Source organism: Podarcis pityusensis, assembly GCF_964106645.2.
Source record: "Podarcis pityusensis genome assembly, chromosome: 4".
NCBI classification, from domain to species: Eukaryota; Metazoa; Chordata; class Lepidosauria; order Squamata; family Lacertidae; genus Podarcis; species Podarcis pityusensis.
The window spans coordinates 92,196,580-92,313,968 of NC_138027.1; the positions used below are offsets into that span (position 1 = coordinate 92,196,580).

Below are 117,389 nucleotides of genomic sequence, written 5' to 3' on the forward strand. Positions count from 1 at the left end.
TCTTCACTTGGCAGATAAACCGCAAGCTGCATAAAATGTCCTTGCACAGAACAGCGAAGTTAGTCAAAACGCACTCCGTGTTCCAGCCCCCAGTCAGTAACTCTTCTGACTCCTCGTCGCTTAGCAACTGTGCATTCCAGCGTTATCTAGGAATGCAAGGTATGCGGCTGTTTTCCCCACAGTGCTGGTTTCTCTCAAACGCAGACACTATTTGTGAACCGAAGACTGCCTCTTAACGCGTTCAATTCACAGCCATAAATTCTCCATACCTTGGGGCTCCGTCGCTTGGCTTTCACACCGTCTCGATGCCCAGCCGTCTGTTCAGCTTCCAGCTGCACACAGACATATCTTCCTCCCTTGGTGCAGAGGATGAAGAACGATCCATCAACCTCTCATGCAGATTTCCATGGATCAGAACCACCGGCTCTGCTACCAGATGTCGGATTCTTAAGCCTCAGTCAGAGGTGCTCAGTACAGTGAATAGACTGTCCCTTTGTTCCCACGGTACAGTCCCAAACATCAACATCCTGTTTGGCTTTCCAGCCACCTGCAGCTCGCTGCCGCATTGCTGCTTTTTCCTGACAAAAACAAGACCTGGAGCTGACTGTGGCTCAGATCATCAGCTTCTTATAGCAAAATTCAAGCTTAAACTGAAGAAAGTAGGAAAAACCACTGGGCCGGTAAGATATAATCTAAGTCAAATCCCTTATGAATACACAGTGGACGTGACGAACAGGTTTAAGGATTTAGTTTTCGTGGACAGAGTGCCTGACGAAGTATGGATGGAGGCTCGTAACATTGTACAGGAGGCAACAACGAAAACCATCCCAATGAAAAGGAAATGCAAGAAAGCAAAGTGGCTGTCCAACGAGGCCTTACAAATAGCGGAGGAGAGAAGGCAAGCAAAATGCGAGGGAGATAGTGAAAGATACAGGAAATTGAATGCAGATTTCCAAAGAATAGCAAGGAGAGACAAGAAGGCCTTCTTAAATGAGCAATGCAAACAATAGAGGAAAACAACAGAATGGGAGGAACCAGAGATCTGTTCAAGAAAATTGGAGATATGAAAGGAACATTTCGTACAAAGATTACCATAATAAAGGACAAAAGTGGTAAGGACCTAACAGAAGCAGAAGACATCAAGAAGAGGTGGCAAGAATACACAGAGGAATTATACCAGAAAGATATGGATGTCTCGTACACCCCAGGTAGTTGCTGACCTTGAGCCAGACATCCTGGAAAGTGAAGTCAAATGGGCCTTAGAAAGCACTGCAAATAACAAGGCCAGTGGAAGTGATGGTATTCCAGCTGAACTATTTAAAATTTTAAAAGATGATGCTGTTAAGGTGCTACACTCAATATGCCAGCAAATTCGGAAAACTCATCAGTGGCCAGAAGATGGGAGAAGATCAGTCTACATCCCAATCCCAAAGAAGGGCAGTGCCAAAGAATGCTCCAACTAAAGCACAATTGCACTCATTTCACACGCTAGCAAGGTTATGCGTAAAATTCTACAAGAAAAGCTTTTTATCTCAGGAAAAGAAATCAGCGCTCGACAACTAAACCGGAAGAAAAAGTATTTTTTTGGAAAAATCCCTAAGACCCGGGGTCACAATTTGATAAAAAATCTGACTTTCGGCCATTCACCCAAAAATGGTGCCAAACGGTTGCAAATGCTCACCTGAGAGGTTTGGCGGTTGAAACAGAAGGGTTTTTACCTCAGGAAAAGAAATCATCTCTCGACAACTTAACCGGCAGAAAAAGATTTTTTTGAAAAAATCCCTAAACCCCGGGGTCACAATTTCATCAAAAATCTGACTTTCGGCCACTCACTCAAAAATGGTGCCAAACAGTTGCAAATGCTCCCCTGAGAGGTTTGGCGGTCGAAACAGAAGGCTTTTTATCTCAGGAAAAGAAATCATCCCTCGACAACTTAACCGGCAGAAAAAGATTTTTTTGAAAAAATCCCTAAGCCCCGGGGTCACAATTTGATCAAAAATCTGACTTTCGGCCATTCACTCAAAAATGTTGCCACACGGTTGCAAATGCTCCCCTGAGAGGTTTGGCGGTCGAAACAGAAGGCTTTTTATCTCAAGAAAAGAAATCAGCCCTCGACAACTTAATCGGCAGAAAAAGATTTTTTTGAAAAAAATCCCTATTTCATCAAATATCTGACTTTCGGCCATTCACTCAAAAATGGTGCCTACTGAAGAAGGTAGGAAGAACCACTGGGCCGGTAAGATATAATCTAAGTTAAATCCCTTATTTTGATTACTGGCTCCTCACACATCTCCCGACTCACGACAGTGTGTTGCCCATCGCTCTGTTCTGACTAAAGGATTTTATGCAGCCACTGCTGGCGGGGACATTTTGGGACCCAAAATATCCAACGCCACTAAATTCTGGTGTACTTTTTAACATAATAGTGTAAACAGGGATCAACATAAAAACACTGAGAAGCCATTCCCCCCGCCCCACTACTTTATATGGAAACAATTGGAAAAACCTCTGTGATTGAGGCTACCAACATGGCGCCTTTTTGTACAACGAACACTTCTGAGTTCATTCTTACTACTGCTTTACTACTGCTTTACTACCACTTTACTACTGCTTTACTACCGCTTTACTACTGCTTTACTACCACTTTACTACTACTTCACTACCACTTTACTACCATCTTACTACTACTTTATTACCATTTTACTACTACTTTACCACTACTTTACTACCACTTTACTACCGTTTTACTACCACTTTACTACTCCTTTACTACCGCTTTGATACTACTTTACTACCATTTTACTACTATCTTAATATCATTTTACTACTACTATTTTTCTACAATTTTTCTACAATTTTACTACTACTACTTTAAAGCTATTTTACTACTATTCCACCACTTTACTATTGGACCATTTTACCTCCGCTTTACTACTACTTTACTACTATCTTACTGCTATTTCACTACTGCCTTCCTACCATTTTACTATTATTTTACTACTGCGTTACTGCTACTTTACTGCTATTTTACTGCTACTATTCCACCACTTTACTATTGTTTTACCATTACTTAACTGCTACTTCACTACTGGTTTACTATTGCTTTACTACCACTTTACTTCCACTTTACTACTGCTACTTTATTACTTAAACTACTTTACTATTTATACCCCTATTTATACAGTAGACCTTCCTGAACAATCGCATGCCTGTCTATAGTAACAATTAGTATTGTTACTATTTTATTAATTGTATATACTGCCCTTCATCCGTAGATTTAAGGTTGGTTTACAACTTAAAAATGCAAGGTAACAAACACAAAATACACAATAAAAACAAGAACAAGAACAAACCAATAAGCCTCCTCCCTCAACCTCTCCTTTGGCTTGTCCTTCACTCATGACTTCTCTCTTGTTCCTTGATCTTAACTTCCCCACTTTTGCAAACCTTCCAGTTGTCCCTAATTTTGCCGGGACAGTCCCAGATTTATTGAAGCTGTCCTGGTTTCTGATGTTATCCTGCTTTTCCTTAGGACGTCCCTATGTTCATGGGAGAAATGTTGGATGGTATGGAGTTATACATAGAATAGAATGATAGAATGATCTCGATACGAATCCAAGGCAGACCTTTTAACATCACAGTAATCCAAGTTTATGCACCAACTACTGGTGCTGAAGAAACTGAAATTGACCAATTCTATGAAGACTAACAACACCTTATAGAAGTGACACCAAAGAAGGATGTTCTTCTCATTATAGGGGATTGGAATGCTAAAGTAGGGAGGCAAGAGATAAAAGGAACAACTGGCAAGTTTGGCCTTGGTGATCAAAACAAAGCAGGGCAAAGGCTAATAGAGTTCTGTCAAGAGAACAAGCTGGTCATCACAAACACGCTTTTCCAACAACACAAGAGACGACTCTACACATGGACATCACCAGATGGGCAGCATCGAAATCAGATTGATTATATTCTCTGCAGCCAAAGATGGAGAAGCTCTATACAGTCAGCAAAAACTGTCGGATTCTTAAGCCTCAGTCAGAGGTAACTGGCCTCTCTCCAGGCACCAGGCTTAAGATCCTTGTTGACCTCCCCGTCTGCGTTTCCCCGCAGGATACAGGCAAGGTCACAATCGGCGATCCCACTCAGCGTGAGAGGGACACACCATTTCTCCCTCCTCCCTGCTTCCCTCAGGGAGGGGAAAGAGACAGACAGAAATCTATTTACATGTCTTTATTTCTGTCATTGCAGCAGTACAGAGAAACACATCTGCACTCTCCAGTCTCCTACAGAAGAGAGAGATAGACTCCTCCCCCGTACTTCCAGTACAGGTCAGACGACACTCTGAGCTAACATCCGGTGCTCAGTACAGTGAATAGACTGTCCCTTTGTTCCCACGGTACAGTCCCAAACATCAACATCCTGTTTGGCTTTCCAGCCACCTGCAGCTCGCTGCCGCATTGCTGCTTTTTCCTGACATCCTCCCCCAAAAGTATCAATGTGGGTTGCGAGCAAACTGTTATCCAGAGAAGAATACAAACAGTTGTTATACATATAACAACCCCCTGTTGTTTCAGTTCCACCCTTGGAACTACCCGCCACTGGTTTCCCCAGTGTATCTCTCTGGTTGTCTGGCTTCCAAGGAATGAGTGCATCTGCATTACCTTGGCTAGCAGCTCTCTGTTGTGTCTTTGTCTCTGACTTAGACACTGCTTCAACCTGTCCTCGGTTGTGTACAACAGCAACACATGCAACAGCTAAGTTAGCAAACTCTTTTGAATACCTCTTGGGTGGTACACCCTTTGTAACTCTTTCAGACCTGCGTATGAGGTGCTGATCATCTCTGCTCACTGGTTCAGCCTCTGGACTCTTAGGAGAACCAGATCCAATAGTAAACAGTGGTTCTTCCTCCATCTGTGAAGGCCTATCCATTGAGTAAAACTTCCTCTCAATGACTGTGTCAACTGAGCTCTGTGAGCTATCACTGTCATTTTCATCACCACTGTAATCTGTAAAATCTTCATCATCTGAATCGTCCTCTGTGGGAAATGTGTGAACAATTATTCTCTCCTGTTCAGGAGCACTCTCTAGAAATTTTGTGAGAATCACCTGACCAGATTCAGACAAAATTACTCTGTAGAGACCCTTTTCATATCCCACAAAAATGCCTCTGGCATTCTTTACTCCACCTGGAGCTTCTGTCCTCACATTAGACCCCAAAACCTCAAAATAGGTAACAGAAGGTTTTCTATAGAACAGCTTCTCAAAAGGAGAACTTCCCAACTCTTTTGAGACCTTTCTCAACCACGTGTGAACATAAGACATTAACGACTCCGCCCAATATTCATGTGGTAAATGTGAACTAAGCAATTGCGCATTCATCCCCTTTTGCAATTCTTTGTTCACCCTTACACAGACACCTCTGTTCCACGCTTCCGCTGAAACAGCAACCTTGTGCCTTATCCCTTTCTTCTGCAGGAACTCCTGAAAATCCTGTAAAAGAAAAATTGGCTTCTCATCTGTGAAAAGACAATCGATGTTAGCATCATGCTCACTTTTAACCTTGTCACAAAACTCCTTAAACCTTTCTAAGGCTTCTTTTCGTTTCTCTAATGTATATACCCACACATAATGAGAGAAACAATCTACACACACAAGATAATATCTTGCATTGCCTCTAGATGGTGCTAGAGGGCCAATCACATCAGCATACACCCGCTGAAATGCTCTGTCGACCCTGGCCACCTTCCGCGCGCTCTTGGTCACACCTGCAAGAGATATTTCGTCAGTACCAAATCACTTTGATCAAAAGTCAACAAATACAGTCCATCTTTCTCTCTGGCAGAAAGATACAACTCTCCATCTTTGAAGATCTTGCAGCTTTTACTATCATAGGACAGTCTCAGTGCTTTCTTTGCAATCTGCGACACACTCAGCAGATTGAACTTCAACTCAGGAACCAGGTACACATTGTCTATAGTCAAGTTCAGACTCTCAAGATACACAGTTCCAACCCCGGTCGCTTCCAGCTCCTGACCGTTGGCCTGCTTCACAGTGAAGCTTTGCTTCTTAAACGTCGAAAACAGACTTCTGTGTGGGGTCATGTGGAAAGTGCAACCTGTGTCAATGACAAACGTGTTCCCAGCCTCTGGTGTGGTTCCTTTCGACATCAAAGCCATTGCAGGTTTCACCTGGGTCTTGGTACGATTTTTGCCTGACGCCTCAGGCTTCGCAGAGCTCTCCTTAGCTCTTTTCTGCTGACGTGGCTTCTTACAGTTCCGCTGAAGATGCCCAGTCTGTCCACAACTGTAACATCGGACAACATTCAAAGCTACAGCATGCTCTCCAGTAGCAACATCAGTGGGGGAGTCAGAACTCCGTTCCTCCCTCCCCCTGTCCTTCACATCCAGTGCAGCAAGGCGATCGTGTTCATTCAGAACAACCGCGCACACTCTCTCCGCCGTGAGATCCGCGGCCGGTAGGGAACCAAGCTGACTGGCAACCGTTTTGTAAGTCCTATTAAGGCTGTTGATAATCATGAAGCAAAAGACCTCTTCTTGAAGACGGAAATTGCGCTCCACCATCTGCTGACGCAGGAACTTCATTTCAGTCAAATGCGCTTGTACATCTCCATCAGGCGCAAGCCTCAGATTGGTCAGCTTTTCAAAATACAGCAACGCTGAAGAACCAGCATCTCTCTGATGTGTTCTACGCAGCGTTTCCCAAATCTCTCGTGCGTTCTGTAAATCCTGAATGTGCACGAGTTGCTGATCTGAGACACACAGAATTATAGCCGTCCTGGCTTTCACATTCTGTGAATTCCAACCTGGCGTTGGTGCTGCAGGAATGGGGTTCTCAATCACCCCAAAAACCCTCTGATTCTGCAGCAGGGCTTTCATCTTTATAGACCAAGATGAGTAATTGTCATTAGTCAGGGGAGGTGGATCAGGTAGGCCTCCCCCCTTCTTGGCATCCATTTTGAATCCAAGCCTCAGCTCTCACTCTCGAGCCTGTAAAATCCAACAGTTGTTTACTTCCTTCTCTTCACTTGGCAGATAAACCGCAAGCTGCATAAAATGTCCTTGCACAGAACAGCGAAGTTAGTCAAAACGCACTCCGTGTTCCAGCCCCCAGTCAGTAACTCTTCTGACTCCTCGTCGCTTAGCAACTGTGCATTCCAGCGTTATCTAGGAATGCAAGGTATGCGGCTGTTTTCCCCACAGTGCTGGTTTCTCTCAAACGCAGACACTATTTGTGAACCGAAGACTGCCTCCTAACGCGTTCAATTCACAGCCATAAATTCTCCATACCTTGGGGCTCCGTCGCTTGGCTTTCACACCGTCTCGATGCCCAGCCGTCTGTTCAGCTTCCAGCTGCACACAGACATATCTTCCTCCCTTGGTGCAGAGGATGAAGAACGATCCATCAACCTCTCATGCAGATTTCCATGGATCAGAACCACCGGCTCTGCTACCAGATGTCGGATTCTTAAGCCTCAGTCAGAGGTGCTCAGTACAGTGAATAGACTTTCCCTTTGTTCCCACGGTACAGTCCCAAACATCAACATCCTGTTTGGCTTTCCAGCCACCTGCAGCTCGCTGCCGCATTGCTGCTTTTTCCTGACAAAAACAAGACCTGGAGCTGACTGTGGCTCAGATCATCAGCTTCTTATAGCAAAATTCAAGCTTAAACTGAAGAAAGTAGGGAAAACCACTGGGCCGGTAAGATATAATCTAAGTCAAATCCCTTATGAATACACAGTGGACGTGACGAACAGGTTTAAGGATTTAGTTTTCGTGGACAGAGTGCCTGACGAAGTATGGATGGAGGCTCGTAACATTGTACAGGAGGCAACAACGAAAAGCATCCCAATGAAAAGGAAATGCAAGAAAGCAAAGTGGCTGTCCAACGAAGCCTTACAAATAGCGGAGGAGAGAAGGCAAGCAAAATGCGAGGGAGATAGTGAAAGATACAGGAATTTGAATGCAGATTTCCAAAGAATAGCAAGGAGAGACAAGAAGGCCTTCTTAAACGAGCAATAGAGGAAAACAACAGAAAGGGAAGAACCGGAGATCTGTTCAAGAAAATTGGAGATATGAAAGGAACATTTCGTACAAAGATTACCATAATAAAGGACAAAAGTGGTAAGGACCTAACAGAAGCAGAAGACATCAAGAAGAGGTGGCAAGAATACACAGAGGAATTATACCAGAAAGATATGGATGTCTCGTACACCCCAGGTAGTGTGGTTGCTGACCTTGAGCCAGACATCCTGGAAAGTGAAGTCAAATGGGCCTTAGAAAGCACTGCAAATAACAAGGCCAGTGGAAGTGATGGTATTCCAGCTGAACTATTTAAAATTTTAAAAGATGATGCTGTTAAGGTGCTACACTCAATATGCCAGCAAATTTGGAAAACTCATCAGTGGCCAGAAGATGGGAGAAGATCAGTCTACATCCCAATCCCAAAGAAGGGCAGTGCCAAAGAATGCTCCAACTCAAGCACAATTGCACTCATTTCACACGCTAGCAAGGTTATGCGTAAAATTCTACAAGGAAGGCTTTTTATCTCAGGAAAAGAAATCAGCGCTCGACAACTAAACCGGAAGAAAAAGTATTTTTTTGGAAAAATCCCTAAGCCCCGGGGTCACAATTTGATAAAAAATCTGACTTTCGGCCATTCACCCAAAAATGGTGCCAAACGGTCGCAAATGCTCACCTGAGAGGTTTGGCGGTTGAAACAGAAGGGTTTTTATCTCAGGAAAAGAAATCATCTCTCGACAACTTAACCGGCAGAAAAAGATTTTTTTGAAAAAATCCCTAAACCCCGGGGTCACAATTTCATCAAAAATCTGACTTTCGGCCACTCACTCAAAAATGGTGCCAAACAGTTGCAAATGCTCCCCTGAGAGGTTTGGCGGTCGAAACAGAAGGCTTTTTATCTCAGGAAAAGAAATCATCCCTCGACAACTTAACCGGCAGAAAAAGATTTTTTTGAAAAAATCCCTAAGCCCCGGGGTCACAATTTGATCAAAAATCTGACTTTCGGCCATTCACTCAAAAATGTTGCCACACGGTTGCAAATGCTCCCCTGAGAGGTTTGGCGGTCGAAACAGAAGGCTTTTTATCTCAAGAAAAGAAATCAGCCCTCGACAACTTAATCGGCAGAAAAAGATTTTTTTGAAAAAAATCCCTATTTCATCAAATATCTGACTTTCGGCCATTCACTCAAAAATGGTGCCTACTGAAGAAGGTAGGAAGAACCACTGGGCCGGTAAGATATAATCTAAGTTAAATCCCTTATTTTGATTACTGGCTCCTCACACATCTCCCGACTCACGACAGTGTGTTGCCCATCGCTCTGTTGTGACTAAAGGATTTTATGCAGCCACTGCTGGCGGGGACATTTTGGGACCCAAAATATCCAACGCCACTAAATTCTGGTGTACTTTTTAACATAATAGTGTAAACAGGGATCAACATAAAAACACTGAGAAGCCATTCCCCCCGCCCCACTACTTTATGTGGAAACAATTGGAAAAACCTCTGTGATTGAGGCTACCAACATGGCGCCTTTTTGTACAACGAACACTTCTGAGTTCATTCTTACTACTGCTTTACTACCGCTTTACTACCACTTTACTACCACTTTACTACCGCTTTACTACCGCTTTACTACCGCTTTACTACTACTTTACTACCATTTTACTACCACTTTACTACTGTACTACCATTTTACTACTACATTACTACTACTTTATTACCACTTTACTACCGTTTTATTACCGTTTTACTACCACTTTACTACTACTTTACTACCGCTTTGATACTACTTTACTACCATTTTACTACTATCTTAATATCATTTTACTACTACTATTTTTCTACAATTTTTCTACAATTTTACTACTACTTTAAAGCTATTTTACTACTATTCCACCACTTTACTATTGGACCATTTTACCTCCGCTTTACTACTACTTTACTACTATCTTACTGCTATTTCACTACTGCCTACCTACCATTTTACTACTATTTTACTACTGCGTTACTGCTACTTTACTGCTATTTTACTGCTACTATTCCACCACTTTACTATTGTTTTACCATTACTTAACTGCTACTTCACTACTGGTTTACTATTGCTTTACTACCACTTTACTTCCACTTTACTACTGCTACTTTATTACTTAAACTACTTTACTATTTATACCCCTATTTATACAGTAGACCTTCCTGAACAATCGCATGCCTGTCTATAGTAACCAATAGTATTGTTACTATTTTATTAATTGTAAATACTGCCCTTCATCCGTAGATTTAAGGTTGGTTTACAACTTAAAAATGCAAGGTAACAAACACAAAATACACAATAAAAACAAGAACAAGAACAAACCAATAAGCCTCCTCCCTCAACCTCTCCTTTGGCTTGTCCTTCACTCATGACTTCTCTCTTGTTCCTTGATCTTAACTTCCCCACTTTTGCAAACCTTCCAGTTGTCCCTAATTTTGCCGGGACAGTCCCAGATTTATTGAAGCTGTCCTGGTTTCTGATGTTATCCTGCTTTTCCTTAGGACGTCCCTATGTTCATGGGAGAAATGTTGGATGGTATGGAGTTATACATAGAATAGAATGATAGAATGATCTCGATACGAATCCAAGGCAGACCTTTTAACATCACAGTAATCCAAGTTTATGCACCAACTACTGGTGCTGAAGAAACTGAAATTGACCAATTCTATGAAGACTAACAACACCTTATAGAAGTGACACCAAAGAAGGATGTTCTTCTCATTATAGGGGATTGGAATGCTAAAGTAGGGAGGCAAGAGATAAAAGGAACAACTGGCAAGTTTGGCCTTGGTGATCAAAACAAAGCAGGGCAAAGGCTAATAGAGTTCTGTCAAGAGAACAAGCTGGTCATCACAAACACGCTTTTCCAACAACACAAGAGACGACTCTACACATGGACATCACCAGATGGGCAGCATCGAAATCAGATTGATTATATTCTCTGCAGCCAAAGATGGAGAAGCTCTATACAGTCAGCAAAAACTGTCGGATTCTTAAGCCTCAGTCAGAGGTAACTGGCCTCTCTCCAGGCACCAGGCTTAAGATCCTTGTTGACCTCCCCGTCTGCGTCTCCCGGCAGGATACAGGCAAGGTCACAATCGGCGATCCCACTCAGCGTGAGAGGGACACACCATTTCTCCCTCCTCCCTGCTTCCCTCAGGGAGGGGAAAGAGACAGACAGAAATCTATTTACATGTCTTTATTTCTGTCATTGCAGCAGTACAGAGAAACACATCTGCACTCTCCAGTCTCCTACAGAAGAGAGAGATAGATTCCTCCCCTGTACTTCCAGTACAGGTCAGACGACACTCTGAGCTAACATCCGGTGCTCAGTACAGTGAATAGACTGTCCCTTTGTTCCCACGGTACAGTCCCAAACATCAACATCCTGTTTGGCTTTCCAGCCACCTGCAGCTCGCTGCCGCATTGCTGCTTTTTCCTGACATCCTCCCCCAAAAGTATCAATGTGGGTTGCGAGCAAACTGTTATCCAGAGAAGAATACAAACAGTTGTTATACATATAACAACCCCCTGTTGTTTCAGTTCCATCCTTGGAACTACCCGCCACTGGTTTCCCCAGTGTATCTCTCTGGTTGTCTGGCTTCCAAGGAATGAGTGCATCTGCATTACCTTGGCTAGCAGCTCTCTGTTGTGTCTTTGTCTCTGACTTAGACACTGCTTCAACCTGTCCTCGGTTGTGTACAACAGCAACACATGCAACAGCTAAGTTAGCAAACTCTTTTGAATACCTCTTGGGTGGTACACCCTTTGTAACTCTTTCAGACCTGCGTATGAGGTGCTGATCATCTCTGCTCACTGGTTCAGCCTCTGGACTCTTAGGAGAACCAGATCCAATAGTAAACAGTGGTTCTTCCTCCATCTGTGAAGGCCTATCCATTGAGTAAAACTTCCTCTCAATGACTGTGTCAACTGAGCTCTGTGAGCTATCACTGTCATTTTCATCACCACTGTAATCTGTAAAATCTTCATCATCTGAATCGTCCTCTGTGGGAAATGTGTGAACAATTATTCTCTCCTGTTCAGGAGCACTCTCTAGAAATTTTGTGAGAATCACCTGACCAGATTCAGACAAAATTACTCTGTAGAGACCCTTTTCATATCCCACAAAAATGCCTCTGGCATTCTTTACTCCACCTGGAGCTTCTGTCCTCACATTAGACCCCAAAACCTTAAAATACGTAACAGAAGGTTTTCTATGGAACAGCTTCTCAAAAGGAGAACTTCCCAACTCTTTTGAGACCTTTCTCAACCACGTGTGAACATAAGACATTAACAACTCCGCCCAATATTCATGTGGTAAATGTGAACTAAGCAATTGCGCATTCATCCCCTTTTGCAATTCTTTGTTCACCCTTACACAGACACCTCTGTTCCACGCTTCCGCTGAAACAGCAACCTTGTGCCTTATCCCTTTCTTCTGCAGGAACTCCTGAAAATCCTGTAAAAGAAAAATTGGCTTCTCATCTGTGAAAAGACAATCGATGTTAGCATCATGCTCACTTTTAACCTTGTCACAAAACTTCTTAAACCTTCCTAAGGCTTCTTTTCGTTTCTCTAATGTATATACCCACACATAATGAGAGAAACAATCTACACACACAAGATAATATCTTGCATTGCCTCTAGATGGTGCTAGAGGGCCAATCACATCAGCATACACCCGCTGAAATGCTCTGTCGACCCTGGCCACCTTCCGGGCGCTCTTGGTCACACCTGCAAGAGATATTTCGTCAGTACCAAATCACTTTGATCAAAAGTCAACAAATACAGTCCATCTTTCTCTCTGGCAGAAAGATACAACTCTCCATCTTTGAAGATCTTGCAGCTTTTACTATCATAGGACAGTCTCAGTGCTTTCTTTGCAATCTGCGACACACTCAGCAGATTGAACTTCAACTCAGGAACCAGGTACACATTGTCTATAGTCAAGTTCAGACTCTCAAGATACACAGTTCCAACCCCGGTCGCTTCCAGCTCCTGACCGTTGGCCTGCTTCACAGTGAAGCTTTGCTTCTTAAACGTCGAAAACAGACTTCTGTGTGGGGTCATGTGGAAAGTGCAACCTGTGTCAATGACAAACGTGTTCCCAGCCTCTGGTGTGGTTCCTTTCGACATCAAAGCCTTTGCAGGTTTCACCTGGGTCTTGGTACGATTTTTGCCTGACGCCTCAGGCTTCGCAGAGCTCTCCTTAGCTCTTTTCTGCTGACGTGGCTTCTTACAGTTCCGCTGAAGATGCCCAGTCTGTCCACAACTGTAACATCGGACAACATTCAAAGCTACAGCATGCTCTCCAGTAGCAACATCAGTGGGGGAGTCAGAACTCCGTTCCTCCCTCCCCCTGTCCTTCACATCCAGTGCAGCAAGGCGATCGTGTTCATTCAGAACAACCGCGCACACTCTCTCCGCCGTGAGATCCGCGGCCGGTAGGGAACCAAGCTGACTGGCAACCGTTTTGTAAGTCCTATTAAGGCTGTTGATAATCATGAAGCAAAAGACCTCTTCTTGAAGACGGAAATTGCGCTCCACCATCTGCTGACGCAGGAACTTCATTTCAGTCAAATGCGCTTGTACATCTCCATCAGGCGCAAGCCTCAGATTGGTCAGCTTTTCAAAATACAGCAACGCTGAAGAACCAGCATCTCTCTGATGTGTTCTACGCAGCGTTTCCCAAATCTCTCGTGCGTTCTGTAAATCCTGAATGTGCACGAGTTGCTGATCTGAGACACACAGAATTATAGCCGTCCTGGCTTTCACATTCTGTGAATTCCAACCTGGCGTTGGTGCTGCAGGAATGGGGTTCTCAATCACCCCCAAAACCCTCTGATTCTGCAGCAGGGCTTTCATCTTTATAGACCAAGATGAGTAATTGTCATTAGTCAGGGGAGGTGGATCAGGTAGGCCTCCCCCCTTCTTGGCATCCATTTTGAATCCAAGCCTCAGCTCTCACTCTCGAGCCTGTAAAATCCAACAGTTGTTTACTTCCTTCTCTTCACTTGGCAGATAAACCGCAAGCTGCATAAAATGTCCTTGCACAGAACAGCGAAGTTAGTCAAAACGCACTCCGTGTTCCAGCCCCCAGTCAGTAACTCTTCTGACTCCTCGTCGCTTAGCAACTGTGCATTCCAGCGTTATCTAGGAATGCAAGGTATGCGGCTGTTTTCCCCACAGTGCTGGTTTCTCTCAAACGCAGACACTATTTGTGAACCGAAGACTGCCTCTTAACGCGTTCAATTCACAGCCATAAATTCTCCATACCTTGGGGCTCCGTCGCTTGGCTTTCACACCGTCTCAATGCCCAGCCGTCTGTTCAGCTTCCAGCTGCACACAGACATATCTTCCTCCCTTGGTGCAGAGGATGAAGAACGATCCATCAACCTCTCATGCAGATTTCCATGGATCAGAACCACCAGCTCTGCTACCAGATGTCGGATTCTTAAGCCTCAGTCAGAGGTGCTCAGTACAGTGAATAGACTGTCCCTTTGTTCCCACGGTACAGTCCCAAACATCAACATCCTCTTTGGCTTTCCAGCCACCTGCAGCTCGCTGCCGCATTGCTGCTTTTTCCTGACAAAAACAAGACCTGGAGCTGACTGTGGCTCAGATCATCAGCTTCTTATAGCAAAATTCAAGCTTAAACTGAAGAAAGTAGGAAAAACCACTGGGCCGGTAAGATATAATCTAAGTCAAATCCCTTATGAATACACAGTGGACGTGACGAACAGGTTTAAGGATTTAGTTTTCGTGGACAGGGTGCCTGACGAAGTATGGATGGAGGCTCGTAACATTGTACAGGAGGCAACAACGAAAACCATCCCAATGAAAAGGAAATGCAAGAAAGCAAAGTGGCTGTCCAACGAAGCCTTACAAATAGCGGAGGAGAGAAGGCAAGCAAAATGCGAGGGAGATAGTGAAAGATACAGGAATTTGAATGCAGATTTCCAAAGAATAGCAAGGAGAGACAAGAAGGCCTTCTTAAACGAGCAATAGAGGAAAACAACAGAATGGGAAGAACCAGAGATCTGTTCAAGAAAATTGGAGATATGAAAGGAACATTTCGTACAAAGATTACCATAATAAAGGACAAAAGTGGTAAGGACCTAACAGAAGCAGAAGACATCAAGAAGAGGTGGCAAGAATACACAGAGGAATTATACCAGAAAGATATGGATGTCTCGTACACCCCAGGTAGTGTGGTTGCTGACCTTGAGCCAGACACCCTGGAAAGTGAAGTCAAATGGGCCTTAGAAAGCACTGCAAATAACAAGGCCAGTGGAAGTGATGGTATTCCAGCTGAACTATTTAAAATTTTAAAAGATGATGCTGTTAAGGTGCTACACTCAATATGCCAGCAAATTTGGAAAACTCATCAGTGGCCAGAAGATGGGAGAAGATCAGTCTACATCCCAATCCCAAAGAAGGGCAGTGCCAAAGAATGCTCCAACTCAAGCACAATTGCACTCATTTCACACGCTAGCAAGGTTATGCGTAAAATTCTACAAGGAAGGCTTTTTATCTCAGGAAAAGAAATCAGCGCTCGACAACTAAACCGGAAGAAAAAGTATTTTTTTGGAAAAATCCCTAAGCCCCGGGGTCACAATTTGATAAAAAATCTGACTTTCGGCCATTCACCCAAAAATGGTGCCAAACGGTCGCAAATGCTCACCTGAGAGGTTTGGCGGTTGAAACAGAAGGGTTTTTATCTCAGGAAAAGAAATCATCTCTCGACAACTTAACCGGCAGAAAAAGATTTTTTTGAAAAAATCCCTAAACCCCGGGGTCACAATTTCATCAAAAATCTGACTTTCGGCCACTCACTCAAAAATGGTGCCAAACAGTTGCAAATGCTCCCCTGAGAGGTTTGGCGGTCGAAACAGAAGGCTTTTTATCTCAGGAAAAGAAATCATCCCTCGACAACTTAACCGGCAGAAAAAGATTTTTTTGAAAAAATCCCTAAGCCCCGGGGTCACAATTTGATCAAAAATCTGACTTTCGGCCATTCACTCAAAAATGTTGCCACACGGTTGCAAATGCTCCCCTGAGAGGTTTGGCGGTCGAAACAGAAGGCTTTTTATCTCAAGAAAAGAAATCAGCCCTCGACAACTTAATCGGCAGAAAAAGATTTTTTTGAAAAAAATCCCTATTTCATCAAATATCTGACTTTCGGCCATTCACTCAAAAATGGTGCCTACTGAAGAAGGTAGGAAGAACCACTGGGCCGGTAAGATATAATCTAAGTTAAATCCCTTATTTTGATTACTGGCTCCTCACACATCTCCCGACTCACGACAGTGTGTTGCCCATCGCTCTGTTGTGACTAAAGGATTTTATGCAGCCACTGCTGGCGGGGACATTTTGGGACCCAAAATATCCAACGCCACTAAATTCTGGTGTACTTTTTAACATAATAGTGTAAACAGGGATCAACATAAAAACACTGAGAAGCCATTCCCCCTGCCCCACTACTTTATATGGAAACAATTGGAAAAACCTCTGTGATTGAGGCTACCAACATGGCGCCTTTTTGTACAACGAACACTTCTGAGTTCATTCTTACTACTGCTTTACTACTGCTTTACTACCACTTTACTACCACTTTACTACCACTTTACTACCAATTTACTACCACTTTACTACCGTCTTACTACTTTGCTACCATTTTACTACCACATTACTACCACATTACTACTACATTACTACTACTTTACTACCGCTTTGATACTACTTTACTACCATTTTACTACTATCTTAATATCATTTTACTACTACTATTTTTCTACAATTTTTCTACAATTTTACTACTACTACTTTAAAGCTATTTTACTACTATTCCACCACTTTACTATTGGACCATTTTACCTCCGCTTTACTACTACTTTACTACTATCTTACTGCTATTTCACTACTGCCTACCTACCATTTTACTACTATTTTACTACTGCGTTACTGCTACTTTACTGCTATTTTACTGCTACTATTCCACCACTTTACTATTGTTTTACCATTACTTAACTGCTACTTCACTACTGGTTTACTATTGCTTTACTACCACTTTACTTCCACTTTACTACTGCTACTTTATTACTTAAACTACTTTACTATTTATACCCCTATTTATACAGTAGACCTTCCTGAACAATCGCATGCCTGTCTATAGTAACAAATAGTATTGTTACTATTTTATTAATTGTATATACTGCCCTTCATCCGTAGATTTAAGGTTGGTTTACAACTTAAAAATGCAAGGTAACAAACACAAAATACACAATAAAAACAAGAACAAGAACAAACCAATAAGCCTCCTCCCTCAACCTCTCCTTTGGCTTGTCCTTCACTCATGACTTCTCTCTTGTTCCTTGATCTTAACTTCCCCACTTTTGCAAACCTTCCAGTTGTCCCTAATTTTGCCGGTACAGTCCCAGATTTATTGAAGCTGTCCTGGTTTCTGATGTTATCCTGCTTTTCCTTAGGACGTCCCTATGTTCATGGGAGAAATGTTGGATGGTATGGAGTTATACATAGAATAGAATGATAGAATGATCTCGATACGAATCCAAGGCAGACCTTTTAACATCACAGTAATCCAAGTTTATGCACCAACTACTGGTGCTAAAGAAACTGAAATTGACCAATTCTATGAAGACTAACAACACCTTATAGAAGTGACACCAAAGAAGGATGTTCTTCTCATTATAGGGGATTGGAATGCTAAAGTAGGGAGGCAAGAGATAAAAGGAACAACTGGCAAGTTTGGCCTTGGTGATCAAAACAAAGCAGGGCAAAGGCTAATAGAGTTCTGTCAAGAGAACAAGCTGGTCATCACAAACACGCTTTTCCAACAACACAAGAGACGACTCTACACATGGACATCACCAGATGGGCAGCATCGAAATCAGATTGATTATATTCTCTGCAGCCAAAGATGGAGAAGCTCTATACAGTCAGCAAAAACTGTCGGATTCTTAAGCCTCAGTCAGAGGTAACTGGCCTCTCTCCAGGCACCAGGCTTAAGATCCTTGTTGACCTCCCCGTCTGCGTCTCCCGGCAGGATACAGGCAAGGTCACAATCGGCGATCCCACTCAGCGTGAGAGGGACACACCATTTCTCCCTCCTCCCTGCTTCCCTCAGGGAGGGGAAAGAGACAGACAGAAATCTATTTACATGTCTTTATTTCTGTCATTGCAGCAGTACAGAGAAACACATCTGCACTCTCCAGTCTCCTACAGAAGAGAGAGATAGACTCCTCCCCTGTACTTCCAGTACAGGTCAGACGACACTCTGAGCTAACATCCGGTGCTCAGTACAGTGAATAGACTGTCCCTTTGTTCCCACGGTACAGTCCCAAACATCAACATCCTGTTTGGCTTTCCAGCCACCTGCAGCTCGCTGCCGCATTGCTGCTTTTTCCTGACATCCTCCCCCAAAAGTATCAATGTGGGTTGCGAGCAAACTGTTATCCAGAGAAGAATACAAACAGTTGTTATACATATAACAACCCCCTGTTGTTTCAGTTCCATCCTTGGAACTACCCGCCACTGGTTTCCCCAGTGTATCTCTCTGGTTGTCTGGCTTCCAAGGAATGAGTGCATCTGCATTACCTTGGCTAGCAGCTCTCTGTTGTGTCTTTGTCTCTGACTTAGACACTGCTTCAACCTGTCCTCGGTTGTGTACAACAGCAACACATGCAACAGCTAAGTTAGCAAACTCTTTTGAATACCTCTTGGGTGGTACACCCTTTGTAACTCTTTCAGACCTGCGTATGAGGTGCTGATCATCTCTGCTCACTGGTTCAGCCTCTGGACTCTTAGGAGAACCAGATCCAATAGTAAACAGTGGTTCTTCCTCCATCTGTGAAGGCCTATCCATTGAGTAAAACTTCCTCTCAATGACTGTGTCAACTGAGCTCTGTGAGCTATCACTGTCATTTTCATCACCACTGTAATCTGTAAAATCTTCATCATCTGAATCGTCCTCTGTGGGAAATGTGTGAACAATTATTCTCTCCTGTTCAGGAGCACTCTCTAGAAATTTTGTGAGAATCACCTGACCAGATTCAGACAAAATTACTCTGTAGAGACCCTTTTCATATCCCACAAAAATGCCTCTGGCATTCTTTACTCCACCTGGAGCTTCTGTCCTCACATTAGACCCCAAAACCTTAAAATAGGTAACAGAAGGTTTTCTATGGAACAGCTTCTCAAAAGGAGAACTTCCCAACTCTTTTGAGACCTTTCTCAACCACGTGTGAACATAAGACATTAACGACTCCGCCCAATATTCATGTGGTAAATGTGAACTAAGCAATTGCGCATTCATCCCCTTTTGCAATTCTTTGTTCACCCTTACACAGACACCTCTGTTCCACGCTTCCGCTGAAACAGCAACCTTGTGCCTTATCCCTTTCTTCTGCAGGAACTCCTGAAAATCCTGTAAAAGAAAAATTGGCTTCTCATCTGTGAAAAGACAATCGATGTTAGCATCATGCTCACTTTTAACCTTGTCACAAAACTTCTTAAACCTTCCTAAGGCTTCTTTTCGTTTCTCTAATGTATATACCCACACATAATGAGAGAAACAATCTACACACACAAGATAATATCTTGCATTGCCTCTAGATGGTGCTAGAGGGCCAATCACATCAGCATACACCCGCTGAAATGCTCTGTCGACCCTGGCCACCTTCCGGGCGCTCTTGGTCACACCTGCAAGAGATATTTCGTCAGTACCAAATGCATTACATTTCATGTAATCACTTTGATCAAAAGTCAACAAATACAGTCCATCTTTCTCTCTGGCAGAAAGATACAACTCTCCATCTTTGAAGATCTTGCAGCTTTTACTATCATAGGACTTTCTTTGCAATCTGCGACACACTCAGCAGATTGAACTTCAACTCAGGAACCAGGTACACATTGTCTATAGTCAAGTTCAGACTCTCAAGATACACAGTTCCAACCCCGGTCGCTTCCAGCTCCTGACCGTTGGCCTGCTTCACAGTGAAGCTTTGCTTCTTAAACGTCGAAAACAGACTTCTGTGTGGGGTCATGTGGAAAGTGCAACCTGTGTCAATGACAAACGTGTTCCCAGCCTCTGGTGTGGTTCCTTTCGACATCAAAGCCTTTGCAGGTTTCACCTGGGTCTTGGTACGATTTTTGCCTGACGCCTCAGGCTTCGCAGAGCTCTCCTTAGCTCTTTTCTGCTGACGTGGCTTCTTACAGTTCCGCTGAAGATGCCCAGTCTGTCCACAACTATAACATCGGACAACATTCAAAGCTACAGCATGCTCTCCAGTAGCAACATCAGTGGGGGAGTCAGAACTCCGTTCCTCCCTCCCCCTGTCCTTCACATCCAGTGCAGCAAGGCGATCGTGTTCATTCAGAACAACCGCGCACACTCTCTCCGCCGTGAGATCCGCGGCCGGTAGGGAACCAAGCTGACTGGCAACCGTTTTGTAAGTCCTATTAAGGCTGTTGATAATCATGAAGCAAAAGACCTCTTCTTGAAGACGGAAATTGCGCTCCACCATCTGCTGATGCAGGAACTTCATTTCAGTCAAATGCGCTTGTACATCTCCATCAGGCGCAAGCCTCAGATTGGTCAGCTTTTCAAAATACAGCAACGCTGAAGAACCAGCATCTCTCTGATGTGTTCTACGCAGCGTTTCCCAAATCTCTCGTGCGTTCTGTAAATCCTGAATGTGCACGAGTTGCTGATCTGAGACACACAGAATTATAGCCGTCCTGGCTTTCACATTCTGTGAATTCCAACCTGGCGTTGGTGCTGCAGGAATGGGGTTCTCAATCACCCCCAAAACCCTCTGATTCTGCAGCAGGGCTTTCATCTTTATAGACCAAGATGAGTAATTGTCATTAGTCAGGGGAGGTGGATCAGGTAGGCCTCCCCCCTTCTTGGCATCCATTTTGAATCCAAGCCTCAGCTCTCACTCTCGAGCCTGTAAAATCCAACAGTTGTTTACTTCCTTCTCTTCACTTGGCAGATAAACCGCAAGCTGCATAAAATGTCCTTGCACAGAACAGCGAAGTTAGTCAAAACGCACTCCGTGTTCCAGCCCCCAGTCAGTAACTCTTCTGACTCCTCGTCGCTTAGCAACTGTGCATTCCAGCGTTATCTAGGAATGCAAGGTATGCGGCTGTTTTCCCCACAGTGCTGGTTTCTCTCAAACGCAGACACTATTTGTGAACCGAAGACTGCCTCTTAACGCGTTCAATTCACAGCCATAAATTCTCCATACCTTGGGGCTCCGTCGCTTGGCTTTCACACCGTCTCGATGCCCAGCCGTCTGTTCAGCTTCCAGCTGCACACAGACATATCTTCCTCCCTTGGTGCAGAGGATGAAGAACGATCCATCAACCTCTCATGCAGATTTCCATGGATCAGAACCACCGGCTCTGCTACCAGATGTCGGATTCTTAAGCCTCAGTCAGAGGTGCTCAGTACAGTGAATAGACTGTCCCTTTGTTCCCACGGTACAGTCCCAAACATCAACATCCTCTTTGGCTTTCCAGCCACCTGCAGCTCGCTGCCGCATTGCTGCTTTTTCCTGACAAAAACAAGACCTGGAGCTGACTGTGGCTCAGATCATCAGCTTCTTATAGCAAAATTCAAGCTTAAACTGAAGAAAGTAGGAAAAACCACTGGGCCGGTAAGATATAATCTAAGTCAAATCCCTTATGAATACACAGTGGACGTGACGAACAGGTTTAAGGATTTAGTTTTCGTGGACAGAGTGCCTGACGAAGTATGGATGGAGGCTCGTAACATTGTACAGGAGGCAACAACGAAAACCATCCCAATGAAAAGGAAATGCAAGAAAGCAAAGTGGCTGTCCAACGAAGCCTTACAAATAGCGGAGGAGAGAAGGCAAATAAAAATGCGAGGGAGATAGTGAAAGATACAGGAATTTGAATGCAGATTTCCAAAGAATAGCAAGGAGAGACAAGAAGGCCTTCTTAAACGAGCAATAGAGGAAAACAACAGAATGGGAAGAACCAGAGATCTGTTCAAGAAAATTGGAGATATGAAAGGAACATTTCGTACAAAGATTACCATAATAAAGGACAAAAGTGGTAAGGACCTAACAGAAGCAGAAGACATCAAGAAGAGGTGGCAAGAATACACAGAGGAATTATACCAGAAAGATATGGATGTCTCGTACACCCCAGGTAGTGTGGTTGCTGACCTTGAGCCAGACACCCTGGAAAGTGAAGTCAAATGGGCCTTAGAAAGCACTGCAAATAACAAGGCCAGTGGAAGTGATGGTATTCCAGCTGAACTATTTAAAATTTTAAAAGATGATGCTGTTAAGGTGCTACACTCAATATGCCAGCAAATTTGGAAAACTCATCAGTGGCCAGAAGATGGGAGAAGATCAGTCTACATCCCAATCCCAAAGAAGGGCAGTGCCAAAGAATGCTCCAACTAAAGCACAATTGCACTCATTTCACACGTTAGCAAGGTTATGCGTAAAATTCTACAAGGAAGGCTTTTTATCTCAGGAAAAGAAATCAGCGCTCGACAACTAAACCGGAAGAAAAAGTATTTTTTTGGAAAAATCCCTAAGACCCGGGGTCACAATTTGATAAAAAATCTGACTTTCGGCCACTCACTCAGAAATGGTGCCAAACAGTTGCAAATGCTCCCCTGATAGGTTTGGCGGTCGAAACAGAAGGCTTTTTATCTCAGGAAAAGAAATCATCCCTCGACAACTTAACCGGCAGAAAAAGATTTTTTTGAAAAAATCCCTAAGCCCCGGGGTCACAATTTGATCAAAAATCTGACTTTCGGCCATTCACTCAAAAATGTTGCCACACGGTTGCAAATGCTCCCCTGAGAGGTTTGGCGGTCGAAACAGAAGGCTTTTTATCTCAAGAAAAGAAATCAGCCCTCGACAACTTAATCGGCAGAAAAAGATTTTTTTTAAAAAAAATCCCTATTTCATCAAATATCTGACTTTCGGCCATTCACTCAAAAATGGTGCCTACTGAAGAAGGTAGGAAGAACCACTGGGCCGGTAAGATATAATCTAAGTTAAATCCCTTATTTTGATTACTGGCTCCTCACACATCTCCCGACTCACGACAGTGTGTTGCCCATCGCTCTGTTCTGACTAAAGGATTTTATGCAGCCACTGCTGGCGGGGACATTTTGGGACCCAAAATATCCAACGTCACTAAATTCTGGTGTACTTTTTAACATAATAGTGTAAACAGGGATCAACATAAAAACACTGAGAAGCCATTCGCCCCGCCCCACTACTTTATATGGAAACAATTGGAAAAACCTCTGTGATTGAGGCTACCAACATGGCGCCTTTTTGTACAACGAACACTTCTGAGTTCATTCTTACTACTGCTTTACTACTGCTTTACTACTGCTTTACTACTGCTTTACAACCACTTTACTACCACTTTACTACCGTCTCACTACCACTTTACTACCACTTTACTACCATTTTACTACCACTTTACTACCGTTTTACTACTACTTTGCTACCATTTTACTACTACTTTGCTACCATTTTACTACCGTTTTACTACCACTTTACTACTACTTTACTACCGCTTTGATACTACTTTACTACCATTTTACTACCATTTTACTACTATCTTAATATCATTTTACTACTACTATTTTTCTACAAATTTTCTACAATTTTACTACTACTACTTTAAAGCTATTTTACTACTATTCCACCACTTTACTATTGGACCATTTTACCTCCGCTTTACTACTACTTTACTACTATCTTACTGCTATTTCACTACTGCCTACCTACCATTTTACTACTATTTTACTACTGCGTTACTGCTACTTTACTGCTATTTTACTGCTACTTCACTACTGGTTTACTATTGCTTTACTACCACTTTACTTCCACTTTACTAATGCCGCATTGCTGCTTTTTCCTGACAAAAACAAGACCTGGAATTGACTGTGGCTCAGATCATCAGCTTCTTATAGCAAAATTCAAGCTTAAACTGAAGAAAGTAGGAAAAACCACTGGGCCGGTAAGATATAATCTAAGTCAAATCCCTTATGAATACACAGTGGACGTGACGAACAGGTTTAAGGATTTAGTTTTCGTGGACAGAGTGCCTGACGAAGTATGGATGGAGGCTCGTAACATTGTACAGGAGGCAACAACGAAAAGCATCCCAATGAAAAGGAAATGCAAGAAAGCAAAGTGGCTGTCCAACGAAGCCTTACAAATAGCGGAGGAGAGAAGGCAAGCAAAATGCGAGGGAGATAGTGAAAGATACAGGAATTTGAATGCAGATTTCCAAAGAATAGCAAGGAGAGACAAGAAGGCCTTCTTAAACGAGCAATAGAGGAAAACAACAGAAAGGGAAGAACCGGAGATCTGTTCAAGAAAATTGGAGATATGAAAGGAACATTTCGTACAAAGATTACCATAATAAAGGACAAAAGTGGTAAGGACCTAACAGAAGCAGAAGACATCAAGAAGAGGTGGCAAGAATACACAGAGGAATTATACCAGAAAGATATGGATGTCTCGTACACCCCAGGTAGTGTGGTTGCTGACCTTGAGCCAGACATCCTGGAAAGTGAAGTCAAATGGGCCTTAGAAAGCACTGCAAATAACAAGGCCAGTGGAAGTGATGGTATTCCAGCTGAACTATTTAAAATTTTAAAAGATGATGCTGTTAAGGTGCTACACTCAATATGCCAGCAAATTTGGAAAACTCATCAGTGGCCAGAAGATGGGAGAAGATCAGTCTACATCCCAATCCCAAAGAAGGGCAGTGCCAAAGAATGCTCCAACTCAAGCACAATTGCACTCATTTCACACGCTAGCAAGGTTATGCGTAAAATTCTACAAGGAAGGCTCAAGCAGTATGTGGATCGAGAACTCCCAGAAGTGCAAGCTGGATTTAGAAGAGGCAGAGGAACCAGAGACCAATTTGCAAACATGCGCTGGATTATGGAGAAAGCTAGAGAGTTCCAGAAAGACATCTACTTCTGCTTCATTGACTATGCAAAAGCCTTTGACTGTGTCGACCACAGCAAACTATGGCAAGTTCTTAAAGAAATGGGAGTGCCTGATCACCTCATCTGTCTCCTGAGAAATCTCTATGTGGGACAAGAAGCTACAGTTAGAACTGGATATGGAACAACTGATTGGTTCAAAATTGGAAAAGGAGTACAACAAGGCTGTATTTTGTCTCCCTGCTTATTTAATTTATATGCAGAATGCATCATGCGAAAGGCTGGGCTGGATGAATCCCAAGCTGGAGTTAAGATTGCCGGAAGAAATATCAACAACCTCAGATATGCAGATGACACAACCTTGATGGCAGAAAGTGAGGAGGAATTAAAGAACCTTTTAATGAGGGTGAAAGAGGAGAGCGCAAAATATGGTCTGAAGCTCAACATCAAAAAAACGAAGATCATGGCCACTGGGCCCATCACCTCCTGGCAAATAGAAGGGGAAGAAATGGAGGCAGTGAGAGATTTTACTTTCTTGGGCTCCATGATCACTGCAGATGGTGACAGCAGCCACGAAATTAAAAGACGCCTGCTTCTTGGGAGAAGGGCAATGACAGGCCTAGACAGCATCTTGAGAAGTAGAGACGTCACCTTGCCAACAAAGGTCCGTATAGTTAAAGCCATGGTTTTCCCAGTAGTGATGTATGGAAGTGAGAGCTGGACCATAAAGAAGGCTTATCGCCGAAGAATTGATGCTTTTGAATTATGGTGCTGGAGGAGACTCTTGAGAGTTCCATGGACTGCAAGAAGATCAAACGCATCCATTCTTAAGGAAATCAGCCCTAAGTGCTCACTGGAAGGACAGATCGTGAAGCTGAGGCTCCTGTACTTTGGCCACCTCATGAGAAGAGAAGACTCCCTGGAGAAGACACTGGTGCTGGGAAAGATGGAGGGCACAAGGAGAAGGGGGCGACAGAGGACGAGATGGTTGGATAGTGTTTTCGAGGTTACCAGCATGAGTTTGACCAAACTGCGGGAGGTAGTGGAGGACAGAGGTGCCTGGCGTGCTCTGGTCCATGGGGTCACGAAGAGTCGGACACGACTAAACGACTAAACAACAACAACATAGGGAAGTTTTTTAATGTTTACTGTTTTATTACCTTTTTATATGTTTTGGAAGCCGCCCAGAGTGGCTAGAGCAACCCAGGCAGATGGATGTGGTATAAATACAGTGGTACCTCAGGTTACATATGCTTCAGGTTACATATGCTTCAGGTTACAGATGCTTCAGGTTACAGACTCCGCTAACCCAGAAATAGTGCTTCAGGTTAAGAAATTTGCTTCTGAGAACAGAAATCGTGATCCGGCGGCGCGGCGACAGCAGGAGGCCCCATTAGCTAAAGTGGTGCTTCAGGTTAAGAACAGTTTCAGTTTAAGAACGGACCTCCCGAACGAATTAAGTACTTAACCTGAGGTACCACTGTAGTACAATTGTTGTTACAGAACAGGGCACCCCTATTTTCATCGGAGAAATGTTGGAGGGTATGCTTTTGTCCTCACCTCAGTTTTGACTACGGGCTCCTCACAGCTCCTGACTCACGACAGTGTGTTGCCCATCGCTCAGTTCTGACTAAAGGATTTTATGCAGCCACTGCTGGCGGGGACATTTTGGGACCCAAAATATCCAACGCCACTAAATTCTGGTGTACTTTTTAACATAAGAGTGTAAACAGGGATCAACATACAAACACTGAGAAGCCTTTCCCCACGCCCCACTACTTTATATGGAAACAACTGGAAAAACCTCTGTGATTGAGGCTACCAACATGGCGCCTTTTTGTACAACAAACCCGTCTGAGGTCATTCTTACTTCTACTTTACTACTACTTTACTACTGCTTTACTACTACTTTACTACTGCTTTACTACCGCTTGACTACTACTTTACTGCCATTTTACTACTGCTTTACTACTAATTCACTACTGTTTTACTATCATTTTACTAAGACTTTACTACAATTTTACTACTACTTTACTACAACTTTAAAGCTATTTTACTACTATTCCGCCACTCAAAAATGGTGCCAAACGGATGCAAATGCTCCCCTGCGAGGTTTGGCGATCGAAACGGAAGGGTTTTTATCACAGGAAAAGAAATTAACCCTCAACAACTTAACTGGTATAAAAAGATTTTTTTGAAAAAATCCCTAAGCCACGGGGTCACAATTTCAGCAATAATCTGACTTTCGGCAATTCACTCAAATATGGTGCCAAACGGTTGCAAATGCTCCCCTGAGAGGTTTGGCCGTCGAAACAGAAGGCTTTTTATCACAGGACAAGAAATCAGCCCTCAACAACTTCACTGGCAGTATTAGATTTTTTTGGAAAAATCTGACTTTCGGCAACTCACTGAAAAATGGTGCCAAACGGTTGCAAATGATCTCCTGAGAGGTTTGCCGGCCGAAACAGAAGGCTTTTTACATTGGTCAAGAAATCAGCCCTCAACACCTTCACCGGCAGCAAAAGATTTTTTTCTAAAAATCCCTAAGCCCCGGGGTCACAATTTCAGCAAAAATCTGACTTTCGGCAACTCACTCAAAAATCGTGCCAAATAGTTGCAAATGCTCCCCTGAGAGGTTTTGCGGTCGAAACAGAAGGCTTTTCTATCACAGGACAAGAAATCAGCCCTCAACAACTTCACCGGCAGTATTAGATTTTTTTGAAAAAATCCAAAGAGAGCCAGTGTGGTGTAGTGGTTAAGAGCGGTGGACTCGTAATTTGGGGAACCGGGTTCGCGTCTCCGCTCCTCCACCTGCAGCTGCTGGGTGACATTGGGCCAGTCACACTTCTCTGAAGTCTCTCAGCCCAACTCACCTCACAGAGTGTTTGTTGTGGGGGAGGAAGGGAAAGGAGATTGTGAGCCGCTTTGAGACTCCTTAAAAAGGGAGTGAAAGGTGGGATATCAAACCCAAACTCTTCTTCTTCTTCTTCCTAAGCCCCGGGGTCACAATTATAGCAAAAATCTGACTTTCGGCAATTCACTCAAAAATGGTGCCAAACGGTTGGAAATTCTCCTCTGAAAGGTTTCCCGGTTGAAACAGAAGGCTTTTTATAATAGCTCAAGAAATCAGCCCTCAACAACTTCACCGGCAGCAAAAGATTTTTTTGAAAAAATCCCAAAGCCCCGTGGTCACAATTTCAGCAAAAATCTGACTTTCGGCAATTCACTGAAAAATGGTGCCAAACGGTTGCAAATGATCTCCTGAGAGGTTTGGCGGTCGAAACAGAAGGCTTTTTATCACAGGACAAGAAATCAGCCCTCAACAACGTCACCGGCTGAAAAAGATTTTTTTTGAAAAATCCCTAGGCCCCTGGGTCACAATTTCAGCAAAAATCTGACTTTCGGCAATTCACTGGAAAATGGTGCCAAACGGTTGCAAATGATCTCCTGAGAGGTTTGGCGGTCGAAACAGAAGGCTTTTTATCACAGGACAAGAAATCACCCCTCAACAACGTCACCGGCAGAATTTTTTTTTTTCCGAAAAATCCCTAGTGGTAAGGACCTAACAGAAGCAGAAGACATCAAGAAGAGGTGGCAAGAATACAGAGAGGAATTATACCAGAAAGATATGGATGTCTCGTACACCCCAGGTAGTGTGGTTGCTGACCTTGAGCCAGACATCCTGGAAAGTGAAGTCAAACGGGCTTTAGAAAGCATTGCAAATAACAAGGCCAGTGGAAATGATGGTATTCCAGCTGAACTATTTAAAATTTTAAAAGATGATGCTGTTAAGGTGCTACACTCAATATGCCAGCAAATTTGGAAAACTCAGCAGTGGCCAGAAGATGGGAGAAGATCAGTCTACATCCCAATCCCAAAGAAGGGCAGTGCCAAAGAATGCTCCAACTAAAACACAATTGCACTCATTTCACACGCTGGGAAGGTTATGCATAAAATTCTACAAGGAAGGCTCTTTATCAAAGGAAAAGAAATCAGCACTCGACAACTTAACCGGCAGAAAAAGTATTTTTTGGAAAAATCCCTAAGCCCCGGGGTCACAATTTCATCAAAAATCTGACTTTCGGCCATTCACTCAAAAATGTTGCCAAACGGTTGCAAATGCTCCCCTGAGAGGTTTGGCGGGCGAAACAGAAGGCTTTTTATCTCAGGAAAAGAAATCAGCCCTCGACAACTTAACCGGCAGAAAAAGATTTTTTTGAAAAAATCCCTATTTCATCAAAAATCTGACTTTCGGCCATTCACTCAAAAATGGTGCCTACTGAAGAAGGTAGGAAATACCGCTGGGCCGGTAAAATATAATCTAAGTCAAATCCCGTATTTTGACTACTGGCTCCTCACACAGCTCCTGACTCACGACAGTGTGTTGCCCATCGCTCTGTTCTGACTAAAGGATTTTATGCAGCCACTGCTGGCGGGGACATTTTGGGACCCAAAATATCCAACGCCACTAAATTCTGGTGTACTTTTTAACATAAGAGTGTAAACAGGGATCAACATACAAACACTGAGAAGCCATTCCCCCCGCCCCACTACTTTATATGGAAACAACTGGAAAAACATCTGTGATTGAGGCTACCAACATGACGCCTTTTTGTACAACGAACACTTCTGAGGTCATTCTTACTACTGCTTTACTACTGTTTTACTACTAATTTACTACCATTTTACTATTGCTTTACTACCATTTTACTATTGTTTTACTACTAGTTTACTACCATTTCACTACTAATTTACTACCACTTTACTACTACTTCACTACCACTTTACTACTTTACTACCACTTTACTACTACTTTACTACCATTTTACTACTACTTTACTACTACTTTACTATCATTTAACTACTACCTTATTTACTACCATTTTACTACTATCTTACTATCATTTTACTACTACTACTTTAAAGCTATTTTACTACTATTCCACCACTTTACTATTGGACCATTTTACTACCGCTTTACTACTACTTTACTACTATGTTACTGCTATTTCACTACTGCCTTCCTACCATTTTACTACTATTTTACTACTGTGTTACTGCTACTTTACTGCTATTTTACTGCTACTATTCCACCACTTTACTATTGTTTTACCATTACTTAACTGCTACTTCACTACTGTTTTACTATTGCTTTACTACCACTTTACTTCCACTTTACTACTGCTACTTTATTACTTATACTACTTTACTATTTATACCCCTATTTATACAGTAGACCTTCCTGAACAATGGCATGCCTGTCTATAGTAACAAACAGTATTGTTACTATTTTATGAATTGTATATACTGCCCTTCATCCGTAGATTTAAGGTTGGTTTACAACTTAAAAATGCAAGGTAAAAAACACAAAATACACAATAAAAACAAGAACAAGAACAAACCAATAAGCCTCCTCCCTCAACCTCTCCTTTGGCTTGTCCTTCACTCATGACTTCTCTCTTGTTCCTTGATCTTAACTTCCCCACTTTTGCAAACCTTCCAGTTGTCCCTAATTTTGCCGGGACAGTCCCAGATTTATTGAAGCTGTCCTGGTTTCTGATGTTATCCTGCTTTTCCTTAGGATGTCCCTATGTTCATGGGAGAAATGTTGGATGGTATGGAGTTATACATAGAATAGAATGATAGAATGATCTCGATACGAATCCAAGGCAGACCTTTTCACATCACAGTAATCCAAGTTTATGCACCAACTACTGGTGCTGAAGAAACTGAAATTGACCAATTCTATGAAGACTAACAACACCTTATAGAAGTGACACCAAAGAAGGATGTGTTAGTATCTTCAGCTCACAGGCAGAGGTACCTGGCCTCCCCCGAGGCAATTGAGCGAGATACTGTGTTTACCGTCCGTCTGCGACCCCGGCAGGCTAGGTAAACAAACCCGGCGATTCTTCTCATTAGTCGTGAGAAGAACACACCCTCTGCTTCTCTGCTTCTCTCCCTCCCTGCATTCTCCCCAGGGAGGGGAAATGAGACAGACAGGAGTCCTTTCTACATGTTTTATTCCTGTCACTCAACAGTACATAGAAATGTGACTGCACCCTTCAGTCTCCATCAGAAGAGTCACAACTCCTCCCCTGTACTTCCAGCACAGGTCAGATGACACACTGAGCTAACATCCGGTGCTCAGTACAGAGAATAGGCTCCACCTTTTCTCCAAAAGTACATCTGCAAACCACAACATCCTGTTTTGCATTCCAGCCATCTGGAGCTGGCTTTTGCCTTGGTGCTTTTTCCTGACATCCTCCCCCAAAAGCATCAATGGGCAAAACATGATCCAGAGAAGAGAACAAACAGTTGTTATACATATAACAGTCCCCTGTTGTTTCAGTTCCACCCTTGGAACTCCCCACCACTGGTTTCACCAGTGTACCTCTCTGGTTGTCTGGCTTCTAAGGAATGAGTGCTTCTGCATTACCTTGGTTAGCTACTCTCTGTTGTGTCTTTGTCTCTGACTTAGACACTGCTTCAAGAGAGCCAGTGTGGTGTAGTGGTTAAGAGCGGTAGTCTCCTAATCTGGGGAACCGGGTTCGCGTCTCCGCTCCTCCACATGCAGCTGCTGGGTGACCTTGGGCCAGTCACACTTCTTTGAAGTCTCTCAGCCCCGCTCACCTCACAGAGTGTTTGTTGTGGGGGAGGAAGGGAAAGGAGAATGTTAGCCGCTTTGAGACTCCTGAAGGGGAGTGAAAGGCGGGATATCAAATCCAAACTCTTCTTCTTCTTCTTCTTCAACCTGCTTTGAGTTGTTAACAATAGCAACACATACAACAGCTAAGTTAGCAAACTCTTTTGAGTACCTCTTTGGTGGTACACCCTTTGTAACTCTCTCAGACCTGCGTATGAGGTTCTGATCCTCTGTGCTCACTGGTTCAACCTTTGGACTCTGTTGAGAACCAGTAGCAATCAGTGGTTCTTCCCTCACCTGTGAAGGTCTATCCATTGTGTGAGATTTCCTCTCAATGACTGTTACAACTGAACTCTCTGAGCTATCACTGTCATCGTCAGTACCACTGTAATCTGCGACATCAGAAAAATCATCATCATCATCTGAATCGTTTCCTGTGGGAAATGTGTGTTCTACAACCCGCTCTTGCTCTGGAGCACTCTCTAGGAACTTTGTGAGAATCACCTGACCAGATTCAGACAAAATTACTCTGTAGAGACCTTTTTCATAACCCACAAAAATGCCTCTGGCATTCTTTACTCCACCTGGAGCTTCTGTTCTCACATGAGACCCGAAAACCTTAAAATAGGCAACAGAAGGTTTTCTATTGAACAGCTTCTCAAAAGGAGAACATCCCAACTCTGTTGAGACCTTTCTCAACCACACATGAAGATAGGACGCTAGCGATTCGGCCCAATATTCATGTGGCAAATGTGAACTCAGCAATTGCGCATTCATCCCCTTTTGCAATTCTTTGTTCACTCTAACACAGACCCCCCTGTTCCACGCTTCGGTCGAAACAGCAATTTTGTGGTCTATCCCTTTTCCATCCAGGAACTTCTGAAACTTCTGTAACAGAAAAACTTGCTTGTCATCTGTGAAAAGACAATCAATGTTAGCATCATGCATATTTTTAACCTTGTCACAAAACTCCTGAAACTTTTCTAAAGTTTCTTGCGGTTTCTCCATCATATAAACCCAAGAATAATTAGTGAAACAATCCACACACAAAAGGTAAAATTTTGCACTGCTCCTAGATGGCTCTAGAGGACCAATCACATCAGCATACACCCACTGAAATGCTCTGTCGACCTTCTTCGTCACCTTCCTGGTGCTCACACTGGTCACACCTGCAAGAGAGATTTCGTTAGAATCAGAAGAATTACATTTCATGTAATCACTTTGATCAAAAGTCAACAAATACAGTCCATCTTTCTCTTTGGCAGTAAGAAACAGTTCTCCATCTTTGTAGATCTTGCAGCTTTTAGCATCATAGGTCAGTTTCAGTCCTTTCTTTGCAATCTGCGACACGCTCAGCAGATTAAATCTCAGTTCTGGAACCAGGTAAACATCACTTATAGTCAAGTTCAGACTCTCAAGATACACAGTCCCAATTCCAGTCGCTTCCAACTCTTGACCGTTGGCCTGTTTCACAGCGAAGCTTTGCTTCTTCAACGTCGTAAACAGTTGTCTGTGCGGGCACATATGAACCGTTGCGCCCGTGTCAATTATGAACGAGTTCCCAACATCTGGCGTGGTTCCTTTCGCCATCATAGCCTTTGCAGGTTTCACCTGGCACTTGGAACGGCTTTTGCCTGACGCCTCAGGCTTCATAGAGCTGCTCTTTGCTCCTCTTGACTGGCGCGGCTTCTTACAGTTTCGCTGTAGATGCCCAGTCTGTCCACAATTGTAGCATCGGACAGCACTCAATGCTACACCATGCTCCCTAGTAGCATCAGCAGTGGGGGAATTAGAACTCTGTTCTTCCCTCCCCCTGTCTTTCACTTCCAGTGCAGCAAGTCTGTCGTGTTCATTCAGGACCACAGCACACACTCTCTCCGCGGTCAGCTGCGTGGCCGGTAGGGAACCAAGCTGACTGGCAACAACCTTGTAGGTGCGGTTAAGGCTGTTTATCATCATGAAGCAAAACACTTCCTCCTGAAGACGGAAATTGCGTTCCACCATCTGTTGACGCAGAAACTTCATTTCTGTCAGGTGCGCTTGAACATCTCCATCAGGCGCAAGTCTCAGATTGGTCAATTTCTCAAAATACAGCAACGCTGAAGAACCAGCATCTCTCTGATGCGTTGTACGCAGCGTGTCCCAAACCTCTTTCGCATTTTCTAAATGCTGAACATGCACCAACTGATCATCTGAGACACACAGAATTATAGCAGTCCTGGCCCTTACATTCTGTGACTCCCAACCTCTGGTTGGTGCTGCAGGGATGGGGTTTTCAATTACATCAAAAAGCCTCTGATTCTGCAGCAAGGCCTTCATCTTTACAGACCAAGATGAATAATTGTCATTGGTTAAGGGAGGTGGGTAAGGCAGACCTCCCCCTTTCTTGGCATCCATCTTGAAGCCAAGCCTCCAGCTCACACTGTCAAACAAACTGTAAAATCCAACAGTTGTTTTTTTCCTTTCTCACGCAGGCAAACTGCACGTTGTTTACGCTTTTTTGCACCTGGCAGCTAAACTCTGGCTGCTATGGAAAGTCCCTTCCAAGGGCACGTAAACTTGTAGCCAAAACATTCTCTGATTTTGTTTCGCTTTCCCAGGCTCACACTCACAGTCCAGCCCCTTTGCCATTAACTTTCCAACTTTCCGTTACTTAGCAACAATGCATTTCAATAGGACAGTTTATCAACCACAAGAATTTGTGGAATGCAGGCTTCAGCCTTCAAGCTGCAGGCCTCTTCCTCCCGGAGCTTTTGTTTTCGTTGAAACGCAGCTCCATGAACCAGTGAATTAATCAAACTGCGTTCACTCTTCTAGCCCGAAATGCAGCATACCTTGAACTTTGTTGCTCTGGAAAACACCTCTTCTTTCCACCAGCTGTCTGTTGAGCCTCTGGCTTCTTTCAGACGCTTGCCTTCTCCCTTGGAGCAGAGGAGGACAATCCACCAGCCTCTCATGCAGATGTCCGATGAATCGCAACCATCCGAAGGCTGCCATATGTTAGTATCTTCAGCTCACAGGCAGAGGTACCTGGCCTCCCCCGAGGCAATTGAGCGAGATACTGTGTTTACTGCGACCCCGGCAGACTAGGTAAACAAACCCGGCGATTCTTCTCATTAGTCGTGAGAAGAACACACCCTCTGCTTCTCTGCTTCTCTCCCTCCCTGCATTCTCCCCAGGGAGGGGAAATGAGACAGACAGGAGTCCTTTCTACATGTTTTATTCCTGTCACTCAACAGTACATAGAAATGTGACTGCACCTTTCAGTCTTCATCAGAAGAGTCACAACTCCTCCCCTGTACTTCCAGCACAGGTCAGATGACACACTGAGCTAACATCCAGTGCTCAGTACAGAGAATAGGCTCCACCTTTTCTCCAAAAGTACATCTGCAAACCACAACATCCTGTTTTGCATTCCAGCCATCTGGAGCTGGCTTTTGCCTTGGTGCTTTTTCCTGACAGGATGTTCTTCCCATTATAGGGGATTGCAATGCTAAAGTAGGGAGGCAAGAGATAAAAGGAACAACTGGCAAGTTTGGCCTTGGAGATCAAAACAAAGCAGGGCAAAGGCTAATAGAGTTCTGTCAAGAGAACAAGCTGGTCATCACAAACACGCTTTTCCAACAACACAAGAGACGACTCTACACATGGACATCACCAGATGGGCAGCATCGAAATCAGATTGATTATATTCTCTGCAGCCAAAGATGGAGAAGCTCTATACAGTCAGCAAAAACTGTCGGATTCTTAAGCCTCAGTCAGAGGTAACTGGCCACTCTCCAGGCACCAGGCTTAAGATCCTTGTTGACCTCCCCGTCTGCGTCTCCCGGCAGGATACAGGCAAGGTCACAATCGGCGATCCCACTCAGCGTGAGAGGGACACACCATTTCTCCCTCCTCCCTGCTTCCCTCAGGGAGGGGAAAGAGACAGACAGAAATCTATTTACATGTCTTTATTTCTGTCATTGCAGCAGTACAGAGAAACACGTCTGCACTCTCCAGTCTCCTACAGAAGAGAGAGATAGACTCCTCCCCTGTACTTCCAGTACAGGTCAGATGACACTCTGAGCTAACATCCGGCTTTTTATCACATCACAAGAAATCAGCCCTCAACAACTTCACCGGCAGAAAAAGATTATTTTGAAAAAATCCCTAAGCCCCGGGGTCACAATTTCATAAAATATCTGACTTTTCGCAATTCACTCAGTAGTGGTTCCAAACGGTTGCAAATGCTCCCCGGAAAGGTTTGCCGGTCAAAACAGAAGGCTTTTTATAACAGGACAAGGAATCAGCCCTCAACAATTTCACCGGCAGGAAAAGATTTTTTTGAAAAAATCCCTAAGCCCCGGGGTCACAATTTCAGCAAAAAACTGACTTTCGGCAATTCACTCAAAAATCGTTCCAAACGGTTGTAAATGCTACCCTTAGAGGTTTGGCAGTTGAAACAGAAGGCTTTTTATCACATCACAAGAAATCAGCCCTCAACAACTTCACCGGCAGAAAAAGTGTTTTTTTGAGAAAATCCCTAAGCCCCGGGGTCACAATTTCATCAAAAATCTGGCTTTCGGCAATTCACTCAAAAATGGTGCCAAACGGTGGCAAATGCTCCCCTGAGAGGTTTGGCGGTCGAAAGAGAATGCTTTTTATCACAGCACAAGAAATCGGCCCTCAACAAATTTACAGGCAGAAAAAGATTTTTTTGAAATAATCTCTAAGCCCCGGGGTCACAATTTCATAAAAAATCGGAAGTTCTCCAATTCACTCAAAAATTGTGCCAAACAGTTGCAAATGCTCCCCTGAGAGGTTTGGCAGTCGAAACAGAAGGCTTTTTATCACAGGAAAAGAAATCAGCCCTCGACAAGTTAACCGGGAGAAAAAGATTTTTTTGAAAAAATCCCTAAGCCCCAGGATCACAATTACAGGAGAAATCTAACTTTCGGCAATTCACTCAAAAATGGTGCCAAACGGTTGCAAATGCTCCCCTGAAAGGTTTTCCGGTCGAAACAGAAGGCTTTTTATCACAGGACAAGAAATCAGCCCTCAACACCTTCAGGGGCAGAAAAAGATTTTTTTGAAAATATCCCTAAGCCCCGGGGTCACAATTTCATAAAAAAACTGAAGTTCTCCAATTCACTCAAAAATGGTGCCAAACTGTTGCAAATGCTCTCCTGAGAGGTTTGGCGGTCGAAACGGAAGGCTTTTTTTCACAAGACAAGAAATCAGCCCTCGACAACTTAACTAGCAGAAAAAGATTTTTTTTAAATAATCCCTAAGCCCCGGGGTCAAAATTTCAGCAAAAATCGGCCTTTCGGCAATTCACTCAAAAATGGTGCCAAATGGTTGCAAATGCTGCACCGAAAGGTTTGCCGGTCGAAAAAGAAGGCTTTTTTTTCACAGGACCAGAAATCAGCCATCAACAAGTTAACCGGGAGAAAAAGTTTTTTTTGAAAAAATCCCTAAGCCCCGGGGTCAAAATTTCAGCAAAAATCTGACTTTCGGCAATTCACTCAAAAATGGTGCCAAACGGTTGCAAATGCTCCCCTGAAAGGTTTTCCGGTAGAAACAGAAGGCTTTTTATCACAGGACAAGAAATCAGCCCTCAACAACTTCAACGGCAGAAACATGTTTTTTTGAAAAAATCCCTAAGCCCCGGGATCAAAATTTCAGCAAAAATCTGACTTTCAGCAATTCATTCAAAAATGGTGCCAAACGGTTGCAAATGCTCTCCTAAGAGGTTTGGCCATCGAAACAGAAGGCTTTTTTTCACAGGACGAGAAATCTGCCCTCAAAAACTTAACCAGCAGAAAAAGATTTTTTTGAAAAAATCCCTAAGCCCTGGGGTCAGAATTTCAGAAAAAATCTGCCTTTCGGCAATTCACTCAAAAATGGTGCCAAAAGGTTGCAAATGCTCCACCGAAAGGTTTGCCGGTCGAAACAGAAGGCTTTTTATCACAGCACAAGAAATCGGCCCTCAACAAATGTACCGGCAGAAAAAGATTTTTTTGAAAAAATCTCTAAGCCCCGGGGTCAAAATTTCAGCAAACACCTGACTTTCGGCAATTCACTCGAAAATGGTGCCAAACGGTTGCAAATGCTCCTCTGAAAGGTTTGCCGGTCGAAAAAGAAGGCTTTTTACCACAGGACAAGAAAGCAGCCCTCAACAACTTCACCGGCAGAAAAAGATTATTTTGAAAAAATCCCTAAGCCCCGGGGTCACAATTTCAGCAAAAATCTGACTTTCGGCAATTCACTCAAAAATCGTTCCAAACGGTTGTAAATGCTACCCTTAGAGGTTTGGCGGTTGAAACAGAAGGCTTTTTATCACAGGACAAGAAATCAGCCCTCAACAACTTCACCAGCAGAAAAAGTGTTTTTTAGAGAAAATTCCTAACCCCCGGGGTCACAATTTCTTCAAAAATCTGGTTTTCGGCAATTCACTCAAAAATGGTGCCAAACGGTGGCAAATGCTCCCCTGAGAGGTTTGGCGGTCGAAACAGAATGCTTTTTACCACAGCACAAGAAATCGGCCCTCAACAAATTGACCGGCAGAAAAAGATTTTTTTGAAAAAATCTCTAAGCCCCGGGGTCACAATTTTATAAAAAATCTGAAGTTCTCCAATTCACTCAAAAATGGTGCCAAACGGTTGCAAATGCTCCTCTGAAAGGTTTGCCGGTTCGAAACAGAAGGCTTTTTATCACAGTACAAGAAATCAGTCCTCAACAACTTCACCGGCAGAAAAAGATTTTTTTGAAAAAATCCCTAAGTCCCGGGGTCACAATTTCAGCAAAAATCTGACTTTCGGCAATTCACTCGAAGATGGTGCCAAACGGTTGCAAATGCTCCTCTGAGAGGTTTGGCTGTCGAAACAGAAGGCTTTTTATCACATCACAAGAAATCAGCCCTCAACAACTTCACCGGCAGAAAAAGATTTTTTTGAAAAAATCCCTAAGCCCAGGGGTCAAAATTTCAGCAAAAACCTGACTTTCGGCAATTCACTCGAAAATGGTGCCAAACAATTGCAAATGGTCCTCTGAAAGCTTTGCGGGTCGAAAAAGAAGGCTTTTTATCACAGGACAAGAAATCAGCTCTCAACAACTTCACCGGCAGAAAAAGATTATTTTGAAAAAATCCCTAAGCCCCGGGGGCACGATTTCAGCAAAAATCTGACTTTCGGCAATTCACTCAAAAATCGTTCCAAACGGTTGTAAATGCTACCCTTAGAGGTTTGGCGGTTGAAACAGAAGGCTTTTTATCACAGGACAAGAAATCAGCCCTCAACAACTTCACCGGCAGAAAAAGTGTTTTTTTGAGAAAATCCCTAAGACCCGGGGTCACAATTTCATCAAAAATCTGGCTTTCGGCAATTCACTCAAAAATGGTGCCAAACGGTGGCAAATGCTCCCCTGAGAGGTTTGGCGGTCGAAACAGAATGCTTTTTATCACAGCACAAGAAATCGGCCCTCAACAAATTTACAGGCAGAAAAAGATTTTTTTGAAATAATCTCTAAGCCCCGGGGTCACAATTTCATAAAAAATCGGAAGTTCTCCAATTCACTCAAAAATTGTGCCAAACAGTTGCAAATGCTCCCCTGAGAGGTTTAGCAGTCGAAACAGAAGGCTTTTTATCACAGGAAAAGAAATCAGCCCTCGACAAGTTAACCGGGAGAAAAAGATTTTTTTGAAAAAATCCCTAAGCCCCAGGATCACAATTACAGGAGAAATCTCACTTTCGGCAATTCACTCAAAAATGGTGCCAAACGGTTGCAAATGCTCCCCTGAAAGGTTTTCCGGTCGAAACAGAAGGCTTTTTATCACAGGACAAGAAATCAGCCCTCAACACCTTCACGGGCAGAAAAAGATTTTGTTTTAAAATATCCCTAAGCCCCGGGGTCACAATTTCATAAAAAATCTGAAGTTCTCCAATTCACTCAAAAATGGTGCCAAACGGTTGCAAATGCTCCCCTGAAAGGTTTTCCGGTCGAAACAGAAGGCTTTTTATCACAGGAAAAGAAATCAGCCCTCAACAACTTCACCGGCAGAAAAATGTTTTTTTGACAAAATCCCTAAGCCCCGGGGTCAAAATTTCATCAAAAATCTGACTTTTGGCAATTCACTCAAAAATGGTGCCAAACGGTGGCAAATGCTCCCCTGAGAGGTTTGGCGGTCGAAACAGAATGCTTTTTACCACAGCACAAGAAATCGGCCCTCAACAAATTGACCGGCAGAAAAAGATTTTTTTGAAAAAATCTCTAAGCCCCGGGGTCACAATTTCATAAAAAATCTGAAGTTCTCCAATTCACTCAAAAATGGTTCCAAACGGTTGCAAATGCTCCCCTGAAAGGTTTGCCGGTCGAAACAGAAGGCTTTTTATAACAGGCCAAGGAATCAGCCCTCAACAATTTCACCGGCATGAAAAGATTTTTTTGAAAATATCCCTAAGCCCCGGCGTCACAATTTCAACAAAAATCTGACTTTCGGCAATTCACTTAAAAATGGTTCCAAACGGTTGCAAATGCTCCCCTGAGAGGATTGGCGGTCGAAACAGAAGGCTTTTTCTCACATCACATGAAATCAGCCCTCAACAACTTCACCGGCAGAAAAAGCTTTTTTTGAAAAAAATCCCTAAGCCCAGGGGTCAAAATTTCAGAAAAACCTGACTTTCGGCAATTCACTCGAAAATGGTGCCAAACGGTTGCAAATGCTCCTCTGAAAGGTTTGCCGGTCGAAAAAGAAGGCTTTTTACCACAGGACAAGAAAGCAGCCCTCAACAACTTCACCGGCAGAAAAAGATTATTTTGAAAAAATCCCTAAGCCCCGGGGTCACAATTTCAGCAAAAATCTGACTTTCGGCAATTCACTCAAAAATCGTTCCAAACGGTTGTAAATGCTACCCTTAGAGGTTTGGCGGTTGAAACAGAAGGCCTTTTATCACAGGACAAGAAATCAGCCCTCAACAACTTCACCGGCAGAGGGCCGCAAGACGAAGTTGAGATTAAACAATTTTTGGCAAAAAATGGACTATCTAAATTGTCACAAGAAAATAGGACAATCCTGAACTCTAAAATAACACGACAGGAGATTGAACAAGCCATTCAGAACATGCAACTCGGCAAATCTCCAGGGCCAGATGGGCTGACTTCCAAGTACTATAAGACATTAAAAGACTATTTGATACAACCTTTGATGGAGGTCAGCAATGAAATTATGGAGGGGAAGAGGGCACCGGAGTCGTGGAAGGAAGCGTTCATCACATTAATACCAAAGTCGGAAGCTGAAAAGACACAACTTAAGAACTATCGTCCCATCTCCCTTCTAAATGTGGATTACAAAATATTTGCAGATATTTTGGCAAGTAGATTTAAAAAAGTTTTAAATGAAGTAATTCATAAGGACCAGGCCGGCTTTCTCCCAGGTAGACATCTGTTTGCTAATACAAGGAACATTATTGACATTTTGGAACTTTTGCAAACAGATATAAATACAAAAGCAGTTTTAATTTTTATAGACGCGGAGAAGGCCTTTGACAATATCTCCTGGAAATTTATGATGGGAAATTTAAAAGAGATGGGAGTGGGACGGGGTTTTGAGAATGGGATTGAGGCGATATATTCAGAACAGAAAGCTAAATTGATAGTTAATAATGTGGTTACAGAAGAGTTCAAAATTGAAAAAGGGACACGACAAGGTTGCCCTATCTCCCCTTTGTTATTCATTTCGGTTCTGGAAGTGCTATTGAATATGATTAGAGGGGATCGGTTGGTGGAAGGAATTCAGGTCGGACAGAAACAATACAAATTAAAAGCTTTTGCAGATGACCTGGTTTTGACCCTGCAGAAGCCAGAGCCTAGTACGAAAAGAGTATTACAACTGATTAATGACTTTGGTCGGGTGGCTGGGTTTAAATTAAATAAACAGAAAACTAAGGTCTTGGGAAAAAATTTGACTGATACAGAGTCAGAACGGTTTCAGAATGAGACGGAACTTAATGTGGTTAAGAAAGTAAAATACCTTGGGGTAAACATAACAGCAAAAAAATCTAAGTCTATTTAAGGACAACTATGAAAAATGCTGGACAGAAATTAAGAGAGACTTAGATAGTTGGTCAAAATTGAAACTTTCTTTGTTAGGCCGAATTGCTGCTATCAAGATGAATGTATTGCCAAGGATGTTGTTTTTATTTCAAACACTTCAGGTTTTGGACAAAAAGGAGTGCTTTCAGAAGTGGCAGAGAGATATTTCTAAGTTTGTCTGGCAGGGCAAAAAGCCCAGAATTAAGTTTAAGATACTAACTGACGCAAAACAAAGAGGGGGCTTTGCCCTGCCAGACCTAAAGTTGTATTATGAAGCCGCAGCGTTCTGCTGGCTAAAAGACTGGCTACTTCTTGAAGACACTGATGTGTTAGATCTGGAAGGGTTTAACAATACTTTTGGATGGCATGCATATTTATGGTATGACAAGGTTAAAGCAAATAAGGCCTTTAAGAACCATATTGTCAGAAAATCACTGTTTAATGTCTGGACAAAATATAAAGACTTGCTGGAAAATAAAACACCAAGGTGGCTTTCACCTCTGGAAGCTAAGGCCCGAAAAAGACCCAATATGGAGGCTAAATGGCCAAAATATTGGGAAATACTAGAAAAGGATGGAGACAATTGGAAATTGCAGAGTTTGGAGAAAATGAAAGACAAAGTGCGAGATTGGTTACATTACGCTCAGATTAAAGAAGTTTTTAAAAGTGATAAGAAACTAGGGTTCCAGGTGGAGAAATCGAAACTAGAAACAGAATTGTTAGAACCAAAGATTAAGGTACTTTCAAGGATGTATAACTTGCTGTTGAAATGGAATACACAAGATGAAACGGTTAAATCGGCTATGATAAGGTGGGCACAGGACATTGGGTATAATATCATGTTTGAGGACTGGGAAAGGTTGTGGAGTAATGGATTGAAATTTACTGCATGTAACGCTCTGAAAGAAAATGTAATGAAAATGATTTATAGATGGTATATGACCCCAGTCAAACTTGCAAAAATTTACCACCTGTCTGATAATAAGTGTTGGAAATGTAAAGAGTGTGAGGGAACGTTCTTCCACCTCTGGTGGACTTGCCCTAAAGTGAAGGCGTTCTGGGAAATGATTTATAATGAATTGAAAAAGGTATTTAAATATACCTTCACTAAGAAACCAGAGGCTTTCCTTTTGGGTATTGTCGGCCAAGGGGTGGCAAGGAAGGACCAGACATTTTTTATGTATGCAACAACAGCAGCAAGGATACTTCTCGCAAAACACTGGAAAACTCAAGATCTGCCAACACTGGAAGAATGGCAGATGCAACTGATAGACTACATGGAACTGGCTGAAATGACCGGCAGAATTCGTGACCTGGGAGAAGAGAGGATTGAGGAGGATTGGAAGAAATTCAAGAATTATTTACAAAAACATTGTAATTTGAGTGAATGCTAAATAAGATGCTAGACCAAAATAACTGAGCACCACTAAATTTAGAAGTTTTTAAGAAAATAAGTAAGACTGTGAAAATTTAACCTCTTTTGAGAACTATAAGATTATGAAACATAGAAGGGATATAAGAATCTAAATAAGATGATAAATTGCTGACAAAATGTTATAACGATGAAAGTGGGAGCGGGAGATGTGAGGAAGTCCAAAGAAAATGTGAAACTATGTTAAGATAAATGTTTATTATGTTTATTTCTATTGTAAAACCCAATAAATTGCTTTAAAAAAAAAAAAACAACAACAACTTCACCGGCAGAAAAAGTGTTTTTTAGAGAAAATTCCTAACCCCCGGGGTTACAATTTCATCAAAAATCTGGTTTTCGGCAATTCACTCAAAAATGGTGCCAAACGGTGGCAAATGCTCCCCTGAGAGGTTTGGCGGTCGAAACAGAATGCTTTTTACCACAGCACAAGAAATCGGCCCTCAACAAATTGACCGGCAGAAAAAGATTTTTTTGAAAAAATCTCTAAGCCCCGGGGTCACAATTTCATAAAAAATCTGAAGTTCTCCAATTCACTCAAAAATGGTGCCAAACGGTTGCAAATGCTCCTCTGAAAGGTTTGCCGGTTCGAAACAGAAGGCTTTTTATCACAGTACAAGAAATCAGTCCTCAACAACTTCACCGGCAGAAAAAGATTTTTTTGAAAAAATCCCTAAGTCCCGGGGTCACAATTTCAGCAAAAATCTGACTTTCGGCAATTCACTCGAAGATGGTGCCAAACGGTTGCAAATGCTCCTCTGAGAGGTTTGGCTGTCGAAACAGAAGGCTTTTTATCACAGGAAAAGAAATCAGCCCTCAACAACTTCACCGGCAGAAAAAGATTTTTTTGAAAAAATCCCTAAGCCCAGGGGTCAAAATTTCAGCAAAAACCTGACTTTCGGCAATTCACTCGAAAATGGTGCCAAACCATTGCAAATGCTCCTCTGAAAGCTTTGCCGGTCGAAAAAGAAGGCTTTTTATCACAGGACAAGAAATCAGCCCTCAACAACTTCACCGGCAGAAAAAGATTATTTTGAAAAAATCCCTAAGCCCCGGGGTCACAATTTCAGCAAAAATCTGACTTTCGGCAATTCACTCAAAAATCGTTCCAAACGGTTGTAAATGCTACCCTTAGAGGTTTGGCGGTTGAAACAGAAGGCTTTTTATCACAGGACAAGAAATCAGCCCTCAACAACTTCACCGGCAGAAAAAGTGTTTTTTAGAGAAAATTCCTAACCCCCGGGGTCACAATTTCATCAAAAATCTGGTTTTCGGCAATTCACTCAAAAATGGTGCCAAACGGTGGCAAATGCTCCCCTGAGAGGTTTGGCGGTCGAAACAGAATGCTTTTTACCACAGCACAAGAAATCGGCCCTCAACAAATTGACCGGCAGAAAAAGATTTTTTTGAAAAAATCTCTAAGCCCCGGGGTCACAATTTTATAAAAAATCTGAAGTTCTCCAATTCACTCAAAAATGGTGCCAAACGGTTGCAAATGCTCCTCTGAAAGGTTTGCCGGTTCGAAACAGAAGGCTTTTTATCACAGTACAAGAAATCAGTCCTCAACAACTTCACCGGCAGAAAAAGATTTTTTTGAAAAAATCCCTAAGTCCCGGGGTCACAATTTCAGCAAAAATCTGACTTTCGGCAATTCACTCGAAGATGGTGCCAAACGGTTGCAAATGCTCCTCTGAGAGGTTTGGCTGTCGAAACAGAAGGCTTTTTATCACAGGACAAGAAATCAGCCCTCAACAACTTCACCGGCAGAAAAAGTGTTTTTTTGAGAAAATCCCTAAGCCCCGGGGTCAGAATTTCATGAAAAATCTGAAGTTCTCCAATTCACTCAAAAATGGTGCCAAACGGTTGCAAATGCTCCCCTGAGAGGATTGGCGGTCGAAACAGAAGGCTTTTTATCACATCACAAGAAATCAGCCCTCAACAACTTCACCGGCAGAAAAAGATTTTTTAGAAAAAATCCCTAAGCCCAGGGGTCAAAATTTCAGCAAAAACCTGACTTTCGGCAATTCACTCGAAAATGGTGCCAAACCATTGCAAATGCTCCTCTGAAAGCTTTGCCGGTCGAAAAAGAAGGCTTTTTATCACAGGACAAGAAATCAGCTCTCAACAACTTCACCGGCAGAAAAAGATTATTTTGAAAAAATCCCTAAGCCCCGGGGGCACGATTTCAGCAAAAATCTGACTTTCGGCAATTCACTCAAAAATCGTTCCAAACGGTTGTAAATGCTACCCTTAGAGGTTTGGCGGTTGAAACAGAAGGCTTTTTATCACAGGACAAGAAATCAGCCCTCAACAACTTCACCGGCAGAAAAAGTGTTTTTTAGAGAAAATCCCTAAGCCCCGGGGTCACAATTTCATCAAAAATCTGGCTTTCGGTAATTCACTCAAAAATGGTGCCAAACGGTGGCAAATGCTCCCCTGAGAGGTTTGGCGGTCGAAACAGAATGCTTTTTATCACAGCACAAGAAATCGGCCCTCAACAAATTTACAGGTAGAAAAAGATTTTTTTGAAATAATCTCTAAGTCCCGGGGTCACAATTTCATAAAAAATCGGAAGTTCTCCAATTCACTCAAAAATTGTGCCAAACAGTTGCAAATGCTCCCCTGAGAGGTTTGGCAGTCGAAACAGAAGGCTTTTTATCACAGGAAAAGAAATCAGCCCTCGACAAGTTAACCGGGAGAAAAAGATTCTTTTGAAAAAATCCCTAAGCCCCAGGATCACAATTTCATAAAAAATCTGAAGTTCTCCAATTCACTCAAAAATGGTGCCAAACGGTTGCAAATGCTCCCCTGAAAGGTTTTCCGGTCGAAACAGAAGGCTTCTTATCACAGGACAAGAAATCAGTCCTCAACAACTTCACCGGCAGAAAAAGATTTTTTTGAAATAATCCCTAAGCCCTGGGGTCAGAATTTCAGCAAAACTCTGACTTTCAGCATTTCATTCAAAAATGGTGCCAAACGGTTGCAAATGCTCTCCTGAGAGGTTTGGCGGTCGAAACAGAAGGCTTTTTTTCACAGGACAAGAAATCTGCCCTCAGCAACTTAACCAGCAGAAAAAGATTTTTTTGAAAAAATCCCTAAGCCCTGGGGTCAGAATTTCAGAAAAAATCTGCCTTTCGGCAATTCACTCAAAAATGGTGCCAAAAGGTTGCAAATGCTCCACCGAAAGGTTTGCCGGTCGAAACAGAAGGCTTTTTATCACAGGACAAGAAATCAGCCCTCAACAACTTCACCGGCAGAAAAAGTGTTTTTTTGAGAAAATCCCTAAGCCCCGGGGTCAGAATTTCATCAAAAATCTGGCTTTCGGCAATGCACTCAAAAATGGTGCCAAACGGTGGCAAATGCTCCCCTGAGAGGTTTGGCGGTCGAAACAGAATGCTTTTTATAACAGCACAAGAAATCGGCCCTCAACAAATGTACCGGCAGAAAAAGATTTTTTTTTTAAAAAATCTCTAAGCCCCGGGGTCCAAATTTCAGCAAAAATCGGCCTTTCGGCAATTCACTCAAAAATGGTGCCAAACGGTTGCAAATGCTCTCCTGAGAGGTTTGGAGGTCGAAACAGAAGGCTTTTTATCACAGGACAAGAAATCAGCCCTCAACAACTTCACCGGCAAAAAAAGATTCTTTTGAAAAAATCCCGAAGCCCCGGGGTCACAATTTCAGTAAAAATCTGACTTTCGGCAATTCACTCGAAGATGGTGCCAAACGGTTGCAAATGCTCCTCTGAGAGGTTTGGCTGTCGAAACAGAAGGCTTTTTATCACAGGACAAGAAATCAGCCCTCAACAAGTTAACCGGGAGAAAAAGATTTTTTTGGAAAAATCCCTAAGCCCCGGGGTCACAATTTCATAAAAAATCTGACTTTCGGTAATTCACTCAAAAATGGTGCCAAACGGTTGCAAATGCTCCCCTGAAAGGTTTTCCGGTCAAAACAGAAGGCTTTTTATCACAGGACAAGAAATCAGTCCTCAACAACTTCAACGGCAGAAAAATGTTTTTTTGAAAAAATCCCTAAACCCCGGGGTCAAAATTTCAGCAAAAATCTGACTTTCAGCAATTCATTCAAAAATGGTGCCAAACGGTTGCAAATGCTCTCCTAAGAGGTTTGGCCGTCGAAACAGAAGGCTTTTTTTCACAGGACAAGAAATCTGCCCTCAACAACTTAACCAGCAGAAAAAGATTTTTTTGAAAAAATACCTAAGCCCTGGGGTCAGAATTTCAGCAAAAATCTGCCTTTCGGCAATTCACTCAAAAATGGTGCCAAACGGTTGCAAATGCTCCACCGAAAGGTTTGGTGGTCGAAACAGAAGGCTTTTTATCACAGGACAAGAAATCAGCCCTCAACAACTTCACTGGCAGGAAAAGATTTTTTTGAAAAAATCCCTATGCCCCGGCGTCACAATTTCAACAAAAATCTGACTTTCGGCAATTCACTTAAAAATGGTTCCAAACGATTGTAAATGCTACCCTTAGAGGTTTGGCGGTCGAAACAGAAGGCTTTTTATCACAGCACAAGAAATCAGCCCTCAACAACTTCAACGGCAGAAAAAGATTTTTTTGAAAAAATCTCTAATCCCCAGAGTCAAAATTTCATAAAATATCTGACTTTTTGCAATTCACTCAAAAATGGTTCCAAACGGTTGCAAATGCTCCCCTGAGAGGATTGGCGGTCGAAACAGAAGGCTTTTTATCACATCACAAGAAATCAGCCCTCAACAACTTCACCGGCAGAAAAAGATTTTTTTGAAAAAATCCCTAAGCCCAGGGGTCAAAATTTCAGCAAAAACCTGACTTTCGGCAATTCACTCGAAAATGGTGCCAAACCATTGCAAATGCTCCTCTGAAAGCTTTGCCAGTCGAAAAAGAAGGCTTTTTATCACAGGACAAGAAATCAGCCCTCAACAACTTCACCGGCAGAAAAAGATTATTTTGAAAAAATCCCTAAGCCCCGGGGTCACAATTTCAGCAAAAATCTGACTTTCGGCAATTCACTCAAAAATCGTTCCAAACGGTTGTAAATGCTACCCTTAGAGGTTTGGCGGTTGAAACAGAAGGCTTTTTATCACAGGACAAGAAATCAGCCCTCAACAACTTCACCGGCAGAAAAAGTGTTTTTTAGAGAAAATCCCTAACCCCCGGGGTCACAATTTCATCAAAAATCTGGTTTTCGGCAATTCACTCAAAAATGGTGCCAAACGGTGGCAAATGCTCCCCTGAGAGGTTTGGCGGTCGAAACAGAATGCTTTTTACCACAGCACAAGAAATCGGCCCTCAACAAATTGACCGGCAGAAAAAGATTTTTTTGAAAAAATCTCTAAGCCCCGGGGTCACAATTTCATAAAAAATCTGAAGTTCTCCAATTCACTCAAAAATGGTGCCAAACGGTTGCAAATGCTCCTCTGAAAGGTTTGCCGGTTCGAAACAGAAGGCTTTTTATCACAGTACAAGAAATCAGCCCTCAACAACTTCACCGGCAGAAAAAGATTTTTTTGAAAAAATCCCTAAGCCCAGGGGTCAAAATTTCAGCAAAAACCTGACTTTCGGCAATTCACTCGAAAATGGTGCCAAACCATTGCAAATGCTCCTCTGAAAGCTTTGCCGGTCGAAAAAGAAGGCTTTTTATCACAGGACAAGAAATCAGCTCTCAACAACTTCACCGGCAGAAAAAGATTATTTTGAAAAAATCCCTAAGCCCCGGGGGCACGATTTCAGCAAAAATCTGACTTTCGGCAATTCACTCAAAAATCGTTCCAAACGGTTGTAAATGCTACCCTTAGAGGTTTGGCGGTTGAAACAGAAGGCTTTTTATCACAGGACAAGAAATCAGCCCTCAACAACTTCACCGGCAGAAAAAGTGTTTTTTTGAGAAAATCCCTAAGCCCCGGGGTCACAATTTCATCAAAAATCTGGCTTTCGGCAATTCACTCAAAAATGGTGCCAAACGGTGGCAAATGCTCCCCTGAGAGGTTTGGCGGTCGAAACAGAATGCTTTTTATCACAGCACAAGAAATCGGCCCTCAACAAATTTACAGGCAGAAAAAGATTTTTTTGAAATAATCTCTAAGCCCCGGGGTCACAATTTCATAAAAAATCGGAAGTTCTCCAATTCACTCAAAAATTGTGCCAAACAGTTGCAAATGCTCCCCTGAGAGGTTTGGCAGTCGAAACAGAAGGCTTTTTATCACAGGAAAAGAAATCAGCCCTCGACAAGTTAACCGGGAGAAAAAGATTTTTTTGAAAAAATCCCTAAGCCCCAGGATCACAATTTCATAAAAAATCTGAAGTTCTCCAATTCACTCAAAAATGGTGCCAAACGGTTGCAAATGCTCCCCTGAAAGGTTTTCCGGTCGAAACAGAAGGCTTTTTATCACAGGACAAGAAATCAGTCCTCAACAACTTCACCGGCAGAAAAAGATTTTTTTGAAATAATCCCTAAGCCCCGGGGTCAAAATTTCAGCAAAAATCGGCCTTTCGGCAATTCACTCAAAAATGGTGCCAAATGGTTGCAAATGCTGCACCGAAAGGTTTGCCGGTCGAAACAGAAGGCTTTTTTTTCACAGGACAAGAAATCAGCCATCAACAAGTTAACCGGGAGAAAAAGATTTTTTTGAAAAAATCCCTAAGCCCTGGGGTCAGAATTTCAGCAAAACTCTGACTTTCAGCAATTCATTCAAAAATGGTGCCAAACGGTTGCAAATGCTCTCCTAAGAGGTTTGGCGGTCGAAACAGAAGGCTTTTTTTCACAGGACAAGAAATCTGCCCTCAACAACTTAACCAGCAGAAAAAGATTTTTTTGAAAAAATCCCTAAGCCCTGGGGTCAGAATTTCAGAAAAAATCTGCCTTTCGGCAATTCACTCAAAAATGGTGCCAAAAGGTTGCAAATGCTCCACCGAAAGGTTTGCCGGTCGAAACAGTAGGCTTTTTATCACAGGACAAGAAATCAGCCCTCAACAACTTCACCGGCAGAAAAAGTGTTTTTTTGAGAAAATCCCTAAGCCCCTGGGTCAGAATTTCATCAAAAATCTGGCTTTCGGCAATTCACTCAAAAATGGTAGCAAACGGTGGCAAATGCTCCCCTGAGAGGTTTGGCGGTCGAAACAGAATGCTTTTTATAACAGCACAAGAAATCGGCCCTCAACAAATGTACCGGCAGAAAAAGATTTTTTTAAAAAAATCTCTAAGCCCCGGGGTCCAAATTTCAGCAAAAATCGGCCTATGGGCAATTCACTCAAAAATGGTTCCAAACGGTTGCAAATGCTCCCCTGAAAGGTTTGCCGGTCGAAACAGAAGGCTTTTTATAACAGGACAAGGAATCAGCCCTCAACAATTTCACCGGCAGGAAAAGATTTTTTTGAAAAAATCCCTAAGCCCCGGCGTCACAATTTCAACAAAAATCTGACTTTCGGCAATTCACTTAAAAATGGTTCCAAACGGTTGTAAATGCTACCCTTAGAGGTTTGGCGGTCGAAACAGAAGGCTTTTTATCACAGCACAAGAAATCAGCCCTCAACAACTTCAACGGCAGAAAAAGATTTTTTTGAAAAAATCTATAAGCCCCGGGGTCACAATTTCGTAAAAAAATTGAAGTTCTCCAATTCACTCAAAAATTGTGCCAAACGGTTGCAAATGCTCTCCTGAGAGGTTTGGCGGTCGAAACAGAAGGCTCTTTATCACAGGACAAGAAATCAGCCCTCAACAACTTCACCGGCAAAAAAAGATTTTTTTGAAAAAATCCCTAAGCCCTGGGGTCAGAATTTCAGCAAAAATCTGCCTTTCGGCAATTCACTCAAAAATGGTGCCAAACGGTTGCAAATGCTCCACCGAAAGGTTTGGTGGTCGAAACAGAAGCCTTTTTATCACAGGACAAGAAATCAGCCCTCAACAAGTTCACTGGCAGAAAAAGATTTTTTTGAAAAAATCTCTAATCCCCAGAGTCAAAATTTCATAAAATATCTGACTTTTTGCAATTCACTCAAAAATGGTTCCAAACGGTTGCAAATGCTCCCCTGAAAGGTTTGCCGGTCGAAACAGAAGGCTTTTTATAACAGGACAAGGAATCAGCCCTCAACAATTTCAACGGCAGGAAAAGATTTTTTTGAAAAAATCCCTAAGCCCCGGCGTCACAATTTCAACAAAAATCTGACTTTCGGCAATTCACTTAAAAATGGTTCCAAACGGTTGCAAATGCTCCCCTGAAAGGTTTGCCGGTCGAAACAGAAGGCTTTTTATAACAGGACAAGAAATCAGACCTCAACAACTTAACCGACAGAAAAAGATTTTTTTGAAAAAATTCCGAAGCCACGGGGTCAGAATTTCATCAAAAATCTGAAGTTCTCCAATTCAATCAAAAATGGTGCCAAACGGTTGCAAATGCTCCTCTGAAAGGTTTGCCGGTCGAAACAGAAGGCTTTTTATCACATCACAAGAAATCAGCCCTCAACAACTTCACCGGCAGAAAAAGCTTTTTTTGAAAAAAATCCCTAAGCCCAGGGGTCAAAATTTCAGCAAAAACCTGACTTTCGGCAATTCACTCGAAAATGGTGCCAAACGGTGGCAAATGCTCCCCTGAGAGGTTTGGCGGTCGAAACAGAAGGCTTTTTATCAAAGGACAAGAAATCAGCCCTCAACAACTTCACCGGCAGAAAAATATTTTTTTGAAAAAATCCCTAAGCCCCGGGGTCACAATTTCATAAAATATCTGACTTTTGGCAATTCACTCAAAAATGATGCCAAACGGTTGCAAATGCTCCCCTGAAAGGTTTGCCGGTCGAAACAGAAAGCTTTTTATCACAGGACAAAAAATCAGCCCTCAACAACTTCACCGGCAGAAAAATATTTTTTTGAAAAAATCCCTAAGCCCCGGGGTCACAATTTCAGCAAAAATCTGACTTTCGGCAATTCACTCGAAAATGGTGCCAAACGGTGGCAAATGCTTCTCTGAGAGGTTTGGCGGTCGAAACAGAAGGCTTTTTATCACAGGACAAAAAATTAGCCCTCAACAACTTAACCGGCAGAAAAAGATTTTTTTGAAACAATTCCCAAGCCCCGGGGTCACAATTTCATCAAAAATCTGACTTTTGGCAATTCACTCGAAATTGGTGCAAAAAGGTTGCAAATGCTCCCCTGAGAGGTTTGGCGGTCGAAACAGAATGCTTTTTATCACAGGACAAGAAATCAGCCCTCAACAACTTCACTGGCAGAAAAAGATTTTTTTTAATATATCCCTAAGCCCCGGGGTCACAATTTCATAAAAAATCTGAAGTTCTCTAATTCACTCAAAAATGGTGCCAAACGGTTGGAAATGCTCCCCTGAAAGGTTTGCCGGTCGAAACAGAAGGCTTTTTATAACAGGACAAGGAATCAGCCCTCAACAATTTCACCGGCAGGAAAAGATTTTTTTGAAAAAATCCCTAAGCCCCGGCGTCACAATTTCAACAAAAATCTGACTTTCGGCAATTCACTTAAAAATGGTTCCAAACGGTTGTAAATCCTACCCTTAGAGGTTTGGCGGTCGAAACAGAAGGCTTTTTATCACAGCACAAGAAATCAGCCCTCAACAACTTCAACGGCAGAAAAAGATTTTTTTGAAAAAATCTATAAGCCCCGGGGTCACAATTTCGTAAAAAAATTGAAGTTCTCCAATTCACTCAAAAATTGTGCCAAACGGTTGCAAATGCTCTCCTGAGAGGTTTGGCGGTCGAAACAGAAGGCTCTTTATCACAGGACAAGAAATCAGCCCTCAACAACTTCACCGGCAAAAAAAGATTTTTTTGAAAAAATCCCTAAGCCCTGGGGTCAGAATTTCAGCAAAAATCTGCCTTTCGGCAATTCACTCAAAAATGGTGCCAAACGGTTGCAAATGCTCCACCGAAAGGTTTGGTGGTCGAAACAGAAGCCTTTTTATCACAGGACAAGAAATCAGCCCTCAACAAGTTCACTGGCAGAAAAAGATTTTTTTGAAAAAATCTCTAATCCCCAGAGTCAAAATTTCATAAAATATCTGACTTTTTGCAATTCACTCAAAAATGGTTCCAAACGGTTGCAAATGCTCCCCTGAAAGGTTTGCCGGTCGAAACGGAAGGCTTTTTATAACAGGACAAGGAATCAGCCCTCAACAATTTCACCGGCAGGAAAAGATTTTTTTGAAAAAATCCCTAAGCCCCGGCGTCACAATTTCAACAAAAATCTGACTTTCGGCAATTCACTTAAAAATGGTTCCAAACGGTTGCAAATGCTCCCCTGAAAGGTTTGCCGGTCGAAACAGAAGGCTTTTTATAACAGGACAAGAAATCAGACCTCAACAACTTAACCGACAGAAAAAGATTTTTTTGAAAAAATTCCGAAGCCACGGGGTCAGAATTTCATCAAAAATCTGAAGTTCTCCAATTCAATCAAAAATGGTGCCAAACGGTTGCAAATGCTCCTCTGAAAGGTTTGCCGGTCGAAACAGAAGGCTTTTTATCACATCACAAGAAATCAGCCCTCAACAACTTCACCGGCAGAAAAAGCTTTTTTTGAAAAAAATCCCTAAGCCCAGGGGTCAAAATTTCAGCAAAAACCTGACTTTCGGCAATTCACTCGAAAATGGTGCCAAACGGTGGCAAATGCTCCCCTGAGAGGTTTGGCGGTCGAAACAGAAGGCTTTTTATCAAAGGACAAGAAATCAGCCCTCAACAACTTCACTGGCAGAAAAGGATTTTTTTGAATATATCCCAAAGCCCCAGGGTCACAATTTCATAAAAAATCTGAAGTTCTCTAATTCACTCAAAAATGGTGCCAAACGGTTGCAAATGCTCTCCTGAGAGGTTTGGCGGTCGAAACAGAAGGCTTTTATAACAGGAAAAAAAATCAGCCCTCAACAACTTCACTGGCAGAAAAAGATTTTTTTCAAAAAATCTCTAATCCCCGGGGTCACAATTTCATAAAATATCTGACTTTTGGCAATTCACTCAAAAATGATGCCAAACGGTTGCAAATGCTCCCCTGAAAGGTTTGCCGGTCGAAACAGAAAGCTTTTTATCACAGGACAAAAAATCAGCCCTCAACAACTTCACCGGCAGAAAAATATTTTTTTGAAAAAATCCCTAAGCCCCGGGGTCACAATTTCAGCAAAAATCTGACTTTCGGCAATTCACTCGAAAATGGTGCCAAACGGTGGCAAATGCTTCTCTGAGAGGTTTGGCGGTCAAAACAGAAGGCTTTTTATCACAGGACAAAAAATTAGCCCTCAACAACTTAACCGGCAGAAAAAGATTTTTTTGAAACAATTCCCAAGCCCCGGGGTCACAATTTCATCAAAAATCTGACTTTTGGCAATTCACTCGAAATTGGTGCAAAAAGGTTGCAAATGCTCCCCTGAGAGGTTTGGCGGTCGAAACAGAATGCTTTTTATCACAGGACAAGAAATCAGCCCTCAACAACTTCACTGGCAGAAAAAGATTTTTTTTAATATATCCCTAAGCCCCGGGGTCACAATTTCATAAAAAATCTGAAGTTCTCTAATTCACTCAAAAATGGTGCCAAACGGTTGGAAATGCTCCCCTGAGAGGTTTGGCGATTGAAACAGAAGGCTTTTTATCACAGGAAAAGAAATCAGCCCTCAACAACTTCACTGGCAGAAAAAGATTTTTTTGAAAAAATCCCTAAGCCCCGGGGTCACAATTTCATAAAATATCTGTCTTTTGGCAATTCACTCCAAAATGGTGCCAAACGGTTGCAAATGCTCTCCTGCGATGTTTGGCCGTCGAAACAGAAGGCTTTTTCTCAAAGGACAAGAAATCTGCCCTCAACAACTTAACCAGCAGAAAAAGATTTTTTTGAAAAAATCCCTAAGCCCTGGGGTCAGAATTTCAGAAAAAATCTGCCTTTCGGCAATTCACTCAAAAATGGTGCCAAAAGGTTGCAAATGCTCCCCTGAAAGGTTTTCCGGTCGAAACAGAAGGCTTTTTATCACAGCACAAGAAATCGGCCCTCAACAAATGTACCGGCGGAAAAATATTTTTTTGAAAAAATCTCTAAGCCCCGGGGTCAAAATTTCAACAAAAATCTGACTTTCGGCAATTCACTTAAAAATGTTTCCAAACGGTTGCAAATGCTCCCCTGAGAGGATTGGCGGTCGAAACAGAAGGCTTTTTATCACATCACAAGAAATCAGCCCTCAACAACTTCACCGGCAGAAAAAGCTTTTTTTGAAAAAAATCCCTAAGCCCAGGGGTCAAAATTTCAGCAAACACCTGACTTTCGGCAATTCACTCGAAAATGGTGCCAAACGGTTGCAAATGCTCCTCTGAAAGGTTTGCCGGTCGAAAAAGAAGGCTTTTTACCACAGGACAAGAAAGCAGCCCTCAACAACTTCACTGGCAGAAAAAGATTTTTTTGAAAAAATCCCTAAGCCCTGGGGTCAGAATTTCAGAAAAAATCTGCCTTTCGGCAATTCACTCAAAAATGGTGCCAAAAGGTTGCAAATGCTCCCCTGAAAGGTTTTCCGGTCGAAACAGAAGGCTTTTTATCACAGCACAAGAAATCGGCCCTCAACAAATGTACCGGCGGAAAAATATTTTTTTGAAAAAATCTCTAAGCCCCGGGGTCAAAATTTCAACAAAAATCTGACTTTCGGCAATTCACTTAAAAATGTTTCCAAACGGTTGCAAATGCTCCCCTGAGAGGATTGGCGGTCGAAACAGAAGGCTTTTTATCACATCACAAGAAATCAGCCCTCAACAACTTCACCGGCAGAAAAAGCTTTTTTTGAAAAAAATCCCTAAGCCCAGGGGTCAAAATTTCAGCAAACACCTGACTTTCGGCAATTCACTCGAAAATGGTGCCAAACGGTTGCAAATGCTCCTCTGAAAGGTTTGCCGGTCGAAAAAGAAGGCTTTTTACCACAGGACAAGAAAGCAGCCCTCAACAACTTCAGCGGCAGAAAAAGATTATTTTGAAAAAATCCCTAAGCCCCGGGGTCACAATTTCAGCAAAAATCTGACTTTCGGCAATTCACTCAAAAATCGTTCCAAACGGTTGTAAATGCTACCCTTAGAGGTTTGGCGGTTGAAACAGAAGGCTTTTTATCACAGGACAAGAAATCAGCCCTCAACAACTTCACCGGCAGAAAAAGTGTTTTTTAGAGAAAATTCCTAACCCCCGGGGTCACAATTTCATCAAAAATCTGGTTTTCGGCAATTCACTCAAACATGGTGCCAAACGGTGGCAAATGCTCCCCTGAGAGGTTTGGCGGTCGAAACAGAATGCTTTTTACCACAGCACAAGAAATCGGCCCTCAACAAATTGACCGGCAGAAAAAGATTTTTTTGAAAAAATCTCTAAGCCCCGGGGTCACAATTTTATAAAAAATCTGAAGTTCTCCAATTCACTCAAAAATGGTGCCAAACGGTTGCAAATGCTCCTCTGAAAGGTTTGCCGGTTCGAAACAGAAGGCTTTTTATCACAGTACAAGAAATCAGTCCTCAACAACTTCACCGGCAGAAAAAGATTTTTTTGAAAAAATCCCTAAGTCCCGGGGTCACAATTTCAGCAAAAATCTGACTTTCGGCAATTCACTCGAAGATGGTGCCAAACGGTTGCAAATGCTCCTCTGAGAGGTTTGGCTGTCGAAACAGAAGGCTTTTTATCACAGGACAAGAAATCAGCCCTCAACAACTTCACCGGCAGAAAAAGTGTTTTTTTGAGAAAATCCCTAAGCCCCGGGGTCAGAATTTCATGAAAAATCTGAAGTTCTCCAATTCACTCAAAAATGGTGCCAAACGGTTGCAAATGCTCCCCTGAGAGGATTGGCGGTCGAAACAGAAGGCTTTTTATCACATCACAAGAAATCAGCCCTCAACAACTTCACCGGCAGAAAAAGATTTTTTTGAAAAAATCCCTAAGCCCAGGGGTCAAAATTTCAGCAAAAACCTGACTTTCGGCAATTCACTCGAAAATGGTGCCAAACCATTGCAAATGCTCCTCTGAAAGCTTTGCCGGTCGAAAAAGAAGGCTTTTTATCACAGGACAAGAAATCAGCTCTCAACAACTTCACCGGCAGAAAAAGATTATTTTGAAAAAATCCCTAAGCCCCGGGGGCACGATTTCAGCAAAAATCTGACTTTCGGCAATTCACTCAAAAATCGTTCCAAACGGTTGTAAATGCTACCCTTAGAGGTTTGGCGGTTGAAACAGAAGGCTTTTTATCACAGGACAAGAAATCAGCCCTCAACAACTTCACCGGCAGAAAAAGTGTTTTTTTGAGAAAATCCCTAAGACCCGGGGTCACAATTTCATCAAAAATCTGGCTTTTGGCAATTCACTCAAAAATGGTGCCAAACGGTGGCAAATGCTCCCCTGAGAGGTTTGGCGGTCGAAACAGAATGCTTTTTATCACAGCACAAGAAATCGGCCCTCAACAAATTTACAGGCAGAAAAAGATTTTTTTGAAATAATCTCTAAGCCCCGGGGTCACAATTTCATAAAAAATCGGAAGTTCTCCAATATACTCAAAAATTGTGCCAAACAGTTGCAAATGCTCCCCTGAGAGGTTTGGCAGTCGAAACAGAAGGCTTTTTATCACAGGAAAAGAAATCAGCCCTCGACAAGTTAACCGGGAGAAAAAGATTTTTTTCAAAAAATCCCTAAGCCCCAGGATCACAATTATAGGAGAAATCTAACTTTCGGCAATTCACTCAAAAATGGTGCCAAACGGTTGCAAATGCTCCCCTGAAAGGTTTTCCGGTCGAAACAGAAGGCTTTTTATCACAGGGCAAGAAATCAGCCCTCAACACCTTCACGGGCAGAAAAAGATTTTTTTTGAAAATATCCCTAAGCCCCGGGGTCACAATTTCATAAAAAATCTGAAGTTCTCCAATTCACTCAAAAATGGTGCCAAACGGTTGCAAATGCTCCTCTGGAAGGTTTGCCGTTTCGAAACAGAAGGCTTTTTATCACAGTACAAGGAATCAGTCCTCAACAACTTCACCGGCAGAAAAAGATTTTTTTGAAATAATCCCTAAGCCCCGGGGTCAAAATTTCAGCAAAAATCGGCCTTTCGGCTATTCACTCAAAAATGGTGCCAAATGGTTGCAAATGCTGCACCGAAAGGTTTGCCGGTCGAAACAGAAGGCTTTTTTTTCACAGGACAAGAAATCAGCCATCAACAAGTTAACCGGGAGAAAAAGATTTTTTTGAAAAAATCCCTAAGCCCTGGGGTCAGAATTTCAGCAAAACTCTGACTTTCAGCAATTCATTCAAAAATGGTGCCAAACGGTTGCAAATGCTCTCCTGAGAGGTTTGGTGGTCGAAACAGAAGGCTTTTTTTCACAGGACAAGAAATCTGCCCTCAACAACTTAACCAGCAGAAAAAGATTTTTTTGAAAAAATCTCTAATCCCCGGGGTCACAATTTCATAAAATATCTGACTTTTGGCAATTCACTCAAAAATGATGCCAAACGGTTGCAAATGCTCCCCTGAAATGTTTGCCGGTCGAAACAGAAAGCTTTTTATCACAGGACAAAAAATCAGCCCTCAACAACTTCACCGGCAGAAAAATATTTTTTTGAAAAAATCCCTAAGCCCCGGGGTCACAATTTCAGCAAAAATCTGACTTTCGGCAATTCACTCGAAAATGGTGCCAAACGGTGGCAAATGCTTCTCTGAGAGGTTTGGCGGTCGAAACAGAAGGCTTTTTATCACAGGACAAAAAATTAGCCCTCAACAACTTAACCGGCAGAAAAAGATTTTTTTGAAACAATTCCAAAGCCCCGGGGTCACAATTTCATCAAAAATCTGACTTATGGCAATTCACTCGGAAATGGTGCAAAAAGGTTGCAAATGCTCCCCTGAGAGGTTTGGCGGTCGAAACAGAATGCTTTTTATCACAGGACAAGAAATCAGCCCTCAACAACTTCACTGGCAGAAAAAGATTTTTTTTAATATATCCCTAAGCCCCGGGGTCACAATTTCATAAAAAATCTGAAGTTCTCTAATTCACTCAAAAATGGTGCCAAACGGTTGGAAATGCTCCCCTGAGAGGTTTGGCGATTGAAACAGAAGGCTTTTTATTCCAGAAAAAGAAATCAGCCCTCAACAACTTCACTGGCAGAAAAAGATTTTTTTGAAAAAATCTCTAATCCCCGGGGTCACAATTTCATAAAATATCTGACTTTTGGCAATTCACTCAAAAATGGTGCCAAACGGTTGCAAATGCTCTCCTGCGATGTTTGGCCGTCGAAACAGAAGGCTTTTTTTCAAAGGACAAGAAATCTGCCCTCAACAACTTAACCAGCAGAAAAAGATTTTTTTGAAAAAATCCCTAAGCCCTGGGGTCAGAATTTCAGAAAAAATCTGCCTTTCGGCAATTCACTCAAAAATGGTGCCAAACGGTTGCAAATGCTCCACCGAAAGGTTTGCCGGTCGAAACAGAAGGCTTTTTATCACAGGACAAGAAATCAGCCCTCAACAACTTCACCGGCAGAAAAAGTGTTTTTTTGAGAAAATCCCTAAGCCCCGGGGTCAGAATTTCATCAAAAATCTGACTTTCGGCAAGTCACTCAAAAATGGTGCCAAACGGTTGCAAATGCTCCCCTGAAAGGTTTTCCGGTCGAAACAGAAGGCTTTTTATCACAGGACAAGAAATCAGAACTCAACAACTTCACCGGCAGAAAAATGTTTTTTTGACAAAATCCCTAAGCCCCGGGGTCAAAATTTCATCAAAAATCTGACTTTTGGCAATTCATTCAAAAATGGTGCCAAACGGTTGCAAATGCTCTCCTGAGAGGTTTGGCCGTCGAAACAGAAGGCTTTTTATAACAGGACAAGGAATCAGCCCTCAATAATTTTACCGGCAAGAAAAGATTTTTTTGAAAAAATCCCTAAGCCCCGGCGTCACAATTTCAACAAAAATCTGACTTTCGGCAATTCACTTAAAAATGGTTCCAAACGGTTGCAAATGCTCCCCTGAGACGATTGGCGGTCAAAACAGAAGGCTTTTTATCACATCACAAGAAATCAGCCCTCAACAACTTCACCGGCAGAAAAAGCTTTTTTTGAAAAAAATCCCTAAGCCCAGGGGTCAAAATTTCAGCAAAAACCTGACTTTCGGCAATTCACTCAAAAATGGTGCCAAACGGTTGCAAATGCTCTCCTGCGAGGTTTGGCCGTCGAAACAGAAGGCTTTTTTTCACAGGACAAGAAATCTGCCCTCAACAACTTAACCAGCAGAAAAAGATTTTTTTGAAAAAATACCTAAGCCCTGGGGTCAGAATTTCAGCAAAAATCTGCCTTTCGGCAATTCACTCAAAAATGGTGCCAAACGGTTGCAAATGCTCCACCGAAAGGTTTGGTGGTCGAAACAGAAGGCTTTTTATCACAGGACAAGAAATCAGCCCTCAACAACTTCACTGGCAGGAAAAGATTTTTTTGAAAAAATCTCTAATCCCCGGAGTCACAATTTCATAAAATATCTGACTTTCTGCAATTCACTTAAAAATGGTTCCAAACGGTTGTAAATGCTACCCTTAGAGGTTTGGCGGTCGAAACAGAAGGCTTTTTATCACAGCACAAGAAATCAGCCCTCAACAACTTCAACGGCAGAAAAAGATTTTTTTGAAAAAATCTATAAGCCCCGGGGTCACAATTTCGTAAAAAAATTGAAGTTCTCCAATTCACTCAAAAATTGTGCCAAACGGTTGCAAATGCTCTCCTGAGAGGCTTGGCGGTCGAAACAGAAGGCTCTTTATCACAGGACAAGAAATCAGCCCTCAACAATTTCACCGGCAGGAAAAGATTTTTTTGAAAAAATCCCTAAGCCCCGGCGTCACAATGTCAACAAAAATCTGACTTTCGGCAATTCACTTAAAAATGGTTCCAAACGGTTGCAAATGCTCCCCTGAAAGGTTTGCCGGTCGAAACAGAAGGCTTTTTATAACAGGACAAGAAATCAGACCTCAACAACTTAACCGACAGAAAAAGATTTTTTTGAAAAAATTCCGAAGCCACGGGGTCAGAATTTCATCAAAAATCTGAAGTTCTCCAATTCTGTCAAAAATGGTTCCAAACGGTTGCAAATGCTCTCCTGAGAGGTTTGGTGGTCAAAACAGAAGCCTTTTTATCACAGGACAAGAAATCAGCCCTCAACAACTTCACCAGCAGAAAAAGATTATTTTGAAAAAATCCCTAAGCCCCGGGGTCACAATTTCAGCAAAAATCTGACTTTCGGCAATTCACTCAAAAATCGTTCCAAACGGTTGTAAATGCTACCCTTAGAGGTTTGGCGGTTGAAACAGAAGGCTTTTTATCACAGGACAAGAAATCAGCCCTCAACAACTTCACCGGCAGAAAAAGTGTTTTTTAGAGAAAATCCCTAACCCCCGGGGTCACAATTTCATCAAAAATCTGGTTTTCGACAATTCACTCAAAAATGGTGCCAAACGGTGGCAAATGCTCCCCTGAGAGGTTTGGCGGTCAAAACAGAATGCTTTTTACCACAGCAGAAGAAATCGGCCCTCAATAAATTGACCGGCAGAAAAAGATTTTTTTGAAAAAATCTCTAAGCCCTGGGGTCAGAATTTCAGCAAAAATCTGCCTTTCGGCAATTCACTCAAAAATGGGGCCAAACGGTTGCAAATGCTCCACCGAAAGGTTTGGTGGTCGAAACAGAAGGCTTTTTATCACAGGCCAAGAAATCAGCCCTCAACAACTTCACTGGCAGAAAAAGATTTTTTTGAAAAAATCTCTAATCCCCGGAGTCACAATTTTATAAAATATCTGACTTTTCGCAATTCACTCAAAAATGGTTCCAAACGGTTGCAAATGCTCCCCTGAAAGGTTTGCCGGTCGAAACAGAAGGCTTTTTATAACAGGACAAGGAATCAGCCCTCAACAACTTCACCGGCAGAAAAAGATTTTTTTGAAAAAATCTATAAGCCCCGGGGTCACAATTTCATAAAAAAATTTGAAGTTCTCCAATTCACTCAAAAATTGTGCCAAACGGTTGCAAATGCTCTCCTGAGAGGTTTGGCGGTCGAAACAGAAGGCTTTTTATTACAGGACAAGAAATCAGCCCTCAACAACTTCACCGGCAAAAAAAGATTTTTTTGAAAAAATCCCTAAGCCCTGGGGTCAGAATTTCAGCAAAAATCTGCCTTTCGGCAATTCACTCAAAAATGGTGCCAAACGGTTGCAAATGCTCCACCGACAGGTTTGGTGGTCGTAACAGAAGGCTTTTTATAACAGTACAAGGAATCAGCCCTCAACAATTTCACCGGCAGGAAAAGATTTTTTTGAAAAAATCTCTAATCCCCGGAGTCACAATTTCATAAAATATCTGACTTTTCGCAATTCACTCGAAAATGGTGCCAAACGGTGGCAAATGCTCCCCTGAGAGGTTTGGCGGTCGAAACAGAAGGCTTTTTATCACAGGACAAGAAATCAGCCCTCAACAACTTCACTGGCAGAAAAGGATTTTTTTGAATATATCCCTAAGCCCCGGGGTCACAATTTCATAAAAAATCTGAAGTTCTCTAATTAACTCAAAAATGGTGCCAAACGGTTGCAAATGCTCTCCTGAGAGGTTTGGCGGTCGAAACAGAAGGCTTTTATCACAGGAAAAAAAATCAGCCCTCAACAACTTCACTGGCAGAAAAAGATTTTTTTGAAAAAATCTCTAATCCCCGGGGTCACAATTTCATAAAATATCTGACTTTTGGCAATTCACTCAAAAATGGTTCCAAACGGTTGCAAATGCTCCCCTGAAAGGTTTGCCGGTCGAAACAGAAAGCTTTTTATCACAGGACAAAAAATCAGCCCTCAACAACTTCACCGGCAGAAAAATATTTTTTTGAAAAAATCCCTAAGCCCCGGGGTCACAATTTCAGCAAAAATCTGACTTTCGGCAATTCACTCAAAAATGGTGCCAAACGGTTGTAAATGCTTCCCTGAGAGGTTTGGCGGTCGAAACAGAAGGCTTTTTATCACAGGACAAAAAATTATCCCTCGTCAACTTAACCAGCAGGAAAAGATTTTTTTGAAAAAATCCCTAAGCCCCGGGGTCACAATTTCATCAAAAATCTGACTTTTGGCAATTCACTCGAAAATGGTGCAAAAAGGTTGCAAATGCTCCCCTGAGAGGTTTGGCGGTCGAAACAGAATGCTTTTTATCACAGGACAAGAAATCAGCCCTCAACAACTTCACTGGCAGAAAAAGATTTTTTTTAATATATCCCTAAGCCCCGGGGTCACAATTTCATAAAAAATCTGAAGTTCTCTAATTCACTCAAAAATGGTGCCAAACGGTTGGAAATGCTCCCCTGAGAGGTTTGGCGATTGAAACAGAACGCTTTTTATCACAGGAAAAGAAATCAGCCCTCAACAACTTAAACGGCAGAAAAAGATTTTTTTGAAAAAATCTCTAATCCCCGGGGTCACAATTTCATAAAATATCTGACTTTTGGCAATTCACTCAAAAATGGTGCCAAACGGTTGCAAATGCTCGCCTGAAAGGTTTGCCGGTCGAAACAGAAGGCTTTTTATCACAGGACAAAAAATCAGCCCTCGACAACTTAACCAGCAGAAAAAGATTTTTTTGAAAAAATCCCTAAGCCCCGGGGTCACAATTTCATAAAATATCTGACTTTCGGCAATTCACTCAAAAATGGTGCCAAACGGTTGCAAATGGTCCCCTGAGAGGTTTGGCGGTCGAAACAGAATGCTTTTTATCACAGGACAAGAAATCAGCCCTCAACAACTTCACTGGCAGAAAAAGATTTTTTTTAAAAAAATCTATATTCCCCGGGGTCACAATTTCATAAAATATCTGACTTTTGGCAATTCACTCGAAAATGGTGCGAAACGGTTGCAAATGTTCCCGTGAGAGGTTTGTCGCTCGAAAAAGAAGGCTTTTTATCACAGCAAAAGAAATCAGACCTCGACAAGTTAACCGGGAGAAAAAGACTTCTTTGAGAAAATGCCGAAGCCCGAGGGTCACAATTTCAGCAAAAATCTGATTTTCGGCAATTCAGGCAAAAATGGTGCTGAACGGTTGCAAATGCTCCCCTGAGATGTTTGCCGGGCGAAACAGAATGCTTTTTATCACAGGACAAGAAATCAGCCCTCAACAACCTTACCGGCAGAAAAAGATTTTTTTGAAAAAATCCCTAAGGGGTTACAATTTCATATAAAATCTGACTTTCGGCAATTCACTCAAAAATGGTGCCAAACGGTTGCCAATTCTCCCCTGAGAGGTTTGGCGGTCGAAACAGAAGGGTTTTTATCACCGCACAAGAAATCAGCCCTCAACAACTTCACTGGCAGAAAAAGAGTTTTTTGAAAAAATTCCCAAGCCCCGGGGTCAAAATTTCATCAAAAATCTGGCTTTCCGCAATTCACTCAATATCAAAACCTTTATTGCATTAGCATACAGCCATAGCAAAATAAGACAAAAATACTAGAGACAAGCAACCAAACAAAATTCAAAGCGATATTACTGGCGTAATGACATTTAAATTACCCTAAGACAATAATGTAAAGATTTAGTTGCCAGCGCCAAGAATCCAAAATGCGGATGTATATAAAACATAAAATGGCCCCAAAATAGGCTCGGCACATTGGGTTGAAAAAGTAATAAAAAGAATTAAAACAGGTCCAGGTCTAGGACACACTACCCAATCAGAGTAGCCCTGAGTTTCAGAGCCTGCACTATAAAGATTGCCACCCCACGTGAAATTTGGGGATTTGCGTCCACAAGAAGCGATTTCAAACAGTCTTCCTTAGATGTAATGGTGGACGGGATCAAGAGGAGGAGCTTAGGAGGAGCTTAGGTCTTATTGGCTCATAAATAGGGCAGTAGAAAAAGAAATGTATGAAGTCCTCTACTTCATTCATTGTGCATGGACATAAACGCTGAGTAATAGGGGTCTTAGAGTAAATCCCCTGCAGGAAGGCCGTGGGTATAGAATGGAAACGGGCCATAGTAAATGCTCTTCTCAAATTGGGCTCCGTCAGGTCTATCAAGTAGTTGGCAAGTGATCTTACCACTTTCACTTTAGGGAGCCACATGGAGAGGCGAGCTGTAATGGACTGTGCCCGGTCCATGGCCTCGTCTCTTGTAAGAATCCAGGCCCGGATTTTATGTTGGTCCCAAGATGACAGCGTGTCGAGATCTGGGAGGGAGTAGCGTGCAGTAATAGTCTCCATGGCCTTGGACCATTTGTTGGTATGAGAACAAGTTAAAAAGGCTTGCCTAGCTAGTAGGGAACCTGGGGCATTGATTAATTTACAGTAAAAACTAATGATTCTAATGTGGGCTCTCGCAACAATGGAGGGGAGGCCCAGTTCTGTTCTTAACTGTGCAGCAACTGAACCCTTGGGGAGGCCCAGTATCTTTCGTGCAAAAGAGTTTTGCAGAATCTCCAGCCATTGTAGTGTTTTTAAATTCCACCCCCAGATTTCAACCCCATACAGTAACATCGGGAGGACTTTGCTGATAAATGCTTTTCTGATTGGTGGAACCAACTGGCCGCCTTTTGCATAGAAGAATTTCTCCAAGGCTTTGATGGTTCTACGGGCAGCCAGGATGGTCATATTTAGGTGAGCTGACCAGCTAAGCCCATGCTGAAAAGTGATACCCAAATACTTGAATGCTGAACAATATTCAATAGAGTGGCCCTCAAAATTCCAGAAAGGCTTCCGAGTTTTCGTGCCAAAAGTAAGAATTTTGGTTTTGGCGAAATTGATTTTGAGGGAGTTGGTATCACAATATGTCATGAGCCCTCTGAGCATGTTGTTTAAGCCCTGCTTGGTTAAAGACAGTATCACCATGTCGTCCGCATAGAGTAATATGGGGATCTTGAGCTGTTGTAAAGAGGGGGCAGATTGATTTAGGGCCTTCATGGTTGTAACGATGTCATTGATGTAGAAATTGAATAGAAAAGGGGCCAAGAGGCAGCCCTGTTTGACCCCTTTATTCAGAGGGAAAGGATCAGATAGAGCTCCCAGAGGGCCGAATTTTACTCTGGCCGATATGTCATTATGAATTTCCATAAGAAGGTGGAGGAGTCTCTTATCTATGTTAGTGTAACTAAGCTTCTGCCATAGCCTATCTCTGGGGATGGAGTCAAAAGCGGAGGTCAGGTCCACAAAAGCCGCGTGTAGTTTGCAGTTGAACCTGTTTAGGTATTTATCAATCAGGGTAAATAGAACAAGACATTGGCCAGATGTGCTGTGACCTTTACGGAAGCCAGCCTGTTCCGGGTGGAATAGCTTTGTTTCTTCTGCCCACTCGATTAATTTCTCTAGCAAGAATCTAGAGTAGACCTTGTATGATATGTCCAGCAGGCTGATAGGTCGATAGTTACGCGGATCTTGTGGATCCCCCTTTTTATGTATTGGGATGACTATGCTCTGTTTCCAATTAGGTGGAATCTTAAGAGTAGCATTAATAGTAGTAAAGAGAGATGCTAAAATAGGGGCCCACCATGTCTGGTTCGACAAGAATACCTCGGCAATTCACTCAAAAATCGTGCCAAACTGTTGCAAATGATCCCGTGACAGGTTTTGCGGTCGAAACAGAAGGCTTTTTATCACCGCACAAGAAATCAGCCCTCAACAACTTCACTGGCAGAAAAAGAGTTTTTTGAATATATCCCTAAGCCCCGGGGTCACAATTTCATAAAAAATCTGAAGTTCTCTAATTCACTCGAAAATGGTGCCAAACGGTTGCAAATGCTCCCCTGAGAGGTTTGCTTGTCGAAACAGAAGGCTTATTATCAAAGGACAAGAAATCAGCCCTCAACAACTTCACCGGCAGAAAAAGATTTTTTTGAAAAAATCTCTAAGCCCCGGGGTCACAATTTGATCAAAAATCTGACTTTCGGCAATTCACTCAAAAATGGTGACAAACGGTTGCAAATGCTCCCCTGAAAGGTTTGCCGGTCGAAACAGAAGGCTTTTTATCACCGGACAAGAAATCAGCCCTCAACAACTTCATCGGCAGAAAAAGATTTTTTTGAAACATTTCCCAAGCCCCGGGGTCAGAATTTCATATAAAATCTGAAGTTCTCCAATTCACTCAAAAATGGTGCCAAACGGTTGCAAATGCTCCCCTGAGAGTTTTTGCGGTCGAAACAGAAGGAAGTTTATCACAGGGAAAGAAATCAGCCCTCGACAAGTTAACCGGGAGAAAAAGATTTTTTTGAAAAAATCCCTAAGCCCCGGCGTCGCAATTTCAGCAAAAATCTGACTTTCGGCAATTCATTCAAAAATGCTGCCAAACGGTTGCAAATTCTCCTCTGAGAGGTTTGGCGGTCGAAACAGAAGGCTTTTTATCACAGGAAAAGAAATCAGACCTCGACAACTTAACCAGCAGAAAAAGATTTTTTTGAAAAAATCCCTAAGGGTTACAATTTCAGCAAAAATCTGACCTTCGGCAATTCACTCAAAAATGGTGACAAACGGTTGCAAATGCTCCCCTGAAAGGTTTGCTGGTCGAAACAGAAGGCTTTTTATCACAGGACAAGAAATCAGCCCTCAATAACTTCACCAGCATAAAAAAATTTTTTTGAAAAAATTCCCAAGCCCCGGGGTCGGAATTTCATATAAACTCTGAAGTTCTTTAATTCACTCAAAAATGGTGCCAAACGGTTGCAAATGCTCCCGTGAGAGGTTTGGCGGTCGAAACAGAAGGCTTTTTATCACAGGAAAAGAAATCAGCCCTCGACCAGTTAACCAGGAGAAAAAGTTTTTTTGAAAAAATGCCTAAGCCCGAGGGTCACAATTTCATAAAAAATCTGAAGTTCTCCAATTCACTCAAAAATGGTGCCAAACGGTTGCAAATGCTCCTCTGAAAGGTTTGCCGGTCGAAACAGAAGGCTTATTATCACAGGATAAGAAATCAGCCCTCAACAACCTTACCGACAGAAAGAGACTTTTTTTGAAAAAATCTCTAAGCCCTGGGGTCACAATTTCATCAAAAATCTGACTTTCAGCAATTCACTCAAAAATGCTGCCAAACGGTTGCAAATTCACCTCTGAGAGGTTTGGCGGTCGAAACAGAAGTCTTTTTATCACAGCACAAGAAATCAGCCCTCAACAATTTAACCGGAAGAAAAGGATTTTTTTGAAATAATCCCTAAGGGGTTACAATTTCATATAAAATCTGACTTTCGGCAATTCACTCAAAAATGGTGACAAACGGTTGCAAATGCACCCGTGAGAGGTTTTGCGGTCGAAACAAAAGGCTTTTTATCACTGGACAAGAAATCAGCCCTCAACAACTTCACCGGCAGAAAAAGTTTTTTTTGAAAAAATCCCTAAGCCCTGGGGTCACAATTTCATAAAAAATCTGCCTTTCGGCAATTCACTCAAAAATGGTGCCAAATGGTTGCAAATGCTCCCCTGGGAGTTTTTGCGGTCGAAACAGAAGGCTTTTTATAGTAGGACAAGAAATCATCCCTCAACAACTTCACCGGCAGAAAACGATTTTTTTGAAAAAATCCCTAAACCCCGGGGTCACAATTTCAGCAAAAATCTGAAGTTCTCCAATTGACTCAAAAATGCTGCCAAATATTTGCAAATGATCCCGTGAGAGGTTTTGCGGTCGAAACAGAAGGCTTTTTGTCACAGGAAAAGAAATCAGCCCTCTACAAGTTTACCGGGAGAAAAATATTTTTTTGAAAAAATGCCTAAGCCCGAGGGTCACAATTTAAGCAAAAATCTGTCTTTTGGCAATTCACTCGAAAATGGTGCCAAACGGTTGCAAATGCTCCCCCGAGAGGTTTGTCGCTCGAAACAGAAGGCTTTTTATCACAGCAAAAGAAATCAGCCCTCGACAAGTTAACTGGGAGAAAAAGATTTCTTTGAAAAAATGCCTAAGCCCGAGGATCAAAATTTCAGCAAAAATCTGACTTTTGGCAATTCACTCGAAAATGATGCCAAACAGTTGCAAATGCTCCCCTGAAAGGTTTGCTGGTCGAAACAGAAGGCTTTTTATCATAGGACAAGAAATCAGCCCTCAATAACTTCACCAGGATAAAAAAAAGTTTTTGAAAAAATTCCCAAGCCCCGGGGTCGGAATTTCATATAAACTCTGAAGTTCTTTAATTCACTCAAAAATGGTGCCAAACGGTTGCAAATGCTCCCGTGAGAGGTTTGGCGGTCGAAACAGAAGGCTTTTTATCACAGGAAAAGAAATCAGCCCTCGACCAGTTAACCAGGAGAAAAAGTTTTTTTGAAAAAATGCCTAAGCCCGAGGGTCACAATTTCATAAAAAATCTGACCTTCGGCAATTCACTCAAAAATGGTGACAAACGGTTGCAAATGCTGCCCTGAAAGGTTTGCTGGTCGAAACAGAAGGCTTTTTATCACAGGACAAGAAATCAGCCCTCAATAACTTCACCGGCAGAAAAAGATTTTTTTGAAAAAATCCCTAAACCCCGGGGTCACAATTTCATCAAAAATCTAACTTTCGGCCATTCACTCAAGAATGTTGCCAAACGGTTGCAAATGCTCCCCTAAGAGGTTTGGCGGTCGAAACAGAAGGGTTTTTATCTCAGAAAGAAATCAGCCCTCGACAACTTAATTGGCAGAAAAAGATTTTTTTGAAAAAATCCCTATTTCATCAAATATCTGACTTTCGGCCATTCACTCAAAAATGGTGCCTACTGAAGAAGGTAGGAAAAACCACTGGGCCGGTAAGATATAATCTAAGTCAGATCCCGTATTTTGACTACTGGCTCCTCACACAGCTCCTGACTCACGACAGTGTGTTGCCCATCGCTCTGTTCTGACTAAAGGATTTTATGCAGCCACTGCTGGCGGGGACATTTTGGGACCCAAAATATCCAACGCCACTAAATTCTGGTGTACTTTTTAACATAATAGTGTAAACAGGGATCAACATACAAACACTGAGAAGCCATTCCCCCCGCCCCACTACTTTATATGGAAACAACTGGAAAAACCTCTGTGATTGAGGCTACCAACATGGCGCCTTTTTGTACAACGAACACTTCTGAGTTCATTCTTACTCCTGCTTTACTACTGTTTTACTATTACTTTACTACTACTTTAGTACCATTTTACTACTGCTTTACTACTGCTTCACTACTACTTTGCTACTACTTTACTACTACTTTACTACCGCTTTGCTACTTCCTTTCTACCATCTTACTACTACTTTACTACTACTTTACTATCATTTAATTACTACCTTGCTGCTGCTTTACTACCATTTTACTACTATCTTACTATCATTTTACTACTACTATTTTTCTACAATTTTACTACAACTTTACTACTACTTTAAAGCTATTTTACTACTATTCCATCACTTTACTATTGGAACATTTTACTACCGCTTTACTACTATCTTACTGCTATTTCACTACTGCCTTCCTACCATTTTACTACTATTTTACTACTGCGTTACTACTACTTTAATGCTATTTTACTGCTTCTATTCCACCACTTTACTATTGTTTTACCATTACTTAACTGCTACTTCACTACTGGTTTACTATTGCTTTACTACCACTTTACTTCCACTTTACTACTGCTACTTTATTACTTATACTACTTTTCTATTTATACCCCTATTTATACAGTAGACCTTCCTGAACAATGGCATGCCTGTCTATAGTAACAAATAGTATTGTTACTATTTTATTAATTGTATATACTGCCCTTCATCCGTAGATTTAAGGTTGGTTTACAACTTAAAAATGCAAGGTAAAAAACACAAAATACACAATAAAAACAAGAACAAGAACAAACCAATAAGCCTCCTCCCTCAACCTCTCCTTTGGCTTGTCCTTCACTCATGACTTCTCTCTTGTTCCTTGATCTTAACTTCCCCACTTTTGCAAACCTTCCAGTTGTCCCTAATTTTGCCGGGACAGTCCCAGATTTATTGAAGCTGTCCTGGTTTTTGATGTTATCCTGCTTTTCCTTAGGACGTCCCTATGTTCATGGGAGAAATGTTGGATGGTATGGAGTTATACATAGAATAGAATGATAGAATGATCTCGATACGAATCCAAGGCAGACCTTTTAACATCACAGTAATCCAAGTTTATGCACCAACTACTGGTGCTGAAGAAACTGAAATTGACCAATTCTATGAAGACTAACAACACCTTATAGAAGTGACACCAAAGAAGGATGTTCTTCTCATTATAGGGGATTGGAATGCTAAAGTAGGGAGGCAAGAGATAAAAGGAACAACTGGCAAGTTTGGCCTTGGAGATCAAAACAAAGCAGGGCAAAGGCTAATAGAGTTCTGTCAAGAGAACAAGCTGGTCATCACAAACACGCTTTTCCAACAACACAAGAGACGACTCTACACATGGACATCACCAGATGGGCAGCATCGAAATCAGATTGATTATATTCTCTGCAGCCAAAGATGGAGAAGCTCTGTACAGTCAGCAAAAACTGTCGGACTCTTAAGCCTCTGTCAGAGGTAACTGGCCACTCTCCAGGCACCAGGCTTAAGATCCTTGTTGACCTCCCCGTCTGCGTCTCCCGGCAGGATACAGGCAAGGTCACAATCGGCGATCCCACTCAGCGTGAGAGGGACACACCATTTCTCCCTCCTCCCTGCTTCCCTCAGGGAGGGGAAAGAGACAGACCGAAATCTATTTACATGTCTTTATTTCTGTCATTGCAGCAGTACAGAGAAACACGTCTGCACTCTCCAGTCTCCTACAGAAGAGAGAGATAGACTCCTCCCCTGTACTTCCAGTACAGGTCAGATGACACTCTGAGCTAACATCCGGTGCTCAGTACAGTGAATAGACTGTCCCTTTGTTCCCACGGTACAGTCCCAAACATCAACATCCTGTTTGGCTTTCCAGCCACCTGCAGCTCGCTGCCGCATTGCTGCTTTTTCCTGACAAAAACAAGACCTGGAGCTGACTGTGGCTCAGATCATCAGCTTCTTATAGCAAAATTCAAGCTTAAACTGAAGAAAGTAGGAAAAACCACTGGGCCGGTAAGATATAATCTAAGTCAAATCCCTTATGAATACACAGTGGAAGTGACGAACAGGTTTAAGGATTTAGATTTGGTGGAAAGGGTGCCTGTCGAACTATGGATAGAGGCTCGTAACATTGTACAGGAGGCAACAATGAAAACCATCCCAATGAAAAGGAAATGCAAGAAAGCAAAGTGGCTGTTCAACGAGGCCTTACAAATAGCGGAGGAGAGAAGGCAAGCAAAATGCGAGGGAGATAGTGAAAGATACAGGAAATTGAATGCAGATTTCCAAAGAATAGCAAGGAGAGACAAGAAGGCCTTCTTAAACGAACAATGCAAACAATAGAGGAAAACAACAGAATGGGAAGAACCAGAGATCTGTTCAAGAAAATTGGAGATATGAAAGGAACATTTCGTACAAAGATTACCATAATAAAGGACAAAAGTGGTAAGGACCTAACAGAAGCAGAAGACATCAAGAAGAGGTGGCAAGAATACACAGAGGAATTATACCAGAAAGATATGGATGTCTTGTACACCCCAGGTAGTGTGGTTGCTGACCTTGAGCCAGACATCCTGGAAAGTGAAGTCAAATGGGCCTTAGAAAGCACTGCAAATAACAAGGCCAGTGGAAGTGATGGTATTCCAGCTGAACTATTTAAAATTTTAAAAGATGATGCTGTTAAGGTGCTACCCTCAATATGCCAGCAAATTTGGAAAACTCAGCAGTGGCCAGAAGATGGGAGAAGATCAGTCTACATCCCAATCTCAAAGAAGGGCAGTGCCAAAGAATGCTCCAACTACCGCACAATTGCACTCATTTCACACGCTATCAAGGTTATGCTTAAAATTCTACAAGGAAGGCTCAAGCAGTATGTGGATCGAGAACTCCCAGAAGTGCAAGCTGGATTTAGAAGAGGCAGAGGAACCAGAGACCAATTTGCAAACATGCGCTGGATTATGGAGAAAGCTAGAGAGTTCCAGAAAGACATCTACTTCTGCTTCATTGACTATGCAAAAGCCTTTGACTGTGTCGACCACAGCAAACTATGGCAAGTTCTTAAAGAAATGGGAGTGCCTGATCACCTCATCTGTCTCCTGAGAAATCTCTATGTGGGAGAAGAAGCTACAGTTAGAACTGGATATGAAACAACTGATTGGTTCAAAATTGGAAAAGGAGTACAACAAGGCTGTATTTTGTCTCCCTGCTTATTTAATTTATATGCAGAATGCATCATGCGAAAGGCTGGGCTGGATGAATCCCAAGCTGGAGTTAAGATTGCCGGAAGAAATATCAACAACCTCAGATATGCAGATGACACAACCTTGATGGCAGAAAGTGAGGAGGAATTAAAGAACCTTTTAATGAGGGTGAAAGAGGAGAGCGCAAAATATGGTCTGAAGCTCAACATCAAAAAAACGAAGATCATGGCCACTGGTCCCATCACCTCCTGGCAAATAGAAGGGGAAGAAATGGAGGCAGTGAGAGATTTTACTTTCTTGGGCTCCATGATCACTGCAGGTGGTGACAGCAGCCACGAAATTAAAAGACGCCTGCTTCTTGGGAGAAGGGCAATGACAGGCCTAGACAGCATCTTGAGAAGTAGAGACGTCACCTTGCCAACAAAGGTCCGTATAGTTAAAGCCATGGTTTTCCCAGTAGTGATGTATGGAAGTGAGAGCTGGACCATAAAGAAGGCTTATCGCCGAAGAATTGATGCTTTTGAATTATGGTGCTGGAGGAGACTCTTGAGAGTTCCATGGACTGCAAGAAGATCAAACGCATCCATTCTTAAGGAAATCAGCCCTAAGTGCTCACTGGAAGGACAGATCGTGAAGCTGAGGCTCCTGTACTTTGGCCACCTCATGAGAAGAGAAGACTCCCTGGAGAAGACACTGGTGCTGGGAAAGATGGAGGGCACAAGGAGAAGGGGGCGACAGAGGACGAGATGGTTGGATAGTGTTTTCGAGGTTACCAGCATGAGTTTGACCAAACTGCGGGAGGTAGTGGAGGACAGAGGTGCCTGGCGTGCTCTGGTCCATGGGGTCACGAAGAGTCGGACACGACTAAACGACTAAACAACAACAACATAGGGAAGTTTTTTAATGTTTACTGTTTTATTACCTTTTTATATGTTTTGGAAGCCGCCCAGAGTGGCTAGAGCAACCCAGGCAGATGGATGTGGTATAAATACAGTGGTACCTCGGGTTACATATGCTTCAGGTTACATATGCTTCAGGTTACAGATGCTTCAGGTTACAGACTCCGCTAACCCAGAAATAGTGCTTCAGGTTAAGAAATTTGCTTCTGAGAACAGAAATCGTGATCCGGCGGCGCGGCGACAGCAGGAGGCCCCATTAGCTAAAGTGGTGCTTCAGGTTAAAAACAGTTTCAGTTTAAGAACGGACCTCCGGAACGAATTAAGTACTTAACCTGAGGTACCACTGTAGTACAATTGTTGTTACAGAACAGGGCACCCCTATTTTCATCGGAGAAATGTTGGAGGGTATGCTTTTGTCCTCACCTCAGTTTTGACTACGGGCTCCTCACACAGCTCCTGACTCACGACAGTGTGTTGCCCATCGCTGAGTTCTGACTAAAAGATTTTATGCAGCCACTGCTGGCGGGGACATTTTGGGACCCAAAATATCCAACACCACTAAATTCTGGTGTACTTTTTAACATAATAGTGTAAACAGGGATCAACATACAAACACTGAGAAGCCTTTCCCCACGCCCCACTACTTTATATGGAAACAACTGGAAAAACCTCTGTGATTGAGGCTACCAACATGGCGCCTTTTTGTACAACAAACCCGTCTGAGGTCATTCTTACTTCTACTTTACTACTACTTTACTACTGCTTTACTACTACTTTACTACTGCTTTACTACCGCTTGACTACTACTTTACTGCCATTTTACTACTGCTTTACTACTAATTCACTACTGTTTTACTATCATTTTACTAAGACTGTACCACAATTTTACTACTACTTTACTACTACTTTAAAGCTATTTTACTACTATTCCACCACTCAAAAATGGTGCCAAATGGATGCAAATGCTCCCCTGCGAGGTTTGGCGGTCGAAACGGAAGGGTTTTTATCACAGGAAAAGAAATTAACCCTCAACAACTTAACCGGTATAAAAAGATTTTTTTGAAAAAATCCCTAAGCCACGGGCTCACAATTTCAGCAATAATCTGACTTTCAGGAATTCACTCAAAAATGGTGCCAAACGGTTGCAAATGCTCCCCTGAGAGGTTTGGCGGTCGAAACAGAAGGCTTTTTATCACAGGACAAGAAATCAGCCCTCAACAACTTCACCGGCAGTATTAGATTTTTTTGGAAAAACCTCTAAGCCCCGGGGTCACAATTACAGCAAAAATCTGACTTTCGGCAACTCACTGAAAAATGGTGCCAAACGGTTGCAAATGATCTCCTGAGAGGTTTGGCGGTCGAAACAGAAGGCTTTTTATCACAGGAAAAGAAATCAGCCCTCAACAACGTCACCGGCTGAAAAAGATTTTTTTTGAAAAATCCCTAGGCCCCTGGGTCACAATTTCAGCAAAAATCTGACTTTCGGCAATTCACTCAAAACTGGTGCCAAACGGTTGCAAATGCTCCTCTGAAAGGTTTGCCGGCCGAAACAGAAGGCTTTTTACATTGGTCAAGAAATCAGCCCTCAACAACTTCACCGGCAGCAAAAGATTTTTTTCTAAAAATCCCTAAGCCCCGGGGTCACAATTTCAGCAAAAATCTGACTTTCGGCAACTCACTCAAAAATCGTGCCAAATAGTTGCAAATGCTCCCCTGAGAGGTTTTGCGGTCGAAACAGAAGGCTTTTTTATCACAGGACAAGAAATCAGCCCTCAACAACTTCACCGGCAGTATTAGATTTTTTTGAAAAAATCCAAAGAGAGCCAGTGTGGTGTAGTAGTTCAGAGCTGTGGACTCGTAATTTGGGGAACCGGGTTCGCGTCTCCGCTCCTCCACCTGCAGCTGCTTGGTGACCTTGGGCCAGTCACACTTCTCTGAAGTCTCTCAGCCCCACTCACCTCACAGAGTGTATGTTGTGGGGGAGGAAGGGAAAGGAGATTGTGAGCCGCTTTGAGACTCCTTAAAAAGGGAGTGAAAGGTGGGATATCAAATCCAAACTCTTCTTCTTCTTCTTCCTAAGCCCCGGGGTCACAATTTCAGCAAAAATCTGACTTTCGGCAATTCACTCAAAAATGGTGCCAAACGGTTGGAAATGCTCCTCTGAAAGGTTTCCCGGTTGAAACAGAAGGCTTTTTATAATAGCTCAAGAAATCAGCCCTCAACAACTTCACCGGCAGCAAAAGATTTTTTTGAAAAAATCCCAAAGCCCCGTGGTCACAATTTCAGCAAAAATCTGACTTTCGGCAATTCACTGAAAAATGGTGCCAAACGGTTGCAAATGATCTCCTGAGAGGTTTGGCGGTCGAAACAGAAGGCTTTTTATCACAGGACAAGAAATCACCCCTCAACAACGTCACCGGCAGAATTTTTTTTTCCCCGAAAAATCCCTAGGCCCCTGGGTCACAATTTCAGCCAAAATCTGACTTTCGGCAATTCACTCAAAAATGGTGCCAAACGGTTGTAAATGCTACCCTTAGAGGTTTGGCGGTTGAAACAGAAGGCTTTTTATCACAGGACAAGAAATCAGCCCTCAACAACTTCACCGGCAGAAAAAGTGTTTTTTTGAGAAAATCCCTAAACCCCGGGGTCAGAATTTCATCAAAAATCTGGCTTTCGGCAATTCACTCAAAAATGGTGCCAAACGGTGGCAAATGCTCCCCTGAGAGGTTTGGCGGTCGAAACAGAATGCTTTTTATCACAGCACAAGAAATCAGTCCTCAACAACTTCACCGGCAGAAAAAGATTTTTTTGAAAAAATCTCTAAGCCCCGGGGTCACAATTTCATAAAAAATCTGAAGTTCTCCAATTCACTCAAAAATGGTGCCAAACGGTTGCAAATGCTCCTCTGAAAGGTTTGCCGGTTCGAAACAGAAGGCTTTTTATCACAGTACAAGAAATCAGTCCTCAAAAACTTCACCGGCAGAAAAAGATTTTTTTGAAAAAATCGCTAAGCCCCGGGGTCACAATTTCAGCAAAAATCTGACTTTCGGCAATTCACTCAAAAATGGTGCCAAACAGTTGCAAATGCTCCTCTGAGAGGTTTGGCTGTCGAAACAGAAGGCTTTTTATCACAGGACAAGAAATCAGCCGTCAACAACTTCACCGGCAGAAAAAGTGTTTTTTTGAGAAAATCCCTAAGCCCAGGGGTCAAAATTTCAGCAAAAACCTGACTTTCGGCAATTCACTCGAAAATGGTGCCAAACCGTTGCAAATGCTCCTCTGAAAGGTTTGCCGGTCGAAAAAGAAGGCTTTTTATCACAGGACAAGAAATCAGCCCTCAACAACGTCACCGGCAGAATTTTTTTTTTTCCGAAAAATCCCTAGGCCCCTGGGTCACAATTTCAGCCAAAATCTGACTTTCGGCAATTCACTCAAAAATGGTGCCAAACGGTTGTAAATGCTACCCTTAGAGGTTTGGCGGTTGAAACAGAAGGCTTTTTATCACAGGACAAGAAATCAGCCCTCAACAACTTCACCGGCAGAAAAAGTGTTTTTTTGAGAAAATCCCTAAGCCCCGGGGTCAGAATTTCATCAAAAATCTGAAGTTCTCCAATTCACTCAAAAATGGTGCCAAACGGTTGCAAATGCTCCCCTGAAAGGTTTTCCGGTCGAAACAGAAGGCTTTTTATCACAGGACAAGAAATCAGCCCTCAACAACTTCACCGGCAGAAAAATGTTTTTTTGACAAAATCCCTAAGCCCCGGGGTCAAAATTTCAGCAAAAATCTGACTTTTGGCAATTCATTCAAAAATGGTGCCAAACGGTTGCAAATGCTCTCCTGAGAGGTTTGGCCGTCGAAACAGAAGGCTTTTTATCACAGGACAAGAAATCAGCCCTCAACAAGTTCACTGACAGAAAAAGATTTTTTTGAAAAAATCTCTAATCCCCGGAGTCACAATATCATAAAATATCTGACTTTTCGCAATTCACTCAAAAATGGTTCCAAACGGTTGCAAATGCTCCCCTGAAAGGTTTGCCGGTCGAAACAGAAGGCTTTTTATAACAGGACAAGGAATCAGCCCTCAATAATTTTACCGGCAGGAAAAGATTTTTTTGAAAAAATCCCTAGGCCCCGGCGTCACAATTTCAACAAAAATCTGACTTTCGGCAATTCACTTAAAAATGGTGCCAAACGGTTGCAAATGCTCCCCTGAGACGATTGGCGGTCGAAACAGAAGGCTTTTTATCACATCACAAGAAATCAGCCCTCAACAACTTCACCGGCAGAAAAAGCTTTTTTTGAAAAAAAACCCTAAGCCCAGGGGTCAAAATTTCAGCAAAAATCTGACTTTCGGCAATTCACTCAAAAATCGTTCCAAACGGTTGTAAATGCTACCCTTAGAGGTTTGGCGGTTGAAACAGAAAGCTTTTTATCACAGGACAAGAAATCAGCCCTCAACAACTTCACCGGCAGAAAAAGTGTTTTTTAGAGAAAATCCCTAACCCCCGGGGTCACAATTTCATCAAAAATCTGGTTTTCGGCAATTCACTCAAAAATAGTGCCAAACGGTGGCAAATGCTCCCCTGAGAGGTTTGGCGGTCGAAACAGAATGCTTTTTACCACAGCACAAGAAATCGGCCCTCAACAAATTGACCGGCAGAAAAAGATTTTTTTGAAAAAATCTCTAAGCCCCGGGGTCACAATTTCATAAAAAATCTGATGTTCTCCACTTCACTCGAAGATGGTGCCAAACGGTTGCAAATGCTCCTCTGAAAGGTTTGCCGGTTCGAAACAGAAGGCTTTTTATCACAGTACAAGAAATCAGTCCTCAACAACTTCACCGGCAGAAAAAGATTTTTTTGAAAAAATCCCTAAGCCCAGGGGTCAAAATTTCAGCAAAAACCTGACTTTCAGCAATTCACTCAAAAATGGTGCCAAACGGTTGCAAATGCTCCTCTGAAAGGTTTGCCGGTTCGAAACAGAAGCCTTTTTTTCACAGGACAAGAAATCTGCCCTCAACAACTTAACCAGCAGAAAAAGATTTTTTTGAAAAAATACCTAAGCCCTGGGGTCAGAATTTCAGCAAAAATCTGCCTTTCGGCAATTCACTCAAAAATGGTGCCAAACGGTTGCAAATGCTCCACCGAAAGGTTTGGTGGTCGAAACAGAAGGCTTTTTATCACAGGACAAGAAATCAGCCCTCAACAACTTCACTGGCAGAAAAAGATTTTTTTGAAAAAATCTCTAATCCCCAGAGTCAGAATTTCATAAAATATCTGACTTTTCGCAATTCACTCAAAAATGGTTCCAAACGGTTGCAAATGCTCCCCTGAAAGGTTTGCCGGTCGAAACAGAAGGCTTTTTATAACAGGACAAGGAATCAGCCCTCAACAACTTCACCGGCAGAAAAAGATTTTTTTGAAAAAATCTATAAGCCCCGGGGTCACAATTTCATAAAAAAATTTGAAGTTCTCCAATTCACTCAAAAATTGTGCCAAACGGTTGCAAATGCTCTCCTGAGAGGTTTGGCGGTCAAAACAGAAGGCTTTTTATAACAGGACGAGAAATCAGACCTCAACAACTTAACCGACAGAAAAAGATCTTTTTGAAAAAATTCCCAAGCCACGGGGTCAGAATTTCGTCAAAAATCTGAAGTTCTCCAATTCACTCAAAAATGGTGCCAAACGGTTGCAAATGCTCCTCTGAAAGGTTTGCCGGTCGAAACAGAAGGCTTTTTATCACATCACAAGAAATCAGCCCTCAACAAGTTAACCGGGAGAAAAAGATTTTTTTGAAAAAATCCCTAAGCCCAGGGGTCAAAATTTCAGCAAAAACCTGACTTTCGGCAATTCACTCGAAAATGGTGCCAAACGGTTGCAAATGCTCCTCTGAAAGTTTTGCCGGTCGAAAAAGAAGGCTTTTTATCACAGGACAAGAAATCAGCCATCAACAACTTCACCGGCAGAAAAAGATTATTTTGAAAAAATCCCTAAGCCCCGGGGTCACGATTTCAGCAAAAATCTGACTTTCGGCAATTCACTCAAAAATCGTTCCAAACGGTTGTAAATGCTACCCTTAGAGGTTTGGCGGTTGAAACAGAAGGCCTTTTATCACAGGACAAGAAATCAGCCCTCAACAACTTCACCGGCAGAAAAAGTGTTTTTTAGAGAAAATAACTAACCCCCGGGGTCACAATTTCATCAAAAATCTGGTTTTCGGTAATTCACTCAATAATGGTGCCAAACGGTGGCAAATGCTCCCCTGAGAGGTTTGGCGGTCGAAACAGAATGCTTTTTACCACAGCACAAGAAATCGGCCCTCAATAAATTGACCGGCAGAAAAAGATTTTTTTGAAAAAATCTCTAAGCCCCGGGGTCACAATTTCATAAAAAATCTGAAGTTCTCCAATTCACTCAAAAATGGTGCCAAACGGTTGCAAATGCTCCTCTGAAAGGTTTGCCGGTTCGAAACAGAAGGCTTTTTTTCACAGGACAAGAAATCTGCCCTCAACAACTTAACCAGCAGAAAAAGATTTTTTTGAAAAAATACCTAAGCCCTGGGGTCAGAATTTCAGCAAAAATCTGCCTTTCGGCAATTCACTCAAAAATGGTGCCAAACGGTTGCAAATGCTCCACCTAAAGGTTTGGTGGTCGAAACAGAAGGCTTTTTATCACAGGACAAGAAATCAGCCCTCAACAACTTCACTGGCAGAAAAAGATTTTTTTGAAAAAATCTCTAATCCCCGGAGTCACAATTTCATAAAATATCTGACTTTTCGCAATTCACTCAAAAATGGTTCCAAACGGTTGCAAATGCTCCCCTGAAAGGTTTGCCGGTCGAAACAGAAGGCTTTTTATAACAGGACAAGGAATCAGCCCTCAACAACTTCACCGCCAGAAAAAGATTTTTTTGAAAAAATCTATAATCCCCGGGGTCACAATTTCATAAAAAAATTTGAAGTTCTCCAATTCACTCAAAAATTGTGCCAAACGGTTGCAAATGCTCTCCTGAGAGGTTTGGTGGTCGAAACAGAAGGCTTTTTATTACAGGACAAGAAATCAGCCCTCAACAACTTCACCGGCAAAAAAAGATTTTTTTGAAAAAATCCCTAAGCCCTGGGGTCAGAATTTCAGCAAAAATCTGCCTTTCGGCAATTCACTCAAAAATGGTGCCAAACGGTTGCAAATGCTCCTCTGAAAGGTTTGCCGGTCGAAAAAGAAGGCTTTTTATCACAGGACAAGAAATCACCCCTCAACAACGTCACCGGCAGAATTTTTTTTTTTCCGAAAAATCCCTAGGCCCCTGGGTCACAATTTCAGCCAAAATCTGACTTTCGGCAATTCACTCGAAAATGGTGCCAAACGGTTGTAAATGCTACCCTTAGAGGTTTGGCGGTTGAAACAGAAGGCTTTTTATCACAGGACAAGAAATCAGCCCTCAACAACTTCACCGGCAGAAAAAGTGTTTTTTTGAGAAAATCCCTAAACCCCGGGGTCAGAATTTCATCAAAAATCTGGCTTTCGGCAATTCACTCAAAAATGGTGCCAAACGGTGGCAAATGCTCCCCTGAGAGGTTTGGCTGTCGAAAAAGAAGGCTTTTTATCACAGGACAAGAAATCAGCCCTCAACAACTTCACCGGCAGAAAAAGATTATTTTGAAAAAATCCCTAAGCACCGGGGTCACGATTTCAGCAAAAATCTGACTTTCGGCAATTCACTCAAAAATCGTTCCAAACGGTTGTAAATGCTACCCTTAGAGGTTTGGCGGTTGAAACAGAAGGCTTTTTATCACAGGACAAGAAATCAGCCCTCAACAACTTCACCAGCAGAAAAAGTGTTTTTTAGAGAAAATCCCTAACCCCCGGGGTCACAATTTCATCAAAAATCTGGTTTTCGGCAATTCACTCAAAAATAGTGCCAAACGGTGGCAAATGCTCCCCTGAGAGGTTTGGCTGTCGAAAAAGAATGCTTTTTATCACAGGACAAGAAATCAGCCCTCAACAACTTCACCGGCAGAAAAAGATTATTTTGAAAAAATCCCTAAGCACCGGGGTCACGATTTCAGCAAAAATCTGACTTTCGGCAATTCACTCAAAAATCGTTCCAAACGGTTGTAAATGCTACCCTTAGAGGTTTGGCGGTTGAAACAGAAGGCTTTTTATCACAGGACAAGAAATCAGCCCTCAACAACTTCACCGGCAGAAAAAGTGTTTTTTAGAGAAAATCCCTAACCCCCGGGGTCACAATTTCATCAAAAATCTGGTTTTCGGCAATTCACTCAAAAATAGTGCCAAACGGTGGCAAATGCTCCCCTGAGAGGTTTGGCGGTCGAAACAGAATGCTTTTTACCACAGCACAAGAAATCGGCCCTCAACAAATTGACCGGCAGAAAAAGATTTTTTTGAAAAAATCTCTAAGCCCCGGGGTCACAATTTCATAAAAAATCTGATGTTCTCCTCTTCACTCGAAGATGGTGCCAAACGGTTGCAAATGCTCCTCTGAAAGGTTTGCCGGTTCGAAACAGAAGGCTTTTTATCACAGTACAAGAAATCAGTCCTCAACAACTTCACCAGCAGAAAAAGATTTTTTTGAAAAAATCCCTAAGCCCCGGGGTCACAATTTCAGCAAAAATCTGACTTTCGGCAATTCACTCGAAGATGGTGCCAAACGGTTGCAAATGCTCCTCTGAGAGGTTTGGCTGTCGAAACAGAAGGCTTTTTATCACAGGACAAGAAATCAGCCCTCAACAAGTTAACCGGGAGAAAAAGATTTTTTTGAAAAAATCCCTAAGCCCAGGGGTCAAAATTTCAGCAAAAACCTGACTTTCAGCAATTCACTCGAAAATGGTGCCAAACGGTTGCAAATGCTCCTCTGAAAGGTTTGCCGGTCGAAAAAGAAGGCTTTTTATCACAGGACAAGAAATCAGCCATCAACAACTTCACCAGCAGAAAAAGATTATTTTGAAAAAATCCCTAAGCCCCGGGGTCACGATTTCAGCAAAAATCTGACTTTCGGCAATTCACTCAAAAATCGTTCCAAACGGTTGTAAATTCTACCCTTAGAGGTTTGGCGGTTGAAACAGAAGGCCTTTTATCACAGGACAAGAAATCAGCCCTCAACAACTTCACCGGCAGAAAAAGTGTTTTTTAGAGAAAATCCCTAACCCCCGGGGTCACAATTTCATCAAAAATCTGGTTTTCGGCTATTCACTCAAAAATGGTGCCAAACGGTGGCAAATGCTCCCCTGAGAGGTTTGGCGGTCGAAACAGAATGCTTTTTACCACAGCACAAGAAATCGGCCCTCAACAAATTCACCGGCAGAAAAAGATTTTTTTGAAAAAATCTCTAAGCCCCGGGGTCACAATTTCATAAAAAATCTGAAGTTCTCCAATTCACTCAAAAATGGTGCCAAACGGTTGCAAATGCTCCTCTGAAAGGTTTGCCGGTTCGAAACAGAAGCCTTTTTTTCACAGGACAAGAAATCTGCCCTCAACAACTTAACCAGCAGAAAAAGATTTTTTTGAAAAAATACCTAAGCCCTGGGGTCAGAATTTCAGCAAAAATCTGCCTTTCGGCAATTCACTCAAAAATGGTGCCAAACGGTTGCAAATGCTCCACCGAAAGGTTTGGTGGTCGAAACAGAAGGCTTTTTATCACAGGACAAGAAATCAGCCCTCAACAACTTCACTGGCAGAAAAAGATTTTTTTGAAAAAATCTCTAATCCCCGGAGTCAGAATTTCATAAAATATCTGACTTTTCGCAATTCACTCAAAAATGGTTCCAAACGGTTGCAAATGCTCCCCTGAAAGGTTTGCCGGTCGAAACAGAAGGCTTTTTATAACAGGACAAGGAATCAGCCCTCAACAACTTCACCGGCAGAAAAAGATTTTTTTGAAAAAATCTATAAGCCCCGGGGTCACAATTTCATAAAAAAATTTGAAGTTCTCCAATTCACTCAAAAATTGTGCCAAACGGTTGCAAATGCTCTCCTGAGAGGTTTGGCGGTCAAAACAGAAGGCTTTTTATAACAGGACGAGAAATCAGACCTCAACAACTTAACCGACAGAAAAAGATCTTTTTGAAAAAATTCCCAAGCCACGGGGTCAGAATTTCGTCAAAAATCTGAAGTTCTCCAATTCACTCAAAAATGGTGCCAAACGGTTGCAAATGCTCCTCTGAAAGGTTTGCCGGTCGAAATAGAAGGCTTTTTATCACATCACAAGAAATCAGCCCTCAACAAGTTAACCGGGAGAAAAAGATTTTTTTGAAAAAATCCCTAAGCCCAGGGGTCAAAATTTCAGCAAAAACCTGACTTTCGGCAATTCACTCGAAAATGGTGCCAAACGGTTGCAAATGCTCCTCTGAAAGGTTTGCCGGTCGAAAAAGAAGGCTTTTTATCACAGGACAAGAAATCAGCCATCAACAACTTCACCGGCAGAAAAAGATTATTTTGAAAAAATCCCTAAGCCCCGGGGTCACGATTTCAGCAAAAATCTGACTTTCGGCAATTCACTCAAAAATCGTTCCAAACGGTTGTAAATGCTACCCTTAGAGGTTTGGCGGTTGAAACAGAAGGCCTTTTATCACAGGACAAGAAATCAGCCCTCAACAACTTCACCGGCAGAAAAAGTGTTTTTTAGAGAAAATAACTAACCCCCGGGGTCACAATTTCATCAAAAATCTGGTTTTCGGCAATTCACTCAAAAATGGTGCCAAACGGTGGCAAATGCTCCCCTGAGAGGTTTGGCGGTCGAAACAGAATGCTTTTTACCACAGCACAAGAAATCGGCCCTCAACAAATTGACCGGCAGAAAAAGATTTTTTTGAAAAAATCTCTAAGCCCCGGGGTCACAATTTCATAAAAAATCTGAAGTTCTCCAATTCACTCAAAAATGGTGCCAAACGGTTGCAAATGCTCCTCTGAAAGGTTTGCCGGTTCGAAACAGAAGGCTTTTTTTCACAGGACAAGAAATCTGCCCTCAACAACTTAACCAGCAGAAAAAGATTTTTTTGAAAAAATACCTAAGCCCTGGGGTCAGAATTTCAGCAAAAATCTGCCTTTCGGCAATTCACTCAAAAATGGTGCCAAACGGTTGCAAATGCTCCACCTAAAGGTTTGGTGGTCGAAACAGAAGGCTTTTTATCACAGGACAAGAAATCAGCCCTCAACAACTTCACTGGCAGAAAAAGATTTTTTTGAAAAAATCTCTAATCCCCGGAGTCACAATTTCATAAAATATCTGACTTTTCGCAATTCACTCAAAAATGGTTCCAAACGGTTGCAAATGCTCCCCTGAAAGGTTTGCCGGTCGAAACAGAAGGCTTTTTATAACAGGACAAGGAATCAGCCCTCAACAACTTCACCGGCAGAAAAAGATTTTTTTGAAAAAATCTATAAGCCCCGGGGTCACAATTTCATAAAAAAATTTGAAGTTCTCCAATTCACTCAAAAATTGTGCCAAACGGTTGCAAATGCTCTCCTGAGAGGTTTGGTGGTCGAAACAGAAGGCTTTTTATTACAGGACAAGAAATCAGCCCTCAACAACTTCACCGGCAAAAAAAGATTTTTTTGAAAAAATCCCTAAGCCCTGGGGTCAGAATTTCCGCAAAAATCTGCCTTTCGGCAATTCACTCAAAAATGGTGCCAAACGGTTGCAAATGCTCCACCGAAAGGTTTGGTGGTCGAAACAGAAGGCTTTTTATAACAGTACAAGGAATCAGCCCTCAACAATTTCACCGGCAGGAAAAGATTTTTTTGAAAAAATCTCTAATCCCCAGAGTCACAATTTCATAAAATATCTGACTTTTCGCAATTCACTCGAAAATGGTGCCAAACGGTGGCAAATGCTCCCCTGAGAGGTTTGGCGGTCGAAACAGAAGGCTTTTTATCACAGGACAAGAAATCAGCCCTCAACAACTTCATTGGCAGAAAAGGATTTTTTTGAATATATCCCTAAGCCCCGGGGTCACAATTTCATAAAAAATCTGAAGTTCTCTAATTAACTCAAAAATGGTGCCAAACGGTTGCAAATGCTCTCCTGAGAGGTTTGGCGGTCGAAACAGAAGGCTTTTATCACAGGAAACGAAATCAGCCCTCAACAACTTCACCGGCAGAAAAATATTTTTTTGAAAAAATCCCTAAGCCCCGGGTTCACAATTTCAGCAAATATCTGACTTTCGGCAATTCACTCAAAAATGGTGCCAAACGGTTGTAAATGCTTCCCTGAGAGGTTTGGCGGTCGAAACAGAAGGCTTTTTATCACAGGACAAAAAATTAGCCCTCGTCAACTTAACCAGCAGGAAAAGATTTGTTTGAAAAAATCCCTAAGCCCCGGGGTCAAAATTTCAGCAAAAATCTGGCTTTCGGCAATTCACTCAAAAATGGTGCCAAACGGTGGCAAATGCTCCCCTGAGAGGTTTGCCGGTCGAAACAGAATGCTTTTTATCACAGCACAAGAAATCAGCCCTCAACAACTTAACTGGCAGAAAAAGATTTTTTTGAAAAAATTCCCAAGCCCCGGGGTCACAATTTCATCAAAAATCTGACTTTTGGCAATTCACTCGAAAATGGTGCAAAAAGGTTGCAAATGCTCCCCTGAGAGGTTTGGCGGTCGAAACAGAATGCTTTTTATCACAGGACAAGAAATCAGCCCTCAACAACTTCACTGGCAGAAAAAGATTTTTTTTAATATATCCCTAAGCCCCGGGGTCACAATTTCATAAAAAATCTGAAGTTCTCTAATTCACTCAAAAATGGTGCCAAACGGTTGGAAATGCTCCCCTGAGAGGTTTGGCGATTGAAACAGAACGCTTTTTATCACAGGACAAGAAATCAGCCCTCAACAACTTCACTGGCAGAAAAAGATTTTTTTGAAAAAATCTCTAATCCCCGGGGTCACAATTTCATAAAATATCTGACTTTTGGCAATTCACTCAAAAATGGTGCCAAACGGTTGCAAATGCTCGCCTGAAAGGTTTGCCGGTAGAAACAGAAGGCTTTTTATCACAGGACAAAAAATCAGCCCTCGACAACTTAACCAGCAGAAAATGATTTTTTTGAAAAAATCCCTAAGCCCCGGGGTCACAATTTCATAAAATATCTGACTTTCGGCAATTCACTCAAAAATGGTGCCAAACGGTTGCAAATGGTCCCCTGAGAGGTTTGGCGGTCGAAACAGAATGCTTTTTATCACAGGACAAGAAATCAGCCCTCAACAACTTCACTGGCAGAAAAAGATTTTTTTAAAAAAAATCTGTATTCCCCGGGGTCACAATTTCATAAAATATCTGACTTTTGGCAATTCACTCGAAAATGGTGCGAAACGGTTGCAAATGCTCCCGTGAGAGGTTTGTCGCTCGAAAAAGAAGGCTTTTTATCACAGCAAAAGAAATCAGACCTCGACAAGTTAACCGGGAGAAAAAGACTTCTTTGAGAAAATGCCGAAGCCCGAGGGTCACAATTTCAGCAAAAATCTGATTTTCGGCAATTCAGGCAAAAATGGTGCTGAACGGTTGCAAATGCTCCCCTGAGATGTTTGCCGGGCGAAACAGAATGCTTTTTATCACAGGACAAGAAATCAGCCCTCAACAACCTTACCGGCAGAAAAAGATTTTTTTGAAAAAATCCCTAAGGGGTTACAATTTCATATAAAATCTGACTTTCGGCAATTCACTCAAAAATGGTGCCAAACGGTTGCAAATTCTCCCCTGAGAGGTTTGGCGGTCGAAACAGAAGGGTTTTTATCACCGCACAAGAAATCAGCCCTCAACAACTTCACTGGCAGAAAAAGAGTTTTTTGAAAAAATTCCCAAGCCCCGGGGTCAAAATTTCATCAAAAATCTGGCTTTCCGCAATTCACTCAATATCAAAACCTTTATTGCATTAGCATACAGCCATAGCAAAATAAGACAAAAATACTAGAGACAAGCAACCAAACAAAATTCAAAGCGATATTACTGGCGTAATGACATTTAAATTACCCTAAGACAATAATGTAAAGATTTAGTTGCCAGCGCCAAGAATCCAAAATGCGGATGTATATAAAACATAAAATGGCCCCAAAATAGGCTCGGCACATTGGGTTGAAAAAGTAATAAAAAGAATTAAAACAGGTCCAGGTCTAGGACACACTACCCAATCAGAGTAGCCCTGAGTTTCAGAGCCTGCACTATAAAGATTGCCACCCCACGTGAAATTTGGGGATTTGCGTCCACAAGAAGCGATTTCAAACAGTCTTCCTTAGATGTAATGGTGGACGGGATCAAGAGGAGGAGCTTAGGAGGAGCTTAGGTCTTATTGGCTCATAAATAGGGCAGTAGAAAAAGAAATGTATGAAGTCCTCTACTTCATTCATTGTGCATGGACATAAACGCTGAGTAATAGGGGTCTTAGAGTAAATCCCCTGCAGGAAGGCCGTGGGTATAGAATGGAAACGGGCCATAGTAAATGCTCTTCTCAAATTGGGCTCCGTCAGGTCTATCAAGTAGTTGGCAAGTGATCTTACCACTTTCACTTTAGGGAGCCACATGGAGAGGCGAGCTGCAATGGACTGTGCCCGGTCCATGGCCTCGTCTCTTGTAAGAATCCAGGCCCGGATTTTATGTTGGTCCCAAGATGACAGCGTGTCGAGATCTGGGAGGGAGTAGCGTGCAGTAATAGTCTCCATGGCCTTGGACCATTTGTTGGTATGAGAACAAGTTAAAAAGGCTTGCCTAGCTAGTAGGGAACCTGGGGCATTGATTAATTTACAGTAAAAACTAATGATTCTAATGTGGGCTCTCGCAACAATGGAGGGGAGGCCCAGTTCTGTTCTTAACTGTGCAGCAACTGAACCCTTGGGGAGGCCCAGTATCTTTCGTGCAAAAGAGTTTTGCAGAATCTCCAGCCATTGTAGTGTTTTTAAATTCCACCCCCAGATTTCAACCCCATACAGTAACATCGGGAGGACTTTGCTGATAAATGCTTTTCTGATTGGTGGAACCAACTGGCCGCCTTTTGCATAGAAGAATTTCTCCAAGGCTTTGATGGTTCTACGGGCAGCCAGGATGGTCATATTTAGGTGAGCTGACCAGCTAAGCCCATGCTGAAAAGTGATACCCAAATACTTGAATGCTGAACAATATTCAATAGAGTGGCCCTCAAAATTCCAGAAAGGCTTCCGAGTTTTCGTGCCAAAAGTAAGAATTTTGGTTTTGGCGAAATTGATTTTGAGGGAGTTGGTATCACAATATGTCATGAGCCCTCTGAGCATGTTGTTTAAGCCCTGCTAGGTTAAAGACAGTATCACCATGTCGTCCGCATAGAGTAATATGGGGATCTTGAGCTGTTGTAAAGAGGGGGCAGATTGATTTAGGGCCTTCATGGTTGTAACGATGTCATTGATGTAGAAATTGAATAGAAAAGGGGCCAAGAGGCAGCCCTGTTTGACCCCTTTATTCAGAGGGAAAGGATCAGATAGAGCTCCCAGAGGGCCGAATTTTACTCTGGCCGATATGTCATTATGAATTTCCATAAGAAGGTGGAGGAGTCTCTTATCTATGTTAGTGTAACTAAGCTTCTGCCATAGCCTATCTCTGGGGATGGAGTCAAAAGCGGAGGTCAGGTCCACAAAAGCCGCGTGTAGTTTGCAGTTGAACCTGTTTAGGTATTTATCAATCAGGGTAAATAGAACAAGACATTGGCCAGATGTGCTGTGACCTTTACGGAAGCCAGCCTGTTCCGGGTGGAATAGCTTTGTTTCTTCTGCCCACTCGATTAATTTCTCTAGCAAGAATCTAGAGTAGACCTTGTATGATATGTCCAGCAGGCTGATAGGTCGATAGTTACGCGGATCTTGCGGATCCCCCTTTTTATGTATTGGGATGACTATGCTCTGTTTCCAATTAGGTGGAATCTTAAGAGTAGCATTAATAGTAGTAAAGAGAGATGCTAAAATAGGGGCCCACCATGTCTGGTTCGACAAGAATACCTCGGCAATTCACTCAAAAATCGTGCCAAACTGTTGCAAATGATCCCGTGACAGGTTTTGCGGTCGAAACAGAAGGCTTTTTATCACCGCACAAGAAATCAGCCCTCAACAACTTCACTGGCAGAAAAAGAGTTTTTTGAATATATCCCTAAGCCCCGGGGTCACAATTTCATAAAAAATCTGAAGTTCTCTAATTCACTCGAAAATGGTGCCAAACGGTTGCAAATGCTCCCCTGAGAGGTTTGCTTGTCGAAACAGAAGGCTTATTATCAAAGGACAAGAAATGAGCCCTCAACAACTTCACCGGCAGAAAAAGATTTTTTTGAAAAAATCTCTAAGCCCCGGGGTCACAATTTGATCAAAAATCTGACTTTCGGCAATTCACTCAAAAATGGTGACAAACGGTTGCAAATGCTCCCCTGAAAGGTTTGCCGGTCGAAACAGAAGGCTTTTTATCACCGGACAAGAAATCAGCCCTCAACAACTTCATCGGCAGAAAAAGATTTTTTTGAAACATTTCCCAAGCCCCGGGGTCAGAATTTCATATAAAATCTGAAGTTCTCCAATTCACTCAAAAATGGTGCCAAACGGTTGCAAATGCTCCCCTGAGAGTTTTTGCGGTCGAAACAGAAGGAAGTTTATCACAGGGAAAGAAATCAGCCCTCGACAAGTTAACCGGGAGAAAAAGATTTTTTTGAAAAAATCCCTAAGCCCCGGCGTCGCAATTTCAGCAAAAATCTGACTTTCGGCAATTCATTCAAAAATGCTGCCAAACGGTTGCAAATTCTCCTCTGAGAGGTTTGGCGGTCGAAACAGAAGGCTTTTTATCACAGGAAAAGAAATCAGACCTCGACAACTTAACCAGCAGAAAAAGATTTTTTTGAAAAAATCCCTAAGGGTTACAATTTCAGCAAAAATCTGACCTTCGGCAATTCACTCAAAAATGGTGACAAACGGTTGCAAATGCTCCCCTGAAAGGTTTGCTGGTCGAAACAGAAGGCTTTTTATCACAGGACAGGAAATCAGCCCTCAATAACTTCACCAGCATAAAAAAATTTTTTTGAAAAAATTCCCAAGCCGCGGGGTCGGAATTTCATATAAACTCTGAAGTTCTTTAATTCACTCAAAAATGGTGCCAAACGGTTGCAAATGCTCCCGTGAGAGGTTTGGCGGTCGAAACAGAAGGCTTTTTATCACAGGAAAAGAAATCAGCCCTCGACCAGTTAACCAGGAGAAAAAGTTTTTTTGAAAAAATGCCTAAGCCCGAGGGTCACAATTTCATAAAAAATCTGAAGTTCTCCAATTCACTCAAAAATGGTGCCAAACGGTTGCAAATGCTCCTCTGAAAGGTTTGCCGGTCGAAACAGAAGGCTTATTATCACAGGACAAGAAATCAGCCCTCAACAACCTTACCGACAGAAAGAGACTTTTTTTGAAAAAATCTCTAAGCCCCGGGGTCACAATTTCATCAAAAATCTGACTTTCAGCAATTCACTCAAAAATGCTGACAAACGGTTGCAAATGCTCCCCTGAAAGGTTTGCTGGTCGAAACAGAAGGCTTTTTATCACAGGACAAGAAATCAGACCTCGACAACTTCACCAGCATAAAAAAAATTTTTTGAAAAAATTCCCAAGCCCCGGGGTCGGAATTTCATATAAAATCTGAAGTTCTTTAATTCACTCAAAAATGGTGCCAAACGGTTGCAAATGCTCCCGTGAGAGGTTTGGCGGTCGAAACAGAAGGCTTTTTATCACAGAAAAAGAAAACGGCCCTCGACCAGTTAACCAGGAGAAAAAGATTTTTTTGAAAAAATGCCTAAGCCCGAGGGTCACAATTTCATAAAAAATCTGAAGTTCTCCAATTCACTCAAAAATGGTGCCAAACGGTTGCAAATGCTCCCCTGAAAGGTTTGCCGATCGAAACAGAAGGCTTTTTATCACCGGACAAGAAATCAGCCCTCAACAACTTCACCGGCAGAAAAAGATTTTTTTGAAAAAATTCCCAAGCCCCGGGGTCAGAATTTCATATGAAATCTGAATTTCTCCAATTAACTCAAAAATGGTGCCAAACGGTTGCAAATGCTCCTCTGAAAGGTTTGCCGGTCGAAACAGAAGGCTTATTATCACAGGACAAGAAATCAGCCCTCAACAACCTTACCGACAGAAAGAGACTTTTTTTGAAAAAATCTCTAAGCCCTGGGGTCACAATTTCATCAAAAATCTGACTTTCGGCAATTCACTCAAAAATGCTGCCAAACGGTTGCAAATTCACCTCTGAGAGGTTTGGCGGTCGAAACAGAAGTCTTTTTATCACAGCACAAGAAATCAGCCCTCAACAACTTAACCGGCAGAAAAGGATTTTTTTGAAAAAATCCCTAAGGGCTTACAATTTCAAATAAAATCTGACTTTCGGCAAATCACTCAAAAATGGTGACAAACGGTTGCAAATGCACCCGTGAGAGGTTTTGCGGTCGAAAGAAAAGGCTTTTTATCACTGGACAAGAAATCAGCCCTCAACAACTTCACCGGCAGAAAAAGATTTTTTTGAAAAAATGCCTAAGCCCCGGGGTCAGAATTTCATATAAAATCTGAAGTTTTCCAATTCACTCAAAAATGGTGCCAAATGGTTGCAAATGCTCCCCTGGGAGTTTTTGCGGTCGAAACAGAAGGCTTTTTATAGTAGGACAAGAAATCATCCCTCAACAACTTCACCGGCAGAAAACGATTTTTTGAAAAAATCCCTAAACCCCGGGGTCACAATTTCAGCAAAAATCTGAAGTTCTCCAATTCACTCAAAAATGCTGCCAAATAGTTGCAAATGATCCCGTGAGAGTTTTTGCGGTCGAAACAGAAGGCTTTTTGTCACAGGAAAAGAAATCAGCCCTCGACAAGTTTACCGGGAGAAAAATATTTTTTTTATAAAAATGCCTAAGCCCGAGGGTCACAATTTCAGCAAAAATCTGACTTTTGGCAATTCACTCGAAAATGGTGCCAAACGGTTGCAAATGCTCCCCCGAGAGGTTTGTCGCTCGAAACAGAAGGCTTTTTATCACAGCAAAAGAAATCAGCCCTCGACAAGTTAACTGGGAGAAAAAGATTTCTTTGAAAAAATGCCTAAGCCCGAGGATCACAATTTCAGCAAAAATCTGACTTTTGGTAATTCACTCGAAAATGATGCCAAACGGTTGCAAATGCTCCCCTGAGAGGTTTGCCGGTCGAAACTGTCAGCATCGCCCTAGAGCCAGTGCACCAACTGGACTCTTGCACCTCAACCCCGACTGGGCTAGGCGAGCTGGGTAGCACCTCCAGAGACCTCCTTCTCACAGGAAACGGTCACAGTGCTGTGGACTCACAGCTCAGAGCTGAGAGCACCGGATTCACTGTCTCAATAATACAGTCGTTGCGCAGCAGAGTTTTGCAGAGTCTTGCAGAGTATAAACCACTCGGAGAGCAGCTCTGTAGAATATCTTCCTTTTATTCTATAACTACAACTATGATACAAAGCTATATACAGAGCTGAATATTCTAAGCATAAATCAGTGCTACACTGAGAGTCTGCAGCTGCTCTAACAGCAATCTTATCTCTAGGATCTCCAACACTCTCACTCTCTCCGATACACTGACTGACTGACTCTCTCTCACACACACACAGATATGTTGCTGGGCAGAATAAGTAGATAGGCAGGACACGCCTCCTTCTCTCTGGAGAGTCAGCAGAGACCATCAGGAGATGATCAGGAGATTCTTGTGTATGGGAGGGGTGAAATCTCCTCAGAAACAGAAGGCTTATTATCACAGGACAAGAAATCAGCCCTCAACAACTTCACCGGCAGAAAAAGATTTTTTTGAAAAAATCTCTAAGCCCCGGGGTCACAATTTGATCAAAAATCTGACTTTCGGCAATTCAATCAAAAATGCTGCCAAACGGTTGCAAATTCTCCTCTGAGAGGTTTGGAGGTCGAAACAGAAGGGTTTTTATCTCAGAAAGAAATCAGCCCTCGACAACTTAATCGGCAGAAAAAGATTTTTTTGAAAAAAATCCCTATTTCATCAAATATCTGACTTTCGGCCATTCACTCAAAAATGGTGCCTACTGAAGAAGGTAGGAAAAACCACTGGGCCGGTAAGATATAATCTAAGTCAAATCCCGTATTTTGACTACTGGCTCCTCACACAGCTCCTGACTCACGACAGTGTGTTGCCCATCGCTCTGTTCTGACTAAAGGATTTTATGCAGCCACTGCTGGCGGGGACATTTTGGGACCCAAAATATCCAACGCCACTAAATTCTGGTGTACTTTTTAACATAATAGTTTAAACAGGGATCAACATACAAACACTGAGAAGCCATTCCCCCCGCCCCAGTACTTTATACGGAAACAACTGGAAAAACCTCTGTGATTGAGGCTACCAACATGGCGCCTTTTTGTACAACGAACACTTCTGAGTTCATTCTTACTCCTGCTTTACTACTGTTTTACTATTACTTTACTACTACTTTAGTACCATTTCACTACTGCTTTACTACTGCTTCACTACTACTTTACTACCGCTTTGCTACTACTTTTCTACCATTTTGCTACTACTTTACTATCATTTAACTACTACCTTACTACTGCTTTACTACCATTTTACTACTACTTTACTACTACTTTACTACCATTTAACTACTACCTTGCTGCTGCTTTACTACCATTTTACTACTATCTTACTATCATTTTACTACTACTATTTTTCTACAATTTTACTACAACTTTACTACTACTTTAAAGCTATTTTACTACTATTCCATCACTTTACTATTGGAACATTTTACTACCGCTTTACTACTACTTTACTACTATCTTACTGCTATTTCACTACTGCCTTCCTACCATTTTACTACTATTTTACTACTGCGTTACTACTACTTTAATGCTATTTTACTGCTTCTATTCCACCACTTTACTATTGTTTTACCATTACTTAATTGCTACTTCACTACTGGTTTACTATTGCTTTACTACCACTTTACTTCCACTTTACTACTGCTACTTTATTACTTATAGTACTTTACTATTTATACCCCTATTTATACAGTAGACCTTCCTGAACAATGGCATGCCTGTCTATAGTAACAAATAGTATTGTACCTATTTTATTAATTGTATATAGTGCCCTTCATCCGTAGATTTAAGGTTGGTTTACAACTTAAAAATGCAAGGTAAAAAACACAAAATACACAATAAAAACAAGAACAAGAACAAACCAATAAGCCTCCTCCCTCAACCTCTCCTTTGGCTTGTCCTTCACTCATGACTTCTCTCTTGTTCCTTGATCTTAACTTCCCCACTTTTGCAAACCTTCCAGTTGTCCCTAATTTTGCCGGGACAGTCCCAGATTTATTGAAGCTGTCCTGGTTTTTGATGTTATCCTGCTTTTCCTTAGGACGTCCCTATGTTCATGGGAGAAATGTTGGATGGTATGGAGTTATACATAGAATAGAATGATAGAATGATCTCGATACGAATCCAAGGCAGACCTTTTCACATCACAGTAATCCAAGTTTATGCACCAACTACTGGTGCTGAAGAAACTGAAATTGACCAATTCTATGAAGACTAACAACACCTTATAGAAGTGACACCAAAGAAGGATGTTCTTCTCATTATAGGGGATTGGAATGCTAAAGTAGGGAGGCAAGAGATAAAAGGAACAACTGGCAAGTTTGGCCTTGGAGATCAAAACAAAGCAGGGCAAAGGCTAATAGAGTTCTGTCAAGAGAACAAGCTGGTCATCACAAACACGCTTTTCCAACAACACAAGAGACGACTCTACACATGGACATCACCAGATGGGCAGCATCGAAATCAGATTGATTATATTCTCTGCAGCCAAAGATGGAGAAGCTCTATACAGTCAGCAAAAACTGTCGGACTCTTAAGCCTCTGTCAGAGGTAACTGGCCACTCTCCAGGCACCAGGCTTAAGATCCTTGTTGACCTCCCCGTCTGCGTCTCCCGGCAGGATACAGGCAAGGTCACAATCGGCGATCCCACTCAGCGTGAGAGGGACACACCATTTCTCCCTCCTCCCTGCTTCCCTCAGGGAGGGGAAAGAGACAGACAGAAATCTATTTACATGTCTTTATTTCTGTCATTGCAGCAGTACAGAGAAACACATCTGCACTCTCCAGTGTCCTACAGAAGAGAGAGATAGACTCCTCCCCTGTACTTCCAGTACAGGTCAGACGACACTCTGAGCTAACATCCGGTGCTCAGTACAGTGAATAGACTGTCCCTTTGTTCCCACGGTACAGTCCCAAACATCAACATCCTGTTTGGCTTTCCAGCCACCTGCAGCTCGCTGCCGCATTGCTGCTTTTTCCTGACATCCTCCCCCAAAAGTATCAATGTGGGTTGCGAGCAAACTGTTATCCAGAGAAGAATACAAACAGTTGTTATACATATAACAACCCCCTGTTGTTTCAGTTCCACCCTTGGAACTACCCGCCACTGGTTTCCCCAGTGTATCTCTCTGGTTGTCTGGCTTCCAAGGAATGAGTGCATCTGCATTACCTTGGCTAGCAGCTCTCTGTTGTGTCTTTGTCTCTGACTTAGACACTGCTTCAACCTGTCCTCGGTTGTGTACAACAGCAACACATGCAACAGCTAAGTTAGCAAACTCTTTTGAATACCTCTTGGGTGGTACACCCTTTGTAACTCTTTCAGACCTGCGTATGAGGTGCTGATCATCTCTGCTCACTGGTTCAGCCTCTGGACTCTTAGGAGAACCAGATCCAATAGTAAACAGTGGTTCTTCCTCCATCTGTGAAGGCCTATCCATTGAGTAAAACTTCCTCTCAATGACTGTGTCAACTGAGCTCTGTGAGCTATCACTGTCATTTTCATCACCACTGTAATCTGTAAAATCTTCATCATCTGAATCGTCCTCTGTGGGAAATGTGTGAACAATTATTCTCTCCTGTTCAGGAGCACTCTCTAGAAATTTTGTGAGAATCACCTGACCAGATTCAGACAAAATTACTCTGTAGAGACCCTTTTCATATCCCACAAAAATGCCTCTGGCATTCTTTACTCCACCTGGAGCTTCTGTCCTCACATTAGACCCCAAAACCTTAAAATAGGTAACAGAAGGTTTTCTATGGAACAGCTTCTCAAAAGGAGAACTTCCCAACTCTTTTGAGACCTTTCTCAACCACGTGTGAACATAAGACATTAACGACTCCGCCCAATATTCATGTGGTAAATGTGAACTAAGCAATTGCGCATTCATCCCCTTTTGCAATTCTTTGTTCACCCTTACACAGACACCTCTGTTCCACGCTTCCGCTGAAACAGCAACCTTGTGCCTTATCCCTTTCTTCTGCAGGAACTCCTGAAAATCCTGTAAAAGAAAAATTGGCTTCTCATCTGTGAAAAGACAATCGATGTTAGCATCATGCTCACTTTTAACCTTGTCACAAAACTTCTTAAACCTTCCTAAGGCTTCTTTTCGTTTCTCTAATGTATATACCCACACATAATGAGAGAAACAATCTACACACACAAGATAATATCTTGCATTGCCTCTAGATGGTGCTAGAGGGCCAATCACATCAGCATACACCCGCTGAAATGCTCTGTCGACCCTGGCCACCTTCCGGGCGCTCTTGGTCACACCTGCAAGAGATATTTCGTCAGTACCAAATCACTTTGATCAAAAGTCAACAAATACAGTCCATCTTTCTCTCTGGCAGAAAGATACAACTCTCCATCTTTGAAGATCTTGCAGCTTTTACTATCATAGGACAGTCTCAGTGCTTTCTTTGCAATCTGCGACACACTCAGCAGATTGAACTTCAACTCAGGAACCAGGTACACATTGTCTATAGTCAAGTTCAGACTCTCAAGATACACAGTTCCAACCCCGGTCGCTTCCAGCTCCTGACCGTTGGCCTGCTTCACAGTGAAGCTTTGCTTCTTAAACGTCGAAAACAGACTTCTGTGTGGGGTCATGTGGAAAGTGCAACCTGTGTCAATGACAAACGTGTTCCCAGCCTCTGGTGTGGTTCCTTTCGACATCAAAGCCTTTGCAGGTTTCACCTGGGTCTTGGTACGATTTTTGCCTGACGCCTCAGGCTTCGCAGAGCTCTCCTTAGCTCTTTTCTGCTGACGTGGCTTCTTACAGTTCCGCTGAAGATGCCCAGTCTGTCCACAACTGTAACATCGGACAACATTCAAAGCTACAGCATGCTCTCCAGTAGCAACATCAGTGGGGGAGTCAGAACTCCGTTCCTCCCTCCCCCTGTCCTTCACATCCAGTGCAGCAAGGCGATCGTGTTCATTCAGAACAACCGCGCACACTCTCTCCGCCGTGAGATCCGCGGCCGGTAGGGAACCAAGCTGACTGGCAACCGTTTTGTAAGTCCTATTAAGGCTGTTGATAATCATGAAGCAAAAGACCTCTTCTTGAAGACGGAAATTGCGCTCCACCATCTGCTGACGCAGGAACTTCATTTCAGTCAAATGCGCTTGTACATCTCCATCAGGCGCAAGCCTCAGATTGGTCAGCTTTTCAAAATACAGCAACGCTGAAGGACCAGCATCTCTCTGATGTGTTCTACGCAGCGTTTCCCAAATCTCTCGTGCGTTCTGTAAATCCTGAATGTGCACGAGTTGCTGATCTGAGACACACAGAATTATAGCCGTCCTGGCTTTCACATTCTGTGAATTCCAACCTGGCGTTGGTGCTGCAGGAATGGGGTTCTCAATCACCCCAAAAACCCTCTGATTCTGCAGCAGGGCTTTCATCTTTATAGACCAAGATGAGTAATTGTCATTAGTCAGGGGAGGTGGATCAGGTAGGCCTCCCCCCTTCTTGGCATCCATTTTGAATCCAAGCCTCAGCTCTCACTCTCGAGCCTGTAAAATCCAACAGTTGTTTACTTCCTTCTCTTCACTTGGCAGATAAACCGCAAGCTGCATAAAATGTCCTTGCACAGAACAGCGAAGTTAGTCAAAACGCACTCCGTGTTCCAGCCCCCAGCCAGTAACTCTTCTGACTCCTCGTCGCTTAGCAACTGTGCATTCCAGCGTTATCTAGGAATGCAAGTGTGATGGGACGATGAGCTGCTTGTGTGTAAAATCCTAGTCCCTCAGAGTTTGGTCAAGTTTGCAAACCTCTGTCTGTAACGGAGCCCCTTAAACATGGCTCCGTCAGTCGCTGGCAGATTCCGACAGTGGTTGCTTTCGGAATCGCTTCCAACATAAAAGCTCCTTAACGGAAACACGTCTTCTGGACTCTCTGCGTGACAGTTTCCGGCGAGGAGTGGGTGTCCCTACAGGAGGTCCTGAAACCTCCCCACTGTTTTCGCTGGAAGTGTCTCTGTGCCATCCCTCCAGCTCCCTTTCCCTCAGCCCAGCTCCTCTCCCCCTACTGGTTCCCTCTTCAGTTGCTGAGTCTCTCCCAACCTGTGTGAGCCCTTTCACTTCCCTTCCTTCCGATGGCAGTTCCCTGACATCCACCTCCCCTCCAGGGCCCCCTTCATCCCCTCTCGCCCCCTCCTCTACGGGCGGTGAGGAGGCAAAACCCCGGAATGAACTTCCTTCATCTTCCGATGTCCCGAACACTTCTCTCCACCTGTTGCGGTTCCTGGTCTCGAAGTACTCCTCCTCCTCAGAGTCCATCTCCCCTTCCCCTTCCGATTCCGAGAATCCTTCCAACTCCTCCTCCTCATCGGTGGTCCCAAAGTATTCCCTCCGGAACCTCTCCACAGGCTGAGGTTTCCTTGGGAACCTTTGATGGAACGTTTCTATCAATACCTCGTCATTGATATCTTCTGCCATTATCCAAGTGTTTTCTGACTCCGGTTCTCCTTCCCACGCTACCAAATACTCCACCTGATCCCCCTTCCATCTGGCGTCGAGGATTTCTGCCACATGGCTGCTGCATTCCCTTTCTTCTATGACCGGTCCCCGAGTGGCCATCCCTTCTCGTCCCCCCTCATACGGTGACAGTAACGACCTGTGAAATACTGGGTGCAGTTTCATGTGGTTGGGTAACCGGAGCCTGAAAGCCACTGGGTTGACCTGTTGAATGACCTCAAAGGGACCCAATCTCCTGGGTCTTAATTTCTTACAACCTCCTTTGAACGGCAACCCTTGGGTTGACAGCCACACCCTATCTCCCACCCTTATGGTTTCACCTTCCCTTCGGTTCTTGTCTGCCTGCCTCTTGTATTCTTCCTTCGCCCTTTCTAAGTTGAGTTGGAGCTGACGATGGATTGCTTCCATTTCTTCTACAAAATGCTCGGCTGCCGGGACACCCCATCTCTCCCCTTCTCCCCCTGGGAAAGCCCTGGGATGACACCCATAATTAGCCAAGAAGGGGCTCATCCCTGTGGACACATTCTCGGCATTGTTGTAGGCAAATTCCGCCAGCGCCAACTTTTCTACCCAGTCATTCTCTCTGTCATTGACATAACACCTCAGGTATTGCTGGAGGACCCCGTTTGCTCTTTCCGCCTGCCCGTTGGTTTCAGGGTGCCGGGCAGTCGAAAAGTTGACCTCCACCTGCAGTAAGCTCATGAGCTTCCTCCAGAACCTGGAAGTAAATTGTTTTCCTCGGTCTGAGACCACCCTCAATGGCACCCCGTGCAACCTAAAAATGTGTTCTACAAATAACTTCGCTGTCTCTTCCGCCGTGACTGCATGCGAGCAGGCTACAAAGTGGCACATCTTTGTTAGTAGGTCTACCACCACCATGATGGCTGTTTTCCCCTTGGACTTCGGCAGATCAGTCATAAAATCTATCGACACTGCCTCCCAAGGTCGTTCTGGGGTTGGTAAGGGTTCTAATAGCCCCGCCGGTGCCCGCCTCTCCCCTTTGGCTCGCTGGCATTGCTCACACCCTCTTACATACTCCCGTACATCTTCCCTCACCTTAGGCCACCAAAATTCCCTGGTGACCAACCACATGGTTTTGTGTTGTCCAAAATGCCCCGCCGTGGGGCTGTCGTGCAACTGCTTGAGTACCCTCCCCCTTAAGTCTCCTTCAGGGATATACAGTGCCCCTTTGTAATACAAAGCTCCATTTCTTTCCTCGAAACCCCCTGGTTCCTCTCCCTCACCCCTAAGACCTCTGAGCTTATTCTGGGCGTATTCATCATTCTCTGTTTCCTCTACCAGTTCTCTTTGTCCCACCAATGCCGCCCCACACACCCAGCGGTCCTCTGGAATGACATGTCTCTCTTCGGGTGCTCCCTCCCCCTCCAAATATTCAGGTTTGCGTGAGAGAGCGTCCGCCCTAATGTTCTCTGGGCCTGGCACGTAACAAATCTCAAAGTTAAATTTGGAGAACTCCTGGGCCCATCTCACTTGCCGTTGGTTGAGCACTCGTGCCGTCCTCCAATACTCTAGGTTCTTGTGGTCAGTGCACACTTGCACCTTATGTTGTGCGCCAATTAGCAGGTGCCTCCATCTCCGGAACGCCTCATGAATGGCTAGTAGTTCTCGGTCATACACCGTGTAGTTCCTCTCGGATTTGTTCAGCTTTCGCGAAAAAAAGGCACACGGTCTCCACTCTGACTCCTCCTTCCCTGGCTGCAGAAGCACCGCCCCAATCGCTCTGTCTGATGCGTCAGTTTCCACTCTCATCGGTTTTTGTAAATCCACATGCAGGAGTTGTTGTTCCGAGGCGAAGGCCCTTTTTAGTTCCTCAAATGCTCGCTCCGCCTCCTCAGTCCAAACGAACTTCTTCTTACTGCTGAGACAGTCCGTAATGGGCGCCGTCAGGTGGGCAAAGTTTCGGATGAACTTACGATAGAAGTTCCCAAATCCTAGGAACCTCTGCACATCCTTCCTTGTTTTGGGTGTTTTCCATTCCAGCACCGCCTGGACCTTGCCGGGATCCATGGCCAATCCCTTGTCTGACAGGCGATACCCCAGGAATTCCACCTCCTTGGTATGAAACTGACACTTCTCCAGTTTCACCCACAGCTGGTTGGCTTGCAGCCTGCTCAACACTTCTCTGACGTCTCTCACATGCTGCTCCTCATTCTCAGAATACACCAACACGTCGTCTAAGAAGGCCACACAATTCTTGTAAAGCAAAGGCCCCAGGACGTGGTTCATAAACGATTGAAAGCACGCGGAGCCTCCTTGTAGGCCGAAGGGCATAACTAAATATTCAAATGCCCCCAAAGGGGTGAACATGGTGGTTTTCCATTCATCCCCCTTCCTTATTCGTATCAGGTTGTACGCCCCCCTTAGGTCCAGTTTAGTAAAAATCTTTCCCTTCCTGACCCTTGTCAAAATGTCGTCAATCCTGGGCATAGGGAAAGCCACTGGTTCTGACACTGCATTTAAGGCCCTGAAGTCACACACAAGCCTCGGCTTGTTCGTGTTTTTTTTATCCACAAAAAACACTGGGCTGCCCCCCACCGCCCTGGACTCTCTGATGAACCCTCTCTTCAGGTTCTTGTCAATGAACTCTCTTAGCTCCTGCATCTCTCTGTCTGACATGGCGTACAGCTTGCCTACAGGGAGCTGTGCCCCAGGGAGTAAATTGATTTGACAGTCAAAGGGTCTATGCGGGGGTAATTGGTCAGCTTCCCTTTCGCTGAAGACGTCGCGGAGATCTGCGTATTGTCGTGGTACCTTCACGTTCTCCGTTACTTCAGTCCCTGCTAGGGTGGCTTGGGCCCCTGCCAAACCCTTTCCCTCTTTGCAGTGTTCTAAGCAATGTGCTGAACCAAAAGAAACCACTCTCTGATGCCAGCCCACCAGCGGATCATGTAACGCTAGCCAGCTCATCCCCAATATAATGGGAGCTCCTCCCAAGGTGGCCACATTAAACGCTATCAGTTCGGTGTGCCTTGCCACCTTCATTATCATTGGGACGGTCTGCAAGCTGACTTCTCCTCCCAACAGCTCCCTGCCATCGATCGTGGTCACCTGCAGGGGGTTGCTTAAAGGGATCGTCTGTATCTGGTGTTCAGCTGCAAACTCTTTGCTCATGAAATTGCAGGAGCTGCCTGAGTCCAACAGCGCCTTTATCTTTAGAGGGTGTCCGTTTGGCAGCTCTAGCGCCACTTCTATCACTAGGGCGGGTTTAGGAGGTTCTGGCGTGGGCACTTTCACTGCTCTTTGGCCTGGCTGCTGTGCCCCGACGGTGGCAGCCAGGCGTTGGCTTTTACTTGCTTCGGTATTTCTTCCTCTCTTCCCTCCACAGCTCCTACCATCCCTTGCCATTCCTTCCTCTGGGGGCAGACTCTGGCAAAGTGACCTGGCTGTTGGCAGAGATAGCATTTCCGGGCGCCTTTTCCCTCCTTCTTTCCCCCCTCACTGGGCTTTGAAACTGCGCGCGCGCGCGCTGTTCCGATTTCCATCGGCTCTGCCGGCGGGAAAGTTGGCTCTGGAATGTCTGGAATGCGGAACTCCTTCCAACGTTCCCCCTTCCCTTCCCGCCTCTCCAATGCTCTCGCCTCCTGGCGCGCTCCTATGGTCAGCGCTGATTTGGTCAGCTGGTCCATAGACTCCGCCCTGGGCGCCCGGGAAAGTTCGTCTTTCACAGCCGAAGAAAGCCCTTCTTCAAAGAGCATTTGAATGGGTTCCGCCGATAGATCCCACCCCAATTTATGGATCAACATGGTGAACTCAGTCCAGTACTCACGGACAGATCGGCTCCCCTGTTTGCAAGCCATTAACTGTCTGCGGACCACTCCCTGTTCAATATCGCTGGAAAACATCAGATCCATGGCGCGAAAGAACTTCATCGTGTCCTTTAGGACGTCACTATTCGCTGCCATCAGGGGTCTAACCCAGTCTCTCGCCCCCTTTTCAAGATGCCCAATCACGAAAGCCACTCGTGATTCCTCGTCAGGGAATTCATCAAACTGCAGATTGAGGGCATATTGCATCTCTGTCCGAAAGCCATGATAGTCTTTGGGCTCCCCCCCAAACTTCTGCACCAATCCTGGTACCTTTCTGACGAGCTGGGTGTCTTTCCCCTTTTTGTCTGCATCCTGAGCCCTCCTCTCCTCAAGCCTCGCCGTCTGCAGCGCTAGCTGGACCTCCAACACCCGGTACCTTTCTTCCAGGCTTGGACCCGCTCCAGCTCCTGCTTCTCCGGTTCCGGCTGGGTTGCTCATGATGCCTTCTCCTGCACAAGCTGCTCACGAAGACTGTCGGAATGCTGTGATGGGACGATGAGCTGCTTGTGTGTAAAATCCTAGTCCCTCAGAGTTTGGTCAAGTTTGCAAACCTCTGTCTGTAACGGAGCCCTTTAAACATGGCTCCGTCAGTCGCTGGCAGATTCCGACAGTGGTTGCTTTCGGAATCGCTTCCAACATAAAAGCTCCTTAACGGAAACACGTCTTCTGGACTCTCTGCGTGACAGTTTCCGGCGAGGAGTGGGTGTCCCTACAGGAGGTCCTGAAACCTCCCCACTGTTTTCGCTGGAAGTGTCTCTGAGCCATCCCTCCAGCTCCCTTTCCCTCAGCCCAGCTCCTCTCCCCCTACTGGTTCCCTCTTCAGCTGCTGAGTCTCTCCCAACCTGTGTGAGCCCTTTCACTTCCCTTCCTTCCGATGGCAGTTCCCTGACAGCAAGGTATGCGGCTGTTTTCCCCACAGTGCTGGTTTCTCTCAAACGCAGACACTATTTGTGAACCGAAGACTGCCTCCTAACGCGTTCAATTCACAGCCATAAATTCTCCATACCTTGGGGCTCCGTCGCTTGGCTTTCACACCGTCTCGATGCCCAGCCGTCTGTTCAGCTTCCAGCTGCACACAGACATATCTTCCTCCCTTGGTGCAGAGGATGAAGAACGATCCATCAACCTCTCATGCAGATTTCCATGGATCAGAACCACCGGCTCTGCTACCAGATGTCGGATTCTTAAGCCTCAGTCAGAGGTGCTCAGTACAGTGAATAGACTGTCCCTTTGTTCCCACGGTACAGTCCCAAACATCAACATCCTGTTTGGCTTTCCATCCACCTGCAGCTCGCTGCCGCATTGCTGCTTTTTCCTGACAAAAACAAGACCTGGAGCTGACTGTGGCTCAGATCATCAGCTTCTTATAGCAAAATTCAAGCTTAAACTGAAGAAAGTAGGAAAAACCACTGGGCCGGTAAGATATAATCTAAGTCAAATCCCTTATGAATACACAGTGGACGTGACGAACAGGTTTAAGGATTTAGTTTTCGTGGACAGAGTGCCTGACGAAGTATGGATGGAGGCTCGTAACATTGTACAGGAGGCAACAACGAAAAGCATCCCAATGAAAAGGAAATGCAAGAAAGCAAAGTGGCTGTCCAACGAAGCCTTACAAATAGCGGAGGAGAGAAGGCAAGCAAAATGCGAGGGAGATAGTGAAAGATACAGGAATTTGAATGCAGATTTCCAAAGAATAGCAAGGAGAGACAAGAAGGCCTTCTTAAACGAGCAATAGAGGAAAACAACAGAATGGGAAGAACCAGAGATCTGTTCAAGAAAATTGGAGATATGAAAGGAACATTTCGTACAAAGATTACCATAATAAAGGACAAAAGTGGTAAGGACCTAACAGAAGCAGAAGACATCAAGAAGAGGTGGCAAGAATGCACAGAGGAATTATACCAGAAAGATATGGATGTCTCATACACCGCAGGTAGTGTGGTTGCTGACCTTGAGCCAGACATCCTGGAAAGTGAAGTCAAATGGGCCTTAGAAAGCACTGCAAATAACAAGGCCAGTGGAAGTGATGGTATTCCAGCTGAACTATTTAAAATTTTAAAAGATGATGCTGTTAAGGTGCTACACTCAATATGCCAGCAAATTTGGAAAACTCATCAGTGGCCAGAAGATGGGAGAAGATCAGTCTACATCCCAATCCCAAAGAAGGGCAGTGCCAAAGAATGCTCCAACTCAAGCACAATTGCACTCATTTCACACGCTAGCAAGGTTATGCGTAAAATTCTACAAGGAAGGCTTTTTATCTCAGGAAAAGAAATCAGCGCTCGACAACTAAACCGGAAGAAAAAGTATTTTTTGGGAAAAATCCCTAAGACCCGGGGTCACAATTTGATAAAAAATCTGACTTTCGGCCATTCACCCAAAAATGGTGCCAAACGGTCGCAAATGCTCACCTGAGAGGTTTGGCGGTTGAAACAGAAGGGTTTTTACCTCAGGAAAAGAAATCATCTCTCGACAACTTAACCGGCAGAAAAAGATTTTTTTGAAAAAATCCCTAAACCCCAGGGTCACAATTTCATCAAAAATCTGACTTTCGGCCACTCACTCAAAAATGGTGCCAAACAGTTGCAAATGCTCCCCTGAGAGGTTTGGCGGTCGAAACAGAAGGCTTTTTATCTCAGGAAAAGAAATCATCCCTCGACAACTTAACCGGCAGAAAAAGATTTTTTTGAAAAAATCCCTAAGCCCCGGGGTCACAATTTGATCAAAAATCTGACTTTCGGCCATTCACTCAAAAATGTTGCCACACGGTTGCAAATGCTCCCCTGAGAGGTTTGGCGGTCGAAACAGAAGGCTTTTTATCTCAAGAAAAGAAATCAGCCCTCGACAACTTATGCGGCAGAAAAAGATTTTTTCTGAAAAAAATCCCTATTTCATCAAATATCTGACTTTCGGCCATTCACTCAAAAATGGTGCCTACTGAAGAAGGTAGGAAGAACCACTGGGCCGGTAAGATATAATCTAAGTTAAATCCCTTATTTTGATTACTGGCTCCTCACACATCTCCCGACTCACGACAGTGTGTTGCCCATCGCTCTGTTCTGACTAAAAGATTTTATGCAGCCACTGCTGGCGGGGACATTTTGGGACCCAAAATATCCAACGCCACTAAATTCTGGTGTACTTTTTAACATAATAGTGTAAACAGGGATCAACATAAAAACACTGAGAAGCCATTCCCCCCGCCCCACTACTTTATATGGAAACAATTGGAAAAACCTCTGTGATTGAGGCTACCAACATGGCGCCTTTTTGTACAACGAACACTTCTGAGTTCATTCTTACTACTGCTTTACTACTGCTTTACTACCACTTTACTACCACTTTACTACTGATTTACTACCACTTTACTACTACTTTACTACCATTTTACTACCACTTTACTACTACTTTACTACCGCTTTGATACTACTTTACTACCATTTTACTACTATCTTAATATCATTTTACTACTACTATTTTTCTACAATTTTTCTACAATTTTACTACTACTACTTTAAAGCTATTTTACTACTATTCCACCACTTTACTATTGGACCATTTTACCTCCGCTTTACTACTACTTTACTACTATCTTACTGCTATTTCACTACTGCCTACCTACCATTTTACTACTATTTTACTACTGCGTTACTGCTACTTTACTGCTATTTTACTGCTACTATTCCACCACTTTACTATTGTTTTACCATTACTTAACTGCTACTTCACTACTGGTTTACTATTGCTTTACTACCACTTTACTTCCACTTTACTACTGCTACTTTATTACTTAAACTACTTTACTATTTATACCCCTATTTATACAGTAGACCTTCCTGAACAATCGCATGCCTGTCTATAGTAACCAATAGTATTGTTACTATTTTATTAATTGTATATACTGCCCTTCATCCGTAGATTTAAGGTTGGTTTACAACTTAAAAATGCAAGGTAACAAACACAAAATACACAATAAAAACAAGAACAAGAACAAACCAATAAGCCTCCTCCCTCAACCTCTCCTTTGGCTTGTCCTTCACTCATGACTTCTCTCTTGTTCCTTGATCTTAACTTCCCCACTTTTGCAAACCTTCCAGTTGTCCCTAATTTTGCCGGGACAGTCCCAGATTTATTGAAGCTGTCCTGGTTTCTGATGTTATCCTGCTTTTCCTTAGGACGTCCCTATGTTCATGGGAGAAATGTTGGATGGTATGGAGTTATACATAGAATAGAATGATAGAATGATCTCGATACGAATCCAAGGCAGACCTTTTAACATCACAGTAATCCAAGTTTATGCACCAACTACTGGTGCTGAAGAAACTGAAATTGACCAATTCTATGAAGACTAACAACACCTTATAGAAGTGACACCAAAGAAGGATGTTCTTCTCATTATAGGGGATTGGAATGCTAAAGTAGGGAGGCAAGAGATAAAAGGAACAACTGGCAAGTTTGGCCTTGGTGATCAAAACAAAGCAGGGCAAAGGCTAATAGAGTTCTGTCAAGAGAACAAGCTGGTCATCACAAACACGCTTTTCCAACAACACAAGAGACGACTCTACACATGGACATCACCAGATGGGCAGCATCGAAATCAGATTGATTATATTCTCTGCAGCCAAAGATGGAGAAGCTCTATACAGTCAGCAAAAACTGTCGGATTCTTAAGCCTCAGTCAGAGGTAACTGGCCTCTCTCCAGGCACCAGGCTTAAGATCCTTGTTGACCTCCCCGTCTGCGTCTCCCGGCAGGATACAGGCAAGGTCACAATCGGCGATCCCACTCAGCGTGAGAGGGACACACCATTTCTCCCTCCTCCCTGCTTCCCTCAGGGAGGGGAAAGAGACAGACAGAAATCTATTTACATGTCTTTATTTCTGTCATTGCAGCAGTACAGAGAAACACATCTGCACTCTCCAGTGTCCTACAGAAGAGAGAGATAGACTCCTCCCCTGTACTTCCAGTACAGGTCAGACGACACTCTGAGCTAACATCCGGTGCTCAGTACAGTGAATAGACTGTCCCTTTGTTCCCACGGTACAGTCCCAAACATCAACATCCTGTTTGGCTTTCCAGCCACCTGCAGCTCGCTGCCGCATTGCTGCTTTTTCCTGACATCCTCCCCCAAAAGTATCAATGTGGGTTGCGAGCAAACTGTTATCCAGAGAAGAATACAAACAGTTGTTATACATATAACAACCCCCTGTTGTTTCAGTTCCACCCTTGGAACTACCCGCCACTGGTTTCCCCAGTGTATCTCTCTGGTTGTCTGGCTTCCAAGGAATGAGTGCATCTGCATTACCTTGGCTAGCAGCTCTCTGTTGTGTCTTTGTCTCTGACTTAGACACTGCTTCAACCTGTCCTCGGTTGTGTACAACAGCAACACATGCAACAGCTAAGTTAGCAAACTCTTTTGAATACCTCTTGGGTGGTACACCCTTTGTAACTCTTTCAGACCTGCGTATGAGGTGCTGATCATCTCTGCTCACTGGTTCAGCCTCTGGACTCTTAGGAGAACCAGATCCAATAGTAAACAGTGGTTCTTCCTCCATCTGTGAAGGCCTATCCATTGAGTAAAACTTCCTCTCAATGACTGTGTCAACTGAGCTCTGTGAGCTATCACTGTCATTTTCATCACCACTGTAATCTGTAAAATCTTCATCATCTGAATCGTCCTCTGTGGGAAATGTGTGAACAATTATTCTCTCCTGTTCAGGAGCACTCTCTAGAAATTTTGTGAGAATCACCTGACCAGATTCAGACAAAATTACTCTGTAGAGACCCTTTTCATATCCCACAAAAATGCCTCTGGCATTCTTTACTCCACCTGGAGCTTCTGTCCTCACATTAGACCCCAAAACCTTAAAATAGGTAACAGAAGGTTTTCTATGGAACAGCTTCTCAAAAGGAGAACTTCCCAACTCTTTTGAGACCTTTCTCAACCACGTGTGAACATAAGACATTAACGACTCCGCCCAATATTCATGTGGTAAATGTGAACTAAGCAATTGCGCATTCATCCCCTTTTGCAATTCTTTGTTCACCCTTACACAGACACCTCTGTTCCACGCTTCCGCTGAAACAGCAACCTTGTGCCTTATCCCTTTCTTCTGCAGGAACTCCTGAAAATCCTGTAAAAGAAAAATTGGCTTCTCATCTGTGAAAAGACAATCGATGTTAGCATCATGCTCACTTTTAACCTTGTCACAAAACTTCTTAAACCTTCCTAAGGCTTCTTTTCGTTTCTCTAATGTATATACCCACACATAATGAGAGAAACAATCTACACACACAAGATAATATCTTGCATTGCCTCTAGATGGTGCTAGAGGGCCAATCACATCAGCATACACCCGCTGAAATGCTCTGTCGACCCTGGCCACCTTCCGGGCGCTCTTGGTCACACCTGCAAGAGATATTTCGTCAGTACCAAATGCATTACATTTCATGTAATCACTTTGATCAAAAGTCAACAAATACAGTCCATCTTTCTCTCTGGCAGAAAGATACAACTCTCCATCTTTGAAGATCTTGCAGCTTTTACTATCATAGGACAGTCTCAGTGCTTTCTTTGCAATCTGCGACACACTCAGCAGATTGAACTTCAACTCAGGAACCAGGTACACATTGTCTATAGTCAAGTTCAGACTCTCAAGATACACAGTTCCAACCCCGGTCGCTTCCAGCTCCTGACCGTTGGCCTGCTTCACAGTGAAGCTTTGCTTCTTAAACGTCGAAAACAGACTTCTGTGTGGGGTCATGTGGAAAGTGCAACCTGTGTCAATGACAAACGTGTTCCCAGCCTCTGGTGTGGTTCCTTTCGACATCAAAGCCTTTGCAGGTTTCACCTGGGTCTTGGTACGATTTTTGCCTGACGCCTCAGGCTTCGCAGAGCTCTCCTTAGCTCTTTTCTGCTGACGTGGCTTCTTACAGTTCCGCTGAAGATGCCCAGTCTGTCCACAACTGTAACATCGGACAACATTCAAAGCTACAGCATGCTCTCCAGTAGCAACATCAGTGGGGGAGTCAGAACTCCGTTCCTCCCTCCCCCTGTCCTTCACATCCAGTGCAGCAAGGCGATCGTGTTCATTCAGAACAACCGCGCACACTCTCTCCGCCGTGAGATCCGCGGCCGGTAGGGAACCAAGCTGACTGGCAACCGTTTTGTAAGTCCTATTAAGGCTGTTGATAATCATGAAGCAAAAGACCTCTTCTTGAAGACGGAAATTGCGCTCCACCATCTGCTGACGCAGGAACTTCATTTCAGTCAAATGCGCTTGTACATCTCCATCAGGCGCAAGCCTCAGATTGGTCAGCTTTTCAAAATACAGCAACGCTGAAGAACCAGCATCTCTCTGATGTGTTCTACGCAGCGTTTCCCAAATCTCTCGTGCGTTCTGTAAATCCTGAATGTGCACGAGTTGCTGATCTGAGACACACAGAATTATAGCCGTCCTGGCTTTCACATTCTGTGAATTCCAACCTGGCGTTGGTGCTGCAGGAATGGGGTTCTCAATCACCCCCAAAACCCTCTGATTCTGCAGCAGGGCTTTCATCTTTATAGACCAAGATGAGTAATTGTCATTAGTCAGGGGAGGTGGATCAGGTAGGCCTCCCCCCTTCTTGGCATCCATTTTGAATCCAAGCCTCAGCTCTCACTCTCGAGCCTGTAAAATCCAACAGTTGTTTACTTCCTTCTCTTCACTTGGCAGATAAACCGCAAGCTGCATAAAATGTCCTTGCACAGAACAGCGAAGTTAGTCAAAACGCACTCCGTGTTCCAGCCCCCAGTCAGTAACTCTTCTGACTCCTTGTCGCTTAGCAACTGTGCATTCCAGCGTTATCTAGGAATGCAAGGTATTTTCCCCACAGTGCTGGTTTCTCTCAAACGCAGACACTATTTGTGAACCGAAGACTGCCTCCTAACGCGTTCAATTCACAGCCATAAATTCTCCATACCTTGGGGCTCCGTCGCTTGGCTTTCACACCGTCTCGATGCCCAGCCGTCTGTTCAGCTTCCAGCTGCACACAGACATATCTTCCTCCCTTGGTGCAGAGGATGAAGAACGATCCATCAACCTCTCATGCAGATTTCCATGGATCAGAACCACCGGCTCTGCTACCAGATGTCGGATTCTTAAGCCTCAGTCAGAGGTGCTCAGTACAGTGAATAGACTTTCCCTTTGTTCCCACGGTACAGTCCCAAACATCAACATCCTGTTTGGCTTTCCAGCCACCTGCAGCTCGCTGCCGCATTGCTGCTTTTTCCTGACAAAAACAAGACCTGGAGCTGACTGTGGCTCAGATCATCAGCTTCTTATAGCAAAATTCAAGCTTAAACTGAAGAAAGTAGGAAAAACCACTGGGCCGGTAAGATATAATCTAAGTCAAATCCCTTATGAATACACAGTGGACGTGACGAACAGGTTTAAGGATTTAGTTTTCGTGGACAGAGTGCCTGACGAAGTATGGATGGAGGCTCGTAACATTGTACAGGAGGCAACAACGAAAACCATCCCAATGAAAAGGAAATGCAAGAAAGCAAAGTGGCTGTCCAACGAAGCCTTACAAATAGCGGAGGAGAGAAGGCAAGCAAAATGCGAGGGAGATAGTGAAAGATACAGGAATTTGAATGCAGATTTCCAAAGAATAGCAAGGAGAGACAAGAAGGCCTTCTTAAACGAGCAATAGAGGAAAACAACAGAATGGGAAGAACCAGAGATCTGTTCAAGAAAATTGGAGATATGAAAGGAACATTTCGTACAAAGATTACCATAATAAAGGACAAAAGTGGTAAGGGCCTAACAGAAGCAGAAGACATCAAGAAGAGGTGGCAAGAATACACAGAGGAATTATACCAGAAAGATATGGATGTCTCGTACACCCCAGGTAGTGTGGTTGCTGACCTTGAGCCAGACATCCTGGAAAGTGAAGTCAAATGGGCCTTAGAAAGCACTGCAAATAACAAGGCCAGTGGAAGTGATGGTATTCCAGCTGAACTATTTAAAATTTTAAAAGATGATGCTGTTAAGGTGCTACACTCAATATGCCAGCAAATTTGGAAAACTCATCAGTGGCCAGAAGATGGGAGAAGATCAGTCTACATCCCAATCCCAAAGAAGGGCAGTGCCAAAGAATGCTCCAACTCAAGCACAATTGCACTCATTTCACACGCTAGCAAGGTTATGCGTAAAATTCTACAAGGAAGGCTTTTTATCTCAGGAAAAGAAATCAGCGCTCGACAACTAAACCGGAAGAAAAAGTATTTTTTTGGAAAAATCCCTAAGACCCGGGGTCACAATTTGATAAAAAATCTGACTTTCGGCCATTCACCCAAAAATGGTGCCAAACGGTCGCAAATGCTCACCTGAGAGGTTTGGCGGTTGAAACAGAAGGGTTTTTACCTCAGGAAAAGAAATCATCTCTCGACAACTTAACCGGCAGAAAAAGATTTTTTTGAAAAAATCCCTAAACCCCGGGGTCACAATTTCATCAAAAATCTGACTTTCGGCCACTCACTCAAAAATGGTGCCACACGGTTGCAAATGCTCCCCTGAGAGGTTTGGCGGTCGAAACAGAAGGCTTTTTATCTCAAGAAAAGAAATCAGCCCTCGACAACTTAATCGGCAGAAAAAGATTTTTTTGAAAAAAATCCCTATTTCATCAAATATCTGACTTTCGGCCATTCACTCAAAAATGGTGCCTACTGAAGAAGGTAGGAAGAACCACTGGGCCGGTAAAATATAATCTAAGTCAAATCCCGTATTTTGACTCCTCGTCGCTTAGCAACTGTGAATTCCAGCGTTATCTAGGATTGCAAGGTATGCGGCTGTTTTCCCCACAGTGCTGGTTTCTCTCAAACGCAGACACTATTTGTGAACCGAAGACTGCCTCTTAACGCGTTCACTTCACAGCCATAAATTCTCCATACCTTGGGGCTCCGTCGCTTGGCTTTCACACCGACTCGATGCCCAGCCGTCTGTTCAGCTTCCAGCTGCCCGCAGACTTATCTTCCTCCCTTGGTGCAGAGGATGAAGAACGATCCATCAACCTCTCATGCAGATTTCCATGGATCAGAACCACCGGCTCTGCTACCAGATGTCGGATTCTTAAGCCTCAGTCAGAGGTAACTGGCCACTCTCCAGGCACCAGGCTTAAGATCCTTGTTGACCTCCCCGTCTGCGTCTCCCGGCAGGATACAGGCAAGGTCACAATCGGCGATCCCACTCAGCGTGAGAGGGACACACCATTTCTCCCTCCTCCCTGCTTCCCTCAGGGAGGGGAAAGAGACAGACAGAAATCTATTTACATGTCTTTATTTCTGTCATTGCAGCAGTACAGAGAAACACGTCTGCACTCTCCAGTCTCCTACAGAAGAGAGAGATAGACTCTTCCCCTGTACTTCCAGTACAGGTCAGATGACACTCTGAGCTAACATCCGGTGCTCAGTACAGTGAATAAAATGGCCCTTTCTTCCCACGGTACAGTCCCAAACATCAACATCCTGTTTGGCTTTCCAGCCACCTGCAGCTCACTGCCGCATTGCTGCTTTTTCCTGACAAAAACAAGACCTGAAGCTGACTGTGGCTCAGATCATCAGCTTCTTATAGCAAAATTCAAGCTTAAACTGAAGAAAGTAGGAAAAACCACTGGGCCGGTAAGATATAATCTAAGTCAAATCCCTTATGAATACACAGTGGAAGTGACGAACAGGTTTAAGGTTTTAGATTTGGGGGACAGAGTGCCTGACAAAGTATGGATGGAGGCTCGTAACGTACAGGAGGCAACAACAAAAAGCATCCCAATGAAAAGGAAATGCAAGAAAGCAAAGTGGCTGTCCAACGAGGCCTTACAAATAGCGGAGGAGAGAAGGCAAGCAAAATCCAAGGGAGATAGTGAAAAATACAGGAAATTGAATGCAGATTTCCAAAGAATAGCAAGGAGAGACAAGAAGGCCTTCTTAAACGAGCAATGCAAACAATAGAGGAAAACAACAGAATGGGAAGAACCAGAGATCTGTTCAAGAAAACTGGAGATATGAAAGGAACATTTCATGCAAAGATTACCATAATAAAGGACAAAAGTGGTAAGGACCTAACAGAAGCAGAAGACATCAAGAAGAGGTGGCAAGAATGCACAGAGGAATTATACCAGAAAGATATGGATGTCTCATACACCGCAGGTAGTGTGGTTGCTGACCTTGAGCCAGACATCCTGGAAAGTGAAGTCAAATGGGCCTTAGAAAGCACTGCAAATAACAAGGCCAGTGGAAGTGATGGTATTCCAGCTGAACTATTTAAAATTTTAAAAGATGATGCTGTTAAGGTGCTACACTCAATATGCCAGCAAATTTGGAAAACTCATCAGTGGCCAGAAGATGGGAGAAGATCAGTCTACATCCCAATCCCAAAGAAGGGCAGTGCCAAAGAATGCTCCAACTCAAGCACAATTGCACTCATTTCACACGCTAGCAAGGTTATGCGTAAAATTCTACAAGGAAGGCTTTTTATCTCAGGAAAAGAAATCAGCGCTCGACAACTAAACCGGAAGAAAAAGTATTTTTTGGGAAAAATCCCTAAGACCCGGGGTCACAATTTGATAAAAAATCTGACTTTCGGCCATTCACCCAAAAATGGTGCCAAACGGTCGCAAATGCTCACCTGAGAGGTTTGGCGGTTGAAACAGAAGGGTTTTTACCTCAGGAAAAGAAATCATCTCTCGACAACTTAACCGGCAGAAAAAGATTTTTTTGAAAAAATCCCTAAACCCCAGGGTCACAATTTCATCAAAAATCTGACTTTCGGCCACTCACTCAAAAATGGTGCCAAACAGTTGCAAATGCTCCCCTGAGAGGTTTGGCGGTCGAAACAGAAGGCTTTTTATCTCAGGAAAAGAAATCATCCCTCGACAACTTAACCGGCAGAAAAAGATTTTTTTGAAAAAATCCCTAAGCCCCGGGGTCACAATTTGATCAAAAATCTGACTTTCGGCCATTCACTCAAAAATGTTGCCACACGGTTGCAAATGCTCCCCTGAGAGGTTTGGCGGTCGAAACAGAAGGCTTTTTATCTCAAGAAAAGAAATCAGCCCTCGACAACTTATGCGGCAGAAAAAGATTTTTTCTGAAAAAAATCCCTATTTCATCAAATATCTGACTTTCGGCCATTCACTCAAAAATGGTGCCTACTGAAGAAGGTAGGAAGAACCACTGGGCCGGTAAGATATAATCTAAGTTAAATCCCTTATTTTGATTACTGGCTCCTCACACATCTCCCGACTCACGACAGTGTGTTGCCCATCGCTCTGTTCTGACTAAAAGATTTTATGCAGCCACTGCTGGCGGGGACATTTTGGGACCCAAAATATCCAACGCCACTAAATTCTGGTGTACTTTTTAACATAATAGTGTAAACAGGGATCAACATAAAAACACTGAGAAGCCATTCCCCCCGCCCCACTACTTTATATGGAAACAATTGGAAAAACCTCTGTGATTGAGGCTACCAACATGGCGCCTTTTTGTACAACGAACACTTCTGAGTTCATTCTTACTACTGCTTTACTACTGCTTTACTACCACTTTACTACCACTTTACTACTGCTTTACTACCACTTTACTACTACTTTACTACCATTTTACTACCACTTTACTACTACTTTACTACCGCTTTGATACTACTTTACTACCATTTTACTACTATCTTAATATCATTTTACTACTACTATTTTTCTACAATTTTTCTACAATTTTACTACTACTACTTTAAAGCTATTTTACTACTATTCCACCACTTTACTATTGGACCATTTTACCTCCGCTTTACTACTACTTTACTACTATCTTACTGCTATTTCACTACTGCCTACCTACCATTTTACTACTATTTTACTACTGCGTTACTGCTACTTTACTGCTATTTTACTGCTACTATTCCACCACTTTACTATTGTTTTACCATTACTTAACTGCTACTTCACTACTGGTTTACTATTGCTTTACTACCACTTTACTTCCACTTTACTACTGCTACTTTATTACTTAAACTACTTTACTATTTATACCCCTATTTATACAGTAGACCTTCCTGAACAATCGCATGCCTGTCTATAGTAACCAATAGTATTGTTACTATTTTATTAATTGTATATACTGCCCTTCATCCGTAGATTTAAGGTTGGTTTACAACTTAAAAATGCAAGGTAACAAACACAAAATACACAATAAAAACAAGAACAAGAACAAACCAATAAGCCTCCTCCCTCAACCTCTCCTTTGGCTTGTCCTTCACTCATGACTTCTCTCTTGTTCCTTGATCTTAACTTCCCCACTTTTGCAAACCTTCCAGTTGTCCCTAATTTTGCCGGGACAGTCCCAGATTTATTGAAGCTGTCCTGGTTTCTGATGTTATCCTGCTTTTCCTTAGGACGTCCCTATGTTCATG

The 117,389-nt window shown here is 43.0% G+C and overlaps 1 protein-coding gene across 1 annotated transcript; it reads right to left on the reverse strand.

Moving 5' to 3' along the window:
• Positions 1-31,733: 31,733 nt before the first annotated feature.
• LOC308476382 (uncharacterized protein) lies at positions 31,734-98,747 on the reverse strand (the record flags this gene model as incomplete). The annotated part of the gene is made up of 3 exons (XM_081003924.1): positions 31,734-32,095; positions 97,143-97,751; positions 98,450-98,747. 3 exons carry the CDS (start codon positions 98,745-98,747, stop codon positions 31,734-31,736), a joined length of 1,269 nt encoding a protein of 422 aa, XP_080860050.1.
• Between the last annotated feature and the right edge of the window lie 18,642 nt (positions 98,748-117,389).